This window comes from Desmodus rotundus, chromosome 8 (genome assembly GCF_022682495.2).
Source record: "Desmodus rotundus isolate HL8 chromosome 8, HLdesRot8A.1, whole genome shotgun sequence".
NCBI classification, from domain to species: Eukaryota; Metazoa; Chordata; class Mammalia; order Chiroptera; family Phyllostomidae; genus Desmodus; species Desmodus rotundus.
In genome coordinates, this window is record NC_071394.1 from 59001534 (window position 1) to 59144484 (window position 142951).

Genomic DNA, 142951 nt, shown 5'->3' on the forward strand with positions numbered 1-142951 from the left:
AATCATCAGCTTTCATCTTAATCTACTGGAAGTATAGGCCTAATAACCACCCCCTCTTCCCTCTAACACCTATCCACTTGGCTTCTGACACAGTTCTTTTCATCTCCCTACTCACTTCTTCCTGTACCCTCTGCCAGATCCTCTAGACACTGGAGTGTCCCTGGCTCAGCCCTCCAACATCATCTGTTATTTCCCTACACTTACTTCCAAAGTGACTTCACCTGGTCTAAACACTATAAATACAATGGTGATTCACCAATTTCATGTAGAGCCATGGCATCTCTCTCTCTCTCTCCTGACTTTCAGAATGGTACATCAGTTGTCTGCTTCACATTTCCACTAAGATCAGACAGGCAATACAAGTTTAGAATGTCAAAAAACAAACCCTCTCTTTTAGCCAATGCCTAAATGGTCCTAAAAATTTTTTAACGCATCTGCCTTTCTAACCTCATCTTCTAACAGTTTCACCCTTTGATCATTTGACTACAAACAAACCTTCCAGTCTCTGAAACACATAAAGTATAAATGCACCTACATGAATGTGCCACACTTCTTCCTTAATGTATTCATATGGCTTGTTCCCACATTCCTTTCACATTTCTGCTCATATGTCTCTTGACCACCCTATATAACTGCCCCTGTGCTGCATTGTGATACTGAACCTTCACAGCCCTTTCCACCAACTGCCATGCTATATTTACATGTTATGGTCATCTTCTTCCACTGGAACGTAAGTGTTTCGAGAAAGACACTTATTTGTTCACTCTTGTATCTCCAGTGACTAGAATACTCCATTAATATATGCTGAATGAACAAATATCAACCAAATACAGTTCACTGAAATTTACTTTTTAGTCAAATTTAAATGTGTTTTGTTTTACTAGCCTAAGTTAGATTTCAAGAATTGAATATTCCTTTTTCATTAAAAAATGAAGAATTATAAATACACAATCTTTATAAGTACTATTTAATAACCTAATTATTATAATAGGAAAGCTTTCTTTAAAGGGTATTTTTTGTAGAAAATATTTATTGGTTTCATCAGATTCTTTAAAAGATTTGAGCTTAAAAAATATAAAGCTCATGGCCAAAATAGATTGTTTTACTTCATGACTTAATAATGATGATTAAAAAGTTTATCTGAGAATCATTTACACCACACTGTTGAATGTATCATATTCCATTTACTAAGCATGCCAGTTAAGTGAAAATACATTTCACAATGAAATGTACAATTCCAATTACAGAATAGTATCTGTATTTTATAAATCTTATATTATACGCCAACTTACCAAACAAGGTGAATTCTTAGCAGTGGCTACAGAATCAGTTTTTATTCTGTTTGTAGTCCCCTTCCCCTTCTTTCATTGTCCTATTTCTGCTATATCTACTGATATTATTCAATACCTTTAACAACTTTTAAATGAGTGTTTTCTTGTATCTGTGCTTTCATATTAATGCAGGAAATCTTAGCCTATCTATAATTACTTGAAAGCAACTCTATTTCTATTACCATAGTTTTGCTACTTCTGAATTACATTTGTATACATTTTACATGATATACTTTCCGACTTCAGTGAAAGAGTAGACATTTGTCGTAAAACTGCAAGATTTCTATAGAGCATAATGAATCAACCCAAGCCAACCAGCTACAACCACACACACAGACACACACCTGCACACATGTGCTATTATTGTAGAAATTCTCTTAACCTTTCACATAAGTCAAAATTTTATAAAACAATATTGACTGTTGTATACTACATGCCCAACTCTTTTTAAGTATATTTTATTGATTATGTTATTACAATTGTCCCTCTTTTTCTCTCCTTTATTTCCCTCTGCCCTGCACAGCCCTCACACCAGCATTCCCTACCCCCTACCTTAGCTCCATGGGTCATTCATATAAGTTCTTTTGCTTCCTCATTTCCTATACTGTTCTTAACCTCCCCTTGTCTATTTTGTACCTAAAAAGTATGCTTATTCCCTGAACCTTTTCTCCCATCTTCCCACTCCCCCTCCCTGCTGATAACCCTCCATGTGATCCCTATTTATGTGATTCTGTTCCTGTTCTAGTTGTTTGGTTTTTTTTTAGGTTCTGTTGTTGATAGTTATGAGTTTTTTGTCATTTTACTGTTTTCATCTTCTTCTTTGTCTTAGATAAGTCTCTTTAACAAATCATATAATAAGGCTTGGTGAGGAAATAGACTTCCAGGAAGTTCAGAGAGTCCCAAAGAAGTTGGACCCAAGGAAACACACAACAAGGCACATCATTATTACATTACCTAAGATGAAAGATAAGGAGAGAATCTTAAAAGCTGCAAGAGAAAAGGAGACAGTTACCTGCAAAGGAGTTCCCATAAGTCTATCAGCTGATTTCTCAAAAGAAACCTTATGGGCAAGAAGGGGCTGGAAAGAAGTACTCAAAGTCATGAAAGGCAAGGACCTACATCCAAGATTACTCTGTCCAGCAAAGCTATCATTTAGAATGGAAGGGTAGATAAAGTGCTTCCTAATAAGGTCAAGTTAAAGGAGTTCACCAACACTTTTCTAGTGAAACAAGTTTCTAGCTATAGGAAGACCCCTGTGAAGTGATGAGAACAGGGGGCTTGGCATTGTGCGTGACAGATGCTGGGGCCAGATTGCCCTGACATCTCTGCACAATAAATCTGAGAAGCTAATCTCTGCTAAATTATTAATGGCCACTAATGAGATACTCAATACTTGGTTACTCCTCATGATAGCGTATTTGCATTTAAATGAGCTTCTTCAGGAATGGACTCCCTAACCCAGAGTGGTTGTCATGTGGCTGACAGCTTCAGTCACTCAGGGTCTCTGGCTCTGGCTTCACATGTTCCCTTGCTGAGACTCATGAAATCATTAGGCCGTTTGATTCTTAGTTCCAGAATATTAAAAGGAAGCATTGTAGACCTTAGAGTCATGGTACAGAGGTAGTTTTTTAAAAGGATTGTGCAATGAAAATTCATAGAGTGAAAAAAAAAGATCTCTTTCATCTCATGCTAGCCTCTATTGTTTCAATTATCTGGCTTACTGGTGTATGCCAAGTCCCAAGAAGACAGATTCAAATCCTGTGTGTTGACATAATGAAGCAGGAGATAGAAGAGAAAATCCTGAGACACTGCAGCTGTCATCAGTCAGCATCTGATTTCCAAGGATCATTTTGTGATACCTGATAATAATTGGTGTTGTGGTTTCCTCCTCATGTGGGCAATCAAGGATGTTGTGGGAAATGCAAGTGTAGAAGCTTATGTAAAACCCTATAAAGCCTGTAGACATTCAGTGGAAGAGAGCTATTCCCAGGCCAGAGGTCACAATATCTGTGTGGTCAGCCCAATTCTTTGTTCATGACCACCAAGAACCTGGACTCTGTCTTCATCTGCATCAATCTGGTGAACCAGCCAGTAGATCTTCTGTGGAAATGGTGGAGTGGTAAGACAATACCTTCTACTCTCCCCAGTGTTTGGAGGAGCCTTTCATTCTCTCTGTCTCCTCTATGCCATGGGACACCCTGACTCCTTGGAGAAAGTTTACACTTTTGTACAGGCATGGATTAGACAGTTAAAAACCAAAAGGGCACCTGTGTCTTAAAAGACTCCCATATGAGGATTATGTGGCAATAAATGGAGGTTAGAGACCAGCTCCCAACCAGGCAGGCACAAGACAATATCCAGGCAACAAGTTACACTGTAAAGTGTAAAACATAACATTGTCAATTTACCATGCTTTCTATTTGGGACTATTGTAACTCTCAGAAAGGATTGTTGGGTGCACCTCCATTCTTTGCTATGTCCCCTTGTACCATCAGCCTCATTCACAAACCAACCACATTCCTCCTAAGACTTGCTTCACCCACTGAATTTTGGTTCTATTTTTCCCTCTTCCCATTGTGTCTCTTCTGCAACTACATTGGCTGAACACAGTTCAAGGTTGGTGAGCACTTTAAAATCCTTCTGAATGCCTTCCCAACCCAGGTTAAGTTTCTAAAATAGATAAACTTGAATGTTCCTGCCCGGTCTGCACTCATGAGGAGCAGGGGAAACTAGTTCCAGTTAATCAATTATGAGGAGCAGTGGCAAGTTAATCAATTTTCTCTCTGGTATTTTAACAACAACTTTTATTTTAGATTTGGGAAATGTTTCAAGAGACTGGTATAGTACCCTCCCTACAACTCCTTTCAGGAGTCCAAATTACCTGGACTCTCCATGATGTAGGCCATGTCCAATTTAACCAAAGCCTCCTAATTAGATATCAGGAAAGAGGGTACAATCGGTCCATGTAACTCTACTTTGTTTTCTGCTGGCCAGCACACCCAAGCCTTTTTATCACCAGAGATGTCTGGTAGCTTAGAACGATAGGATAATGGAGGAAGCCCTGTAACCCATTAGAAGACTCTTTAGGCAAACAAAGGGGGGTGGCTCTATGGAGTCAGAAAGTTCCACTCTCTACCCAGGTATGCCACGGACAAGATGGGTAACACACCCTCTCCTTCCTCAGGATCCCCATTGGGATGCATTTTCAGAAATTGGGAAAAATTTGACTGTAAATCTCGAGAAAAAGAAGCTAATTTTCTTTTTTAATATGGCTTAGCTTCAGTATAAATTAGGAGATGAGGAATTTTAGCCTGAAGATGGGAGCAAAAGGCACACCACCATGCCCACCTGTCTCTCAGGGGGAACCAAGTAGGCCCCAGAATTCTGAAGCTTCTGCTCCCACCTCAGAAGAATCAACCTCTCCTCCACTCTATTCTCCAACATATGCAAAATTAGCAACTGAAAAGAAACTTAGTGAGGCATACTTGGAACAGAGCTTCATATCTCCCCACCACTCCTGTCCTCCTTCCCCTGAGGGAAGCAGCAGTCAGTAGTCCCTATTTGGGTATTTGTACCCTTTTCAATAACTGACCTGCAGCAGTTCAAAGATAGATAAGAAACTTCCTTGAGGATCCTTCATGCTTCACTAGCAAATTCCAAACCTTAACCCTTGCATTTGATATGTCCTGGAGAGATCTTTATATAATCATTACCACCTGTTGCTCTCCAGAAGATAAGCAATGAATTTGGAAAGAGGACCACAAACATGTAGAAAAATTACACACTTGAAACCCTAATGATGTAGGACCTTCAGCTCAGGAAGTCCCAGATCAGTACCCCAAATGGGACTATAATACAGCAGGAGTGAGGAGAAATAAAAACACTATGATGCAGTGCTTATTGGCTGGAATGAAAAATGCTATCAAAAAGCCAGTGAACTATGATAAATTCAGAGAGGTAACACAGGGAAAAGAGGAGAACCCTGCTCTATTCCACAACTGACTGGTAGAGGCATTCTGGAAATATACTAATCTAGACCCATCCTGTCTGCATAGCCAAGTATTAATAGGACAACACTTTATTAGCCAGTCAGCTCTGATCTTTGTAGAAAGCTTCAGAAATTACAAATGGGCCCACAAACTCCTATGGCCCAGCTGATAGAAATTGCATTCTCTGTCTTTAACAATCATGATTTGAAAGAAAAAAGAGAGCAGAACCAATGTAAGAAAAAGGAGGAAAAGCAGGTCAAACTAATAGTGTTAGCTGTTAGCAGCAAAATTGGCAATATCCAGATGCCTCAAGATTAGTCACAGAACTGCCAAAGGCAAAAGGATCAAACATGCTTTAAGTGCAAATGCCCAGACACTGAGAAACAGATTGCAATGGGCCACCTCCAGGGCCATGTCCCATGTGCAAAGGTACAAATACTGATCCCTGGCACTGGAAAGTAGAATAAGCCTATTCCCAGGGTGAAAACGGTCATCATGTAAGGCCATGGCAGCAGGAAGTAGATACAGAAAATTGACCATCCTCCCTCAGCAACCCCCAAAAAGAATTTTTGAGTATCATGTTTCTCAGGGGCAAGCTGAGGTAAAAGATAGAATCCTGAGACACTGCAGCTATCATCAATCAGCATTCTGATTTCCTAGACTTGTCTTGTGATACCTGATAATAATTAGCATCGTGGTTTCTTTCTCAAGTGGGCAATCGAGGAGGATTGTGGAATATTGCATGTGTAGAATTTTAAATAAAAACCTATAAAGCCTGTAGCAACTCAAAAGAAGAGAGCCAATCCCTGGCCAGGGATGGTCTGCTCTCATGTCTCGGGAAGAGTACTTTCCTTAATAAATTTCCCCCTTGCTTTACTTTACAATATCTGTGTGGTCAGTCCAATTCTTTGTACATGACCACCATGAGCCTGGACCCCATCTCCATATATGGCAAAGAGACATCTCTCATTTCTCTTTTTCTTTGTAGTTCCCCTATGACTTCTGTCATGATATGGTATCTGAGGCAGACATTATACAAGGTCTGTCGAGAAGGTATCCAGTCATGTAATACAAAAAAAATAGAGATATTTATTGAAGAAGATATAAGAAACATTGTACCTAGGACAATGATACCTCAGTCCCCTTCAAAGTAAGCACCTCGGGACCTTACACAGTTCTCCCGGTGTCTCTTCCACTGTTCAAAACACTCTGTAATTCCTTTGTTGGAAACACCATAGCTTCCCTGTCATATTTTCCTGAATCTCATTGATGATCTGAAATCTCTTCCCTTTCAAAGGTGATTTTAGTTTGGGGAAAAGCCAGAAGTCACAGGGCTCATAATCTGCACTGTAGGAGGGTTGTGTCACCTGGGTGATTTGGTGTTTTGCCAAAAAACTCTGCATGAGATGATGCATGAGTGGGCACATTCTTGTGATGAAGCTGCTAAACCCAGTTGCCCATAGCTGTGGCTGTTTTTGTCATACTGCACCTCTCAACCAACAAAAAACATTGAGGTATTACTCTTGATTAAATGTTTGGCCTGGCGGGGCATATTCATGTTAGACAACACCTTCCCAATTAAAAAAATACAGTTAACATGGTCTTGATCTTGCTGTGATTTGCTGTGCCTTCTTCAGGTGCAGAAAACCAAGCCACTTCCATTGAGATGACTGGGCCTTTGTTTTTGGAGCATAGCTGTAAAGCCACAATTCATCTCTGGTTATGAAGAATTTTGGTTTATTAGTAGTGGTTTGAATCAAGTCATTAGCAACTGCAACACATGGTTCCTTCTGCTCTTGTAGCAAAAGCCACAGAACAAACTTTGCCATGAGGCATCTCAGGCCAAGATCCTGTACCATAATCTTGGACACAGTATTTTTGGAATCTCCAGATCAGCTTCTAGTTCTCATGCTGTCAGTTGCTAATCTTTATTGATTGCAGCCCTTACACTTTAAACATTCTCAGGTGTTCTGTTTGTGTAATACCTTCCAGAACATGGATTATTTCAATAGATTCTTGACCATCTGTGAAGTATTTCTGCCTTTTATTGGCACTGCACTCATTGCATTGTCCCTGAAAGCCTTATGAATCATCCAAATAGTTTCTGTGGAGGAATGTTCAAGCTTAACACAAAATTTGGTACAGATTTGTTGCTCTACTCACTCAGTCATGTTTCAATTATATTTTATTAATTATGCTATTACAATTGTCCTGCTTTTTCAGCCTTTGCTTCCCTCTACTCAGCACCCCCTACTCTCTCAGGAAATCCCCACAAAATTGTTCATGTCCATAGGTCATGAGTGTAAGTTCTTTGATTACTCCATTTCTTATACAGTACTTTACATCCCCATGGTTATTCTGTATCTACCTATTTGTACTTCTTAATCCCCTCACCTCTTCACCCATTCCCCCACACACCCCTCCCATCTGGCAACCATCAAAACACTCTCTGGATCCATGATTCTGTTTCTGTCCTTCCTGCTTGCTTGTTTGTTTTTAGATTCAATTTTGATAGATATGTATTTTTGACATTTTATTGTTCATAGTTTTGATCTCTTTTTTTTAAATAAATCTTTTTAACATTTCCTATAATAATGGTTTGGTGATAATGAACTCCATTAGTTTTTTCTTGTCTGAGAAGCTCTTTATCTGCCCTTCAATCCTAAGTGATAGCATTGTTGGGTAGAAAAATCTTGGCTGTATGTTCCTGCTTTTCATGACTTTGAATATTTCTTGCCAATCCCTTCTAGCATGAGAAGTTTCTTTTAAGAAATCAGCTGATAGTCTTCTGGGGACTCTCCTGTAGATAACTAACTGCTATTCTGTTGCTGTTCTTAAGATTCTCTCTTTATCTTTAACCTTTGGCATTTTAATTATGGTGTATCTTGGAGTGGGCCTCTTTTCATCCATCTTATTTGGGACTTTCTGTGCTTCCTGGACTTGCATGTCTATTTCCTTCTCCAGATTGGGGAATTTTTCTTTCATTATTTTTTCAAATAGATTTCCAATTTCTTATTCTTAATGTTCCCCTCTGATACCCCTATGGTGGGAATGTTGGACCTCTTGAAGTTGTCCCAGAAGCTGCTTACACTATCCTTACTTTTTTTGGGGGGGGTTCTTTTTTTTTGTTGTTCTGATTGGTTGTTTATTGCTTCCTTATATTCCAAATCATTGATTTGACTCTTGGCTTCATCCACTCTACTGTTGTTTCTCTGTAAATTGTTCTTTATTTCAATTAGTGCATCCTTCATTTCTGACTGGATCTTTTTTAGACTGTTGAGGTCCTCACTAAGTTCCTTGAGCATCCTTATAAACAGTGTTCTGAACTCTGCATCTGATAGATTTCTTATCTCTATTTAATTTGGCTGTTTTTCTGGAGTTTTGATCTGTTCTTCCATTTGGGCCATGATTCTTTGTCTCCTCCTTTTGGCAGCCTCCCTTCATTTGTTTCCTTGTGTTAGGTAGAGCTGCTTTGACTCCATGTCTTGGTAGTGTGACCTATTGTAGTAGGTGTCCGGTAGGGTCCAGTAGCATAGCTTCCCCTATCACCCAAGTTGGGTACTCGAGGTGTGCCCTTCATGTGGGCTGAGTATACCCTCCTCTCATAGTTGAGCTTTGGTTGCTTTTGGCAGATTAATGTGAGGGATTCACCCAGGCCAGTCAGCTGCAAGGCTTGGCTGTGACAACTTACCACCAACCTCCATCATCCATGGAGGACCAGCTGTGCAGGGGAAGGGTAGTGGTACTCTGAGGTAGTCTGTAGCTGTCCACTGGGTGTGCTAGCCCTGGGGTTTCCTAGGTGGTGGAGGTCAAGGTCAGCCCTACCTCTGTTTTGCCTGGGGCCACCATGTCTGACCTGTAAAGCAATCTGAGATCGCTTCTACTTGTGCTTGGCTTGGAGAGTCCCAGGTAAAGCCAAGCTGTGAATGTAGGCTGGCTGCTGCTACTGTCAGGCCTGGGTTCATTGAGGCCAGCTGTTGCTATTTTGAGAGGATTTAGGAAGTTGTGCAGCATGAGTCAAGACCAGTCATTCATTTGCAAAAGCAGCTTGGGTGGGCCCAAAAGTTGTGTAGGTGGAGTCTCTGGGGATGTCCTAGGTGGGTCAAACAATGTTAGCCATATTGATGGAGTCTCAGATATGGCACCAGCTTGCCAGCTCTGTGGCTTTCTGGGGGAAGGGTTTAGAAAAGGAGCAATGGCCTCTGCTCACCTTGATGACAGACACTTCTGTTTTTCCCATTATATCACTGGTACCTCTCAAGCTGCTGCCCTGGTGCTGGAACTCAGAGTGAGTGAGTCTGAATAGGTGAGTCTGTGTGTGCATTGTTTAAAATGAACTGCTCAGGACTCCTAGAGTTTCTTCCACTGACAGTCTCCACTGTTTTTTTGTAGCCAGAAGTTGTGGGGACCTGTCTTCCTGACACTGGAACCCTGGGCTGGGGATCCTGGTTGGAGCTGGGACTCCTCACTCCTGAGATATCCCTCCTCAATTTTTATCCACCACACATGGATGTGGGGCCAGTCTGTTCCACCTCTGTACCCCTCCTACCTGTCTGGATGAATGTGGTTTCTTTAATTCTATAATTGTCAGACTTCCATGCAACTTGATTTCTGATAGTTCTGAGTGATGGCTATTCTGTATTTATTTGTAATTTTGATGTGGTTGTGTGAAGTGGTGAGCCTTGTCTCCCTCCTCTGCCATCTTGATCAGAAGTTCTGAACTATCTCACTCAGTCATTTTAATGCAACAGCCACACAGTACACATGCTTACTCAAAAGCATCTACCACCCCCACTGTGGTCATCACTATTCATGGATGCATATTCCAGTCAACTCTCCTTGGCTGCCAGGTTACATTGATCTCATGCAAACTGTTCTTGTTATATTAGCAATGGCTGGACTTTTTCTGGACAGACCTTGTATTTTCTCAGAGATACTAAGATGTTAATTCCTGCCATTTAATATCACCAATTTTGTCTTTTTCTAACCACTATTAACACAAATTCTCTTCCATGAACAAAATTCCCCTGGCAAGCATAGTTTGATAAATGGAGAAGCCTAAATTATTACGAGAAACTGTCTATACTTCCAGTGAGTCTGGCTTCACAGAATAGAAACTGCACCAGGAGAGATAATAAGATATCTCTGGGGCTGTCCAAGTCATCACACTTAAACCTGACTGCCTCAGACTAATTGAAGAAAAGTCTAAAACACCTACTTTCACTCTTCAGGACAAACATTTGTAATAGCTATTATTGTCCTTATTTCAAAAATGAGACACATTCATTCTGGGAATGGAAGGATCCCAACCCAGATCTATTCAACCACAAAAGCACTGAACTCAGAGTCATTTCAGTCCGCTGGTTCCCTTCACTTTCTCATCCTCTCTCCCCTTCACTTTATATGAACCTTTACTTCCAATACCTGATCCCTAGCAAACCCTTCAACTAAATTATAAATTATTAACCATAAGGTTTAGCTTGCTCTCTTTCCAAAGTACTTAGAATTGTAAAAGGAGATAAAAGCCTGCTCAGGCGGGCAAGGATAACACTTATTAAGTGTGAGTGCCCCCTAATGTCAGTAGGGCAATTTCACATCATCTCATTATAACCTCACAATGGTTGGGATCTCAACCTTTTAACTAACTATGCATTCCTTTAAAAATTCAGGGAAGCCTATGTAACTCTTCTTAAAATAGCACTTTTAAATTCATAAAATACACTGTAGAGAATTTCAAAGGAAACTAATTACCAATTTAAAATGCAGTTTTTATAGTATTTTAAAAACCAAATTTGTGATACATAAATGTATGGAATGAAATGAATTAGATGAAATATTTAAACTAATTAAATAAAAAGCTGTAACAGTGGCTTTACTAACTACTTAAAAATAGTGAGTTTGGGAGACTGGGTTAACAATTCTGATACTGCTATATACACAAACTGGAATTGAACAATTAAGTGAATGGAAATGGCGGGAGCCACATCTCTCACTGCTGGAGGAGGAATTTATGAATAAGCAAGGGGAGGAAGCTGAAACAACCCATGTGTTAATGGATTAGAGTTGGCGAAATCAGTATGCTCTCATTTAGTTCGATATAAATACAGATATATATCAAAACTCTTACAGATGTGTGTACATGTATGGGTTAGTATACCTATATATTTCTTTGCTCTCTCAGTTAAGAGAGCCTAAACAAATGATATCCCATTAGCAATCAGCATACCTAGAGCCCAGATCTTGGTTTCTATTTACATTTTTCAGTAAAAGGAATTAGGGCTCCTTGGAGAAATGGCTGATATTAGGACTGGGACAGGAAATAATTCAAGGTAAACCTGGAGTGTCTTGTAGTGCCAGAAAGTAAGAAAGTGTTCTTACTCAGATACCCAAAGGGAGAATGTCAAAAGACTGTAGGAGCCAACAGAAACAGCTCCCAATGGCCAAAGCTGGAACAATTAGAACAACAAAAGTAGCATTGAATTAAAATCCAAAGCATAAAATAGATATCCATGAGTCTATACTGATATAAATAAGTAATTGAATAAATCAATATTTGGGGGGAGAGTAGATAAATCCTGTGTGCAGAAGAACTCCAAATACTTAATGTACAGACTCCACCCTCAGGGGGGTGGGTTTAACACTACTCCTTAGGTGTGGGCTCCACATAGTGACTTCCAACAAGTACACATTGAAGGGGCAGAGGAGTAATTTCCCAGTGGAGAAATCTGGGATGCTACTTCATCCAGGTTATCAAGGTCAACATCAACAGTAATAAATCATGTTGATAGTATATACCTTTGATTTGATGTTATGAAAATGGAGCTTTACCTCTGTGGTTTTTCTCCCAATAAAGCATAATATCTTTATGCTTTATCGTGAGAAAAACATCAGACAGAGATTACAATAATGAGGTAATACTTGATCAGCACCACTCAAAACTGTCAAAGTCATCAAAACAAAAAAAGTCAGAGAAATTATCACAGTTCAGAGAAACCTAAGAGTCATGATAAATGTGATGGGGTGATCTGGGTGGGAGTCTGGAACAGAATTAAGGACATTAGGTAAAGCCCAAGAAAATCTGTGTAAAGTACAAACTTTGGTTAACATTAATATATCAATACTAGTTCATTAATTGTAACAAAGATATCATACTGATATAAGATTTTAATAATAGAGGAAAGTAGGAATGGGATATATGGGAATTTTGTACTATCTCCTTTATTTTTCTGTATTAAATTCTAAAACTATTCTAAAATATAGCTTGTTCAACAAAACAAAAATGGTATTGATGATTTTGTTTGAATATCAGAGTAGTGACATTTGGAGATATCTATAAGAACTGCAATAGAAAATAATCTGTGGCTTCCATTGGTAACAAAGTCACAAGTACTCCTTATATTATTGTAGTTTGTTGTTTGCATGTATATTTAAAGGAAATACTAAATGCTACATTTTAGTTTGAGGTTAATGAAACTAACAATGTCATATTTTCATCCAAATCTCACATACTCCTAAGATATAAATTAGGAACCCCCCAAGCAATGTTGATATTAATGGCCTAATTTTATGAAGGTGAGGCTCACGCAGATGAATTAGGTTGTTCTAACTTTCAACAAACATACTTTCTAGGGCCAAAAATTATTACTGAGTTTTGTTGGAACCCTGTTGGCTACAGTACTGCCCAGTTTGGGGACTGATCACCAGAGGGATGGGAATACCTCATTGAGTAAGGATGCTTCCCTGGCTAGTAGCACTGAGTACCCAGTTCAAGCTGCTGGTCAATGCACGTTGTAAGGCTGGACCTGGTGAGGGCCAATTCCAAAAGCAAGGCAAGTTGAATGAGGGATCTGCTCACACAGAACTGTTGGGTGTAGGATCCTCTCTACCCACACTGGTTCTGCTGTAAGGACAGCAAATCCCTGGCTTTCCCCCCCCTCTCTACTTACCCCCTCAACTGCTGATCTGGTCAGCAGAGGAAAGGGAGAAAAATGGGGCAGGAGGGAGAGAGAGAGAGAGAGAGAGAGAGAGAGAGAGCGCGAGCAGATGGAGGCCTGTTCATTGCTGGTGACTATTTAAAGAAGGAGGGAGGGGGTTTCTGTACTTGTATGCTGATCTTGTTCCCAAGGTCAGTTCTAGTAAATCCTTTTGGAAAGAAAGAGATAAAGCCATGTGTTAATGTGGATTTCGCTTTTTGGTTTCCAAATGTTATAGCTGTTAGCAGAACAGCCAGCTCAAGTGGTGGGGTTGGGGGAGTAGAAGGGGATATTCAGAAGGAACAAACACCTGTCCACTAAATGCCCCACTAAACAGAAACAAATCCTGGAGTTACCACTCTCTGTTTCCTGGAGCGCTTCCTCTGGTCAGCGCCGCTTCTCTGCGGCTTTGGGAGTTTCTCTTCCATGACGTAGGCAAGTGGGAGAGAGGTGCCAGCTCTCACAATTGAGAGCGCTTTGGCCGAGTGTGTCGTGGGTGGGTGGAGCGTGCCACAGGGGTTTAGAGAAGTGGTTGACCAATTTAAAACATTCTGGATTACTTGAATGCTTACCTTAAAAGACAACCCCAGTCCAGAATTCAGCGAAATGAACAATACTGTTAAGGGATAAGAACAAGGTAGGAAACCCACACAGAGCAATGGATCTGCCCATGCAGCCCGAATTACAGGGGTGCACTCAGAGGAAAGGAGATTTGCAGAGAAAGTCATTCCGACTCTTTTCTCTCAGGTCACAGTCCTGCGACGCTTCCTCCAGAAAAGCATTAATAGAAAATAAACCTAAAACCCAGAGGGGTAGCGGTTGTGGGCCACAGTTCTCAGGCACCCTTCCCTGTGGCCAGGGGAGGTCCCTCTCTCCCCCCGCGGCTGGCGCGGAATGTGGTGATCCCGCCCTGGGCAGGGATGACTTCATGCGGTGGGTCTGGGCAGCTGAGCAGCTGCTGCAGCCGCCAGGTGGGGTGGGGGCTGCGGTGACCGTCCACACCCCAGTGGAGGCTCTGCGGCCTGACTGCGGGCGCCAGGGACGTGCGTTGACTGGATCCCGAGAAGGTAAGCCGCCCTGCTATTATTAGCCTTAGCCAAGCAGCGCCGTGCTTTCCGCTGGTCTGATAATGGGGTTTGAGATACAGACCAGGGAACTGTCTCTGCGGCACTCTTCATGGGAAAAGGAGCAACAACTGGAATTGCAATGTTAATCAGACCAGTGCCTGAGATTGGAGGAGCCTTGGTACTACTACTGGGCAGACAAAGAGGGTCGCCAGCCTCTGTATGCTTAAAGATAATTGCCCGTGTCGGTGCCAGACTCCTTAGACATGGAAGGGGTTTCCAGATGTACAGTAGCTGGAGTTTTACTTTCACCTTTCTGCCTGCAGCCTTCACTTGGGTCTTCTCCGGACTGGGAGCAGCAGGTGCTTGGCAGCAGCCAGGGGAAGCAATTAGAACTCTTTCTCTCCTTCTCCCTGACTCTGGCCTCTCCCTTCCCAGATATCAGAACGGGTCTGTGCAGATTTCAATGTCCCACGCTTACTTCAATACAAAGCCAATAGGAAGTCTCACATCAGTGAAAAAACTTGTCTCACCTCCTGCGGTTCAGCTCGATTGAGCAGCACTTGTCTTCACTTCTTCCTTCATTTACCACCGTCTCTGTCAGTCATTCTCACTGATTTGGTGGGGGCTGCGGGGAGCAGGAAGGGGAAAATTGCACCCATTTACAGGCCATTTCCTGTCAGCTCTTACTCACCACCTCTATTTCGTGACTGATTTTGTCCAGAAAGGACAGTGCCCTACCCCAGTTTAGGTGTTCTCTCTTTATACTGTTACCCATGTCCTTCCCCCAAATGCATGGCATCAGAAATTCTGCTTTTACCCATTATCAACATGGTTTGCAGTAACTCCCTTCACTGTAGTCCCTGAGCTACCAGAAAGGTTTCCAGGACAGCAGAATCTGTTGGGGAGTGTGATGAGAGAGGAGGCCATCCTACATTGCTGGCCCCCTGTGCACAGGCATAGGTAAGAACTGAAATGTGCATGTTATCCAGTTATTCTTGAAGCTTTTTTTGGCCAGCTGGGTTGTGAGACATCTAACTGGGCCGGGTTTGGGCAAGTCCTCCCTGCCAAAACAAGCAGTGTGTTTGTCCTAGAATTCCCCAGTAACCCTCAAAAGAGTTTCTAGAGAGGCTTCCCCACAGGCACTCAGAAAGTCTTGGGAGCTGGGCAGTCTAAGGCTCAGGTTATTCGAGCCTCAAATTGGCCTCCCCATTGAGGGATGCTGGCCACTTGTCCTAGGGTTTCCCACAAGCCCTGCTGCTGAACCCAAGTGCCTATTCCCATTGCCACCCAGAGATGCACATTTAAATAATATGCTGTGAAATGGTTAAGATGGCTGTGATGAGGATTCCAGTGTGCCACTTCACCAACAGAACAGTTGCAATGAACTAGACTGTGGGGTGTCTGTGTGCCAATATTCTATGTAAAAGATTTGTTATCTTTAAACTTGAAATTAGAGAGACATTCTGACTCGACAGCCATGCAATTTCATTTTAGCAAATTAAAACAGAAGATCAATGAAAAAGAGGGGCAGGGTTTACAGCTACAAATTTACCTCTGCTTACTTTCCATTTTAAGTGTTGCTTTTAGATAAGGATACTGGTTCTAAAATATCGTGTTACTTCTATTATATATTATTTTTGCTTTTCTAATTACATATTCCCATTTTATAAAATACATTTTAGAAAGATTTGAGTTTGTTTCTTTGTCTCCACCTTCAGTATATGAGGCAGAGGGAGTAGAGGGGGTGGGGAAATCCCACACCAAGTGGCCTCTCCAGAACTGTTCCCTGAGACCACGAACACCTCAGGCCCATTTCATTTTGGGCTTGTTGTTGTTATGTGTTGAATGTAGTTTGGGTTTGAAATTTAAAATTTTCAAGATTCTAGAATTTTGACTCAGGCACACCAACTCTAACAGGGAACAAAGAACAAGAACAACAAAACCCTTTATTCTATCACATTTCTTTCCTAATCTTAAAATATTTAACTATATAAATAATTATTCTAAATATTAGGTGGTAGCAAATATTAATGCAATAACTCACTTTGAAAAAATTAGCCCTAGATATATGACATACAGATTAGTGCTATTGATCTTAAGAACAATACAAATTTCTGTAATTTTAAGAGGCATCTTTGTGGTGAAGAGTAGTGCATGAGAATATTCTAATGATGGTTAAAAAATGAAAATGTCTATTACTTTGTTTCCCAAGACCTTTGGCAAGAAATAGGTCAAGATTAGTGAGTGGACTGGTGCTTGCTAAGCTGGCATCAGCCCTGGTGATTTTACAGGTAATATCCACTTAGTACAGGTAAGAATCCACTAAGTTATGGACTGGAGAAGTTGTGGCTTGGAGAAGCCTTTACAGGAAGAAAGAAAATAAGTTAGAAAATCTAATTTTTTAGTTCAGTGCAACTAAGGAAGATAATTAAGTTTAAAGAATTACTGAACTTGGACTTTTTATATTTAAACAATTTCTGATGAAAGTTTCTGATTTCAGAACCCTGAAAAGAAATCTATGAATGGTTTCATGACTGAAACTGATTTATAACTTCATTTCCTTTTCTTTAACCATCTCCTAGGGAAAGGAGAAATTAGTTGCCTGATGTTCAAAATGGAGAAGTGAAAATAGGGTGATGTGCACTATTAGATGCTAAATGAATGGAAGCCCTTTTGTAGGTCTGACGTGATGGAACTGAAGTCAAGCTACTCCTTTCACATTCATGTAAAATATTCAGCCTGGTGACAGTCAGTGTTATCAGCAACTTAGAAAGTACAGGTGTTGGAATCAGAGCTCCCTGCCGTAACAAAGCCATTCTATGGTGCTGCATGACCACCATAAGGTGAAATCAAACGGTCTTATCTTGAGATTTTGAAAAATGGGAAAGAAAATAAAATTAGGAATAATAAGGCTGAAGAAAAAATGTCATTTCTTTTCAACCAGTGCCTCTACTGAAAATGGGTAGAAAAAGTACAATTTTGAAATCTTTCAAGTAACCTCTTTATTTCCAGATTCCTATAACACTTCACTCTGTTCACTATGTCTATATTTTTAAGTTCTCTTTTATGTTACTTTTTAAATATTTGTGTTTAAAAGTTATTACTTAGTCATATATATTAGGCACCATGATACGTCTTTATTTGGTTTTTCACTAATCCTCGTTAAGTCCCCCAGAACCCGTCTAAACTAGGTGGTCCTTATTTCCAATTTGTGCCCCATGAAGTCATGCATGTAGTTTCCATTTGTTCCTTTTGCTCCCCCTGCTGCATGTTGAAGCCTTGCTCACATCACACACCACCTCTTCCCTGAAGTCTTCCCCATACGTACCTTCTCTGTTTCCTCCCTCATTTAAATTTGTATGGTACTTTCTGTCTTGATCCATCTTTTTGTGTGAACATGATTTCTCTTCTGGAATAACCTTGAAGAGCAGGATTGACAACTTTTTATTGCCTACAACGCATAATACAGTGCCTAGCTGTGTATATGCATAGTAGATACTTGGCAATTTGATTCTAGTGAACAGTTTGGTTATTATTTCCCAAGGTACATACCTACCCACTTTGTCCAGTGGTCAAGTTAGGCTCTGAATATATGCACAAGTCCCAGCTTCATTTTTTAAAATCCTTATATAATAATAAAATATGAAAGTAATTCAGATAGTTACCTTCAAAGAAAGTTATTGTAAGCTTGCATGCATTACATGGAAATTGGCCCATGCACATCAAAAAGCATGGCAAGCTTACCAACAACAACAGAGAACTTTAAAGAAGATATTTTCCTGCCTTCAACATGCTTACATTCTCTGTTGAAAAAGAGTAAGTGGGGAAGGTGCCATATACATGAACCCTTCTCTAGTTCAAGGCACTCTGCGAGGGACTGTCATCTATGGGATCTGATTTCTTCCTTCCACTGTATGATCGTTGTACATGACTGAGATTCAGAGTCATCATCTAAATGTCAGAGATTCTGCCCTTATCACCATACTGCTCTTTGGAGTGTAACAGAGTACAGAAAAGCATTATGAGAACACAATGTCAGAGCCATCAGAGAAGTTTAAAATTATTTTGTGATTAATATTTCCAGTGCTTCTTAACTGTTTGGGTCTTAACACCCCTTTGATGATTCAGTAAAGGTTGTGCTCCCATTCCCCCAGCACTTACACAAACACACATACATATAATTCTGTGTACATTGCAGGTATGTGAGGAACCAGTAAAGCCTTCCTTAGCAAATGGTCTGAGCACATCCACTCTGGGCTCACTTTGACATCTGTGTTCTTCATTAGCCCAGATATTTCTGGTACTTGAGATGAGACCTTGTTCTATTATCCTCCCTACATTAGGACCAAAAGGAAAGTTCTTCAGTGGCACTGACTCAAAGGCAGGTGAGAGCCAGGAAGCAAGTGCAGGGAGAACAGTGACTAAGTGCACCTCAATTCATGGAAAAGGAATCCCAAAAGAAGGTCTGAATGTTATACACTCCAAGTGATTTATTTAGGGTTTTCATACCCAAACCATTTTTACAGAACAGAAACAGTTCTCAGACTTAGAATGACTACACCACCAAATATGCTGAAAAGCATTGCCAGCAGCTGAGTGGTATATTCTACTTGGAAACAGATTCAGTTTTCTTAGGATGGACGTATGTCTGTCTCAAAGTTATTGTTTCCTTCTGGTACTACTTTCTGTAGTAATATTTGCTTTTGCCAAGTTAAGGAAAGAATGATAAGTTAGGTCATCCCTCCTAGATTCTAAAACAACTGCCAGCATTAAAAAAATGCATCAAAATTCTGAGCTCATACTTGAGGACACCAGTACTAGTTAGCCTGGTTCCTGCTGAGGCTATTGTTCAGAGAGGTGTGGCAAGAACATCAATCTAGAAAAAGCAGAGATGAAGAGATGGAGTCAGAAAACTCCAAAGGACAATGTAAGCTGTTGCTTTCTTTACATTTCCCAAACTATGAAATAACTGTACATAGAAGTTCCTAATATGAGTGCAGTTTTATGAAATCTTCATCATAGTATGCCTAATATGAGGCACATTTGTACTTTGATAGCAGATTTTTATTTTTTATTGTGGTATAATATACGAAGTCTGTCCACAAAAAGTCCAACCATTGATAATATAAGAATGGTTTGCGTGACATTGATGTAACCTGGCAGCCAAGGAGAGTGGAATGAAATGCACATGTGTGACCAATGACAACTTTACTGTACTAGTCAGTGGGGGCAGTGGACACCGTTGAGGGAGCATGCGTACTGTGTGGCCGTCACATTCAAAATGCCTGAGTGAGCAGAGCCATGAATCTGCATAAGATTTTGCATTAAGCTTGAATATTCCTCCACGGAAACTATATGGATGATTCAGAAGGACACGGCTATGGGCAACTGGTGATTGGCAGCTTCGTCATAACAATGTGCCTGCTCATGCATTACGTCCCTTGCAGAGTTTTTAATGAAACATCAAATCATCCAGGTGACTCAGCCCCCCTACAGCCCAGATTTGGCATCCTGCAACTCCTGGCTTTTCCCAAAACTGAAATCACCTTTGAAAGGGAAGAGATTTCAGACTATCAATAAGATTCAAGAAAATAAAACGAGGCAACTGATGGTGATTGGGAGAACTGTGTGAGGTCCCAAGGTGCCTACTTTGAAGGAGACTGAGGCATCGTTGTCCTATGAACAATGTTTCTTGTAACTTTTATCTTCTTTGATAAATGTCTTTATCTTTCATACTATGTGGATGCAAACTTTCTGGACAGACCTCATACATAACAGAAAATTATGCCACTTTTACATTTCACTGGTATTCAGTGGCATATTCACAAAGTTGAACAATCATCACCATTATCAATTTTCAGAACTTTCTCATCAACCCAAATAAAAAATCTATACCAAATAAACAATGACCCCTCATTCTTCCCTCCTCTCAGCCTCTGGTAAATTCTATTCTACTTTCTACATCCATGAATTTGCCAATTCTAGGTGCCTCGTATAAGTGGAATCATACAATATTTGTCCTTTTATGTCTGGCCTCTTTTATTTAGCATAATGTCCTCAAGGTTCATCCATGTTGTAACATATATCAGAATTTCACTCTTTTTTAAGGCTGAATGAGATTTAACTATATTTGTATTATAGTAATTTATAGTTGCAAAACACTTTCAGCATATTGTATGTCTATTATATTAATGATATCTAACATATAACACTACCATATTACATGTAGTAAATGCCTAGTAATGTGTACTGAGTGTGCCATAATTTTATTCAACCAAAACCCATTGACTAGCATTTACTAATTTCCAACTTGTATTATAATTTCAAGCTATGAGGTAATGGACATAAAGGTACATGTCTTTATATATAGTGTTTTTAGTTTTGTTTGAAAAACTCTTGGACTGGTACGGAATGGTATTGTTGGGTCAGAGATTATGCATATTTGTAATTTGAATATGTTTATTGACTAAGAATCATAAATTTTTCAACAGGGAGTATTTCTGTTTTTTGTATAACCATTTCTAACTTTCTTAAAAATAACAGTGTGTTATATAAGGTAATCTCTTTGACATGATTTGAGCAAAGAAACAGTCTCAATATTCTCACTTTTTTTCATTTTTAGTTCTTGGAAGAAATACACTACACACAAGTACTGAAGGATTTCAAGTCTCTCAGTCATCCATTGCATCACTTCAGAAATATTACACAGTGCATTGCAAATGTCAGTAGAGATTTCTAGCAACAACATGGGAAACTAGAAGCATCTATAGCTAGTTTTTACTTGTTTTGCTTTTAAGCTCCAGTAATGGGTCATTTGTATCCTAACTGAAATTTGGTCTATTTTTTAGTTCAAATTTATGGTAATACCTGCATTATGGTAAATCTTTTATTTTGCCGTTTTTTCCCCTTAGTTTCTCTTCAGTATATTCTTTTTAATTTATACTGAAAGATAATAACGTGTGCCCAATGATGGAAGTGTCTTATATAGGCTAAATTACAGAATATTGGAATATCTGAAGTATAAACAAAATTGGCAAGACTTTACACCACCCACCTCAGAGGGAGTCTGTCTTGATTTAGATTGTCCCACAGAACAGAAACAAGCTTGCTGGGGGTTGCATCATGTTTTACACAAATTAAACATTAACATGCTAAAAGGCCCACCCATCTCCCTAAAACTGATGGGTGGCAAGAACATAAACACACCCCAGACACTCATAATAGTACTTTAAGGTATGCCTCTTCTTTCTCTTACCATTTATCTTTACTGCTGCTGATAAAACCCTCATTAAAAAAGGAGGCATAAAAACAATAAGCATTCTGAATTTTGTCTGAATAAGCAATGAGAAGCCCACATTTTATTTTATTTTATTTTATTTATTATTTTTCCATTTTTTCAGATTCTACAATTTATTCCTATAGCTTGCTGGTAGACTATATCCATTATATACAGAGTTTTTTTGTTTTTTGGGGGTTTTTTTTGGTGGTGGTGTTGTTCAAGTACATTTGTCTCCATTTGCACCACACCACACCCCCTCTACTCTACCCATCCCTGCCTCCCACACTCGAACCCACCCCCTTTGGCTTTGTCCATGTGTCCTTCATACTTGTTCCTTGATGGCCCCCTCATTATCCCCTATTATCCCTCTCCCACCTCCTCTCTGATTACTGTCAGATGTTCTTTATTTCACTGTCTCTGGTTATATTTTGCTTGTTTGTTTGTTTTGTTAAGATCCACTTATAGGTGAGGTCATATGGTATTTGTCCCTCACCACCTGGCTTATTTCACTTAGCATAATGCTCTCCAGCTCCACCCATGCTGTTTCGAAGGGTAGGAGCTCCTTTCTTCTTTCTGCTGCATAGTATTCTATTGTGTAAATGTACCATAGTTTTTTGATCCACTCATTTACTGATGGGCACTTACATTGCTTCCAGCCCTTGGCTATTATGAATTGTGCTGCTATGAACATTGGGGTGCATAGGTTCTTTTGAATTGGTGTTTCAGGGTTCTTAGAGTATAATCCCAACAGTGGAACTGCTGTGTCAAAAGACAGTTCCATTTTTAGTTTTTGGAGGAAATCCCATGCTGTTTTCCACAGTGGCTGCACCAGTCTGCATTCCCACCAACAGTGCACTAGGGTTCCCTTTTCTCCGCATCCTCTCCAACATTTGTTTGTGGATTTGTTTATGTTGGCCATTCTGACTGGTGTGAAGTGGTACCTCATTGTGGTTTTAATTTGCATCTCTCTGATGGCTAGTGATGCTGAGCATCTTTTCATGTGTCTCTGGGCCCTCTGTATGCCTTCCTTGGAGAAGTGTCTGTTCAAGTCTTTTGCCCATTTTTTCATCAAGTTGTTTGTCTTCCTGGAGTGGAGTTGATTGACTTTTTTATATAGTTTGGAGATAAGACCCTTGTCTGAGGTATCATCTGCAAATTAGTTTTCCCATATGGTTGTTTCTATTTTTATTTTAAAGCAGTTTTCTTTAGCCATGCTGAAGCTTTTTATTTTGATGAAGTCCCATTTGTTTATTCTTTCAGTTATGTCTCTTGCTCTAAGAGATTATTGGTGAAAATATTGACGTATGGAATATCTGAGATTTTCTTGCCTATGGTCTCCTCTAGGACTTTCATGGTATCACAACTCATATTTAAGCCTTTTATCCACCTTGAATTTATGTTTGTTTATGGTGTAAGTTGGTGGTCGAGTTTCACTCTTTTGCATGTAGCTGTCTAGATCTCCCAACTGCATTTGTTGAAGAGGCTATTTCTACTCCATGTTATGCTTCTGCCCCTTTTGTCAAATACTAATTGACCATAAAGACTTGGGTTTATTTCTGGAAGAAGCCCACATTTTAAACAGTGCACTGCAGTGGCTCTGAACCTGAAGGTAGAAGTGTCACTCTTTTGGCCATAGCAATAGTAGCAACACCACAACCTACCCCATATTTCCTGTTGTATACTCAGAATCTGACTTAGTCAATGTAGGAAGTCAGTCATGGCTCTCATGCCATTTCTTACACTTCTCTCCATGATCTTTCATGCTCAGGTTCTCTGATCTTTGAAATGTAGTGAAAAACTATCAAGATGTTAATACCCTCCTTCCATTCACACACATCATCTTGCCAGGACTTGTAGAAATCATGTTGAATTTGCATTGGTGGTTGAATCCCATTGGGTAATGGGATAATAATAATCAGTCAGACACAAAATCAAATTCAGATTTAAGGACTATCAAATGTTACAGCTCATAAAGAGTTAAGGATTTTAATATTTGTTATATATGGCAATATGTGAAAAGTTGAGAAAAGTAAAATTATATGTATGGGTTTTTAATGATAAGGTACATTCACAGGAGAATAATGCATTTTTAGAAGGATTCATTCTGAAAAGGCTGCATTAGTACTATTTAAAAAAGTGATTACACTCAAAAATAAACTGTGACAAACCAAATGTTCATCCAAGTTAATCTTTCATCTGAAGAAAGTGAATTGTTCTTGGGGAAATTACCATCATCCAACATGTGCTTTCCTGCAGTTGAAGAAGCTGAAATGAAATGGGGCTGACATTCTTAACTATTGTGGCTCATCAACGTTTATTAGAATTACCATATGATCAGCACAGAATGGTTTTATAATAAATAAATATGTACCTACTGAGAATCTCCATTGATAAAAGTTAGTTGAGACATGGGGTGATCTTATAGAAGAGAAATCTAAATTATATTTCCTATATCATCTCTATGTTAGAGAACATGCAGGACAGCAAAGAAAGGCACTTGGTATGTTTTATACAAGTTGAGATTTTTAGAGATCTTATTGGTATCATATACTATGGTAAGCACTCAATTAATGTAAGCTGTTATTTTAAAACAGTAATATATCAAGAGCATAAATATTTCTGTATCACAAATGATCAGTTTTGTACTTGCCTTTTTAATAAGAATTTATAAAACATTTAACAAAAAAATGAATCAATACCATTTGTTATTAAAAGCTGCCCTCCACTACAAAATAACTGGTATTCTATACAACTTCATTGTGATTATTTTCATAGGTCTGGTGAAGACTAATTAAGGATAGGACTACCCTTTCTCCTGTTTCCTGCCAGTCCATACTTTCTTGCTGCTGAGGTTTTGGTAAACTTGGAATTAGAGGTGATACATATTAAAGTTGGAGATACAGCTAGTAAGCAGTTCAAGCTACTCAACCAAGCACAGTCCATGTACCCCGGACAGGAAAACTCCTTTCTTCTCCTTTCTTCAACTGCAGTGGATTTGGAACCTTAGGTTATTCAAAATCAAGACACAAATTTTAATCATAGAGTATTAATCAGTGGTTATCTTATCTCCATATCTTTTTAACCACATTGTAAAGAATACAATCATATTTTATGGCTGAGTAGTATTCCATTGTGTAAATGTACCATAGCTGTTTTACCCACTCATCTTTTACCCTTTGTGACAGCATAGATGGACCTGGAGAGCATTGTGCTGAGCCAAAAAAGCCAGTCAGAGAAAGACAAATGCCGTATGATTTCACTCATATGTGGAATCTAATGAACAAACTGAACTAACAAGCAAAATAGAGACAGGCTAATAGAGACCAGGATGACAGCTCTGGTGGTGGGGGGGCAGATGGCGGGATCCAGCAAAAAAGAAAAAAAAATTATTGCCCTGGCTGGTGTGGCTCAGTGGATTGAGTACCTGCCTGTGATCCAAAAGGTCATCTATTCAATTCCCAGTAATGACACAAGCCTGGGTTGCAGGCAAGGTGCCCAGTAGTGGTACAAGAGAGGCAAACACACATGGATGGTTTCCTCCCTTTACCTCTCTCTAAAAATAAATAAAATTGTTAAAAAGAAAAGAATAAAACTCATGGACAGAGACAACAGCGTGATTGCAGGGGGAAAGTGGATGGGGTGGAGGTGGGGGAAAGTAAAGGTAATAAATGGTAATGGAAAAAATAAAATAAAAAATAAATTATTTTTTAAAAAAGAATACAATCATAGAGAAAGCAAAATCCTGATCAACTGAATTTTTTCTTCTAAATATTTTTAAGTATATTTTATTGATTATGCTATTATAGTTGCCCCACTTTTTCTCCCCTTCATCCCTCTCCACCCTATGCCCCCCTCTTTCCAGCATTCCCCACCCCCTTAGTTCATGTTCATCAGTATGTATAAGTTCTTTGGCTTCTCCATTTCCTATACTATTCTTAATCTCCTCCTCTCTATTTTGTGCCTACCATTTATGCCTCTTATTCCCTTTTTCCCCCATTCTCTCCCCCACCCCTCCCCACTGATAAACCTCCATGTGATCTCCATTTCTGTGATTCGTTCCTATTCTAGTTGTTTGCTTAGTTTGTTTTTGTTTTTAGGTCCAATTATTGATAGTTGTGAGTTTGTTGTCATTTTACTGTTCATAGTTTTGATCTTCTTTTTCTTACTTAAGTCCCTTTAACATTTCATATAATAAGGGTTTTGTGATGATTAACTCCTTTAACTTTACTTTACCTGAGAAGCACTTTATCTGCCCTTCCATTCTAAATGATAGCTTTGCTGGATAGAGGAATCTTAGATGTAGGTCCTTGCCTTTCATGACTTCAAATATTTCTTTCTAGCTCCTTCTTGCCTACAAGGTTTCTTTTGAGAAATCAGCTGATGGTCTTATGGGAACTACTTTATAGGTAACTCTCTCCTTTCTCTTGTTGCTTTTAAGATTCTCTCCTTATCTTTAGTCTTGATGTATCTTGGTGTGTTTATCCTTGGATGCAACATCTTTAGGACTCTCTGAGCTTCCTGGATGTGCATGTCTAGTTCCTTCGTCAGATTAGAGTTTTCCTTCCTTATGTTTTCAGATAAGTTTTCAATTTCTTGTTCTTCCTCTTTTCCTTCTGGTACCCCTATGATTTGGATGTTGGAACATTTAAACTTGTCCCAGAGATTCCCAAGCCTCTCCTCATTTTTTTAAATTCTTGTTTCTTCATTCTGTTGTGGTTGAATGTTTATTTCTTCCCTTTGTTCCAAATTATTGATTTGCATCCCAGTTTCCTTCCTTTCACTGTTGGTTCCCCATATATTTTTCTTTATTTCACTTAGTATAGCCTTAACTTCTTCCTTTATTTTGTGACTGTACTCCATAATTTCTGTGAGCATCCTGATTACCAATGTTTTGAATTCTGCATCTGATAAGTTGGCTATCTCTTCATTACTTAGCTCTTTTTATGGAGTTTTGATCTGTTATTTCCTTTGGACCATATTTGTTTGTCTCAGCACACCTGTTACATTAGATGGGAAAGATCCTTAGGTATTCACCACAGCAGGGCAACCCACTTGGTTGAGTCATGGCACTGTATGTGGAAGAGGGGCACAGAGGGTACAAAAGCTTTCTCAGTTCTCACCCTGCTTTCAGTTAATTCCCTCACTTCCCACAGGCGTATTATGCCCTTCTGGTGCTGATTCCCAGGTCGGTGGCTTGTGTATGTTCTAGGATCCCATGAGGCCCTCCAATGGAGTCTCCCGTGAGACTGGGAGTTCTCCTGTCACCACAACACCCACAGGTTTTTTACAGTCAGAGGTTTTGAGGCTTTACTTTTCCACACTGGAACCCTGGGTTTCGGGGTCTGTCTCACTTCCCAGTTGTTCATCTCAGCTTATCTGCGTGCCAATGTGGGACCACCCAGTCAACCAGCCAGTGCCTTGCTGGGGGTCCTCTCTTCTGCACCTTTCTGTCTCCACCCTTCCTAGCAGTCTGGATGAATGTTTCTTCTTTAATTCCTTTGTTGCTGGACTTCTATACAGTTCAATTTTGGGGCAGTTCTGGTTGTTTTTTGTTTTTAAATTGGTTATTATCCTTATTTTGGTTGACCATAACTACCTATGCCTTCATCTTGACTGGAAGACTTAAAACTTTTTCTACCTGCTTGCCGGTTTGAGATAGTGGACCTATATCATTATCACAGAATTGCACAAAGTCACTATGTCACCACAAAAATTAAATAGGACACTTAAATGATCTCACACTAGACAGTCCATTGAGTAAGGGGAGGAAGTTGGGGTCTTGGTCATTATTTAGGAATTAAAAAGCCACTATCCTGTTCAGAAAAAAATGCTTAAATACTTAAATTTCTACTTAATAAATAAAATGTAAAATGACATAAAATGGTAGTACAATGTAACGAAAGCAAAGCAGTTGGGTTGATCTCAAAATGTCTCACTATAAATTTTTTTGTGTGTGTTTCTCAGTTTGATTACTTTTTTCTTAAAGCTCTCAGACAGCTTTTGATCATTTTCAAGGTCAGTCAAAAAGTTCTAAATATTAAGTTCAAACTATGTTGATCACAAGACCTCCCTTTCCCTTTCTCTCTCTCTCTTTTTTAAAGACCCCATTTATGTTAGTTTTTAGAGAAGGGAAGGGAGAGAGAAAGAAAGGAAGAGAAACATCAATGTGTGGCTGCCTCTTGCATGCCCCCTAGTGGAGACCTGGCCCACAACCCAGGCATGTGCTCTGACTGGGAATTGAACTGGAGCTCAATCCACTAAGCAATACCAGCCAGGGCCCCTTTATCTCCTTAATTTTTATCTACTTCTGGCAGTTTTGGCTACCAGTATATCCAAATCATGTCTTTCACAAAGTGAATTTGGTCATACATCCCATATGGTGTGAATCCCACCTGTACAACTTTCTAGTTCTTTGACTTAAGGAACATTGCTTAACCTCTATCAATTCCTTCTTGACATTTAAAACAGGAAAATCACAGGAAAATCAGTGTTGTGAAGATTAAAGATAACATAAAAGAGAACCTAGTGTAATATTTGGAACATGATAATTGTTAATAAATGTTTTCAATTTTTATTGTTTTAATTGTCATGGGCAATTTACAATCAGATTTCACTACCAAAATGTTTGTGAACTTGTTTTCCTACATCTCTCCATGTTAGTTAAACTAAGCCTTCAAGTGAATCTGCATCTCATGGGAAGATATCTCCATGGAGGTAATGGCAGTGAGGAGATGCTGAGGCAACCACAGTGCAAAGTTGTCAGGCTCCGATCTAGCACTAGCTGTGGGGAATGAGACTTAGCTTCTATTTTTAACTCTGTAAGTAGTTGATTGGATGACCTGGGAAAAGTCAATTTGCTATTAATTCTGCATCTTATTTTTTTTCTGAATTGTCCCATATATCTAATCACTCTTTTCACTCATTATCAGAAATGATATTAAGGTTGTTGAGTAAGGGTGTTGATTTCAGAAGCAAGTGTCAAATAAAATGGGAACCTCCCGTACTTAAAAGGACTAGTTGACTGTTTTTTTTTTTTTAAATAATACAGTGTTGAAGTTCCTGGAGAAACAGCATTAATTTATAAAGACTTGTTAACAATGACTTCCTCTAACAAAAGACTTTGAATGTCCTGCTAATTATCTGCTGTATAGCCAAATATATTTTTGAATGTGTAACTACTGAAGAAATTTCTTCCTGTTAATATTATTAAGTTGTCCAACAGAAAAAATTAACCCCTAACTCCAATGCATATTATATGCAAAGTTCTCTTTTTAGTATGTGAGACCTTTCTATTTTAGTGAAGCTCAAAGATTTTAGAGAGAACATGTAAGCATCGTATATGGCCTTGTTCATTACTCGGTGTTACTGAATGAGTTTGATCAGTAGCAACACATTTAAGCTAAAATTAAAAAATAGAGCCTCAATTAATGTGAAAACTTTAGTACCAGAAACACCTGCCTATAAAAACTGCATTGTTAGTATACACACATGCTTCAGTATGATGACAATTTTTTGTTGGTCTTGTAGAGGACATAATTTTCCATTTTTTCTTATATGGATTTTTGTTATTGATATGGGCTGTTTTGGTTTAAGGAAACAGGTATAAAAGCTGCCTTATGTCTAATGCATAAGCCACAGTTGTTCAAAACTGAGAATTTTGTGATTAAAAACTTAAGCCAAATTTCAATACCTAATTTATTTTAATTTGTAGAGTCTATGCATGTGTACCTATCCTTATTCTTTCAAGTAAACAGTGTAAATCATTATAGGAATAAGTTTGTCATAAATTTCCAAGCCAATATTGTTAATGCCTGTTTTAATACTGAATTCATTAACTATTTACTCAAGTCTTGAGGCATAGATTCTTGGGCATAGTCTGATTCTAAGATGAAATATTGCAAACAATGAAAATACCTGTTTTAAATATACATGTTCATACATGTATGTACATTTATTATAAATACATTTATATATTTATATGTATTATATATTAATTATATTTAACCAGTTATCTGTTTAACTATATATACATATATGCATGAATGTATGTCCATTTAATGAACATTTTCTTTCAGTTTTAAATATTTGATTATAGTATCATTGAATTTCATTTAAACAGACAAGTTCTTGGAGAAGGATTTAAAGAATCCTTGTTTTCAGAGTCAGGTTTTGCAATGAAAACATATTTTTCACTGCCTGTTTATTTTTCAATAGTAAAAAATATATTTAAAATTTCCAACTGATTATTTAATATATAAATATGAATATGTATTTATATATTTCAGATTGCTACATTATATATTTTATACATTTAATTTAATATATATTAATATATATTTAATTAAAATATTTTTTACCTTGATCTTACTGGGTTATATCTCCTATCTAATTCTGTGAGACAAGTGGTATAGTTGCCTTTCAGCTTGGAACATGCCTGAGTATATGATTATATTTTATCCATTCAGATCCTGGCCTTCCATCAGCTTTTCTGCTTTGAGGAATACATTTTACAATGCATAAGAAATATTCTTCTATATCTGTGGTTAATGCGATAATTTTCCAGTATCTCAAAAACCCCAACTTGAACTGTTCTCACTGAATATAGTTGTTCAGAATAGACTTGTCCCATTGTGAATCATCACATCTGTTCCTTAGGTATTTCTCACTTTTCCTTTTTTGATTTAATCTTTATTGTATTTTTTTCCATTACCATTTAGTCCTCTTATACCCACTTCCCTCCACTGTTGTCCATGTCTACAAGTTTTTTCCTTTTTGCTCAATCCCTTCACCCTTTCACCCCACATTACCTGTTACCATGCTCTCCACCTCTGAGTCTGTCCGCATTTTCCCTGTTAGTTCAGTTTGTTCCTTAATTCCACATATGACTGAAATCATATGGTATTTGTCTTTCTCTGACTGGATTATTTTACTTAGCATAGTGTTCTCCAGGTCCATCCATACCATTGCAAAGGGTAAAATTTTCTTCTTTGATGGCTGAGTAGTACTCCATTGTGTAAATGTCCCATAGTTGTTTTATTTACTCATCTACTGATGGACATTTGGGCTGCTTCCATATCTTGGCAATTGTAAATAACACTACACAACACAAAGGAGTGCTTATATTCTTTCAAATTAGTGTTTTGGGTTCCTTCAGATATATTCCCAGAAGTGGAAATCAAAAGGCAGATCTATTTTTAATATTTTCAGGTATTTCCATACTACTTTTCATAGATGCTGCACCAATCTGCATTACCACCAACAGTGCAAAAGGGTTCCCCTTTCTCCTCATCCTCACCAGTACTTGTCGTTTGTTGATTTATTAATGATAGCCGTTCTGACATGTTTGAGATATCTCAGTGTTTAATTTGCATTTCTCTGATGATTATTGATGTCAAGCATCTTTTCATTATGTCCATTGGCCATTTGTATTTCCTCTTTGAAGAAGTGTCTGTTCAGGTCCTTTGTCTATTTTTAATTGTGTCATTTGTTTTTTGGGGGTTGAGTTTTGTAAGTTTTTTTATAAATTTTTGATATTAATCCCTTATCAAATATATCAGTTAATATGTTCTCCCACTCTGTGGGTTGTCTTTTTATTTTGTTGATGACTTCCTTTGCCATGAAAAAAACTTTTTATTTTGATTTAGACCCATTTGGTTATTTTTTCTTTTGTTTCCCTTGTTTGGGGAGATATATCAGATAAAATATTGCTACTAGCAATGTCTAAGATTTTGCTGCCTATATTTTCTATAATTTTTATTGTTTCAGGTCTAACATTTAAGTCTTTGATTCATTTTGAATTTATTCTTATGTGCAGTGTAAGAAGTTGGGTCTAGTTTCATTTTTCTTTTTATATCTGTCCAATTATCCCAACACCATTTATTGAATAAACTATATTTAGCCCATTGTATGTGCTTGCTTCCTCTATTTATAGGCAATTAATATTAATAATAGTCAATTATTATGCCTTTATAGTCAGTTATTAATATTAATTGACTATAAAGGCATGGGTTTATATCTGGGCTCTCTATTCTGTTCCATTGATCTATGTGTCTGTTTTTATGCCAGCACCCTTCTTTTTTTATTACTATGACCTTAGAGTACAGTTTCATATTAGGCAGCATGATTCCTCCAACCTTGTTCTTCTTTCTCAGGATTGTTGTTTCTGTGCAGAGCCTTTTTTGGTCCCATATAAATTTTTGAAATATTTTTTCTAGTTCTGTGAAATACGTCATTAGAATCTTGATAAGAATTGCATTGAATCAATAGATTGAATTGGGTAGAAGGACATTTTAATGATGTTAATTCTTCCTATCCATGAACATGGTATGTGCTTCCACTTATTTGTATCTTCTTCAATTTCTTTCTTCAGTGTCTTATAATTTTTCAAATATGTCGTATATCCTTAGTTAGGTTTACTCCTAGGTATTTTATTATTTTTGAAGAAATTGTAACTGGGATTGTTTTCTAACTTTCCTTTCTGTTAGTTTGTTATTGGCATATATAAATGCAATTAATTTCTGGATATTAATTTTGCATACTGCTACTTTCCTGAATTCACTTACCAATTCTAGCAGTTTCTTGGTGGAATCTTTGGGGTTTCTAAATACAGTATCATGTCATCTGCAAATAATGACAGTTTTACTTCTTCCTTTCCAATTTGGATGTTTTTAATTTCTTCTTCTCGTCTAATTGCTGTGGCTAGGGCTTCCAGTACTATGTTGAATAAGAGAGGTGAAAGCAGACATCTCTGTCTTGTTCCTGATCTTAAGGGAAAAACTTGAGTTTTTTCATGTTGAGTATTTTGCTGGCAGGGGGTTTATCATATATGGACTTTATTATGTATAGGTATATTCCCTATAATTCCACTTTGCTGAGAGTTTTTATCATAAATGGGTGCTATATTTTATCAAATGCTTTTTCTGCATCTATTGATATGATCATGGGGTTTTTATCTTTAATTTTTTTAATGTGGTGAATCACATTTCCTTATTTGCAAATGTTGTACCAACATTTCATCCCCAGAATAAATCCCAGTTGATCATGGTGTATGATGTTTCTGATGCATTTCTGTACTTGGTTTGCTAACATTTTGTTGAGGAATTTAGTACCTATAGCCACCAGGGGTATTTTCTTTCTTTGTAGTGTCTTTAACTAGTTTTGGGATTAAGACAATACTGGCCTCTTGTAAATTGTGCTGCTATGAACATTGGGGTGCATAGGTTCTTTTGGATTGGTGTTTCAGGGTTCTTAGGATATAATCCCAAAAGTGGAATTGCTGGGTCAAAAGGCAGATCCATTTTTTGTTTTCTGAGGAAATCCCATACTCTTTTCCATAGTGACTGCACCAGTCTGCAATCTCACCAACAGTGCACTAGGGTTCCCTTTTCTCCACAATCTCTCTAACACTTGTTTGTTGCTTTGGTTATGATGGCCATTCTGACCAGTGTGAGGTGGTATCTCATTGTGGTTTTAACTTGCATCTCTCTGATAGCTAGCTATACTGAGCATCTTTTCATATGCTAAGCAAAATAAGCCAGGCAGTGAAAAACAATACCATATGATCTCACCTTTAACAGGAACCTAATCAACAAAACAAACAAACAAGCAAAATATAACCAAAGACACTGAAATTGAGAAAAGGCCGACAGTGATCAAAAGGGAGAGGGGAGGTTATTTCAGGGGAAAAGGGTGAAGGTTTGTAGGAACAATTATAAAGGACATATGGACAATAACGGGGTGGGGGGGAATGGGAGGGAAGTGGGGAGGGCGGGGGTTAGGCTGGGGTTGGGGGGAAAGGTAGAGAACTGTACCTGAACAACAATAAAATAAGAGAAAAAAATACTGGCCTTATAGAATGAGTTTGGGAGCTTTCCCTCCTCTTGAATTTTATGAAATAGTTTGATAAGAAGAGGTGTTCTTGAAATGTTTGGTAAAATTCACCTGTGAAGCCATCCAGTCAAGTACTTTTGTTTGTTGGGAGTTATTTTTTGTTTGTTTGTTTGTTTGTTTTACTGCCTGAATTTTACTAGTTGTAATCTGTCTATTCAGATTCTCTGATTTTTCCTGATTTGGTTTTGGAAGATTGTATGTTTCTAGGAATTTATTCATTTTGCCAGCTTGTCCAGTTTGTTGGCATATAGTTTTTTATAATATTTTCTTACAACCCTTTGTATTTCTTTGGTGTCTTCTTTTTTTTCTTGATGAGCCTGGTTAAAGGTTTGTCAATCTTGTTTATCTTTTCAAAGAACCAGCTCTTGGAAAGTATTATGCTAAGTGAATTATGCTAAGTGAAAGACAAATACCATATGATCTCATCTATAAGTGGAACCTAATTAACAGAACAATTGGGCAAGCAAAATATAGCCAGAGACATTGAAATTGACAACAAACTGACAGTAACCAGAGGGGAAGGGAGAGGGAAATAATGTGGGAAAGAAGGGAAAGGGATGTAAATGAACATGTATGAGGGACCCATGGACAGAGCCAAGGCAGTGGGGGGGGGTTGAGAGTGGGAGGTGGGCATGGGTAGGGCAGGGTAAAGTGGTGGTGGGAAAATGGAGACAACTGTATTCAAACATTAATTTTTTAAAAAGTAAAAAAAAATAACCAGCTGCTGGATTCATTGATCTTTTGTATGATTTTTTTAGATTCTATTTCATTTATTTCTTCTCTGATCTTTATTATTTTCTTCATTCTATTCCCTTTGGGCTTTACTTGTTCTTTTTCAAGTTTCTTTAAGTGTAAAGATAGATTGTTTATTCAAACTTTTTCTTTTCTTTTTCTGTTTCTCTTTTTCTTTCTTTCTTTCTTTTCTTTTCTTTTTTTTTTTTTTTTGAGATAGGCTTGGATTGCTATCAACTTCCCCTTAGGATTTCGTTCCCAATGTCCCACACATTTTGAATTGTTATGTCCTCATTTTCATTTGTTTCAAGGAGGTTTTGATTTCCTCCTTGATCTTGTTGTTGACCCATTCATTGTTTAATAATATGATTTACAGCTTCCATGTCTTTGCATGTTTTTTCAGTGTTCTTATGATTGATTTCTAGTTTCATAGCATTGTGGTCAGAAAAGATGCTTGATATGATTTCAGTCTTCTCAAATTTATTAGATTTGTTTTGTGTCCTAACATGTTATCTCTCCTGGAAAATATTCTATGTACACTTGAAAAGTATGTATATTCTGATGCTTTGATGTGAAATGTTCTCAAGATATCAATGAAATCCATTTGATCTAGTGTATCATTTAAGGCTGCTGTCTTCTTGTTGATTTTCTGTCTGGAAGATCTATCCATTAAAATCAATGTGGTGTTCAAATCCCCAACTATGACCGTACTTCTGTCACTCTCTCCCTTTATGTCCATGGAGATTTGTTTCAAATATTCAGGTTCTCCTTTATCATTGTGTTGTGTCTTCTTTGTCTCTTACCATAACCTTGGTTTTAAAATCTATTTTGTCAGATATAAGTACTGCAACCCCAGCTTTTTTTTCCTTCCATTTGCATGAACTATCCTTTTCCCCCCCTTTTAGTCTGTGTGTATTTTTTGATCTGAGATGGGTCTCTTAAAGACAGCATATATATGAGTCTTGTTTTCTTATCCATTCAGCTTCCCTATGCCTTTTGGTTGGAGCATTTTAGCCATTTACATTTAAGGTGATTATCATTAGGTATGTATTTATTGCCATTTTATTGTTAGACTATTTTCCTCTGTTTTTTTTTTTCTTCTTTCTTTCTCTTTCTTCTTCTCATTAAAACAAGCCTTTTAACATTTCTTACAGTACTGGTTTGGTGTTAACAAACTCTTACCTTTTTCTTGTCTGGGAAGCTCCTTATTTCTCCTTTGATTTTAAATGATAGGCTTGCCGGGTAAAGTAGCCTTGGTTGTAGCTCCTTGCTTTTCATCACCTTGAATATATAATGCTACTCTTCTGGCCTGAAATATTTCTGTTGAGAAATTGGATGACAGTCTTAACTGGTGCTCCCTTGTGTATAACTACCTGCTTTTCTCTTGTGGCTTTTAGGTTTCTCTCCTTGTCTTTAAGCCTTGTCATTTTAATTATAATGTGTCTCGGTGTAGGCCTCTTTGAGTCCAACTTGTTTGGGACTCTCTGACCACTTTTTCTATTGGAGAATGAATAGGGAAAGGGGAAGGAAACTGCACTAAGGAACATTTTAGCTCTTTTTCTACACTTATTATTTTTAAACATGCACTCTTGCCCTTGCCAGTATGGCTTAGTTGGTTGGAGCATCGTCACATGCACCAAAATGTTGCCAGTTCAATTCTGGGACAGAGCATGTACCTAGGTTGTGGGTTTGATCCCCAGTCAGGGCATGTATGGGAGGCAACAATCCATGTTTGTCTCTCATACTGATGCTTCTCTCTCTCCCTTCCTCTCTCTCTAAAATCAATAAACATATTTTTAAAAATTAAAAAAATGCTCTGTCATAGTAAAACTAGAAATTTGAGAGTGACTGTTACATTACATAGCTCTCAGTTAGGACATAGACCCAATATACTGTCATTTTTTCAAGTAAGAATAAAACTTGGTCTAGCATTTATTTCAGACTTCCTCACCACCCTATCCCAGGTAGTATACTATTAACTAGATGTTTTAAAATAGCTACTTGTTTATTAATGACATCTATTTTTGATTCTGTTTCATTTGAATTTAGTTTCATAATACTTCTATACAGAGGCTGATATTATCAAATGTCGTGAGTTGGATTGTTGGGTTTCCTACTGCCTCATATCTGTTTAGCATTAGTGCTATGATTATAAATGCTTAAAGGCGAGACCTCTCCATTATAAAATGTAAGTACAATAAGAGTGGTGTTTTGAAAATTGATTTTGGAATACATTTCTTTTAATGTCAAAGATATATAATCTTATAGAGGTGTGTATGTTTGGATGCTTTATAAATAAGAGTAATATCATTAAGCATGTATTAATTCATACTATCAGATATTTCCTCTAAATCTTTTATAAGACACAAATATTTATAACATTTCTTATTGTTTTCATTTTGTTAATTTATTGAAGAATTATATATAATATTTCATATAAACACTGCATCAATTATAATACTAATTTAAGAATTTTAATTTGATATGTAAATATACTGACCTGTTGAAATTGTTACAACTTTAGGTTCAAAATTAATTTGATGGTTATTGATAGGTATTATTATTATGGTTTCTAATAATTGTGATCTCAAATAAATGCACTATAAAGATAAAAATATCCCTGGCTTAGCATTTCTGCCCTATTAATCACATGCTAAGATTTCTCTTGGATATCAGTAAAATGATATAATTCAGACCGACTTTCAAGTTGGCAGGCAATCTTTAACAATAAAGCATACCTCATATTTCACTTTTATAAATTCATTATACCATGCAAATGTGATCTTATTAATTGGCAGACAGACTACAAATGTTCAGTCATTCTCCATAATATGCTATTACAATTTATTAACAGAATATTGAGTAGCCAACAATGCTATAGTATTTGTCCCAATTTTTATTTATATTCAAGTGTAATCTATATTCCTATAGTGCTTTTATATCTACCACCTCAATTAAGTAGAAGAAAGTGTTCCAGAGCTTCTATGTCAGCTTTCAAGTGCAACAGTCTTTAATTTTTTTATTTAAAATAAAATTGTACATGGCCTTTAATTAAATATAAATATTATAATTGTCTATAAAACATCTGAAATGATTAGACACAATACAGTGATATCCTTTATAGCATATGTATTTCTAATATATTTATTAAGGTTGTCTATGCTGTTCTTCATTCATTTACATAATAGTCACAGGTAATCTTCACAATTAAATATGTTAAGATACTTAGATAAGAAACAATATAGAAAATGATCGTTGAAATTTCTTATTTGTGAAATGTTAAGTGAAAAGAGAAGAATGTTAAATAACAAATAAAGCATATTCACAACTTGGTTTCAAATATCACATACATAAAGGAAAAAGACCTAAAGAATATTTAAAAATCGATTATCAGTGGTTAACTCAAGAAGTAGAGAGTCAGATGGCCTTTATTTCCTCTTGATCTCATTCTATATTTCCAAATCCTTTGTAATGTGTATGTTTTACTTTGAGAAATGTTTAAGAAGAAATGTGCATGCTTGAATGTGCTCTTTAACATGTAAACAATGCTCAGCATTGTTAAAATATTTAATTTTTATTTCAACTTCTGGAAGATCAAGGCTGACCGTAATAATACTGAATATATTAGAAGAAAGGGAGTTTTTTTATCCTGAAATAGCAATGATAAATATTATTTTTAAAGCAGTGTATAATTTTCAAAGCAATTTTATATCCATTACTTCATTGGGCCAATCCTAACTCAAGCTGGTAGAACAAAGGTTACCGTCATCTTGCAGAGGGGAAATCTGAACTTCATGAAGTTTAGCAATTTGCCTACCTCAGCAGTGCACAAAGTTATTAAGTAGCAGGGCCAGAATCCAAATTTCTTCCTGCGCTGGCCAATCTGGTGCCTTCCTCTATGCTGCAGGAACTGGGCAGCTCTAAGAGTAAGTGCAAAAGTGAAAATAGTCCTGACTCTGCCTCTAGTGACAAATTTTCCTATTGTCCATCCTCACAGAAGCCTGAACCAGGAAAATCTACGTTAGCTACTTTCTTCAACCCAAAGAGATGGACACTTAAACAAGTTCCTAGGTTTAAAAATAAAATCCAGATTGTCTGTTTTTTCACCATTTTCCAGTTTGCATATCTGGTGTCTATCAACTTCTCCAGAGAGCCATGCCTCCTACCTAAAAGTCTGCCTTGCTTAATAAACAAACATTGACAATTCTGATGGTTTATCTGAGTTAAATAATATACCAATCCAAGTTTGCATTGACATAATGCTGATATTCAGGAGATTATATCATTTTATTTATATATACACACAAACATTTACCAGGTTGAACTTAAGTAGTGAATTTGTTCCAAACTATAATATTGTTTATGTAATTTGCAGCCTAATTAGAATACCTGGCCATGTAATAAAAGGCTATAGCTAAACTTCACAGAAAATTCTCTCCTGTGCTACAGTGGACAATTTTAATGCTTTTCTACAAAGTTTCTGTTAAGTATAAAATTATTTTAAACAGGGTATTTGTGAAACCTGCCTTAGTATTTTTATGCTTCTGAAATATTACCACTGTAATCTGCTTTTTAATATAGTCTGACACTTCCCAAGTTCTCTTTCACCTCCTACAAGAAAGCAAGAAAAAGAAGCCATTTGTTTTTAATTTTAGTAAAAGGTTTTTGATTTAAGAATTAGTCATTTTCTGCCATTTCAATTTCAAGTATGCTGTGCATATGTGAGATTCTTTCTGTATGACTCCTCTGCAGTTGTCGCAAATATCACCATTATTTTCACTTTTCATTTGGGATTAGTAAAATCAAAAAGTTGATCTTCTACTATTTCTTAGTTCTACCTTCATTTCCAATATTCAGTGACTTCTCAAAAAAAATAATATGGCTTTGGACTGTTTGATAACATATATTGTCAGGAAATGGTGATTCTGGTTTTCAGTTTAAAAAAATGAGAAACCAATGCAATAATTACTATAGCAATTTTTTCCATTTATCCCATCAGCTATTCATATCGGTGAATGTTAGATTTTGAGACTATGGACCCAAAATTTTAAATATTCGGAGAAATAAAAATAATATGAACTGTGCTTATTCTGTGCTAAATGCTCTTCTGAAAGCAAATGGATCAAACATAAGAGATGGGCATTACTGTTACCTCTTTTGCAGATGGGCAAACTGAGACACAGAATGACTGAGTAAATTGCCGATGACTGCACAGCTAGTAAGGCACAAGCATAGTATTTAAAACCAGGTTGGTTTTTATTGTGAGAATCCACATTCCCCACCCCTATAATAAACAGAATGGTCTGGATCCCTACTGTTATATGCCCTAAATGGGCAAAACAGTTGCTTTGTGGAAAGAAAAGAGGTAAGGAGAGAGAGAAGGGGAGAGGGAGGGAGAGGAAGAGAAATAGGAGGGAGAGAAGAAGGCAGAAGAGATGTCAGAATCTGCAGGCTTGTTGATACTACTGTGCACTATAACTTATAATGAAGTTCAATTTAAAGACTTCTAGAAATTTCAATAGAATAAAATAATTTTAAATCTCCCCAAGTAAAGTCTCTGGAAATATTATCAGATAGAGACAGCAAATTAATTTCTATTATTTTGAATTCTATTGAATTATACTTATAATTGAAATACTGTAGCATCTCACATATGGAACAAAAACAATTCTGGTAATTTTCACAATAATTCTACCTTTTCTTAAAATTATTATCAGATATTTTTTCACCCTCCCTGCTTAGTTAGTTTTAGTACCTACTCTTTTTAAAAACCCAAACATGTTATAAGGTTTTAAGTTGGATTTAAATTATTAGAAAATTAAAATAAAATTTGGAGTCTGTAGCAGAAGGGAAGTACCACTTCCCACCCCACACCCACCTTTGTCCATTTCTACAGAGACACTCCATCAAGAAAGGAAGAATTATTCTGATTGGTTAGGTTTAATTGGACATTCGTGGAGCCACATTTTACTACTACCGAGGGTCAGTCTATATTTAAAGATACAAAGCAGCAGTGCCCACATTCTTTCTTGCCCATTTCCTGATCCTATCAGGGCAGATAAGGGGAGTGAAGATCCTGGAAACCTGGACCTCAGTCTCCTCTCTCTTCTACCCAGGCACCAGGACAGTCTTTAATCCATCAAAAACAGTGAGCTTTTTCATCTTTCACTGTTTCCGTGAAGATGATTCAGATTCCATTTGGAGCCTGCAAAATCCTGAATGCTCCATCACCAACTTCTTCCTTTGCTACGTTCTCAGAAAATGGAAACATGCCCCAAGTAAGCCTTTACCCCAGCTCTGAACTCAGGGTTATCAGATGTGTTCTGTATCTTAACGGGAAATTTGTACTTACAGTCAACACTTACTCTGCATTACTCTGCAATTAGAACTTATTTCTGTCTTCATTTAAAACCCATAATTAAATGTACAATGGCCCAGGTGATATTTCAAAAATCAAGTTTAATCATAGAAAGTGCAAAAACATTCTTTGGGATTTTTCTTGATGAGCATCATTATCTATCATTGAGATGTAATAATAGAAGTTAGTGAGTAATTTATCAACTACAATCCTATAGGAACCAAAAATAAATGATATTTTTCCTTCAGTTGTTGACTTTCAACAATCATAGCCAAAGTTGGACTTTGCCAGAAAATCACCAATAAATATCAGTGATGGTAATTGTGGGCTATTTATTGCCACAAGTTGAAAATAATTAGTGAGCTTCATTTTGACTATCTGTCATGCATTTTGACATCTTGGAACAGAAAGTGTTGTTTAAATATAAAGAGTTTTATGTGTTGAATTGCTGTGAGTCATCCTATAAGGAAATTACCTGTCAAGTCATAGAACAAAGTATAGGAGAACTACCATGACTTGAGATTGCTAAAGAGGCCTTAACATAATTACGGTTTCAATCTGTGGTTCTGTGGTTGTTTCCAATCATTTGAAAACACTACAGTAAAATATCAATATAGAAAGCTACCTGAATTTACTTTCCAGAATAATTTATCGGGCATTCTCTCTCATTCATTTTCTCATTCTCTCTCTCTCTCTCTCAACCAATGAGTCTCAAGCTTTGTTATAAATCAGAAGACTTGTCAAAACAATAATTGGGGACACCTGGAACCTAGAAATCTGCATTTCTAACAAGTTCCTAGGAAATATTTTTGCTGCTGGTACACATTTGATGGACCATTGCTCAAATAAAATGATTTGGTAATTTCAAAAGTGGAATAACAGAGCTACGGAAAGCTGAAACCAGCCCCTCTCTGATCTTCCTCCTAGAACTAGCTGCCCACACTATTAGAAAAACAATCATTGCTGCTCCAGAGAGCCTATTGAAAGTAAATGGTCCTCTGAGTGAGTGACTAGCCTGGGACAGCAGATAGAACACTCCAACCTTTCCCACTCTTATGCCCCAGTTTACAGTTAATGAACCATTTAACCTCTCAGCTTCAGTCTTTCTAGGATTCAAAATACTAATGGTAATTTCTCTTTTTTGTTATTTAAAAAAACACAAATCTGATGTTGCTTTCCCTGCATAAAAAATTCTTTGGATTTATGTTATTCTGATATAGTAAAAAAGAAAAAAGTGTATAAAAACTCAACAAAATCTCTCTCCATGAATGTTAAGCTTAACGATGTAGCTAAAAAGACCAGGTAACTGTACTTTACTGCCTAGGGCTAGCCATTTCACTGGCTCTTAGAGGTTGGAGCCATGTGGGAACAAGTACTTTAAAAGAATCTAAAAACACTATCTATCTGCACCCCCTCCTCCACCACCAGCTAGCTCCACTTTATCCACTATTATTCTCACTCCTTCCATATCTAGCACACAGCACTATCCCATCCCAAGGCCCTTGCATTTACAATTTCATCTGCTAGAAATGTTCTAGAAAAGTAATCCATACTCATACCAACAGAATATTATAACAGAGGGCATGATAATTGAAAGAATTAGAGTACCCTCAAGTCTGTTGTCAAATGTCGCCTCATCAGTGAGGTGGTGGTCATCCTATGAGAACAATGGTGGCAAATGCAAGTGCACACTTTTACCCTTGCATACATTCACACAATGCTCTATCCCATCCCTGATATATTTGCCTCCATTTCTTTCCACCAGACAAACATTAAATTTTGTATTGGTTTATTTTCTGTCTCTTCCCCAGGTAGAATGCAAATGCCATGAGGGTAGGGCCTCAGTTTTTTCATTGCACAAGCCTGCACTCATCATTGGCCCACAAGTGTCACTCAGTAAATATTTCTAGAATGAAAGAAGGAAATGTGATATACCCTTGCAGCTGGTTATCCACTGCAAACTTTGGCATCTCACACTCTAGTCATTCTTAACTATCAGCAGTTCTCAAGAACCACCACTGCTCATTATGCCTCTGCCTAGAATGTGGATTTTTAAAAATGTTTTGTTTTCTTTCACACTGCAATGTTTTCCTCAAAACATGAATCAGGTATCCTGTTCTCCAAAGTATTTTTGTGATGGATGTCACTTGACCTACTCTTCAAAACATATTGTTCACTGTTTCTGGCATCAAAAGCACCGAGATGGAGTGCCTGGCACATGGCAACTACCCATAAATGTTGAATAAGGGAACACCAATCCACTTAATTTTTTTCTCATAATGATAACCTATTCCTCATTGTTGTACACTTCTTAAATTGCTGGGGGATTAAGAGTAATAAGGAGTGTTCCTAAAAGTCAAGAGAATAGGTATTTATGACAATAACCAGGTAAAAGATCAAGCAGGTAAAAGTCTCAAAACTAACTAGAATAGCTCTCAAAGGAGAGGGGAGAGGCGTTCAAGTTCATGCAGCACAGTGAGTAACAGAGATGTTGTTGTCCCACACTGCCATGAGTGAACATCTGCCATAGGGAGCTCCTCAGTAAATCAGGATAAAATTCTTCAGAAACCCTCTTTCTGGACTTGCCTCATCTGGCATCTCTTCATGTGTCCTGAGGTAATACATTTATTTTATTGGGTAATTAGTCTAGAACTTGGGAAGAAACATGTTTAATCCAATTCTGCTGGTACAACAAAATACCACCAACTGGGAAGCTCACAATTCTGGAATGTGGGAAGTCTAAGAGCAATGTTCCAGCATGGTTGCCTTCTGTTGAAAGACCTTTTGGGGGTTCATAAACTCGCACCTTCTTCCTGTGTCCTCACATGGTAGAAGGTCAAATGACCTCTCTGGAGCCTCTTTTATAAGGCCTTAATCCTATTTACCAGGGCTCTACCCCCATGACTTAAGCACCTCCCAAAGGTTTCACCTACTAATACTATCATATTGGACATCAGAATTTCAACATATGAATTTGGGGAGTGTTATTGGTGAAAAAGGAGTTCTTGTGGTCTTGCCAGAAAAAGAATTCCATGACATCCTCATGGGAGGATGGGACTCTGTGGTGTGGTTTATTGATGATGTAAAATTAAGGGGGTTCCTCTCCTAACTTCCCAATGTCCAATCTCTGTCTGTTACATCATGGAAAAGGTGCAACTTTGTCTTCAGTAAGGCCAACACAAAAGCCAGTGTTCAGAGTTTCTGCTGCATGTTTAAATCCAGTCCAGTCCAGCATCCAGCTAGCTTAGCATGTGTTTCTAGCTATAGCCCACTGCTGTGCTTTGGTGTTCAGGCTCCCTCCTGGATGCCGTGCATCACATGGCTGCTAAGGCCACATGGCCATGGAGAGAACAGGTGCAAGTACAGGTCATGAGCAAGATAGATGATAGATAGATGATTGATAGATAGATAGATAGATAGATAGATAGATAGATAGATAGATAGATTAGATAGATAAAGTCTCTTAGGAGTCCAAGCTACATGCTGTAGGCCCTGGTAGCTGCTAGACTCACATGGTCAAATGCTCCTGGATGAGAGAGCACATGAACAAATGGGTGAGTGCATCACTAGGTGGGAAAGAGAGAGAGAGAGTGAGGGGGAGGGAGAGCAAGAGATTTGGAGCTTCTTTTTTCCACTTGGATTATATTAGCTTGGGCTTGGGATAGATCAGGTGCTTTTTCAAAATGACTAATCCGTTTCCCAGCCTTTTGTGGGCTTTGGATGGGTTTACATCTCCTAGTTAGACTGACAGGCCTCTATGACCCAGCACCTAACCCTGCACCCCCAACAAACTGGTACTAGTACTGAACGGGGAAAGGAAGAATGTTAATCCTCTTGTGGCAGAGCAGTGCTGTGGTCCCCTGAAATGTGAACAGCTGTAGCATACTGGTGAAGCAAACAGCCTCATGCTTCCCATTTTATTAAGCTCAATATCGAAGTCCCTTTGCTCCTGTTTTCTAGCTAAATACTGTCAGTAATGGGACACAAACATTCGGACCATAGAAGATGCTTAAGAGTCTTAGCTTGTTCTCAGTTTATAATCTGGGAAACAGGCAAAATGTGGAGATGTTATGGTAGTATGTATGGCTTAGTCTAGCATGTTCGAAGACGGTAATGACGCATTCCAGCAGAGAGATCCTGCACCCAAACGAGAAAAAAATGACTGGGCTTTGCAAATGTGAGTGTTCGCCTTGGCAAAAAAGGTTTTAGGTTTATTTCTTCTGTATTTATGATAGAATTATACCTGATGTTACAAGAGGACTTTTAAATAGGAAAAGTTTGATTTTTTAAATCTAACATTTAATAATGCTATTTTTTCCAATCCCAGTATATGGAGAAAATGTTGGGAATATCTTTTGTAATCTTAGAAGATGAAACCTAGCAAGCATACCCGGGTTACTTTGGGTAAGAGCTAAAGAATATGAACTGTGGGTTGAGCTAGAAATACCATTGTCATAGCAACCTCCAAAGATTACATAGAAAAGACATGGCTCAGATTTTTTTAATGGAGATGATTAACAAGATCTCTTTTGATATACTTCTGATATTGTGAGGGATGAGATACAGTAAGTTTGATAGACTTTTCTGGTAGCAGGGGTATCAAACTCATTTTCACCGGGGGCCACATCAGCCTCATGGTTGCCTTTGAAAGGCCGAATGTAATTTTAGGACTGTATAAATTCCTATAATACCTGTAACTATTCCTTAACAGTTAAGCAAGAGCTCCATGTTGCCACCAGGTAGAAACAGGGTGCCAGGCTGGATTCAACAAGGTGAAGGACCAGATTCAGCCCGTGGGCCTTGTGTTTGCTACCTGTGTGCTAAAAGTTTGGAATAAACTAGCATAAACTTAAGATCAGAATTAGAATCTCTAGTATAGGCTCAGCACGCTCTGTGTACTGATTACATCTTAGTGAACTAATGTGATGTGACGTCACTCTGTCTTCATTGTGTAATAACAAAAATATTAACGGTAGTGTAATCAATTTTATAATGATAATAATGGTTGTTATTAATAAAAGAGCTTCATTCTCCTTGTCAAGAGAGATTTTGTATATTTTATAAAGATTCAATTATGTGTTTCAGTGTTCTTCTGTGATACTATATATAGCCTTTTGCAAATACAAGCCTGTGGAAATACTGATAGCATCAATAGAAGCCATTGTAAATTCTTCCTTGAAAAGGGCATATGCCAACAATCTCACTGTCTCATTCATTAAATTGGTCTCCCATCCTAAATGACAAATCAGATCAGTGTCCAAACTTACTGCAAGGATTTATGTATCTAATCCCATTCTGTTTTAGTATAGATCAAGAATGTCTCCAATATTATTTTATAAACCCAGGCTTGCTATAGTTAACAAAAGCTGGCCCAGTCCACGGGCCATGCTGTGGTTCTCTTTATACAAGGAAGGTTTCCTGAACAGCAAATAAAACTCATGGCTCTTACTAGCAACAAATACACTAAAACTGCTGATTTTCTGATCATGCTAAAAATATTAGTGGTTTCATGACTTCACTTGGAAAATCGGCCTCTTCTATGGCATACTCTGGTGGTGACAACTTTGTTATCTGGCACAAATAAGCAGCTTAAATAGAGGACCACATGGCTAAGGAGGAAGAGATTGTCAGAAATTCCATTTAAGGAGAAAATTCTAATTAGCATGTTTTTTCAGTTTGAGGTTAATTCATGTAAACCTGAGTTTATCATAAATAACAATATACCCATAGTATCACATTTCTCATACCACATACTAACTTTTGCCTCTGGTTTTCTGTGTAACATACGCATATACACACACGGAGAGTCATATCATTTATTACATTAAAATAAGTTGCTGTGTGGCAGCATGGAGAAGCATTAAGAAATAAGCCAAAATGAATAAGGTGTGGACCAAGTTTGAAACCATGCATTTCATGCCATATCATTGGAATGGAACCTGATTGTCCTTACAAATAATACCTGTTCACTCAGTTCTCAAACCAATTAAATATACAAACCCTAAATATCTTGGTTCTTCTAACCTGTTTAGTATGTTTTCTGAAGCCAAAGTAAAACTAAACTTTTTAACCATCTTCTGAGGACAGTGGTCATGTTATAAATCAAGGGAAAGTATTGAAATCTATTTACATTTTTAGACATTTAACCATAAAATTTATCCTCAGATTCTTAAACAAGAACACAGTCATTATAATAGTGTGGGACTGGGGTCTGCCCACTCATTCATTCAACACTTACTGAGATGGTGCTTCATGTAAAAGGCAGTACGCCTGGGTTACAAAACGCTTCAGGAGATTACTGTCTACTGAGTCGTGTATAATTATCACTCACATTGGAGTTTTGAATCAGAAAAAAATTATTTGAATCAATATTTGTTAAATTTGTCACACAAAAAACCATAGGGAACACAGAAGGGAAGACTTTTTCTATTGAAAAATACAGGGTGGAGCAAAAGTAGATTTATATTTGTTCCTATAGAAAATAATACAATAATTAATAAATAATAATATAAGCATAAATTCTGTGTTTAACATACTCACAACTATAAACCTACTTTTGCTCCAGCCTGTATAAGGCTTCTCTGTAATAAATTAATATATATCTTAATCATCTATGTTTCAATTAAGGAAAAAATTAATCTAACAAAATTATTGTATAATTTTGTTATACCACTTTAAAAACTTGCTGCTAATCTGAGGCTTTCTAAATTGAAAAACATAAGAAAAGGTGAGTAGTCAATAAACTTCAAATTTAGGAGAGTGACTGTGTTGCCACCTTTCAAGGCCTGACAGGTTCATGATATTTGTGCAGATGGAAAAATATTCACGGAGCCGTTGGGATGAGCTGCGTGTCTATCTGCATGTCTCACGTCATGGCCCATGCTTCCCAGGCTGGCATCTATCATGGCACCTGTCCGCTTGCATGTCTCTCATCATCATGCCCAGCAGGGAGTCCCTACCTGTTTAAGTACTAGAGGGGAACAAAGCCGGAAAACTGCCAGAATGTTCCATAACATAACACAATTCTGCACATGCAAGCCCGCTTCATGTTATGGGAACAGTTTATCGGACCCAGTCTCAAGACTATGAGAACACTGGTTATCAGGCCCCTCCAAGGCTATGGGAACACTGCTTCCCTTAGCTACCCAGACACCTGGGTGAGGAGCCAGACTGCTTCCCCTTACTCTACAGTGATTAAGGTTGAATAGCCAGGATGTTGTTTGCACTAACTTGGCTTATATAACCCTGTCCTAGTCATTGTTTTAAAAATCAGCCAGACAGTAAAATATTTGCCACCTTTAAATATTAGTAAACCTCCTGATAAAGTTTTCCAGATTAATCTGAATGGAATTAAAATGTGATGATGGAATGAGGGTCATCTAAATTTACTTTCTTTAACTTCATAAACAGCAACACATTTTGTACAATTTACTTAACTTGAGAATTTTCATTTGTATAATTTAAACCAGGAGAAGTACCTTCATTGGCCTATTTCTTCTCTAAAAGTCTAACACTAAATTGTTATTAAAATGTATTCTTAAAATTATTAATAAATGCCTTCATAATTATCTCATAAATATGGAGATAAATGGCTATGAAAAGCTGGCATGTCTGAAATTATTATGGTAACAAAGTATTATTTCCAAAGGTGTATCTCAGGTTAAAAAGAATTAACAGTACGGACATAATGTTTAATGCTCTCTCTCAAAAGATAAGAATTTACTCTCAGAAACATAATATGTTAATAACCTCATTATGGATTTGAGATGCTCTCTTCATCATAAAACAACAAGGGCACACGAGACTAATTCTTCTTTCATTGCTGATATTTCTACTGCATTTCATATCATAGTTTCATAATATAACTGCATTTAAAGTGTGCTCTTAAGCATTTGTAAACTAAAGAAACTCAAGGACCCAATCTGAGCTTATCTAGGTAATATAAAGTTAATAAAACTGCAGTTCATTGGAATCTAGTATGTTACAGAATTTTTTGCACAATTAATACTTAAACTGACTTGTTTGGAATCTGGACAAATTGTTTAGTACCTAGGTTATGTGAGCTTGTGAAGAAATTTTGATATATACAGCCACTTCACATGGAGCTAATAACTATGTGTTTGCCAAATATTTTGTAGAAAGAAACAGTAAGAACAAAGAAAGCTGGATTTCCTTCAGAGCACGCTGAAGGATAATATGCATTAAGACTGGGTAATTCCCAGGGAGAAACAGGCCTGCCAACAATAGTCAAATATATACAATTCCCTTCATTGCTGAAAATCTGTCCTAGTTTCATGTTACGTTATATGTTAAAAGAGTATTGCATTTTCCAAACATGATGCTATTATAATACATGTGACATGTTTCCGATCAAAGACTCTGCATTCACAACATGCAATAAAAACAAAGGTATAATTATAAAACACCATACTCAGCTCATTCAGGTAGTAAAGTATATTCTAAACCCCACATAATGGACAAATACATGTACTGTGAAATGGTTGTATGAGTCTCCAGTATATTTGAAAATGTACATATTTTTATATTAAATCTACTTTCCTACTATATCTTAAATTATAACTACATAAATTTAACACATTAACTTTAATTACCACTTATTTTCACCAATATGCCTTTTCCTCAAGAAGAAAAATGTATGTATATGGATGTTTGTGAGAGTTAGGTAATTGGCATCTTTTTAAAAAGTGTCCAAGAAAGTTAGAAGTAATGAATTTCCATATTGCATGAGGAGGTAATCAAAATTATTCTCCCATATTTCTTTAAAATAAGGTGCCATATGTTGTATGATAAGTCCTTAAGTTAGTAAAACATTTTTGGGAAAGAGAAAAATCTGGTACAGCAGATGTACACAGATTCTGGTTTTATAAATTTTGTATTGAAAAAAGTTATCAAAGTGAAGTAAATATTTTTATTGACCTTATAATTAAATTTGAATTTAAGTTTAATTTCTACAACTATCTTTAGAAAGTTTTATTATTCAGTCTTTCTTGGAGATAATTTATAATTTATTATGATGTTTTGGAAATTTCCATCCATTTATAGAATCCAAAATTTCACCTAAAACACCTCATTAATTAGCCAAAGTCTTCTTAGACCACCCATGAGTCCAGAGCCCGAGTTTATCCTGGTGTGAGCTTCATTGCGAGTATAGCAGGGGGAGTTCTGGTTGAGTGATTTATAGATGATGAAAACAATGAACAGCTCTCAAGGTCACTCACAATTCTGAACCCTTGAAGTCATTGAAATGCCAAAAGAATGACTACAGTTACTAGGAAGAGTGGATACTTTAGTCTACTCACAGTCTCTTTGAGGGAAAGGCACAATTAAGTTAAAGAAACATTTTTTGAAAAATAATTCTAGTCACAATTACAAGATATTGAATGAACTCTGAGGTTTGCTTTCTTTATTCTGTTGAAGGAGTTCAGAGCTAGTGAAAATATTTCCCTCTAGGCATTGGCATGATGGGCCTATTTTAACCAGCAATTACAAAAGTTGGCCAAGTGCTAGATCTAAGTAAGTAAAATATTGGGCAAAAATCAGTTTCTCCCCCTTGTAGGAAACCTGGATACATCCTGTCAAAAAGGAGAATTAAACAGGCAAAGGGAAGTTTATTCAAGACTATTGCAATAGGGGAAAGAGACTAGACTCAGTTCTGCTGAATCAAAAGTTGGAGTGTTTCAGCACTGGAGTGAGCTAGTGGAATAGTCCTGGAGTGGAGATTGGTCAGTGTGATTAGGTCACCTGTGTTTGCTTACTGGCACTTAGCGAAGTTGGGTTTACCCTCCTGCAGAGAATAGGGGCCCTATCTTTCTTGATGATTACATTTCAAAAAGTGGCTCCCAGGTCCTTAAGGAAAACATTCCTCAATTGTAAAATTTTCAAGAGGCTGGAAGAAGATTTACATGTCAAAGGGATGGAGAAAGAATTTATGATTGCAAGTTTTCTAAAGTAAATGCTCTAAGGGGAGGTCTCAGCTCATCATAAGGAAGAAATCTGTCTGAATTTGAAGGTCATGTTGGTTAATCCAAACCTGGAACACAGATACAGATCTGTTTGTCAAATCTAGAGAAAAGCCTATGATAACAGGTAACCCTTTAATATCCCATCCTCCCTAGTCTGACTTAGAAAATTGACTTACTGCTTTCATGATGGCACAGGCATGCATGCCGATGTCACAAATGTATCAGGTCAAAGTGCAATTTTTGGACACTAGACTACAAGCTTCAGGAGGACAACCATTCTGTTTATATTTTAACCTCAGGACCTACTGTAATGGCTCTGACCTCACAGTACCTTAATCATCAACCTGATAAAATAAACTGAACTCTAAAATAAACTCAGAGAAAGGTGGTGACATGGGAAATAAGAATGTGGGAATTACAAAAGTATTAAGAGCCCTTATTTTGGTAAACTGAAGGTGGTAAGGGAATATAATCTGGGGCCAGGTATTCCTACAATGTACAAATTTTCTAGTAAATCCTAGAAAACTAAAAGGGGCACACCCCAGGAAAGGGGCTCACATTTTAATGTACAATACATGCTATATGGTAGACACCATGATAGCATAGTGGACTGTGAGGAAAGCATTGCAAACCCCACTGTAAGTAAGGAAACTGACACCTCTAGGGACCATATAGCTATAAAACAGTGAGCCAAGATTTCAACTCTCACCTTTAAGGCCTGAAGTTATAACGCCATTAACCGTGGCTGCCTTAAACTTAAATTGTAATAGTTTTAGAGGAAGAGAAAAATAATGAAAACTTTTAACTTTGTGTATTAGATAATACCCCTAAGAAGGGATCACCCTCAAAATATAAATAAAATTGACAGAATATTAGATGTACTTTTAAGATTACTTTCTTTTTTTAAGATTTTATTTATTTATTTTTAGAGAGAGGGAAAGGGAAGGAGAAAGAGAGGGAGAGAAACATCAATGCGAGGTTGCCTCCCATGCTCCCCATTCTGGGGACCATTCTACCACTTATACTCTACAGAACCATATATTAAAATGAAGAGCCCTCTCATGCAGCTTCTTAGAATAAAGCCTCTGGACAAAAATACAAGGATATTATTAAAGGGATCACATACAAACAGTCATATTTAAAGTAATTATTATTTCATCATCATGCCCCAGCAAAACTACAGGGTTGCTTGGCAACAGAATCAAGCATCCTTAACAAGAACATGCATGGGAATATGGTGAAGAGTGATCAAACCTGAAAAAAGCAAACTCTTTGAGATAAATCTTTGTGAAAAGACAATACATAAAGGGAAAATGAATTTTTAATATAAGAACTGTGTCTGAGAATGGTGTGCCATCATTTCATAGCTAAACATGAACCCCTTTATATAGAATAGACATAACAATGGTACTTTCAACCTTTACATGATTTAGGGCACTTAAAAAATTTATCAGGGTTGTCTTGATAATGCATACTATTTCTATGCTCATTATCTTTAAAACTTTAGAGGCATATAAAGGAAGATATTTACAAAAATGAGTAAATACTACAGATGTATCTAATTAACTACTAATAACCTAAGTTTTCTACTTTTATGTCACCATATATAATTAGACAATAAAAACACAAAAATCAAAAATTTTATTTTTTTAATTTTTAATAATATATTTTATTGATTATGCTATTAGTTGTCCCATTTCCCCCCCTCTATTCCCCTCCACCCTGCACATCCCCTCCCACCTATATTCCCCACCTTTAGTTCATGTCTATGGGTCATACATATAAGTTCTTTAGCTTCTACATTTCCTGTACTATTCTTACCCTCCCCCGTCTATCTTCTACCTACCATGTATGCTACTTAGTCTCTGTACCTTTCCCCTCTCTCCCCCTCCCACTCCCCAGCTGATAACCCTCCATGTGATCTCCATTTCTGTGATTCTTTTCTATTCTAGTTGTTTGCTTAATTGCTTTTGTTTTTGTTTTAGGTGTGGTTGTTAATAACTGTGACTTTGCTGTCATTTTTACTGTTCATATTTTTTATCTTCTTTTTCTTAGATAAATCCCTTTAACATTTCATATAATAAGGGCTTGGTGATGATGAACTCCTTGAACTTGACCTTATCTGGGAAGCACTTTATCTGCCCTTTCATTCTAAATGAAAGCTTTGCTGGATAGAGCAATCTTGGTCCTTGCCTTTTATGACTTGGAATACTTCTTTCCAGCCCCTTCTTGCCTGCAAAGTTTCTTTTGAGAAAGCAGCCGACAGTCCTATGGGAACTCCTTTGTAGGTAACTGTCTCCTTTTCTCTTGAGACTTTTAAGATACTCTCCTTATCTTTAATCTTGGGTAATGCAATTATGATGTGCCTTGGTGTGTTTTTTCTTGGGTCCAACTTCTTTGGTAGTTTCCGAGCTTCCTGGACTTCCTGGAAGTCTATTTCCTTTGCCAGATTGGGAAAGTTCTCCTTCATTATTTGTTCAAATAAGTTTTCAATTTTTTCTTCTTCCTCTTCTCCTTCTGGCACCCCTATGATTCGGATGTTGGAATGTTTAAAGATGTCCTGGAGGTTCCTAAGCCTCTCCTCATTTTTCCGAATTCTTGTTTCTTCATTCTTTTCTGGTTGGATGTTTCTTTCTTCCTTCTGGTCCACACCGTTGATTTGAGTCCCAGTTTCCTTCCCGTCACTGTTGGTTCCCTGTACATTTTCCTTTATTTCACTCAGCATACCCTTCATTTTTTCATCTAATTCGCATCCGAATTCAACCAATTCCGTGAGCTTCCTGATTACCAGTGTTTTGAACTGTGCTTCTGATGGGTTGGCAATCTCTTCATGGCTTAGTTGTATTTTTTTCTGGAACTTTGATCTGTTCTTTCATTTGGACCATTTTTTTTTGTCTTGGGGTACCTGAGCTACGAAAGGTTAAGTGCCTAAGGCAGGTTCTGCTGAAAGGACTGATGTCCCCTACTGTCTCCGAATGTGCAGGTAAAAATGCTGGAAGAACTTGTCCCCATGTAAAAAGTCTACCCGCATCCACACAACTGCAGTTTCTTGGAAGAAAGTACGTTCTCGGTGGAAGGGATCACTGCTCTTTTCTTTCCAAGTTTTCTGCAGGCCTCATTCTTTCCCTCCAGCATGTCGGCGTGCCTATTCTTATTTTTTGAATTTGAAGCATATATGCATTATCTATCTAATTCCCATTTTCAGTAAACAAACAAACAAAAAGCCTTCAAAGCTCTGTCTTTTGGGGAATATTAGATTAATTAAATTGACTAATTTAATGGGCTGATTTTATACAATACCTGTAAATGCACTGGCTTGCTTCTACTAGTAATAATGAAAACAAATCCAGTACATGTGGTCTCGACTCCGTGGTGTCCAACCTTCTGGCATCTCTGTGCCACACTGGAAGAAGAAGAGTTGTCTTGGGCCACACATTGTGATATGTAATCACACACAAAAAAGTCTCTTGTTTTAAGTAAATCTACGATTTTGTGTTGGGCCGTAGGTTGGACACCCCTGTATGTAAACACTCAACAAATTCAAAGAGTAAGTTCAGGTCCTGGATAGGGAGGCAGAAGACCACTGCTCTGATCCTAGTCCTGTTTCTGTCTTGAACAAGTCATTTAACCATTGTAGACCTTACATTCCTCCTTTTAAAAAGAACACTTCCAATATTCCTTCCAGGTCTGATACTCCATGTCCATGACCATCAACTCTCAGTAGCATCATTCTTGTTTCTCTCATGGGATAATTGGTTGTTTTATTGAATTTGTTACTTAGCCACTATCTTTATGTGAATATTAGAAGTACCAGTTGTGTATACTAGTATTGTTCAAATGTCTGGCAGGAAAATTTTGTGACTGGCTTCTTTTCAGTTTTCTTTGTGTCTGATTATATGTTGCAGAGCTGATTTTTAGTTCTCGGAGCTGAAAATGTGCAGGTGCATATGTAATATGCTTCAGCCCTTTATATCAAGCCATTCTGTTTTAAAACAACTGGCATTTTTGCAAAGTCTTTAGTAGATGGTTAGATGAGCACATCTAACCATCTGTTTTCCTTTTCTTCAGAAGTTTTATAATATCATCAAAAGGTCATCCTTAAACAGACAAGATCAACAACAGAATCTTGGACAACAACCAGTCCACCATAAAAACAAACCCAGTGGACTATTTACAGATGTTAAGTATAAATAGGCAGCAGAACACAAGAATGTGCTGAGCGGAGGGAAGGGGAGTGAAATAACTTACAGACTGAGCAAAGAAATAATTTTATGCTTCATAATTTAGACTTGTTCGGAACCAACAGCAGCAAACAATGCTGGCCCCAGTAACTGGCAAAGGGTGCATTAATAAAGAAGTAGGAAGCAACAAGTCTGAGGGTCAGAATCCTGGGCCATACCCACCCTGGATCCTATATGCCATGTCTGAAACAAAGAGAAATTGATATAAATATTTTAATCACAATAAAGTGAAAGCAGATTTTAATCTCACTATTGATGTCAGGCCAGGGTTTTGATTGTGCAACCGAGGATATAGTCCTAAAGTACTGGCTGCTAAGCAGTGGAGAAGATACTCTTTTCATCCTACTTCTCCTACTAATAATTTTAAAGGAAGAGAAAATCTTTAACAGAAAACTTATTAGTGGTGAATCACAGATATTTAAATCCAAAAACTTAACATTGACATAAGAAGTACATTGGTTTAGGTATAGAGCAAATTACAGAAATCATCGATGAAGACTTTGCGCTTCTAGTTAAAATTTTTAAAATTATGAACAGAAATGGGAAACTCTCTGCAATTTGTATTTTATCCATGGTTCAGTGAAGTGGCTTACTGGAAGCTTACCAGAGTGAAAATTAACCTGCTGGGGAATGTGGATGCCACTGATATGGAAACTATGATGTAAGGTAGAGACATATTTTCGTAGCAAAGAATTTCAACAAATTTGTAAGAGATTTTATGGTTAACACCAAAATCATATATAAATTTTAGAGGATGGAATATATAAATATTTACTTAGAGGAAAAGTCATAATACATTACAGTAGTGTTAGTTTCTTTGCAATGAATAATGTTACAGTCTATTTTTGCTTGATCCCTCCAACCTCTTCCCCCAGAGCAGTTAGCCAGCTCTCTATCTATGAGTCTGTTAGAGAGAGAGAGAGAACTCATGGGTATAGACAACAGTAATTGTGGGGGGAAGGAGTGGGTGCAGGTGGAAGAGGGAATAGGGGAGATAAATGGTATTGGAAAAAACAATAAGTAAAATAATAGTTAATGTATTCAAAAATAAATATTGGAGAACCAAGATGGCGGCGTAAGGTAGACACACTGCGCCTCCTCACACAACCAGAACTGACAGAAAATTGAATGGCAAGGAAGTCCGACACCAAGTAGATAAAAAAGAAACATACATCCAGACCGGTAGGAGGGGCGGAGATGGGCACCTGCGCCAAGAGGACTCGAGTGGCCATGGTGGGACCAAGACTAGTGGAGTGTGGGACCAAAGGGGCAGGCAGTCCGACCACTGGCAGACCCTGCGGCCCCACATTCATGCACAGATAAACCAAGAGGGCCTGACTCAGAGTGGCGGAGAATGGGGCAGGCAGAGCGGTGGATAGCACCCCTTGGCCCCACATTCGCACACAGATAAACCGGGATGAACAGAGGGGAGCAGAGCAGACCGAGTAACCCAGGGCTCCAGCACGGGGAAATAAAGCCTCAAACCTCTGATTGAAAGCGCCCATGGGGGTTGGGGCGGCAGCAGGAGGAACTCCCAGCCTCACAGGAGAGGTCTGTTGGAGAGACCCACAGGGGCCTAGAGTGTGCACAGGCCCATCCACTCGGGAACCAGCACCAGAGGGGCCCAGTTTGATTGTGGGTAGCCGAGGGAGTGACTGCAGTCCAGTGGAGAGTGGAGCGGTGCCATTGCTCCCTCTTGGCCCTTCCCCCACATACAGCATCACAGGTCACAGCACGGCGTGTCACCCCACCCCAGTGAACACCTAAGGCTCCACCCCTTTAAGTAACAGACGCACCAAGACCAAAAAAAGAAAAGGTCCAAATGGCAGAACACTTCAAAGCTCCAGAAAAAATACAGCTAAGTGAGGAAGAGATAGCCAACCTATCAGATGCACAGTTCAAAACACTGGTTATTAAGACGCTCACAGAATTGGTTGAATTTGGTCAAAAACTAGATGAAAAAATGAAGGCTATGCCAAGAGAAACAAAGGAAAATGTACAGGGAACCAATAGTGATGCAAAGGAAACTGGGTCTCAAATCAATGGTGTGGACCAGAAGGAAGAAAGAAGCCTCCAACCAGAAAAGAATGAAGAAACAAGAATTTGGAAAAATGAGCAGAGGCTTGGGAACCTCCAGGACATCTTGAAACATTCCAACATCCGAATTATAGGGGTGCCAGAAGGAGGAGAGGAAGAACAAAATATTGAAAACTTATTTGAACAAATAATGAAGGACTTCCCCAGTCTGGCAAAGGAAATAGACTTCCAGGAAGTCCAGGAAGCTCAGAGAGTCCCAAAGAAGCTGGACCCAAGGAGGAATACACCAAGGCACATCATAATTCCATTACCCAAGATGAAAGAGAAGGAGAGAATCTTAGAAGCAGCAAGAGAAAAGGACACAGTTACCTACAAAGATGTTCCCATAAGACTGTCAGCTGGTTTCTCAAAAGAGACCTTACAGGCAAGAAGGGACTGGCAAGAAGTATTCCAAGTCTTGAAAGGCAAGGGTCTACATCCAAGATTACTGTATCCAGCAAAGCTATCATTTAGAATGGAAGGGCAGATAAAGTGTCTCAGATAAGGTCAAGTTAAAGGAGTTCATCATCATCAAGCTATTATTATATGAAATGTTAAAGGGACTTATCTAAGAAAAAGAAGATAAAAAATATGAACAGTAAAAATGACAGCAAACTCAGTTTTAAACAACCACACCTAAAACCAAAACAAAAGAAAACTAAGCAAACAACTAGAACAGAAACAGAACCACAGAAATGGAGATCACATGGAGGGTTATTAATAGGGGATTGGGAGGGGAAGAGAGGGGGGAAAGGTACAGAGAATAAATAGCATAAATGATAGGTGGAAAATAGACAGGGGGAGGGTAAGAATAGTGTAGGAAATGTAGAAGCCAAAGAACTTGTAAGTATGACCCATGGACATGAACTATAGGGGGGGAATGTGGGAGGGAGGGGGTGGGCAAGATGGAGTGGAGTGAAGGGGCAGAAATGGGACAACTGTAATAGCATAATCAATAAATATATTTTTAAAAAAATACCAGAAATCAGAAATAAAAATGATTCCTTAGTTCATAAATTGGATATGGTTCACTAAAGCAGACATGAAAATTGCTCTCACTTTCCTGAACCCAAACCAGCAAACAGGGAAAATGAGTTGGATAAGGTGGACTCAGTTTTGGTGAATGGCCGGGAAAATTTAGTGTGGACTACAGATGAATAGTGGATATCAAGATGATGTGTATATGTGTTTGTATAGAAGCCAATTCTGTCATCTGAAAAAGACATTTAAACCCACCAAAGTTATTAACACACTAAGAAGAAACTATGAATTTCAACATCATTTTATTACTAAATTGGGTCATATTTGAGGGATGAATCAATACCAATGACTTCCTGAAAGGTCTCCTCTGGCTACTGATTTCTTTTGTGTGGCAATGGTAGGTAAGGGGTTTGTTCTGAAAAGACACAAACAGGAAACACTGTCTGTCAAGAATTTGGATGGTAGTAGTTGAGCAAACACTAAGATATGACAGAAAGCACTGTTTTCTTTGTCTCACAAAGTTAAAATGAAAAAGTAAAAGGTCTACGTTTTATTATTTTACATTTAGCAGTTATGTAAATAAAAACAAACTGATCTTAATACTCATTACCATTATTCAATTACCAAAAAAAAATTTGTTTTGAAATGAATCCTGGATATGAATGCATTTCATATTATAATCAGATAGCAAAACTAGACTCCAATTCATTTACATGGGTCAGTATTTAGTAGTCAAAGTCAATAATTATTTTTATAACATTCCATAATTTACTATTTTTTTAACAAAACTGGGATTTTATTTTTTTTATTAGATGTTCTGTTCTTTGCTAAGAAGTGAAGCAAGTCAGCTTCTTGCTTGGCCTGATGGTTCTGGTAGTGAATTAGGCTTCTCTAGAGCAATGTAGCTCTGAATCAAAAGAAAGCCAGCTCTGACATTCCACAAAGAGAGGGGTGTCAGGGTATAGCAATCTGCTGTAATTTTTCAGAGTTTAAAAGTTACTGTACTTTACATGAATTTTACACTTATCTTAAAGCATTCTTACTGTGGAATTTATGATACTGTAACACTAAACTTATGAAGAAAGTATAATAGTCTTCACATATCTCACATCAGTGGCATTTAAATTCAACCACTAAATTATATTGTTTCATAAAGAGCAAATTGTTTTGACAACAGGAGAAGCTGACAGGAACAATAGATTTTTCCTCTCTTTGCTGTTCTATTGTGTGTGAGCCTAATCACTGTAGTAGGCCAATTAATGGTAAGGCATGACAAAATTTTCCTGATCACTAATTAATGAACTCTAATGTTACTAGTTTTATCACTGCTAAAGCTTTCACTAATTGTATTACCTTACTCATCCTTTCTTCCCCCTTTACCTTCCTAATTCTCAGAAAATCCATTTCATTAGCTAGTCAGATGGTACTTGATATAATCAGAGAAAAAGCAAAGAAGAATAAATGTAATTCCAATTAGTATAACTATTAAATCACTAAGATATGGAAGCAGCCCAAGTGTCCATCAGCAGATGAATGAATAAAACAACTATGGGACATTTACACAATGGAATACTACTTAGCCATAAACAAAGAAGAAAATTTTACCCTTTGCAATAGTATGGATGGACCTGAAGGACATTATGCTAAGTGAAATAAGCCAGTCAGAGAAAGACAAATACCATATGATATCATTCACATGTGAAATCTAATGAACAAACTAAACTAACACGCAAAATAGAGACAGATTCATAGATAGAGAGCAAGATGACAGCTAAGGGGAGGGAGGGAGGGGTAGAGGTATTGAGTAAAAAGGAAAAATGGTTCGTGGGCATGGACAACAGTGTGGTGATTGCAGTGAGGGGGGAGTATAAGGGAACTAAATGGTAGTGAAAAAATATAATAAAAAGTAAAACAAAAAAAGAAGTTTTGAAGGTATTAAAACAGAAGAGGGATAGAAATAATAGTCTACTTTTAGGAAAGCTATAGGATATAAAGGGAACCCAAAATGACAACAGAGATAAATTTCCAGGGATTTAATTTAGTTGATCCACACCCAATATGTGTCCATGGGTAAGAAGCAACTAGTAAAGAAGAATTAATAGTTATATTTCTGGACAAATCAAGTTGTCAAAATGAGCTAATAATGCACTGTTTACCTCAGTAATTTGTTAGGCTTTCTTTGTTTCTTATGCTAGAAGTTACATGAGATTATCTGAGTGAAAACAGGACAATGACTCCAGGACCTGGGGACATGAAGCAATGACAACTCAGGGCAGGAGAGGAGATGAGTAAAGAAGGAAGGACAAAGAGAAATAAAAGAGCAGAAAGATGTATTTCTTGGCTGTCAGGTGCCAGGAGAATTTATTTTTGCTCTTACTCAGTCTTCACAATGCTCTTGTCAGCTGGTATGAACATACCCATTTCAGAGACAAGGAAATGAAGCTCTTCAACTACAGGTTCCACTTCAATATTTGCCAAATTTTCAAGCCTGTGACAGGGACAATTGTATCTGGAATTTCAATCCCAGACCGGGTGGAGACACCATTATAGAAACACAGTTTGGACCAAAATTTTTCCATTAAATGTTGCTTGTTCTCTGCAGGATGGTAGTCTGTATTTCAAGAAGAACAATAATTCTTTTCTGTATAACAATTTTTCTCGGTTGTTTGTACCAACTGAAGGCTTTGACTTTTATAATAACAAAGTCCTGGAATTACATGCAAAATGCTGTGAACAATTTATTTATTTGTTTATTTAATTTTAGCTGTCATCAGATCCTCAAAATTCAATCACATTATCTAACAGTTTACATTAAATGAGGCAATGAATGCCTCTTCTACATCCAAACGCTATTTTAATTATTTTTTATCCTTACAATTTCCTGAAAACATGTGTTATATCCAAGTCATAGTAAGAGAACTGAGGTAAAGGGAAGTCCAAGTGAGTGAAAAGGATGGAATTCAAATCTAAGTCAGTTTTAGTCTTACGCTCCAATAATTCTGTACCCTGTATAGCCTCTCACTAAGGATAATCAGTATATCTTCATTTATTTCTTTTACTCGAATTGAGGACAAAAAATAGAGGTGTGTGATAGAAATGGAGAATCATGAAGCAATACGTAAACTAGTACAGATTGATTTAAATATAAATGATATAATAATAGTGCTAGTCAGCAGCTACTAAATATTCATAGTATGCTGTGAACTCAGTCAGAAGTACTTTAAAGGCATTCTTTTATTTAAATCTCACATACAAGTGGGAACCCATAAAAAAACGGAAGTATCTTCTGGAGGACAGGCCCCTTGTAGTACAGGCTTCCCCTGCTGGATGAGTGTTTTAGGAACCCATCTGTATCAGTGCACCAGCTGACCTTGTTGTAAGAGGCTGCACTCAGCTTCAGTGAAACTTTTTTGAAGACTCTTTCAAAGCATTTGCTCATTTCGTGATGGGTGATTTACAAGCACACCTGCCCACATGGGGATAAATGTTCAGCAGTTTTTGACCAAAAGATGGCATGACCCCTGTGCCCCACCCTCCCTATTCACACAATCTTGCCCCAAGCGATATTTTTGTTGTTGTTTCCCAGGATGAAAAAAGTCCTCAAAGGGAAACATTCTGCTGATGTGGAAGAAGTGAAACAAAAACTGGCAGAAGCAATAAAAGGCATCAAAATCGACGAGTTCAAAAACTGTTTTGAGCAGTGGAAAAAATATCTTGAAAGGTGTATTGCATCCAATGGAGAGTGCTTTGAAGGTGACTGAAGTATAAAAATGTAAGAAAAAATACACAATTTTTTATTTAAAAAATCTGTTTTGGGGGGTAGTCCTCCCTCGTATGCACAGCCTACCCTAGAAGGAAGGTAATTTAAACATGCTGAGGAGATCAAAATAACATGAATAGGTACCACTGGGAAAGTTTCCTGGACTGTGGACGAAAGCATTAAAGACAGGAGATGGGTACTGTGGGGAAGCTGAAAGCTATTCAGAGTAGGGAGAAAGCACTCCTATAAGCATGTACTGCTTGCTGAGGAACTCTGCACCCTAATAACCCAAAAACTGAGGTTCTGAATGAACACTAAAGGGAGGTTCCTTCTTGCAGTTTGAAAAAAAAAACACTTGGTGCCTTCCTTTCCTGTCTCTTTGTGTTAGAGCATGATTGTTTTGAGGATGTGTGGAAATGACGAACCCAGGTACTCCCTCTTTCAGACCAGAATTGAATGTGTCTACCACAGAGGTAGAGGCCATGGGGCAGTTACCCCACGTCCATAGATACGTTCTCCCTTTCATGTGTTTTGCACTCTGGAAAACCAAACAACAACAGCAACACCAAAACTCATTTTTTAATATCTATTCATTTTTAATATAATCAAGAAAACCCAACTTGATACAGTTATGCCAAAGTACAAATAAAATATTAATTTATTTAATTAGTTCTTCCTGTAAATTAGTTCTTCCTGTGATATTCATTCCTACCACAGATATTATCACAAAAGATTTCTGGTAGTATCCTGGTATCAACATAATAACATAGGTCACCTATGTTCTCCATTTAAATAAGAATAAATCACACCAATCTTTCTGCAGGAGTATTATAATTAATCCCCAAAGATCAGCTGTAATTCTGTTTGTTCTACTTTCACTCACATTTGGCATCAATTTCACTTTTCTACTCGTGTGCTGTGTTTGCAAGCCTGTTGTTGAAATAGCTGGTACACAAATTGTTTCCATCACCACAGTGCTAACTCTATTTTCATTTTAGATTATTAGCCTTTACAATGACAGCAGAGTCTAGGGACATGCAGGCCAAACAGTGCTTCCCTTTGTCACTTTCCGAAGAGGACTTTTGTAACTATGCATTACTGATTAAAGAAAACAGCTTTACTTATCTTTCTAAATCAATGTGACACTTTCTTTTAAATCAATCATAAGATGTAAATTAGACTGACTATAAGCTGTCTTTTTTCCCTACCAGAGCAAATTAAAATAACATTTTGTACATAAAAGAAAGGTTTTCCCATCAACATCTTAAGCCATTTGGTGTCTTCTTATTTGAAAGTGAATTCTGATTAGGACATACTTTCTATCTCATTCAATTCTGACAGAGACAGCAGAGCCGTCCCTGTATGTAATGACTGATCTCCCATGAAATATCTTAAGCATATGAACAGTGATGACTTCAGTGATAAGTATCACTAATATTGACACAATTCATCAAGGTAAATATGTTGCGAGTACAAACGGACAGTGAAAGGACAAGAATAATTTTTAACTTGATATTGATTTGATATTTACACCATTGGTGAAGAAATAGTGTGAAGGACATGAGAACAGATTTCATCCATTTCAAGGAAATGGTATTTGCAGATCACTTAACATTTACTAGGCATGTTCTTACAATCTGAAAGAGTATAGCATTTACATGTGTCATTCAGCTTAACTACATCCTTCTGTAATAGTGTTATCCCTGTTTTCAGATAGGAAAGAAGCTCAGAAAGATTAAGAATGTTACCTAATTATGGTAAGTAGAATACCTAAACTGATCTAATTCTAGAGCAAAGCTCTTTCTGCCACATCAGTGTTGGTCTTTGTCACTTTGAGAATTGATTAAATATATGACCTCTATCTAGAATAACACTTTATTTTTTTATTTTCATCTTTTATTTTTTATTTTATGTATTATTATTATTAATGTTTTATCATTTATGCTATTACAGATTTCCCAATTTTCCCCCTTTGCTCCCCTCTACCCAGTCTACCCTCCATTTCCATAGTCAATCCCCACACCAGTGTCCATGTCCATGGGTCTTTCATATGTGTTCTTTGACTAATCCCTTCACCTTCTTTCAATAAGCCTCTGATTCTGTTATACTCATTAGTTTATATTGTTCATTAGATTCCTCTTGTAAGTGAAATTGTATGGTATTTGTCTTTCACTGACTGGCTTATTTCACTTACCATAATACTCTCCAGTTCCATTCATGCTATCGCAAATGATAGGAATTCCTTTTTTTTCCTAGCTGAATAGTATGCGGTCATGTAAAACTAGCACAGTTTTTTGATCCACTCATCTACTGATGGGCACTTAGGCTTTTCCAATTCTTGGCTACGGTAAATAGTGCTGCTATGCACATAGGAGTGCATAAGTTCTTTTGAATTGATATTTCGGGATTCTAAGGGTATATTCCCAGAAGTGGAATTGCAGGGTGAAAAGCAGTTCCATTTTTAATTTTTTGAGGAAATTCCATACTGTTTTCTACAGTGGCTACACCAATCTGCATTCCCACCAACAGTGCACTAAGGTTCCCTTTTCTTCACATCCTCACCAGCACTTGTTGTTTGTTGATTTATTAGTGATAGCCATTCTGACAGGTGTGAGGTGATATCTCATTGTGGTTTTACTTTGCATGTCTCTGATGGCTAGTGATGTTGAGCATCTTTTCATATGTCTTTGGACCATCTGCATGTCCTCCTTGGAGGAGTGTCTATTCAGATCCTCTGCCCATTTTTTTAATGGGAATGTTTGTCTTCCTGATATTAAGTCATGTAAATTCTTTATATATTTTGGAGATTAAACACTTCTCCAATGTATCATTGGCAAATATGTTCTCCCAGTCAGTTCCCTTTACATTTTGACAATAGTTTGTTTAGTAGCAGTACAGAAGCTTTTTATTTTGATGTAGTCCCATTTGTTTTTGTTTTTTCATTATTTCTCTTGGCCTAGGAGTTATGTCAGTAAAAATATTGATATGAGGAATGTCTAAAATTTTACTGCCTATATTTTTTGATAGGACTTTTATGGCATCATGGCTGTATTTAATTCTTTTGTCCATTTTGAGTTTATTCTGGTGTATGGTGTAAGTTGGTGGTCAAGTTTCTTTCTTTTTTTTTTTTTTTTTGCATACACCTGTCCACTACTCCCAACACCATTTATTGAAGAGACTATCTTTTCTCCATTGTATGCTTGTGCCCTCTTTATCAAATATATATTGACCATAAATACATGGGTTTATTTCTGGGCTCTCTATTCTGTTTCATTGATCTGTGTGTCTTTTCTTATGGCAGTACCAAGCTGTTTAGATTACAGTGGCATTTTAGTACAGTTTGATATCAGTTATTGTGATCCCTCCAATTTTGTTCTTCTTAAAATTGCTGAGCTATTTGGGGCCTTTTTTGGTATATTTGTTCTACATCTGTGAAATATGCCATTGGTATTTTAATAGGAATTGCATTGAATCTATAAATTTCTTTGGGCAGTACGGATATTTTAATGATGTTAATTCTTCCAACCCAGGAACATGGTACATGCTTCCATTTACTTGTAGTTTCCTCAATTTCTTTCTTCAGTGTCCTATAGTTTTCTGATAACAAGACTTTTACCTCTTTGGTTACATTTATTCCTTAGGTACTTAATGTTTTTGTTGTTGCTAGAGTAAATGGAATTTTTTCCTTAGTTTTTCTTTCTGATATTTTATTATTGGTGTACAAAAATGCCATCAATTTCTGAATATTGACTTTGTATCATGCTACTTTGCTTCATTTACTTATTTTGTCAAGTAGTTTTTTTTTTTTGGCGGAGCCCATAGGGTTTTCTATGTACACTATCATGTCATCTGTGAATAATGACAGTTTTGCTTCCTCCTTTCCAACTTGGATGGCTTTAATTTCTTCTTCTTGTCTGATTGCTGTGTCTAGAACTTCCAATGCTATGTTGAATAGAAGTGGTGAAAGCAGACACCCTTGTCTTGTTCTTGATCTTAGGGGAAATGATTTTAGCTTTTGCCCATTGAGTATAATGTTGGTAGTAGGTTTTTCACACATGGCCTTTATTATGTTGGGGCATGCTCCCTCTTTTCTCACTTTGCTGAGTGTTTTTATTATAAGTGGTTGCAGATTTTTTCAAATGTTTTTTCAAATGTTTTTTCTTCATCTCTTGATATGATCATGTGATTTTTGTCTTTCATTTTGTTTATGTGATGTGTCACATTTATTGATTTGCAAATATTGTACCATTCTTACATCTCTGGGATGAATTCTACTTGATCATGATGTATGATCTTTTTTAATGTATTGCTGAATTCAGTTTGCTAATATTTTGTTGAGGATTTTAGCATTTATGTTCATTAGCAATACTGGCCTATAATTTTCTTTCTTTATTATGTTGAGGTATACTCCCTCTGCTCCCCCTTTGATGAGTGTTTTTATCATAAATGGTTGCTATAACTTATCAAATGCTTTTTCTGCATCTATTAAGATCATGTGATTTTTGTCTTTGCTTTTGTTTATGTGATATATTACATTTTTTGATTTGTGATTATTGTACTATCCTTTCATCATTGGATGAATCCCACTTGGTCATAGTGTATGATCTTGTATTGCTGGATGCAGTTGCCAGTAATTTTTGATGAGGATTTTAATGTCTATGTTCATCAGTGATATTAGCCTGTAGTTTTCTTTCTTTGTTGTATCTTTATCTGGTTTGGGGATTAGGATGATGCTGGCCTCATAAAAAGAGTTTGGGCACCTTCCCTCATCTTGGATTTTTTGGAATAGTCTGTAAAGGATAGGAGTCAGCTCTTCCTTAAATGTTTTGTAAAATTCTCCTGTAAAACCACCTGGTCCAAGGTTTTTGTGTGCCAGGAATTTTTTGATTACTGCTTCAACTTAACCAGCTGTTATTGGGCTGTTCAGGCTTTCTGCTTCTCTTCAAATCCATTTTGGAAGATTATATATTTCTAAAACTCTGTCCATTTCACCCAGGTATCAAATTTCTTGGCATATAGTTGTTCATAGTAATTTCTTATAATCTTTTGTATATATGTGTTAACAGTTGTTACTTCTGCACTTACATTTTGATTTTATGTGGGTCTTCTCTCTTTTTTTCTTGATGAGTCTGCTTAAAGCCTTGTCAATTGTGTTTATCTCTTCAACGGACCAGGTCCTGCATTTATTATTTATTGATCCTTTGAATTGTTCTTTTGGTCTCTATGTCATTTAATTCTGCTCTGATATTGATTATATCCTTCTGTCTACCCACCCTGGGCTTTGTTTATTGTTTTTCCTCCAGTTCTTGAAGGTGTAAGGTTAGGTTGTTTATCTGAAGTCTTTCTATCCTTTTTAGGTAGGCTTGTATTGCTATGAACTTCCCTCTCAAGACTGCCTTTTCTGTGTCCCACAAGTTTTGGACTGTTGTCTGTTAATTTTCATTTGTTTCCAGAAACTTTTTGATTTTTTCCTTGATATTGTTATTAACCCATTCATTGTTTAATAGCATGCTATTCAATCTCCATGAGTTTGAATGTTTTTGAGTTCTTTCCTTGAGGTTGGTTTCTAGTTTCAAGCCCTGTGGTCTGAGAAAATGCTTGATATGATTTCAATTTTCTTGAAATTGTTAAGGCTTGTTTTGTGTCCTATCATGTGATCTATCTTTGAAAATGTTCCATGTGCATTTCAAAAGAATGTTTATTTTGCTTCATATATATATATATATATATATATATATATATATATATATATAATCTGTTAAGTCCTTTAATCTGAGGCATTGTTCAATGCCTCAATATCCTTGTTGATATTTTGTTTGGAAGATCTATTTATTTTTTGACAGTGGGGTATGGAAATCCCCTACTATAATTATGTTGCTGTTGATATCTTTTTTGAAATCCTCCAAAATTGTCCTTATATATTTGGGTGCTCCTATGTTGGGTACATTTATACTTATAATTTTTATGTCTTCTTGATGGATTCTTCCCTTGAGTCTTATGAAGTGTCCTTCTGGGTCTCTTTTTATGGCCTTTGTTTTGAAATCTATTTTGTCTGATAGAAGTATTGGTACCCCAGCTCTTTTTCCTGTCTGTTTGCTTGGAATATTTTTTTCACAACCCTTCACTCTCAGTCTGTATATGTCTTTTATTCTGAGTTGGCTCTCTTGTAGGCATCATATGCAGGTCATATTTTCTTATCCATTCGGCAACTCTATGTCTTTTGACTGGAGCAATCAATCTATTTACATTTAAGGTTCTTATTGATAGGTATTTATTCATTGCATTTTACCCCCTTTGTACCTGTGTTCCTATCTCTCTCACTCCTTTTCTTCATCTACTTATAGCAGTGTCTTTAGCATATCTTGCAGTGCTGGTTTGGTGGGGGTGTATTCTTTCAGTCTACTTTTGCCTGGGAAACTCCTTATTTGCCTTCCATTTTAATTGAGAGCCCTGCTGGGTAGTCTTGGTTGCAGGCCTCTGCTTTTTATTACTTAGAATATTTCTTGCCATTCCCTTCTGCCTTGTAATGTTTCTGTTGAGAGGTTAGTTGCAAGCCTTTTGGGGGTACCCTTGTATGTTATTTCCTATTTCTCCCTTGCTGCCTTTAAGATTCTCTCTTTGTCTTGGAATTTTGCCATTTTAATCATGATGTGTCTTGAAGTGGGCCTCTTTGGGTTCCTATTGATTGGGACTTTCTGTGTTTCCTGGATTTGTGTGACTTTTTCTCTCATCAAATTAGGGAAGTTTTCCATCATTACTTTTTCAAACAGGTTTTCTATCCCTTGCTCTCCTTTTTTTCCTTCTGGTATCCCTATTATACAGATATTATTATGTTTCATGTTGTCCTGCAGTTCCTTTAACCCCTCTTTGCTCTTTTTGAGTCTTTTCTTTTCTTACTCTTTCTGGAAAGTTTTTTTTCTATATTGTCCTCTAGCTTGCTTATTTGATCCTCTGCTTCACTAGCCTGCTTTTGATTCCTTCTATTGTGTTCTTCAATTCAGAAATTGTATTCTTCATTTTCTCTTGGCTCCTTTTGATTGTTTCTATATCTTTTTTTCATGCTGATATAGTTTGCAGTAAATTCCTCATATCTTCCAAGTAGTTTTTGGTAATTCTCACTGAGTTCATTGAGCTTCCTTATAATCATTGTTTTGAATTCAATATCTGATAATTGACTTGCCTGTATTTCATTTAGCACTCCTTTTGAGGATTCTTCCTTTCCTTTCAATTGAGTGTTGTTTCTTTGTCTTCCCATTATTTGTGAGACTCGTCTTTTTTGTTTCTGCTTCTTAAAATGATCTGTTTTTACTCCCTGACTTTGTGGTGTGAGTATAGGATACCTGTCAGATTCATTGGTACAGTCTCCTTAATCTCCTGACCTTGCTGCTTTCAGTACACACTTTGTGCCATTTATGTTGGCTTTCTGGATGTAATTTGGTTGTGGTTAGTGTTGGGTCATTCTTTGGTGGGTCCTTTCCTGCAGCTGGTTGACTGAGGTTCACTCCACTCACCATGTCTTTTATGCTGTTGTGCAGATACTGCCAGAACAAAACCACAAAGCCCAGGGAACAAACCCACACCTGCAAAAATACACCCCCAACAATCACACTACCAACAGCAAATGAACCAGTATTAATAAGGGTATAAAGAGATTAGGACTATTCTAAGAAAGGAAAGTGGATGTAAGATGACCTACTGAAAGAAAAATGTTTTCGAGAGGGTAGAGGGAGGAACACTATAATAGTTGGGATTTGTAGCAATGTGAAGAGAGAAAGTGAAATTTACCTCATGAATAAAAAAAGGAATGAAGAAGGCAGAATATGCATAAGCTTGATGGACAAGAAATGAATGTTAAAAAGCTATACAGGAAAGAAAATATTGCAAATCATGGAGAAGACCACAGTGGATTTCATCTTGGTAGTGGCCAGTATTTACGACTGTTTTTTCTTTCTGGATCTGCCTCTGGTGATGTCAGATGTTGACCCTGTCTGACCTTAGGCAGCCTGTTCAAGACTTCCGGGTGTCTACTGTCTGTGGCTATCTCCTTCAGTTGTTAAGCTAGTCACTCTGCACTCAACAGTCAGGCTTAAACACCATAGAGAAGGGCAGAATCCCTCCTAGAGTGGGGGCTGTTGTTTCCCCTCAGGTTGGTGCTGCTCAGAGCGGAGTGGTCTGCCTGAGCACAATTGCTGCTGCCTTATAGGGGATGACTCAACACTGGGATCCTGGAGTCTACTCTCTCAGTTCTCTCCCCAAAGCTTCATTCAGTCCCCAGTATTCCCTCAGGTGTTTCTCTCTACCCACTCTGCCCCACATTTGTCAGCACCCAGGGTAAATGGCTGCAAATGAAAATTTGTGCATTGCCCATTTAAACAGCTCTTTGCATCTCTAGCTGTCCATTTCTGGCAGAAAGTGACCCTGCCATTTTTTACCACTGGTTGTTATCAGGGTACTTTTTGGGTTCTGGTGCTCTAGACTGGGGATCCCAGCTTAGGGTTTAGACCCCACTCTTCTCAGGGAGATCCAACCAGCCACTTAATTATCCCTCTGGCACTGCTACCTGTGGGTGCCCAGCTAGCCTTCTTGGGTCTCCACAACACTCCTTACCAATCAGGTTGTGCTGAAGTTGATTCTTTTGACTATCCAAGGTTATAAGGCTTCTCCTTTGCTATTGTTCAGTTGTTCGTTCTGGGTGATTTCTCTACAATTTAATTGTAATTCCAGATTGGTCCTGGGAGGAGGTTTGTGTTACTTCCATTCACTCCTCTGCCATCTTGTATGATACTGAATGTTATTATTGATAAGTACTTATTCATTGCCACTTTTCCCTTTGTACCTGTGTTCCTCTCTTTCTCTATTTCTTTTTCTTAAAGCAGTCTCTTTATTATCTCTTGTGTTGCTGGTTTGGTAGAAATGCATTCCTTTAGCCTTTTTAAATCTGGGAAGCACTTTATTTGACCTTCCATTTTAATTGAGAGCCTTGCTGGATAGGGTAGTCTTGGTCATAGGTCCTTGCTTATCATTACTTGGAATATTTCTTGCCATTCCTGTCTGTAGTATACTGTTTCTGTTAAGAAGTCAGCTGCTAGCCTTACCAGAATTCCCTTCTATGTTACTTCCTGTTTCTCACTTGCTGCCTTTAAAATTATCTCTTTATCTTCAAATTTGGCATTTAAATTGCAATGTGTCTTGAATTAGGCCTCTTGGGGTTCATCTTGATTGGAACTCTCTGTAATTCCAAAATTGCATGACTTTTTCCTTCACCATTTTAGAAAAGTTTTCTGTCATTATTTTTTTCAAACAAATTTTCTATCCCTTTCTTCCTTTTCTGGCAACCCTATGATGCAAATATTGTTGCATTTCATGTTGGCCCAAAGATCCTTTAAACTATCTTCACTCTTTTTAGGTCTTTTTTCTTTATGTTATTCTGACTGGATTTTTTTTTCTACCTTGTGTTCTAACTCACTCATTTGATCCTTTGCTTCTTGTAGCGTGCTTTTAATTCCTTCTAATGTATTGTTCATCTCAGATATTGTATTCTTCATCTCCACCTGTTTTTATTCTATGTCTTTTTCCTATGTCCTTTTACATGCTAATGTAGTTCTCACTAAATTCCTTACAGCTCCCATAAAGTTCCCTGTAGTTCTAAGTTCCTTGAACATCTTTATAACTACTGCTTTGAATTCTATGTCTGATAAATTGCTCACCTGAATTTCATTTAGCTCTTTTTCTGGGAATTCCTCCTTTCCTTTCAACTGAGGGTTTTTCTTTGTCTTCCCATTTTAGGTAACTCTTTTTGTTTGTTTCTATGTATTAAATTGATCTGGTCTGACTCCCTGTCCTTGTGGGGTGGCTTCTGTGGTAGGAATCTTCTGGGGCTCAGTTGCACAGTCTCCTTGACTCGTGGGATGGATGCTCTTGGAATGCGCTTTATGCAATTTATGTGGGCTTTTTTGATGTATTTGGGTTTTGATTGCTGTTGGCCCATTTGTTGGTGAGTTCTCCCCTCCAGCTGGCTGACTGAGAGTCACAACCCCGACCACATCTTCTATGCTGTTTTACAGGTGCTGACTTAAGAAAACAAAATAACACAGAAAAAAAACACACACATACACAGAAAACAAAACCCACACAAGCAAAAACAACCCCCCAATAGCAACAATATCAATGACAATTGAGCAAAGAATAATAAAGGTGGAAAGTAATAAAAATATTATAAGAAAGGAAAAAAGGATATGAGATGACTCAAGGAAAGAAAGATGATTGTGAGAGGATAGAGGGAGGAGAAATAATAAAGTAAGGACTAGATACAAGGAATCACCAAAAAATGGCAATGAAAAGGAAAAATAAAATTTTAAATGAAAATAAGAAAAGGAACAAAAGTGAAGGAAAAAGTGTTAAAAAGCTACAGGAAAAAATAATGAAAAATAATAGTAGAAAGTATCTCAGGAGAGTTTAGTGCTTGCCTTCTGAGTTCTCTTTATGGATACGATTCTGGTGTCTGAAACTGGTGGAAGCCAATGTCAGATGTTCTCCCTGTGTAGATCTAGGTATCCTGTTCAAGGCTACAAGTGATCTAGTCTGTGCATGTTTCCTTCAGGCTCACTGTGTTCAGGATGGTCCTTGCTGCTCTACACAGCTGGCTTTTTATCAGCGCAAGGCCCAGGGGTGGGTCAACTAATGACCAAAAGTACTGACGTACCACCTCCACCTGCATCTATCTGTGGTCTTGCTGTTAGTCTTAACCTAGCCACTGACCCATATGTTTCTGAGAGAGCTTCTAATGTACCTGGGACCCTGGATATCCCTTAGGAGGAGCTGTTCAGACTTCAGGGAAGATGGTGCATGTGTTCCCCCACCCCGTGCCATACATCTTTGTCTGTCCAAGATTATTTCCAGTAGTGAATAGTTTCTGAGGAGTTAGCTGCCTATTTCATTAAGGGACCAATCTGTGTAAGAAGGTCAGCTCTTTCCTGCTTGGAACTGATGGAAGCTCTGTATAAGAGCCAGGGATCCCTGGTGTCAGCCTCTTCCCTTCAGCCTCTCTGTCCTTCCCTGAGGTTGCTTAGTTACCTGGTAGAGTGTTTTGATGAGGTCTGTAAGATGAGACCAGGTCTGTTGAGACAGCACTAGCAACTTTCCTCTTTGGCAGTTCTCCAGTCTGTAGTGTATTCAGTGAGAAGACAGTAGCCCCTAAGTAGAGCCAACACCTTTAGCCTTTTCTGGAGACTTAGGCACTTGCTTCTGTGGGGTGGGGGGTCACTGCTGGTTCAGAATGGGTATATTCAACTTTCCCCTTTGCAGGAGTAAACTCAGAAGCTCTGAACATCAGAGGATAGATCAGGAAGCCTCCCACAGGTGTTGGGGCAAGCCCAGACAGCAGGTGGAGGATAAACTCGCTTTCCCAGGCCTCAGTAGGAGTCAAAGCTCTCTGTCCTGCTCCCAGGTACTCCCCTCCAAAATTCTCATACTTTTAAAGTCTCTGTTTGGAGTTTCCCATTCATCCCACTGTTTAAATGTACCCAGTGGGGGAATCTTGGATCTGGCAGGTCTATTCTGAAGAGTTTCCCCATTGGTGGTGGTTCCTGCAAGCCTGCAGGTTCCATGCTTGGTTGGGGCACAGACATAAAGCAATCAATTGATGTTTCTCTCTAGCATTGATACTTCTCTCCCTCTTTTCTTCCCTTCCCCTCTTTCTAAAAAAATAAATTAAATCTTTGAGGTTTAAGAAAAATAAATAATTTCATTCAATAAAATCACTTATACTTAGTCACTGATATTTGACTTAGTTGTTCCCATTCAATACAGAGTATCCATTGTTTTCTGATATTTTACAAGGCATTAATTAAATTTTGTTCACTTCAAGTGGTAAGACATTATTTAACTTGCCTGCTCTAAAGTTCTAGCAGCTAGGGGTCATCACCAATTACTGATCGTGTGACCTTGGGTAAATAATGCTTAACCTCTCACTGCCTCAGTTTCCTCTTTTGCATTATGTTAAAAATAATAAAGCTTATCTCACAGGTTTATGAGAAAGATAAACTCATATATATAAAACAGTGTCCTAGAATAATTTCTGGCACCTGGTAAGCATTATAGAGGCATTGACTGCTGTGACTAGTATTGTTATATGAAACTGAAATGTTGAGAATAATCCTTCATGTAGTTGTATATGCCACTGATGATAAATGAAACTAATAGAATGTTTATAAATCAGATTAAAGAAGAGGAGCCAGTAAAATACAGCCAGGTAGAAGGTTATGAGAATATAAAAGCACAGAAGCATAAAAACAGTTTTTTGTTTGATTTTTGTTTTCTTTTTTAAAAAAGAAAAGAGCCTAGAAATATGGGGACAAAAACTGTCCAGTGACTGTGCTGACATGGAGATCTCTGGTCACCTTCATCAGGAAAACTTTGGGACACTGGGCACGGAAGTTGGGGTGAGAGAAGCCAGAGGAAATAACATATAGGGTCAATGGAACCAGAAATACAAATGATATATGAAGATAATTTTGAAAAACTCAGCCATGAAATAGATAGAGAAGATATGCAAGAATCAAGGGAGGGTTTCATGTTGCATGTATGCTTTTTAAGTAGGTGTTACTACTGGTCTAAAATAAGTTTGAATTTTGATGGTAATTCATAAAGAAGATAGCTTATAGAAAATGCAGTGCTGTGAAGTACTTCAGAAGATGAGAGAATATGGAATACCTACCATATGTAATGCAAATGGCCTTTTAACTTTAACTCTTGTAATAAAAGGGAATACAAAGATCAGTGTGAATGTTAATGAACTAATAGACTGGACAGTGGGCTATTTACTGGTTTCTATTTTCTTAGTGAGATATGAGGCAACTCATCAGTGAGAGCAAAGAAAGTAGAGACAACAGGGGGATACTTGAGGAGAGTACAGAAGGCTCTTTAAAAACAGTCATTAAGGAGAGGACTTCTAGTCAAGATGGCAGCATAACCAGACATGGCTCACCTCTTCGCACAAACACATAAAAATGACAACTAAATTATAGAACAACCGTCACTCAAAAACATCAGAAATCAAGTTGAATTGAGTCTGACAACCACAGAATTAAAGAAACCACATCAAGAAGCCACATCCATCCAGACTGGTAGGAGGGGTGCAGATGCAGAACTGGCTGGTTTCTCACCCGTGTGTGGTAGATAAAAATTCAGAAGGGATATCTCAGAAGTGAGGAGTCCTTTCCCACACCAGTCCCCCCAACCCGGGGTTCCTGTACCAGGAAGATAAGGCCCCACAACTTCCAGCTTCAAAACCAGTGGGGATAGAGTCAGTGGAAGAAACTGTTGGAGCCCCAGCAGTTCCTCTTAAAGATCCTACACATGGACTCACCTTCTCGGACTCACTACTTCTGAGCTCCAGCACTGCGGTAGCACTTTGAAAGGCACCATGGCATACAGGGAGGAACTGAAGTGTCTGGCATCAAGGTGAACAGAGGCCATTGACCCTCTTCTGAACCCTCCTCCCACAGAGCTGGTAAACTAGTGCCATATCTGAGACTCCATCAAACTTGCTAACACTTTTTGACCCACTTTGGACAACCCCAGAGACTCTGCCCCACACAATGTATGGGCCCACCCAAGCTTCTTTTCCATACAATGGCTAATCTTGGCTTAAGCTTCATGACTTCCTAAATCCTATCAAATAAGCAATAGTTGGCCTCAATGAGTCCCAGGCCTGAAGAGCAGCAACCAGCCTAGATTCATAGCTTGGCTTTGCCTGGGAATCTACAAGTCCAGCACAGGTAGCAGCTATCTCAGATTGCTTTATAGGTCAGGCAGAGTGGCCCTAAACAAAAAAAGAAAAAACACTGTTGGGGACTGACCTTGGTCTGCATTATCCAGGACACCTCAGAAGCAGCATATCCAGTGGACTGCTACAGACCACATCAGACCACCACCAACCTGCCCCTGCACAGCATCCTCCATGGACAGCATAGGCTGGTGGTAAGTGGCCACAGCCAATCCTTGCAGCCTACAGGCCTGGATAAATCCCACCCATTTATCTGCCAAAAGCAACCAAGGCTCAACTAAAAGAGGAAGGTGTACTCAGCCCACACAAAGGGTACACCTATAGGGGAAGCTCTGCCACTGGACTCCACGGGACACCAACTACATTAGGCCACACTACCAAGACACGGAGTCAAAGCAGCTCTACCTAGTAAATAGAAGCAAACACAAGGAGGCTGCCAAGTTGAGGAGACAAAGAAACAGATGAAAGGCCCAAATGAAAGAACAGATCAAAACTCCAGAAAAACAGCCAAGCAAAATAGAGATAAGCAATCTATCAGGTGCAGAGTTTAAAAAACTGTTGATAAGGATGCTCAAGGAACTTAGTGAGGACCTCTACAGCATAAAAAAGATCCAGTCAGGAAAAAAGTATACACTAATTAAAATAAAGAACAATTTACAGGAAAACAACAGTAGAGTGGATGAAGACAAGAGTCAAATCAATGATTTGGAGCATAAAGAAACAATAAACAACCAATCAGAACAACAAGAAGAAAAAAGAATCCAAAAAAATGGGGAAAATGTAAGCAGCCTCTGGGACAACTTCAAGAGGTCCAACATTTGCATCATAGGGGTACCAGAAGGAGAGGAGAAAGAACAAGAAATTGGAAATCTATTTGAAAAAATAATGAAAGATAACTTCCCCAATTAGGTGAAGGAAATAGACGTGCAAGTCCAGGAAACACAGAGTCCCAAACAAGATGGATACAAAGAGGCCTACACCAAGACACATCATAACTAAAATGCCAAAGGTTAAAGATAAAGAGAGGATGTTAAAAGCAACAAGATAATAGAAGTTAGTTACCTATGGGGAGTTCCCATAAGACTGTAAGCTGGTTGCTTAAAAGAAACTTTGCAGGCTAGAAAGGATTGGCAAGAAATATTCAAAGTGATGAAAAGTAGAGACCCACAGGTAAAATTGCTGTACCCAGCAAAGCTATCATTTAGAATAGGAGGGTAGATAAAGAGCTGCCCAGATAAGAAAAAACTAAAGGAGTTCATCATCAACAAACCAGTATTATATGAAATATTAAAAGGACTTATTTAAGAAAAAGATCAAAACTATGAATAATAAGATGGCAAAAAATACATATCATTAATTGAATCTGAAATACAAACTAAGCAAACAAAAAGAACAGAGACAGATTCATGGATACAGAGAGATTTTGATGTTTGCCAGATGGGAGGGGACTGTAGGGAAATGGGTGAAGAGGTGAGGGGATTGAGAAGTACAAATAGGTAGTTACAGAATAGCCATGTGGATGTAAAGTACTGTATAGGACATAAAGTAGCCAAAGAACTTATATTAATGACCAATGGACATGAAAAATGGTGGGGGGCTATCCTTAAACCTAAGGGAGTGGCAGATACTGGGTAGAGGGAGGCAAAGGGGGAAAAATCAGAACAACTATAATAACATAATCAATAAAATATAATTTCAAAAAATAAAATAAAAAATAGTCATTAAGGCAAATTAGAAGGAACTTACTGGTAAGTCAGAACATAGTTCCAGTCTTGAAAATTCATTTGAAGTTGGTAATTATTGATTTATTAGAATATCAATTTGCCCTGCCACACGATTTTTCTTTAGCTGTCTTACAAAAAGACAAAAAAGAGTGAGAGATGACAAACAAGAGAAAATATAATTAGTACTTTACATATATATGTACATATTATATGTATAATGCTCAACCTCTTTAGTTATAAAATATTTTTTAAAATGGAACATAAGTTTTCAGTTTATTAATTTGGCAGAATTAAAAATTATGTATATTTTGTTGGCAAAGTTCTTTGAATATAATTTTGTTTGATCTTTTCAAAAGTAGTTTGGAAATCTTTAACAAGATAAAAGTGTTCATGGTTTTTACACATTAATTAAAATTCTAGAAATTTCTAATAAATAATTTATATTTAGAAAATCATTATATAAATAAAGGTGTTTATTGACATGTCATTTCTAATAACAAAAAATTGGAACCACCTTTAATAGTCAACAATAGGAAAATGTTTTATTAAAGTAAATTATATCCACTTAGTAGAAAACTCATTATTCTGTTATAAAAGACTATAGAGCAAGATATAGTAATTCTTAATGAAAGAAGAATGAAGAAAGCTGATTTCAAAATACTGTTTACCTTCTGACAACCCCTGTGTAAACATGAAAATATTTATTATAAACTGAAACAAAATAAAATTTTAAAAGCTCTGTAACAATAATGAGAATTTTCTATTTGTTTCAAAACATTCTTTAACATATCTCATATTATTTTACAATTTTTCTTTTTAAGAAGATTAGTGGAGTTTCTTTTACCCCTTTTCTTAAGGGTTTATGATTGTTATATTTCATACTTTCAAATAAAGTCAGTGATTCCATCATCAGAGATCAGACTTTTTTGACAGTTAATACTTTCATGTTATTCAGTACAAAGAGACCATATGCACATGTTCGTGCTTTAAATATATCATTTCAGGTTTTTTTTAGTCTTTCCTAGTATGGAAATTAAGCAAAGTTCCAAAATTGCTAGCCACTCTGTTCTACTTTTCTTATTCACTTAATTTGCCCTTCACAGAATGAGAACAGATGAATATGCAGATGTATTTTCCAGCTTATTATGTCCCCTATTATCCACATCATGAAATTATGCTAGTGTGAATGCTTCCATTATTTTCAGAGCGCCTCAGCTATTAAATTCATCTTTGGCCCTCTGTCATAACTATCTTATGTAAATGTAAAATTTGGACTCACCCTCTGAAAGCCTTTGTTTTCTTAGTTCAAAAGTCAAAGATCCTTAGTTTGGCCACCAATTATGTGACTACCAATTATTTGCATAGTTTGGAACTCTTAAATTATTGGTTGATGGAAACCTGCAATATTTGCCATTTCTCAGAAGTTCTCTATTGAACTAATTCTTTCTCTCTTTCTCTCTTTCTTTCTCTCTCTCTTGCACACAGTGATACATGAGATAGGCATGCATTGTGATTAAGAGCATAAAAGTGGCATTATGAAGTCTAAGATGCTAATTTCAGTTCTGCCACTTCTGGACCATTTCACTTTAGGCAAGTAACTTGATATCTCTGATCCTTGTTATTTTCATCTGTAAAGGGATGATTACAATTATATCAGCAATCTTCAAAGCAGCACTAATGATTTTAGAGATTTTTTTACAGAGTCAGCTATAAAGCAGGCACTCAATGTGTGGCTATTATTTTTATTTATTATTATCTAGGTGTTGATTTTTCCCAAGTCTGTGAATCTTCACAGTGAAATGCAACTTCCAGTAAATTGAGTTACACCTGTTATCAGGAAAGATTTTAAGCTAAATCATTACTTCTATTGCAACCCAGATGAGTTTTCTGTCTTTTCTGTTTGCCATTTTTAGTAGTTCAGTAAAGATTAGCATGGATGGAACTGGAGAGCATTATATTAAGTGAAATGAGCCAGGTGGTGAAAGACAAATACCATATGATCTCACCTACAAGTGGAACCTAGTCAACAAAACAAAAAAGCAAGCAAAATATAACCAGAGACATTGCAATTAAGAACAAACTGACAGGAATCAGAGGGGATGAGGGAGGGGATAATGGAGGGAAAGGGGGGAGGGTTTTGGGGCACATCTATAAAGGACACATGGACAGAACCAACGAGGGGTAGGATCAAGGGTGGGAGATGGGGATGACTGGGGTGGGGGGGAGTGGTGGAGGGAAAAAGGAGACAACTATACTTAAACAACAACAACAAAATTTTAAATAAAAAAGGTTTATTTGATAAATAAGTACATGGATGAATGATTTAATGCTACTTTTTGAGAAGTGGAGCAGACATGAGTTAGTGGAACAGATGAGTAAAGTGTCCAAGGGAAAAAAAAAAAAAAAAGGCCAACTCATATGTGTGCCCTGCACCAGCCTAGGAAAAAATGCTGTTTAAAAAACACAAAGAAAAATGTGTTGAATAACTTATTTTAACTATTTTTAAAAGTCAAGCCGAAAACTCTTTTGATACCTTCCATATTTGGCACCAATAAAAATAATGTAAGACTAGAGCCATATTATAGATATAATGTTGAATTTTAATCACATTAAATAACATTAAGTAGTTTAAATTTATGGAACATTTGTGAGTTTGGTAATAAAAAGTAAGATAGAGTGACTTTTGAATAGCAAAGACAGATAGAGAGAATGGCCTTTTCAACATTCTATTGTACCTCTAAGTAAAATGCTTGGCAATCTACCTACAAAGCTATATGGGATAATGGCTTTTTAGGTCCCTGTGAAGATCAGATTTTGCCAAAGAAGCAATTTGTAAAAGTAACACACATGCCAGTATCATTGGAAATCATAAGTGTCAACTCCAATTTAAATTGATGAACATAATTCCCTTTAACATTTCATATAATAAGGGCTTAGTGATGATGAACTCCTTTAACTTGACCTTGTCTGGGAAGCACTTTATCTGCCTTTCCATTCTAAATGACAGCTTTGCTGGATAGAGCAATCTTGGATGTAGGTCCTAAGAAATAGAAGATCAAAAACTATGAACAGTAAAATGACAACAAACTCATAACTATCAACAACTGAACCTAAAAAAAAAAAGAAAGAAATCAAGAACTAAGCAAACAACTAGAACAGGAACAGAATGAGAGAAATGCACATCACATGGAGGGTTTTCAGTGGGGAAGGGGAGGAGAGGATGGGGGAAGGTACAGAGAATAAGCATAATTGGTAGGCATAAAATAGACAGGGAAAGGTTAAGAATGGTGTAGAAACAGAGAAGTCAAAGAACTTACATGTACAACCCATGGACATGAGTAAGGGGTGGGGAATGCTGAAGGGTGGGGGCTGCAGGGCAGAGGGGGTATAAAGGGAAAAAACTAGGAAAACTGTAATAGCATAATCAATAAAATGTACTTAAAAATAAATTGATGAACATAATGAAACAATAGTGTTCTTTCCTTGTGAGGTTTTAGAAAAGGATGGGTAGGAAATGTATGAAGGTGAAGCCTTTATAGCCTGGAATAAAGATACATCAATTTTGAAAACATAAAATGCATTAATTAAAATTGTTATAGCATCTTGCATTAATATTTCCCTGTACTTTAGACTTTGCCTACAATCACTGTTGAAGATCATCTTTGCCTTTCAAGTGGAATCATGCCTGTGGTACATGCCTGTGGTAATCTTTTATATTAGTCATATAAAAGATTAAACAGTGAAAATAAATTCAGCATTTAAAGACAATTTGTCTGATTTATTCAGTGGGTTCTTCCAAAGCGGTGATACCAAGAGCTATTGCTTTTTGAATTGAAGTTACAAATCCTTTCAGAGTTTCTTAGTTTTTTCATCCATATCAAATATTAATAAAGATAAAGAGTTACATATTCATTAAGAAATACAGGCCCAAACAATTTATGAACCCTAACAATCCAATGCTCTTTACAGAGCCATCACTGGTACAAGTACCAGGACAGAGCACATATGTGTCACTCCTCCTAGATCCTAATGTTTTTAAACAGTAGGAAAGAGCATAACTTTAAGGAGAAAAATAATGTACATGAGAATGGCCAATGGAGAAAGGGAAGGAGAGATACGCCACTTGTTTTCCATGAATGAAGGTGTGGAATTTATAGGCAGATGGTCTGGAACAGGTGTGACTACAATTTGAGGACACTGCTTACTCCTTTGGTTACTCAGAACACTGCGATTATTATTTTGGGAGCACAACCACAGGATTGTATTGCTTGACTTGTTGTAGCCTTTCCCTTTACCCTAATAGCTATCTTTCTAAATCACTGATTGGCAGAGAACAGATTTGTCCTCTTCCCTCTGTGCTATCATAAAAAGAGACACAAGTTCCTGTACACACATGCACACTTTTGTGTATCACAGTGCTTGTATGCAATGGACATTGTACATTAAAGTTCTCTGTGAAATATCCTTCTGCAAGCCCTATGTTCATTTTCATGAGTAATTAAATTTAGTCAAATTAATACTTTCCTGAAAATCAAGAAAGGAGGTAACTTTTTTAAAAAAAGATAAGAAAACTTGTCTTTTTTGCCATCACTTTATGTCTTAATGAACAAATGATACCTGGTCTTTTCCTGAACTCTGCTTGGCTGGAAGATCCAAATGCCACCTGGACTCTTTTCATGAACTGTGAATTTCCCTTAGTTTTTTATTAAAATGTTTAGAAGCCTGTAGTTGAACATTTACTTAAGACTTTAAAAAACTGAGATCTATACACATAGTTTATTTCCCTTTCTCCTGCTGTCTCAATTTCAGTTTCTTGAGTTTCTGGGAAGGTCTGATTTCCCCAGAGGAGCAATTTCTGCTAGAAGTCGGAAGGTCTGATCAAAGAAAAGAAATCCAGCATAGCCAATGAATTAAGGACAAGAGGGTTTCCACTCAGGTAGGACCTCAATCTCATACTTTCAACCACCTTAAATAATGTGTGCTGAAGGCTGGACACGATACATCTGCTTGGGGAAAAAAATGGATATATAATCTATCCTACAGGAAGCTCTTTGTAATTCCCTTGGAGGTTGTGGTGTTTATCAGATAGTACCTTAGAGGAAAAGGGATACAATAACAGTATGATGCTTTTTTCCATTTTTAGCTCATTGTTGCTGAGTACACTTAGTGATCTTGGTGCCTGTGGCTTAATCCCAGGAGTTTATGTGTGTGGAGAGCAGATTAACCCTTCGGGTACTTTCTCCTAAAACAAATAATTTTCATAGATTGTCTTCTTGATATAGCTGTTAATCAAAACTAAGGATAACAATTTTACCTTCATTAGCAATTTGAGATTAAAAAATTTAGGGCAAAGGGAATAATGAAGATATCTCATCATATGGCAAGATGAAAGACACTAGTGACATCAAAATCAGGGCCTGTCCATCTCATTCACAGTTATATCCTCGGGGATTAACACCTGACCCCTAGTTAGTATTCAATGTGAAGACACATGTTGGGTGACTGATGGATGATTAATGAAAAAAGATTAATATGGTAGAAAAGGTATTTATCCTTGTATTTCCTGTGTGTTTACTTCTATATTGGAAGGACCCCCAACACTATAACTGACATGTGCAATGTAAACAATAAAACTTGTTGAAAATATAGATGAATCCCCATGACTCTAAGATTAATTTTAAAGCCAACGCAGAACCCAGTCTATATCTGCCAAGGTCTATGGCAGAAGTATCCATGACATGAAAACGTGGACCTCAGACTACTGATATAATAGAAAGAAATTATCTAGTTGTATCCATTTACATATCACCCCATTACATTTCAGCATACTACCTACATTAGACCTACTGTTTTTTTTTTTAATTTTACTGTTGTTCAAATACAGTTTTCTGCCTTTTCTCCCCACCTCCTCCCCCAACCCCAGCCATCTCCATTGCCCTTCGCTCATTCCACCCCCCTTGGTTTTGTCCATGTGTCCTTGTAGTTGTCCCTGAAAACCCCTCCTCCCTTCCCCCCATTATTCCCTCCCACCTCCTATCTGATTACTCTCAGATTATTCTTTATTTCAATGTCTCTGGTTATATTTTGCTTGCTTGCTTGTTTTGTTGATTAGGTTCTACTTATAAGTGAAATTATATGGTGTCTGTCTTTCACCACCTGGCTTATTTCACTCAACATAATGCTCTCCATTTCCATCCATGCTGTCACAAAGGGTAGGAGCTCCTTCTCTGCTGCATAGTATTCTATTGTGTAAATGTACTATAGTTTTTGATCCATTCATTTACTGATAGACACTTAGGTTGCTTCCAGCACTTGGATATTGTAAATTGTGCTGCTATGAACATTGGGGTGCATAGGTTCTTTTGAATTAGTGTTTCAGGGTTCATAGGATATAATCCCAAAAGTGGAATTGCCGGGTAAAAAGGCAGTTCCATTTTTAGTTTTCTGAGGAAATGCTATACTCTTTTCCACAGTGGCTACAATCCCACCAACAGTACACTAAGGTTCCCTTTTCTCCACATCCTCTCCAACACTTGTTTGTTGCTTTGTTTATGATGGCCATTCTCACCAGTGTGAGGTGGTATCTCATCGTGGGTTAATTTGCATCTCTCTGATGGCTAGCAATGTTGAACATCTTTTCATGTGTGTCTGGACACTTTGTATGTCCTCCTTGGAGAAGTGTCTGTTCAAGTCCTTTGCCCATTTTTTAATTGGGTTGCTTGTCTTCCTAGAGTGGAGTCCTGTGAATTCTTTATATATTCTGGAGACCAAACTCTTGTCTGAGGTATCATCTGCAAATTAGTTTTCCTATACGGTTGGTTCTCTTTTCATTTTAATGTTGTTTACTTTAGCTGTGCAGAAGCTTTTTATTTTGATGAGATCCCATTTGTTTATTCTTTTCTTTATGTCCCTTGACTAGGGGACTTATCAGTGAATATATTGCTGCATGGAATATCTGAGTTTTTCTGGCCTATGTTCTCCTGAAGGACTTTTATGGTGTCACGATTTATATTTAAATCTTTTATCCACCTTCAATTTATTTTTGTGTATGGTGTATGTTGGTGATCGAGTTTCATTTGCATCTGTCCAGCTCTCCCAATACCATTTGTTGAAGAGGCTATTCTTGCTCCATTTTAAACTGCTGACCCCTTTGTCAAATATTAATTGACCATAGAGGCTTGGGTTTATTGCTGGTCTCTCTATACTGTGCCATTGGTCCATGTGTCTGTTCTGATGCCACTACAAGTTTGTTTTGATTACAGTGGCCTTGTAATACAGTTTGATATCAGATACTGTGATTCATCCTACTTTGTTCTTCTTTCTCAAAATTGCTGCAGCTATTCGGGATCATTTATGGTTCCATATAAATTTTTGAAGTGTTTGTTCAATAGCTGTGAAATATGCCATTGTTACTTTAATAGGTATTGCATTGAATCTATAAATTGCTTTGGGTAGTATGGATATTTTGATGATGTTAATTCTTGCAATCCATGAACACAGTATATGTTTGTGTCTTCCTTAATTTGTTTGTCTTTCAAACAAATTAATTTCTTTCTTTAGTGTTCTGTAGTTTTCTGAGTACAGGTATTTTACCTTCTTGGTTAGGTTTATTCCTAGGTATTTTATTTATCTTGTTGCTATATCAAATGGGATTTTCCCCCTGATTTCTGTTTATGATAGTTCATTGTTGGTGTACAAAAATGCCTTTGATTTCCGAATATTGAATTTGTATCCTGCTTTTTTCCCAAATTCATTTATTAGGTTGAGCAGTTTTTTCGTGGAGTCTATAAGACTTTCTATGTACACTATCGTGTCATCTACAAATAATCAGAGTTTTGTTTCCTCTTTTCAAATTTGGACGCCTTTTATTTCTTTTTCTTGTCTGATTTCTGTGGCTAGGACTTCCAATACTATGTTGAACAGAAGTGGTAAATGTAGACAACCTTGTCTTGTTCCTGTCTTAGTGGGAAAGTTTTTAGTTTTTGCCTGTTGAATATGATGTTGACTGTAGGTCTCTGGTATATGGCCTTTATTATGTTGAGGGATGCTCCATCAATGCCCACTTTGCTGAGTGTTTTAATCATACATGACCTTATCATGTATCATGTATCATGTGCTGTACCTTATCAAAGGCTTTTTCCACATCTATTGACATGATCATGTGAGTTTTGTCTTTACTTTTGTTTATATGATGTATTACATTTATTGATTTGCAAATATTGTACCATCCTTGCATCCCTGGGATGCATCCTACTTGATCATGGTATATGATCTTTATAATGTATTGCTGGATGCAATTTGCCATTATTTTCTTGAGGATTTTAGCATCCATGTTCATCAGCGATATTGGCCTGTGGTTTTATTTCTTTGTTGTGTCTTTATCTGGTTTGTTTTGAGGGGTTTTTTTTCTTTTGATTATTTTTTCTTTTGTTTTTAACTGTGTCAAATGTTTATGAATTTGGTGAAGTCCTCTGTACTGAAATAAAATCAATAAGAGTCATAGGAATGAAAATAAGTTCTCACAGATATTTATAAATTTCTACCTGAATTGAAATTCAAGTAAATTGGCATGAAATTCATAAGGAAAAAATTAGAAGGAATACTGACAGTAAGAGCTCAAAATGGTTGTACATGTATATCTTTTAAGTGGTCTATGATCAAAACAGACTATATGTATGTCCAAACAGAAATGCAACTTCTTAAATCACATTCCATGCCAGGCCATATAACAACTGGCCAATCCAATAGTACATTAAAATAATTCTTGTTTCCAACATTTTCTTAAATCAACATGTAGAAAAATAGAAAACTTATCTTTAACTCCAAGAAGCCTGCACAGTTATTAGTTAAGGAAAGTATGTTGTTGAACAGGCCCAAACTTCATTATAAATAGCAGTCAGACTGAAGAAACCCTTGGATGCTGAATGGACTTTCTATATATAGCTTTGTTTCCTCTAAAGGCTTTTAGAAGGATGCTATCTTCTGTGAAAACGTGGGCTTTATAAAGGGCACAAAAACAGAAAGGTCAGCAACTCATAGACCTTGAAAAGATTTTAAGTATTTTCCTTAATCTGGGAACCCACATTTTGGAGGCATGAAAACTGAAGCCCAAGAGGTAAATATTATCTTCCCAGCATCAAATGGCAAACACGTAATAATGATGGCACTCAAACCTTTGTCTTCTAAATCCTTTGAATGTGGCATATGTAATAAATTGCAATAACAGTTTATTTTCATCATCCACAATACCACATTCCCATGATGCCTCATCCCTCTTTGCTTCTTTATGAGGGATGATAACATTATTTAGAAACTTTACCCATAATTAAAATTTTTAAATTTTGCTTTTTGTATCTCATTTTCAAATGTTATCTCTATGTTTAAAAAGTGTAGAGGCATTTTCTTTCCTTTTTGAAATGTCTCTGCCCTGCATTTATGATCTTTTACTATTGAACTACATAACAATAAGCACAGAAACACATTTTAGTAGGAGCAACAAGTTTGGGGGAATAGTTCACATAAAGGGAGATAGAGGGAAGATAACAGAAATTAGATTTATTTAAAAAACTTAATGGCAAATGAGATCATGTTTGGCTGTACCGAGTACAATATAGTGTTCCTTAATTTAAATTCCAGGTTAACTTTTGTTGTTTGCATTGTAACGAACTAGGGAGTAAACAAAGCAACATGATGTTTGTGTTCTAGCATTTTGTATCAATTTCCTAAAGATTTCTTCAAGATTTTTTTGAGTAAATAAAAAAAGACTTGTCTTTAAATTATTTTCCCTCCTTGCTTGCACTTTAATAACTTGGTAAATGGCATTTAAACTCTACAGTTACGATTCACCCTGTCCCACATTTTGTTAAATCACTGGGAATGGTGTACATGTGAGTGTGCATACACACACACACACTTTGCTATCGACTAGTGTGCTGCCTTTGCAACCAGTAAAATAGAATTCTCAGTCAAAAGTTATTATAATCTAGGCTAAAATAAGATATGACAGTGGGCCCAGACACTGGTAAAAGTCACCTTAGGTGATTTACACATGCAGCATGGTTGGAGGGCTTTCTTCAGATGAGGCACTTAAATAGATGTATAACTAAACATGGCACTAATTTAATATCTGAAAACTGTTTTATTTCATTCTTTTGCAAGTGTTTGTTCTGTGAATTTTTATTCTTTGGTTATACCATAACAATGTCAAGAGGTAGCATGAATGACAAAGTGATATCAAAATGACAGCCTATAAAACAGGAGAACATGAGGTCTTCTAATTAGCATTCAAATAAGTATGTTTGATACAAATAATATAGGAATTAGATAAAGATATTAATAATTCATACTGTTAAATTTAAAATTATTTACATGTTCATACACAAAAAATCATAATCGGTACTACAAGGTAATAAATTCAAGAATTCTTATTTGTTAAATATTTACTTGGTACTCTGCATTATGCATATTCAGAATACTTTTGTGAAATTTGGAGCACAAACTAGAAAAATAGAAACTCTTCACACTCAAGTACTTTTTACTGCAGTTAATGAAAAGTTTCTATTTGGAGATATTTTAATTTCTGAGTTGATTGTAACTTCAGATAAGTTGTTTTCTTTATTTGTTAAAACCAGTGTTCAGCACTTTAAATAGTTTCTTGAATGCACTTAATAATAAAATATAGTCATAATGATAATTTCCAATACTTACAAGAGAGTTGGTAGAAGAGATGATCTATATTGATAGTAAAGTGATTTCGATAATCTACAAAATGTCATGTTTTCCAGATACCTTGTATCCTAGACTGAAATATATTTATTAATCTCTCACTTTACAAAAATTTTAAAATTTTATTAACATAGTGACTTGACCACATCTTTTAATACATATCTTAAGATATTTTGTTCAGTGGATTATCTCATTTTAAACTATTTATTAATATACCCATTATATATTATATAAATATTAATATATATTTCTTTTTAATTCTTATTTTATTGTATTTTTCCATCATCATTTATCTCCCTCTATAATCTCTTCTACCTCCCCCCACATCCCCTCCCCAACAATCACCACACTGTTGTCCACGTTCATGAGTTTTCCTTTTTTGCTCAATCCCTCTACCCCCAAACCTCCACCCCAGAGCTGTGAGACTGCTCTCTGAGTCTGTCTCTGTCTTGCTTCTTAGTTCAGTTTGTTCATTGGATTTCACATGAGTGAAGTTGCATGGTACTTATCTTTCTCTGATTGGCTTATTTCACTTAGCATAATGTTCTCCAGGTCCACCCATGCTATTGCAAAGGGTAAAAGTTTCTTCTTTATGGCCAAGTAGTATTCCATTATGTAAATATACCATAGCTGTTTTATTCACTCATCTACTGCTTAGAAATCCTGGCTATTGTAAATAACACTACTATTTACATAAAGGTGCATATATTATTTCAAATTAGCATTTTGGGTCTGTACAGATAACTTCCTAGAGGTGGAATTGCTGGGTCATCAGGCAGTTCCATTTTTAATTTTTTGAGGTAACTCCATACTGCTTTCCACAGTGGCTGCACCAATTTGCATTCCCACCAATAGTGCTAAAGAGTTCCCCTTTCTCCAAACCCTTGCCAGTATTTTTCATTTGTGGGTTCATTGATGATAGCCATTCTGACATGTGTGAGATATCTTATTGTGGTTTTAATTTGCATTTTTCTGATGATTAGTAACATTGAGCATTTTTTCATATGTCTATTGGCCATCTGTATGTTCTCTGGAGAAGTGTCTATTCAGGTCCTTGACCCATTTTGTAATTGGATTGTTTGTGTTTTTTTGGTGTTGAGTTTTATAAGTTCTTTATAAATTTTGGATATTAGCCCCTTGTCAGATGTATTGGCAAATAAGTTCTTCCGTTCAGTGGGTTGTCTTTTCATTTTGTTGACAGTTTCCTTTGCTGTCCAAAATTTTTTTAGTTCGATATAGTCCCATTTGTTTAATTTTTCTTTTGTTTCCCTTGCCCGAGGAGATACGTCAGAAAAAATATTGTTGTGAGCAATGTCCAAGATTTTACTGCCTATGTTTTCTTCTAGGATTTTGATGGTTTTGAGTCTAACATTTAAGTCTTTAATCCATTTTGAGTTTATTCTTGTATGTGGCATGAGAAGATTGAAGAAAATATGAATAAATGGACACATATACCATATTCATGGATAGGAAGAATCAACATCATTAAACTATCCATATTACCCAAAGCAATCTACAGATTCAATGCAATTCCTATCAAGATACCAATTATATATCAGGTTGTCAAAAAGGTTTGGTTGGCCCTGGCTGCTGTGGCTCAGTGGATTGAGCACTGGCCTGCAAACCAAAGGGTCACTGGTTGAATTCCCAGTCTAAGGCACATGTCTGGGTTGCAGGCCAGGTCCCCAGTAAGGGGCGTGTGACACATTGATATTTTCTCCCTCTCCCCCTCCCTTCCCTTATCTCTAAAAATAAATAAATAAAATCTTTAAAATTTTTTTTAAGGTTTGGTTGGTTTTTTTTTTCCTGTAAGATGACTCTAGTAATGCTTAGTTGTCTCCAACTCTATTCAAAAGAATTTTGTTAGATTTTGACAGCTGTCATATCAGCATAAATTTTTAAAAAATATCAAAATTGGTGAATTTTGTGTAGCTGTTTTAATGTTGAAGATAGAAGAAAATAAGCAACATTTTCATTATGTTATGCTTCATTATTTCAAGAAAGGTAAAAATTCAACTGAAACACACACACACACACACACACACACAAGATCTGTGCAGTGTATGGAGAAGGTCCTGTAACTGATCAAACGTGTCAAAAGTGGTTTGCGATGTTCTGGTCTAGAGATTTCTCACTGAATGAAGCTCCATGGTAGGGTAGACCAGTTGAAGTTGATAGAGATCAAGTTGAGACATTAATTGAGTACAATAAGCACTATACCACATGGGAGATAGCCAACATACTCAAAATATTCCAAATCAAGCATGAAAATCATTTGTGCCAGACTGGTTATGTTAATGGCTTTGAGGTTTGGGTTCCATATAAGTTAAGCAAAACAACACAAAACAAAACAAAAACTTCTTAACCTTATCTCTGCATGTGATTCTCTACTTAAAAGTAAGGAAAACATTCTGTTTTTAAAACAAATTGTGATGTGCAGTGGAAAGTGGCTACTTTGCAATTATGTGGAATGTAAGAAGAGTTCATGGGGCAAGTGAAATGAACCACCACCAACCCCACCAGAGGCCGGTCTTCATCCAAGAAGGTGATGTTGTCTATATCGTGGGATTGGAAGGGAGTCTCCTATTATGAGATCCTTTCAGAAAAGCAAATGATAAACTCCAAAAGGTACTGCTCCCAATTAGATTTACTGAAAGCAGCACTCGATGAAAAGCATCCAGAATTAGTCAACAGAAAACCCATAATCTTCCATCAGGATAACACAAGACTGCATGTTTCTTTGATGACCAAGAAAAAAACTGTTCTAGCTTGACCAAGCAGTTCTCATTCATCTGCCATGTTCACCAGACATTGCACCTTCAGACTTCCATTTATTTCTGTCTTTACAAAATTATTTTAATGTGAAATTTTTAATTCCCTGGAAGACTGCAAAAGGCACCTGGAACCATTCTTCACTCAAAAAGATAAAAATTTGGGGAAGATTGAATTATGAAGTGCCTAAAAGACTGCAGAAGGCAGAAGAATCAAACTGTGAATATGTTATCCAATAAAGTTATTGCTGAAAATAAAAAATGTATCTTCTATTTTTTACTTAAATACCAAATGAATTTTTGGTCAACTCATATTTCAGCAGAACTAGAACAAATATTCCAAAACTTGATATGGAACCACAGAAGACCTTGAATAGCAACCACAATCTTAAGAAAGAAGAACAAAGTTTGAGGAATCACGCTACCTAATATCAGACTATACTATAAGGCCATAGTAATCAACACTCTATGGTCCTGGCATAAAAACAGACATACAGATCAATGAAACAGAATAGAGAGCCCAGAAATAAACCATTCCTGTATAGTCAACTAATATTTGACAGAGGAAGGAAAAACATAATGGGCTACAGGGGGTTGGGAGGGAATATTGGAGGGATTAGGGGGAAGGGTTGTCAAGGGACATGTATAAAAGACACATGGACAAAGCCAAAAGGGGGTAGAATCGAGGGTGGGAGGTGGGGATGGCTGGGGTCAGGGGGAGTGGAGGGAGGAAAATGGATACAACTATACTTGAACAATAAAAAATTTAAAATTTTTTTTAAAGACAGTTTATTCAATAAACAGTGTTGTGAAAATTGGACAGATAACATGCAAAAAATGAAAATAATATAATTCTTAATGGCTAGATTAATACTTTCTTAATTAATTAAATTTGTTTAATTCATATAGCTGTTCTTCAGCATTCCCTTTTCTCTGTAGAGCTTATCCCACTGACTTCAAAAGCTTGAAAAATCTGACAATCCCATTTAAAGTGAATGTATGGAAAATGCTTTAAATAACAGATAGTGATGGTGGAGAAGAAGACTATTAAACTTTGTGCTGAAGATCATCATATTAATAAAGAGATTAATCAACAATTCTAATATTCAGACATATAATAGGGATGAAAATCTTAATTATAATACTGAGTGATGACATTTTCAATAAAAGGAGGTATTAAATATTATATAGGAAACTAGTATGCAAAGCAGATAAATTGTCAATGATTATACATATATTTAAAATATTTTCAAACATAGCCATAGCAACAGTTTTTCTTTCTGGTTGAAAAGAGGCATATTGGAGTGTTTAAGCACTATTTCAATTGGAAGAGATATTTAAACACTATGCAGAAAATACTTAATTGCAGAAGAGCAGGTGTTAGCATGTGTGGGAATGTGTGTGTTTAATTGATGCATTTTCACTCATTCACAAAGGAAAAGAAGACTATATTTCCTTAAATATGGCATTGTGATAGGGGAAAGTGCCATTCTTATATTTTTGCTGCTGTTACTGATTCTCTGGCATTCACCAAAGCACACCATCCTATCACTCATCCAAGTTAGAAATCTAGAAGCCATCTCCGGAGTCTCATTGTAAAGTACCCTATCTTTGTGCTTGCCACTCAGTAAGTCATGAATTTCTGGCTCTCATATACCAGATAGCTCTTTCCAATGTACATCTTTTCTCTCATTCTCCTGCCTGAAGCCTCCTTCTGAAGTCACTTCTGTGCCTCATTTCTAGGCAGTGGCACTTTTGGAAGCTTCCCTCTACCTCTTATCAAATGTACCCAAGTCGAATATTCCATAGAATTTATAGATAACTAAATATATGAGAGCTGAGTGACACAGCAGTTGATGAAATGTACCAATATTACTGATAAAATATTAATTAAGTAGATATTTATTGAAGTTTTACAGATTTCCCCCACATTTTAGAATTATTTTTTCAGGTCTTAAACGATTTTGTGACTCCTTCTCAAACCCATAGTTCCTAGCGTGTGTGCTTTTACTGTCACAAGGCAGCCCTGACAGCGAGGTATCTAAGATGAGGAATACCACCTGGATGAGTAGACCAGATATGTGGAGTTGGGATGTAAAATGTTTGTAGAACAAATGTAGAAATCAAGGAAGAGATGGTGATGTCACTTAATATTATGTGTATCAGTTGGTAGTATTAAAAGCCAGATTCTATAAGGATGTCAACAAAATATCACCTTATAGAGTGATGTCTCAAAAATAGTATGTGAAGTGCTTACATATTTAAGAAGAAATCTCAGTAAGAATCCATCAACAGAAAATACTGTTTAGTATGCTTTAAAACAACTATTGAAAATAGCAACTGGTTTAGTAAGTGGTTAAGTCAGTTTACAGTTTTATGACTTAATGTTCTAAACCTTTGTTATTTCATCTTTAGAACTGACAGTTAATTAGATTATCTACTTGATAGAGTTGTTGAGAAATTTAAGTTATATAATTCACATAAACTCCTTAGTGTCATACCTGGCAAATATGTGATTTTTTTTATTATTGATAATGCACTAGTAAACAAAAACTGTTTTGTAATTATTATGGTCAATGTTACAAATTGGAAGAGACCCTACTGTCCAAAATAAAACTACTGGGCTTGATGTGACGTTTCATTGTAATTTTAAAAATGAAAATATTAATAATGAGTTATTTTGAGAAGAAATGTGACAATGTTCTAAAATACTTTTAGAAGCTAAATATTTATTTGACATAGAAAAATAGTGTTATCCCAGGCTGGTGTAGCTCAGGGGATTGAGCACGGGCCTGTGAACCAAAGGGTAGCTGGTTCAATTCCCAGTCAGGGCACATGCCTGGGTTGCAGGCCAGGCTCCCAGAAGGGGGCATGTGAGAGGCAACCACACATTGATGTTTCTCTCCCTCTCTTTCTCCCTCCATTGCTCTCTCTCTAAAAATAAATAAAATCTTTAAAAAAAGAAAAAGAGTGTTAGTTTAATGAAAAGGTATATAGTTTAACAGTATTTTTCCTCCTTGGATTCATACAGAGCCAGAAAAGGAGAATATAAGACAATGATTTACAAAGTACTGTATTATATAACAAAGGACAGCACCAGCCCCAGGCTCCTAATGCTTTTTTGATTTTGATGTGAATAACCCCAGGTTCCCAGTCTGACATCAGTACTACCACTGACTGTGTAAGACATGGTCCAGTCAATTAACCTCTCTCTGCTTTAGTTTCTTCATCTGTAATGTGCAAGTAATATTACTTGTCACTTGCCAACCCTCAGTACTTCTTCTTCAGCTAATTGACTGTCTCAGCAGGGATGCTGCAATGAGTAGATGATAAATGATTTATAAACCCTTTGAAATATTAAATAAATGATGTAAAAAGCCCTAACAAGAGGACAGAACAAATCATTCTATTAATTTGCTACTTTAATCATATATATTTTATAAAAAAAAAAACCTTAAAAAGAGGTAGCCCTCAATAAAGTGAAAATAGGATACATTAGTAGGAATTCTAGAGTGCTTTGAGTTGCTGTTAATTTTTAAAATCCTCTGTTATAATTAATAATATACAGAAAAATGTGTACTAGTGGAAATGATTACAGTTCATCTCCTTAAATTAAAAGTATTACAAGACAGGAAAATGAACTGAGTAGGAATAAGGGAACATGTTTTCTCAGCCTACTTTTACTATTGAGAATGGAATAACTTTGACAAATGTAGTTAGCCAATAAGGATATTAAGATAATTAAAAACAGATCTATGACATGCTTTTTGTAGATGTAAAAACAACATACAAAATCCTGCACCAAACACTGTGGGGATGTAAGAAGCAAAGAGCCAGGTCTCAAGAAAAACATGATGTAGGGAGAAAGTACCATGAAAATAATTCTTGCACAGTGCCAAATTAAATAAACACTGTAATAAAGTTATTCACTAGGATAAGTTGGAGAAGACTAGGTCTAGGTAAGTGAGTAGTTGGTCCACAATTGCAATAGTCAAGAAAGAGATGACAAAGGTAATATCCAGAAAAAGAATGGAAATAAAGAATACTAAAGTGACATTGAATGAATAGAATTAAAACAATGAGATTACAAAATGGATGTGAATAATTAGTGAGAAGAAGTAACTGAAGACAATCCTAAGATTTCTGTGATAGGCACCTTAAGAAAATAGTGGTAATATGTGAGATGTGTTCAGAAAATATCCAGCCATGCACTATGCAAAAAGAGACATTTATTGAAGAAGATACAAGATACAAGAAACATTGTACATAGTACAATGGTGCTTCAGTCCTCTTCAAAGTAGGCACCTTGGTACTTCACACAGCTCTCTCAATCACCATCAGCTGCCCTGTCATATTTTCCTGAATCTCATAAATGATCTGAAATCCTTTCCCTTTCAAAGGTGATTTTAGTTTTGGAAAAGCCAGAAGTCACAGGGCACCAAATATGGGCTGTAGGGAGCCTGAGTCACTTGGGTGATTTGATGGCCAAAAATCTCTGCACCTGATGCATGCGTAGGTACGTTGTTGTGATGAATCTGCCGATCTCCAGTTGCCCATAACTGCAGCCTTCTGAATCATCCCAGTAGTTTCTGTGGAGGGATGTTCAAGCTTAATGCAAAATTGGATGCAGATTCATTGCTCAACTTGCTCAGTCCTTTTGAATGTGACGGCCACACAGTACACATGCTGACTCAATGATGTCTGTTGCCCCCACTGACTGGTATAGTGAAGTTGTCATTGTTCATGCATGCACATTCCAGTCTACTCTACTTAGCTGCCAGGTTACATTGATGTCATTCTCGTTATGTTAACAATGGTTGGACTTTTTCCCAACAGACCTCATACACTACAATATGAGGAGAATGAATAAATTTGAGGGTGAAGGTAGAATTGAAGGAAGAAGTTCCATTTTGAACTTAATAAATTTGAGTTTTCAAGGACATCAGTGTAGAATATCCAATAAGCAGTAAAAATTCTCAAAATATCAGGCCCCAAGCATATAGATGTGATATGCAGGTGGCACTTAGGATTTTGGGGTGAATGTGATTACCAAACAGAACATGAAGAATAAAAAAGAGAATAACGATTCTTCAAGAGTAAGTGGAGGAAAGAGCAAGAAAAAGTATGAGAAGATGATTATAGGGAAAGCAAAAATACAGTGTCTGTGGCAGCCTAGGGAGAAAAATATTTAAAGAAGAGAAGAATAACAATGTAAAATGCTGTGTACAATTTAATATAGATAATTATTGTAAAAAGTCAATTGAATTTTTTGATGAATCTGTAAGAATCTTTCAAGAGAACAATAATAGTAAATTGATAGATATGTAAGTCAAAGGCAAAGGAATTAAAAGTAAAGCAATCTAGAGGAAGTAGGAACAAGTACTACCCACCCATGTTCCTGTAAGTCTAGGATTAAATGAAAATAAAACATGTGAGTATATTAAAGAGAATACAGAGTTAAAATAAGGAACTACTTTACAATGTGGAAAACCTAAGCCTCTTTATAAGCATTGAAGAAGTAGGGAAAATAAGACTGCGAAAGCATGAGGCAGCATTGGGGACAAATAATGGGAGAGAAGACAGAATCAAGCACCAGTCAGGTGTTAATGTTGGGGGAAAAGACTTGAATAACGAGAGGCACAATTTTTGATATGATAATGAAGGGGAACTGATGAAATTTATTTAGGATGACCTTATTTCTCCATAAAGTCAGTAGGCAGGATTTTCTGTGAAGAGTAAGAAAATAGAATATAAATAAAACTGCAAACAGTGAAGGGATTGAGAAGTACAGAATGGCAGTTACGGAATAGTCATGGGGATGTAAAGTACAGCGTAGGGAATATAGTCAATAACATTGTGATAACTGTGTGGGGGGTCAGGCGGGTACGTGAAACATTGGGGTGGGCCACTCTCTAAAATACTTGACTATCTAACCATTATGCTGTGCATCTGAAACTGATTCAGAATAATATTGAAAGCAAACTGTAGTTGAAAAAAACCTGAAGAAGCACAGAAAAATAAGGAAACTGCTGTTGTTCGCTATGGTGAAAGAGGTGATCTAGAGATGAGCAACTGGATTTATGAGTAGCTTTAAGGTTACTTGTTGCCTACGTAGACAGAGAAAATATTTCCTCAATGTAGACAGCCTGGGCCTCTGGCTTTATAAAATTTATAGGCTTAGATTTCTCATTATAAAGTTTTGATTTGTTAAGCATTATGGAAGTAAAAAACAAGATTTGAATCTTGGCTACAATGTTTCTGAGAAAAAATTAAGTAATGATACATTTGACTAGGTTATGAGTTTATAAAACAATATGTGAAGGTATAAGGGTCACAATTATCAGAAATAAATTGATGAATAAGGATAAAATTGAGAGGAGTAATCATTATCAAATATTGGAACTTTTTTGGTTTGGTTTGCAGGCCAGTACTCAATCCACTGAGCCACACCAGCCAGGGCAGAACTTTTATGAATGAGAACTTTTATTACACAGAGACAGAGAAGAGGTGAATAACTCCCCCTGGCTAAGGAGAGGGGATATCATCTCTAACAATATCAGTAAAATACTTATTGTAAAAACCATTAAAAGACTGTCTACTGGGCCAATTTTATTCTAGCAATGTTTTGTAATAACAAAGTTCATTGCTTTGGGTTTAGAATAGAAAAAAAGTAATTTGACTTGATCTAGTTAATAGATGCTAGTATATCTCAGTAATACAACTCAGTATGTAAGATCCCCTTTTCTTTCTTTCTTTAACATTTTTTATTGTTGTTCAAGTACGTTTTCTGCCTTTTACCCCCACCCCTCCCCACTACCTCAACCCTCCCCACATCCCTCCCCTGTTTCCACCCCCCTTGTTGTTGTCCATGTGTCCTTTATAGTTGTTCCTACAAACCCTTCACCCTTTTCCCCTATAACCCCCTCCCCTCTGGTCACTGTCAGCCTGTTTTCAATTTCAGTGTCTTTAGTTATACCTTCCTTGTTTGTTCGTTTTGTTGATTAGGTTCCTGTTAAAGGTGAGATCATATGGTATTTGTCTAAGATCACCTTTTTAAGTGTGGTTTTGACAGGACACTATCCAAACCCCTATGAAGGGGAATACAGGCCCCTGTGGTACCAAATGATAGTCTAGAGCATTCAAGCCATGATCTGGTGCAGAAAATATAATTATACATGAACAGAGGAGACTTTTGTGGACATTTTCCAATTACCTCCTTTCTATTTATAGGGTTGTGTTTCTTAATTTTTTTCTTTGCTGTCACTTACTCCAACGTGTGACTTGATGATAGACCAATTCAAGAGAATGAGGAATTGCAGTAGCATCAAGGTTTGGGACCCTGTCCTGAGTTCCTGAGACTTAGTTTGAAGCCCTCTGACTTGTGAGATTAAGAAGCTATTTACGGAAATAAGCTACTAGATTGGTTTTAAGATTGAATTGGCCAAGTAATAGCCTTATACAGTATAAGAGAAAAAGATGGATAATGTTTAGCATGGAAATGGATCAGCTGATACTTCCAGGATATTCTAGGAATTAATTATTTGCTTCAATTCTTTATAAAAAAATTTCCTTCTCTAACTTATAGTGTTTACCAGATAGCTTCCTTTTACATGAATAGCTCTCAAAGTTTAGTCCCTGGATTCCTACATGTCCTCTGAAACCTTTCAGTCGTTCCCTGAGACACTGTCAATAGGCCCAAAAGTTCAAAATAATTTTTATAACAGTCCTAATGCTATCTGCCTTTTTTACTTATCTGATACCTGCACCACTGGTACAAAAGCATGGTGGGGAAATGCTGGCATCTCAGCACTGGTCAAGTCAGTTGGACCAAACTCTATTAGTAACCCTGGTATTTATTTAGTTAATATTTTTTAAATGCACGACTTACGTAGAATCTTTATGAAGAAATAAAAAATATTATTTTGTCAAATCTCGACTTTAAGCACAGTCTTTTTAATATTCTGTGTGATGAAATGGGAAGTCACAGGCACTCCTGACATGTACCAAAGGGCATGGTTGTCCCAAGTAAAGCCCTGTAAAGGCTTGGACTGAGCCGGAACTAGCAACTTTTTCATGCATCACAATTGTTACTTAAAAGAACAACTGACTGGCAAACTGGTTTCTCAAAATTGGGTATTTGGCAGAGGTTTTCTTAAAAATGAACAATGTGAGCGTGTCACTCAAGGGATGCAAAGTCCAACTGTATCTGTTGCCAATGATAAAACCTGAGCTTTCAAACAAAAATTACAACTTTGGAGAACTTATTTTCTGTTCCTGTGAATCTGTCAGCTTCCCAATTCTTAAAGACTTTTCTGATAAGGGAGGTAGCTATACTAACAAATATACTATTGTATAATGAAATATGATAGAGTCTATAAATTTTATATAACCTAGTAAACCAATATTTACCAAATGACCAATACCTGATATTAAAAAAAAAAGATCTGCATAGGCAAAATCGCCATTTAAAGTGCTAGGTATACAGTAGCTTTTATAAAGAATCTGGAAAGCATGTTAACATGGTTTAGGTTCCACATTGCAAAATTTTTTTAATCTCACAATTATCTCAAAAGGGTATTAAGATTCTCTTCACTTTTCCAACTCAAAAATCTGTGTGAGGCAAGCTATTCTTCATACACTTGAACTAAAACAGCATATTGAGACAAATTGATTGTAGTTGCAGATATGAGAAACCAAATGTCTTCTATTAAGCCAGACATTTTCAAATTTAAGCCAGATAATTTCAAAATGTAAAACAATGCCTTTTTGGTAATTTTTTATTGATTTGGAGAATATGTTATATCATTAAAAACATTAATGGAAACATTTAATGCTTATTATCTATATTTTTAAGTAATTAATAAATACTTATGTTTTCTGTTTTAATTTCTTATGATAAACATTGGCAGATATAACCACATAAACAAAAGCTCACTGGAGTTTTCAATAATTTTTGAGAACATAATGAAAATCTGAGGCTAAAACACTTCAGAAACACTAATGTAGACCAAGTCCTAAGCACAAAGTAATTTACTCAAGGGATTTTAACCCTTCCTATGATTTAATAAGGTAACAGTTGAGAAGTTATATAATTGCTTTTGTAATAATGGGACAGGAAGAACTTTACTTCTCTTCTAAACTTAAATCATGCCATTCATATTAGAAAGAAAGAAGTTTTCAGTGCACGCTGATGGCATTCTCTCCATTCTTTCTTCCAAGTCTGTGAGTCTCATTTCATATGTCCCCATTTACAGGAGTAAAATTAGCATGTTATCCAGTCACCATTTGGCTCATGACTCAATGTCACTATAAAAATCATTTTAGCAGCTTCACAGGCCCAACTTCTTCTAGGATACATCTATGTGGAACGCTTCAATTTGTTTAATATAGGAGACGTAAGTACATACCTTTCCTAGCCTCCTGCAATCTATCTAAATCTGTAAATTCTGCTAGAGTAAAACATTTTGGTTTATTTTCTCTAATAATTTGTGTATATGATATTTAAAAAGGTAAAAGGCATAAACAAGGAAGAGACCAGCATGAATCATGAATCTCAGTTTAGAAAGCCATTATACAAAGGAAGAATCTTTAGAATACCGATATACTGCTTCTTTTGTTAAAGAGTGAGAAAGGAGGGCCTTTTAAAGAAGGAGTAAAAAAGGAACAAGCTTATTTCTTGTTGTGGATTTAAATTTTAGACATCAATATTTAGAGATTTATGTTTTAAAATATAATCAGCTTTTAAATAATACAGTACTTAAATAACAAATTTTTTTTTCCTTCTCTAATCAGACTTTGAATATTAGTACAATTGGCTCTTTTGTAAAACCAGTATATTAAAAAAACAGCATGTTGTCTTGTTTATACCCAATACTACCATTTGATCATGTCTAGAAAAGTTCTCACTATAGTAACATAAATAGGGAAACTCTAGTGAAGAAGTAAAGCCCACTTTTGGTAAATGTTCCAGGTTTTATTCCAATATGTTTATTTTTATAAATCCAGACTATGTGCTAATTACTACTCTGTTAAACCTCTACCAGCTTCTGACACTTATAATTTTTTGGACTTTTAGCATTTTTTTTGATGAATATCTGTCTGAAAACATCATTGGGAAACAGTTTCCCCAGAATTTCTAAGTAAATCTCCAAGTGACTATACAGTGGTATATCTGGTGTAATTAAAGAGCTGTGCCTACATGTTTAGCTGAAAGAGAAAAATAACATAGCTGCCATGCATATAAAAATAACTATTTTCAAGCACATGATCAGAATTCACTAAAAGAACTATAATCATGGAGAGAAAGAAATATATAGAGTTCATAGCATCTATATATTTTGTTTAAAAGAGTAATTTTATTCTTCCTTCATTCTTATACTCCTATATGTGTTATTTGTCAGTTATTATTCTTTTTACTGAAAAACAAGTCTATTGCCTGGAGAAAGAAAATATAATAAAAAATAAAATGCTACTTGTACAATAACTATTATTATTATAGTAATCATAATAGCTACCATAATTAAATACCCAGCATTTAGTTTCTATGTTACCTTAAATGTTTAAATATGGGTGCACATCAGTCTAGCAAATATATTTCATAAATGCTAAAGGGAGGGGGATGTTTTAGCTCTTCTCACAGTCATCATTATTATCTTTCACTCTATCCAACTGAGTGATTGAAGTTAAAGCAGCAAATGTGGTTCTTTACAGAACCACAATAATAGAACCAGGATAATTGATTTACAGCAATACTCCTGGTAAGATCTTTTTCTGTCTTTCACAAGAAATAAATATGAATGACATCAAATAAAAACCAACATGACCTAGGTAAATGATTAGACATGGATATCAAGTTAGAGATATGAGTAAAACTATGCTCCAAGATAATGTATTCATAAGGCCAGTTTTCTTTGTGTGTTTTGTTGTCTTGTTTTGTTTCATTGAATTTGAAATGCTTGTGCAAAACCAAGTGGAAATAGTATTCAATAGCAGTTTCCCTCCTGAGTGAGAAGCTTGGGAGGACAGTCTAAATAGGAGAGGCACACTTCAGCAGTACCCATAGTGAGGAATTAAAGCCTTGGGATTAGATGAGTTATTCAGTCAGGAAATAAAGAAGGACAAAGACTGGTCCTTAATTCCTACGAAATATGCTATTATTTTAACAAGTACCTCTAGGAAAGAGAAATCTGTGAAGAATACAAAGGTCAAATAGGATGGAACCATGATAGTAAGATATCACGGAAGCTAAGAAAGTGACAGCTGGTTTTTTATCAGCACCTCCCCACCATGTGCCAAACATTGTGTTAGCCTCTACATAATCCAAATAAATTCTCATAGCCACCTTGACTACTAAGTATATCTATCACTATTCATAGATGAAGAACTGAGTACAGAGAAATCAGACATAGCATAACAAGTTAATAGAAAGTCTGATTCCTGTAACAGTAAACATGCCTCTATAAGTGGCTTTTTTATGCGAGGGGAGTGTTTCAAGGAGAATGTAGCTGGCAGCGTCATGCATTGTAGAGAGCTCACACAGGACGGGCCTCACAGGAAACTTTAGCGTTAAGTTGTTACTTCATATTAACACAGATCACTGCAGTGATCTACAAGAAAGTAGTGTCCATAAAATATACTATATAAAAGTCAATGAAATATAAAAATTATAAAGGTTTATTGAGAGAAAGTGAAAAGAAAAATAACTGAAACCTTCTGAGATGTTTAATGAAGGAAAAAGATTAGTCAATGCACAGATGAGTAAAGGTTGAAGAAAGGGTATTTGTTTAATAGTTCAATATTATTTTTAGTAAAAGAAGACTTGAACATGCTTATACATTTAAGGGAGAGATTTTGAGGAGAAAGAACACTCAAATCACTGAGAAAAAATAAGGGATGAATTAAGGTCCTCCAGGAGGTGTTAGAAAATAGAATCAGCAGCATGCCTCCAAAAGAAAGAGCTTAGTTCATCTACAAAACAAAAAATACTGATTTATAGACAAATGTGTTGGAAAGAGAAGGAGATTTAAGAGAACTTGCAACAGATGTCCTATATCCTTTCAGAAAAGGAATATCTAAGTCATCTCTTGAGGCAGGTAATGTCTGGTTGTGTGGACAGAAAAGAGTTTGGAATCCTCACAGAGAAAAGCAAAAGGAAGAATCAACTGGAGGTGAAAAAGGAATTTCCCAGCAACTCAGAGTGTATACTAATAATAGTGTCAAAAATTTCTAGTTGAGCCAGTTGGCACAATTTTATGACTTTTTCTGGTAACACTAGCCTCCCAGTAATGAGATCAGAGAAATTGCACTGTGCTGTTTTCCCAGGTGAGGCTTAGTAAGGTCGAGGTCACAGTAGATCAGAGGGACTTCCTGATGTTAATTAGAAGCTACATGAAATGGTGGGTGATTCTGACTGGATCTAGGAGAAAATAAAATTAAAAGGGTTAAAAGAATCGAAGATGTAACCAGATTCATTAAGAGTAAGAGGAAAAGTGGAATCTAATCAACAAAACAAACAAGCAATATAGCCAGTGATATTGAAATAAAGAACAAATTGACAGTAACCAGAGGGAAAGTGGGAGGGAGTAACAGGGGAGAAGGAGGAAGGTCATCAAGGAACATGTATAAAGGACACATGGACAAAGCCAAAGGGGGGAAGGATTGAGGGTTGGGAGGTGGGGGTGCCTGGAATGGGAGAGACTGGTGTGGGGAAAGTAAAGACAACTATACTTGAACAACAATAAAGAGAGAGAGAAGGAGAGAGAGAGAGAAAGGAAGAAAGGAAGGATGCCTTGGTAGGATATAAGTGGGACATGACTGACATATTTTTAAATAATAAAGTATAATTTTGCAAAGAAAGAAAAAGAGTAAGAGGAATTGCTGGATCAAAGGGAAGTTCCATTTTTAGTTTTCTGAGGAAATTCCATACTGTTTTCCACAGTGGCCTCACCAGTCTGCATTCCCACCAACAGTGCTCTGGGGTTCCCTTTTCTCCTCATCCTCTCCAACATTTGCTTGTGTATTTGTTTATGTTGGCCACTCTAACCGGTGTGAGATGGTATCTCATTGTGGTTTTGATTTCCATCTCTCTGATGGCTAGTAATACTGAGCATCTTTTCATATGTCTCTGGGCCCTCTGTATGTCTTCCTTGGAGAAGTGTCTGTTCAAGTCCTTTGCCCATTTTTTAATTGGGTTGTTTGTCTTCCTGGAGTGGAGTCATGTGAGTTCTTTATATATTTTGGAGATCAGGCCCTTGTCGGAGGTATCATTGGCAAATATGTTTTCCCATACTGTTGGCTCTCTTTGTAATTTAGTGCTGTTTTCTTTAGCCATGCAGAAGCTTTTTATTTTGATGAGGTCCCATTTGTTTATTCTTTCCTTTATGTCCCTTGCTTTAGGGGACATGTCTGTGAGGATGTTGCTGCGTGGAATGTCTGAGATCTTCCTGCCAATGTTTTCCTCTAGGACTTTTATGGTGTTACGGCTTATACTTAAGTCTTTTATCCACCTTGAATTTATTTTTATGTGTGGTGTAATTTGGTGATAGAGTTTCATTTCTTTGCACATAGCTGTCCAGATCTCCCCACACCATTTGTTGAAGAGGCTATTTGTTCTCCATGTTATGCTCCTGCCTCCTTTGTCAAATATTAATTGACCGTAAAGACTTGGGTTTATTTCTGGGCTCTCTGTTCTGTTCCATTGGTCTATGTGCCTGTTCTTATGCCAGTACCAGGCTATTTTGATTACAATGGCCTTGTAATACAGTTTGATGTCAGGTATTGTGATCCCACCTGCTTTGTTCTTCTTTCTCAAAATTGCTGCAGCTATTTGGGGTCGTTTATGGTTCCATATGAATTTCTGAAATGTTTGTCCTATATCTGTGCAATTACACTGCTGGGATTATACCCTAAGAGCCCTGAAACACCAATACAAAAGAACCTGTGCACCCCAATGTTCATAGCAGCACAATTTTCAATAGCCAAGTACTGGAAGCAACCTAAGTGCCCATCAGCAAATGAGTGAATCAAAAACTATGGTGCATTTACACAATGGAATTCTACACAGCAGAGAGAAAGAAGGAGCTTATACCCTTTGCAACAGCATGGATGGAAATTGAGAGCATTATGCTAAGTGAAATAAGCCAGGCGGTGAGGTACAAATACCATATGATCTCACCTTTAACTGGAACATAATCAACAAAAGAAAAAAGGAAACAAAATATAACCAGAGACATTGAAATTAAGAACAATGTAACAATAGCCAGAGGGGAGTGGGGAGGGAATAGTGAGGAGAGGGGTTTAAAGGAGCTACTATAAAGGACACATGGACCAAATCAAGGGGGAAGGTGGAGGTGGGGGAGGGAAGTGGGTTTGGCTGGGGTGAGGTGGAGGGATGGGGAGAAAATGCAGACAACTGTAATTGAATAACAATAAAATTTACAAAAAAGAAAAAGAGTAAGAGGAAAAGAGAAAATAGGTGCTTATGGTCACAGAAGGGAATTTCCAAGTTCAAGATTTCAGATATGATATAGTTTTGAATGATCATTTCTTTCACACTTTCATGTGAAGTACCATTAATGATAATGTCACTCAGCTGCCCCATTTTACTTATAAAACAGTGGAAGACCAGGAGGTCAAGTGGTTTTTCCAAAAGTCATTCCATGACCCAGTGGCAGAACCAGGACTAAACCCAGGATCTTCTAAAGAGCACTTTGATATTTTAAATAAAATGATAAGAACCATTAAATCATATTCTCATAACAATGAATGGTAGATATAATCAAGGGAAAAGAAATTGATGTTATCCATAACACAGTCACAGTAAAGCATGTAGTATACAAATATTTCCTATTTCAAAGCTTGTATTATACTATAATTCTTCCCTGTTTCCTCTGTCAGCTTTAAGGAAGAGAGAATATAACAAGTTTTCTGCAGGTTGAATTAGAACCTCCCTCAATATGCACTGAGAGAAGAACTCAGCCTAAAAGAATGTGCTGCCAGCCTCAATTGCACTGTCAATGGCATTAAGTTATTTCAGAGTGCAGGGTGCACATTTAGGATGATGTATGGGTTCTACTATTTTAGCTTCCTCCATACTTATGTTTTGAAAAGATTCCTTTCTCTTGAGTAATGGTATGAGCTTTTAATCTTAAACTATAGTAAAATGTAATAGGAACATTTAGGAAAAGGAGGGAAATTGTATTATTTTAAAAGTCCTGTTTAAACAAATTAACCCAACAGAAAGTCATTATTTCATCTTAGTAACCATCCTTCTTTTGACCTTTAGTGAAGAATAAAAATTTAAAGATAGAAAAATAAATTAAAGCTTTACATTTGATGTTCTTTTGTTAATACATGTCACATATTTTTCCTTGAAAATATTTTTTCTTCATTATGTCTTTAATTAAGGATAGGTATCATCAAGTTTGTTCAGAAAAATTCACCCTTTGTAAAGATTCAGTCAAGAAAGATTTTTATTCCTCTCAAGCAATGGCTTACCAAGGGGTCTCCGTCGGAACTGTCCTGAATTGGGAGCAGTATTTGATCCCTGACATGGCTCAGAATTGCTGGGTGCATGGTGATGATAAAAAGCAAAGTGGACTTTGGTCAGTTTCATAATTGTTCTTAGAATTTCTGCAGACAAGGCACTTGCTTACTTCTTACCTCTAGGATGGACCACTTCCACCCTCCTCCACACCTCGGTATGCAACTGACTTCAAGTTCTCCTCTCTAGAGTAGAGGACTGACTGAAATGGTGTTAAAGAAGGCGAATTTTATACTCTAAACCAGGTGGCCACAGACTATGGCATGTGGGCCAAATCTGGCCCTATGCTCATTTTTGTAAACACAGTTCTTTATTATAGTTGTTTAAAATATTATCTTTGACTACTTTTGCACCACAACCACAGTGTTGCGTAGTTGAGGCAGAGACTATGTGTCCCCCAAAACCTAAAATATTTACTATCAGCCTCATTACAAAAATATTCCCTGACTCTTGATCAAGAATCAAAGCATTGCTTGCTTTGTCAACGTGTAAGCAAGACAATTATTTCATATTCATATTATAGGGCCATGATTTAATGTGTCTTGGTTAAATGTTTACCATTGACCAACATTATACTTACCTGTTAATTTTTCTCTGTTTTTTTCAGTCCCTGCTATGCGGATATTTGTTAGCAATGACTGATGTGGAAACTACATATGCAGATTTTATTGCTTCGGGAAGAACGGGTAGAAGAAATGCAATACATGACATCCTGGTTTCCTCTGCAAGTGGCAACAGCAATGAATTAGCCTTGAAATTAGCAGGTCTCGATATCAACAAGACAGGTGAGCTGTCTGACACACATCTCCCTATGAATAAGGAATGATTTGCAGCATTTCATTAAGTAGGATTAAGACATGACAAACCACCTTCAAAAGTAGCCTATAGAGTTATAAACAGTGAAAGGCAGGATAAAAGTTAGTGACTTCTCTTTACAGGGTTTCTCCTCAAAAGCTGTTCAATAATGACAACTATAATGACAAAACATCACTAGCTGAGAATTGTGAGGGACTTCCTTTGAAATTCTTTAGTGTTTCACCTTCTTTGTAGTTTATACTTGACAATATTGCTGTCCCATGTTTACCTTGGCTTAACAGCCACCTATTTAGCCATAGCTCTGTATGTAGCATTATGCTAAACTCTGAGAAGTATCCCCACAAAGTCTCTAGAAAAATCACCTAGGAAGCCCCAAGCACCATGGGAGTCAAATTCCTCATCTTGTATTTATACAGCAGTTTCATCTTTAAAAATTCTATTCTATTGCATCTGATCTAATCTGAATTTATTCCTTTGGTTACTGAGAGCTTTTCTATTTATCAAGTTTTTGTTGCCTGCTCATCTACACTTCTTATTTTCAAGACATCTACACATCTTGGGAGTCTAGTCATTGTTCTAATAATGAAAGTAGTGTATGAAAATGATATGTAATGCCTGATCCTTTTGGGTCCCCTTTAGAACAGATATTTTTAATGTAGAATTACTTTCAATTTCCTTAAAGTATGGTATATGGTGAGATGTTTTATGTGTATTTGTTAAGCATAAAGAACGAATCATTTGCAGGGTTTTCCAAGCTTTTGGTGTCTCTGGGCCACACTGGAAGAAAGAGTTTTCTTGGGCCACACATTAAATACATTGTGACACGTAATCACAAAGCAAATCTCATAGTGTTTTAAAAATTTACGATTTTGTTTGGGGCTGCATTCACAGTCATTCTGAGCTACATGTGGCCCACGGCCACAGGTTGGACACCTCTGAATGGACCAGCCCACATACCTCTAAGCATTTGAATTATGATAACGAACTCTTAGCAAGCATTGTTATAATTTACAGAATTGCAACATCACCAAAATATTTTGGCCACTAAGTCATATTGGTTGCTTAGTAATGAACTAACACATGCAAAAATATGAATCATTGAATCAAGGATTGCCTACAGCTTGCACTCAGGTGAAGTGACTGAATGTAGAGAGAAAGCATTGTTTCACCTCAGTGTTTGCCAAGTCACTCGCTGAAATTGCTACAGAGGGTGCAGTTATGAGGGTGGTTTTATTGGAGTTGTGTACAGGTTCTCAAAGGGCAGGGCAGAGGTCATTATTACTGTGTGACAAGGGAGTGACCAACTGGCATAATGTCCTTTCACCTTCCACTGTTGCTTTTCATTTAAACTAATTAAACCTCTGAGAAATCAGCTGGGTTATCATCAAGTGCTATAAATAATGTAAAATGCATTTTTTTAATTCTTAAGGTAAGAAAGTCAGGAATTGAAGGTGACACTTATTCTCCACTTCTAATTTCAGCCCAAAGGCACTTGTGATTTCTGCAACCTGTAAACCTACTATAAGGGACACGTGGACAGAATCGGGGGTGGGGGGGTGGGGGAGGGAGGTGGGTTCGGCTGGGGTGGGGTGGAGGGATGGGGAGAAAAGGCAGACAACTGTAATTGAATAACAATAAAATTTTTAAAAAAATGAGTTTCAGGACTTGGCATGAGATTTCCTAGTTATTTATCAAAAGCATAGATGATCACTAACCACTGTGAAAATTCAGTTATTTTGTTTTTGAACCACACTATCCCAAGTTCATAGAACCAGAATTAGCTAGCCAACTTAAACTATTTTCTTGATGGGTAATTAATTATGAAGAAAACACACTTTCTCATTAGAATTTCAGACTTGGGGAATATTTTGTCAATTTCCAATGTGATATACTAAAAGTGGGTAAATATAAGCAATGTTTTTTTATTTAGCTCTTGTTCTCTTTTCCACTGTCTCTTACAGAAGGTGAGGAAGATGCACAACGAACTTCGACAGAACAGAGTGGGGAAGCTGAGGGGGAAGCAGCCAAATCTGAAAGCTAATACCCCACTTTTATCTTCCTCTACCTGACCATGTCTCAGCTCTCCAGGCCTGGTTGGAATGCATTTGTGTACATGAGTGACAAGGGGAGAAAGATCATGGTTGTTCCACACAGCAGGAACCGGCTCGCTGTCATGTTAAACATGAGGGGAGAGGCTCTGGCTGCAGACAGACTCTTCTCTGCCCCTGTCATTAGTGATGGCTGATGTCATGTGGCTTGTGTCTGGACATCATTATGTATGGATCCTTTCACTTGACCACATGATGAAATGCTTGTAGACAGTAGCATCGAACTAGATGATGATTCTCCCTGTAGCATCTGGCCCCTCCCAATGTCAGAGGATTTAATTGTGTGTAATTGCAAAGGGTTGGTCGAACCCCAGAGTTTAAGTATCTCTGGCCCAAATATTCACCCAGTAAGCATACCATCCAGAAAGCACTGTTTTTAGCATTTCGTGTCCATATGTTCCTGCTGTGTTACTTACACTCTTTTGTATTGTACAATAGAGATGCTCGGCACTGCCCCCTTCTTTGATTGCTCATGAAAAACAAAAATAATGTACATTACTGTGAATTTTTATACTACTCATTTTTTAAAGGGCTGTTTTTTTTTTCTTTTCCATAGTGTGGTGGTGTACACAGGATAGAACATACTTTTTTTTTAACAATCTTTCCCTTTGATCCACTGCTGATGGATCAATGAAGTCTAATAGATCCATCAAGACTCCCTTGCTTTTTATGCAGGCATTTGGAAATATCCATTAATGTGAATATTACCTGAATTCAGTTTGTTTGGTTCTGCACAGACCAGAATTTCACCTGCAAATTTTGTTTTATTCCCAAGTGGAACATTTTTCCCAACTGATATTTTTATCTTTAATTATGAGGATTTAAGGAATTGGAAAGGTGGGAAAGAGAAGCCAAGATAATCATAACTAGTAGAAATGTTTTGTTCTTCTTATGGAATCAAATTTCTCACAGTGCTGTATTTTTCTCACAATGTTTAAATTTGGAAGACAGCACAGGGAAATGAAAATAATGGAGAAAATGATCTCCTTGCAATCATGTGGACACCAATCACAAAGCTAACACCCTCGTGTTGTGTTTTTCTTGTCTTTTTTCAGCCCTATCAGATCCAAATATTATTATGCACTTTTTAATGTTTGTAAACTTTTACTAATAATTAGTGTGATTTGCATTCTAATATAATAATCATCATAATTAGAAGCTAACACAATCCTCATTAATACTGTTGATGGCTTCAGCTGTGTTTTGATATCATGGTTCTTATTTGGAAAGTTTCTGTGAGCTGTGTAATTCCTCTGGTCAGTATTATGAACTCATTTATCAGTGGTAATAAATAAGGACACAGTACTATGCCATTGGCTCATGAATTACTGGACAACAGGAAGAACTTTACAATAAAGAGCCCACTTAACTGTCCTCAAGGTCTTAGTATAGTCCCATGTGAAATAGGCTAATCAGCATTTCAACAGGTAGCTGTATAAGGACATACCAAGAATGCATCCCTCCTTTGTACTTGCAAATGGGATGAAAGATAAGTCTGCCCTCACCCTTTCCCTTTACAGTACTTTTCAAATGAGAAGGATAGAGGGGCATACGTATCATTTGGTCCTCAATCATAGATTCCTAGAAAAAAAATGTTATAGCATGAGTCTCTCCAAAAATAGAAGAAAAATTAAGTGTTAGAGTACTACCTTCTATCTAAACTGTTGGAGTCCAACATGTCCAATTAAACTCAAACAAATCTACCTATTAATAGACTTATAAGTGGGAAAAGCGGTTCCTGAGGCTATTGTAGAGAATCTCTGGTAGTCCATTTAAAACATCCAACCCATAAAATGACTTTTTCAATATTGTCATAGCTTTGTTGTGAATCTAGGTTAAGTTCTCTTCACCCTTAAATTTGTGGAATTCCACTCTGATTTTGTGTGGTTTTATAAAGTTTAGGACTAGTACTGAGTACATGTAGAGGATGATGTTCCTATGTGATATACTATGATTAATGCATGTGGTGTCATGCTTGTCTTTGAATATATAATAGTGCTGAACTGCAAAGTTGTATGGAGCTTTAGAATTATTTTGACCTCTTACTGCTACTTTGTCTGCTGTATTCAAACCCAGAGGCATTCCCAAGCTGAAAGATAAAAATCTACTTTCCAAAACAGCTACTTTACAAATATTACCCAGCAAAAGTTCACAGTATCTTCCAAATTTTATTGTAATATCTTTTACTTGCAAGTCAATAGTATACAAGGAATTGAATTTTTAAGGAGAGAGGGAAAGTAGGAGTCTAGGGCACTGGTTGATACTACATATTGAGTGCCCATTAACTAACCAACATGCTAATCACTTCCCAGCACATATGTTCCCATTTAATCCTCAAATAATTCATTTAAAAAGTGAACTATTAGTGTTATCCCACTTCACAGATTGGGAAATTAAGGCTGACTGAGGTATAGCTTTTCCAAGTTTAAAAAGCTAATAAATGACGAAATTAAGATTTGAACCTATCTTTCCAAGGAGGTTTCTACTGCACAGGACATAAAGCTAAAGCCAGCAAGAGAACATGTCGCTCTGGAAGGGGATAATATGGGTTCAGCCTCCATATTTTACAGAAGGAAATTGAGTCCAAGGAATGGGAATTGTTTTTCTCATGTGTATAAATTATAGAAAGTGGACTTTTTAAAAAAATTCAATTAGTATTTATTTTTTGTGTTATCCTTCCCAAAAGTTATTTTTCTGGCATGTAGTCTATAAATTTAGCATTGTTCAGATGTTTTTAATGCCCCATGCTACCCATTTAATTTAACTAGAAATAGGACAAATTCAGTTTTTCAACTCATTTGCAACAAATGTGCACTTATCCAATTTGTATTTTATCAGTTGTAAGCATCTATGCCAGCATAATGTTATCATAAATGTATTGAATTTTTTTCCATTAAATTATAGGCAGCCTTCAATTTTTAGGCAATGCCCCGAGAGCTGTGCACTACAACTCCCTACCCTTGAGTCTTACTCAGACCCAGTGGAAATACATCCTTTTAGAAGATGAATGATATTCCTATTTCTCTTCGGATAAAGGGTAAAGAAATGGAACTGCCTGTGGGTAGAATGCTTTGTGAAACCTATAGTAATAGGGACAAATACATAGTCATTAAGGGAAAACAGGAAAAGATCTGTGATTTATGGTATCTCAATAGGCCCTAAATTATTTTTCAATTAAAAGAGTGGCAGTCTCTGAAGTCATTTGTGAGCTTGTATGACTTTTGTATTTAGCAATGTTGCATGCTCACATAATTGATATTAAAAGGAATACGGTTTTTCTGAAATGTACACAGTCTATTAAGAGTATTTATTGAATGCACTATATGTACTTGTTGCTTGAGTAAGTGCTGTGGGTGGTAAAGGAGAAATGCAAAGCCATTCTGTGGCCATTCTGTGATGGACAAACCCAGCATTCCAGCCTCACCTATTCCTGGGCTTTACTCCAATTATTTCCGCCTCCATTCCCGGATGGGAGCCCAGTTCCTGGACTTTATCATTTAACACAGCCAACTCTTAAATTGTAAACACCAATATCACTCTAGTGGTTCTTACTTGCTCATCTGCAGGGCAGTGATTAATCAGAATCTCCTGAAAGTTTTTACAACATTCCCTCCTCTACCAGCTCCCAGAAACATACATTCACTCACAAACATTCTCTTCCCTTGAAAGCATTCCTATGCAATTTAGATAGCTTTCTTCCCACCCTCGCTCCCAGTAACCTGAGAACCAAGAGCTAGAAGTGCAAGTCTTCCAGATGCACCTGCCCCATTCACTCCACCAAAAAGCTTTAAAACGAGTCAATAGCAACATATCGTGCTCACAGACACCCAGGATCTTACTATATCAGGAATAACATCTTGATGTAGAGGAGCAAGGAGATGTGAACATCTTTTATCTTTCTGTTGCTCTTTTTTTATCATATTATTTTTACCACATGCAGTCAGTAAAGACCAAGCAGAGACTAAAGTGGGGCTCTGGAGAAAGTAAGCATCACACAGCACTCAGCGTGGGTCCAGGGAAGGTCTTAAGCCAAAGGAACAGAAGAGAACTGTAGATCTTTCAGTCCATCTAACTGGAGTCACAGGATAGAACACTCCATGTGGATGTGGGACAAACTGCTGGCCAGTGCAGCAAGTTTGCATCACCGTTACATCATCGCTACTGTATATTTTGCATCAGTCTGGTACAGGATATGGGGATTTGGGATCCTGGCCAGCTCTCATCGTTAATTCAAAATGAGCAAAACTACCTGACTATAACTTGTTGACAGTGGAAGCTTCCCACTTCTTGTCTAAGATTTATTCCTTCATCTGAGGTTCTAAAATCATTTACTTTCTGATCTTAACAGGAGGTATACTAATTATGTATCCCTTCACTGACTTGACCCTTTTCCACAATTATGCTCAAGTTCCAAGTTCCCCTCTTTCTTTCACCACTTATGTTTCTCAAAATAATAATCTATGCTTTCTATCTTCATGAATCTCCTTCTTATTTTTTATCTTTTTGCATTTTGACTTCCAATTAAGTTTTTCTAATTACAAATGATATCTTCCGTAGCTCCCAGACTCTCAGTATGTCGCTGATGTTCTGGACAACATGAAAATTAAAAAGTGATGATATTACAGAGGACTCAAGCTTCACCAAAAATCAAGTTTAATTTTATAATTTTAATTGATATTTGTGTAAGAAGACATAGCTGTATAATAAAGCCTTCTTAAGGAAGGAATCTACATATCTCAAGAAAAAGGCAATTTTCTCCTCCAAGTTCACCTCTTCCAACAAGTGTGGATGTGCCTCTGTCTGCATTCTCCCATGTTAGTTTGCTATGTTCTCAGGTCCTTTAGTGCTCATTTCTTCATGGGAGTAGTTTCCATGTATATAGGCTCTAACCTGGACCCAGGACATCTAGAGATGGGCATGGTTCCCTTGTGGTGTTTTTGAGTTCTGTGTTCTATTAAACTCTGGGTGACAGCCAGTGATATGTCACTAGTTTCCCTCAATAGCAGCCACGTACATGTGAAAGCACTGAACTTCTTTGATCCCAGTCCCACTCCAGTTCTTTGAATGAGACCTATATAAATATATTAATGCCAATGGCCAAATATAATGGATAGTTTATATGTTTTATTAGCCTACCCAGTGGCATATAATCCTGTTCACCATGGAATCTTATTTGAGATGCTTCATTTGCCTTCCTATTTTTTTTCCTTAGATGGTTTTATCTTTTGTTCCTTTCTCTTGGCAATTTCTCAGTCTCCTTGACTAGGTCCTTTTTTTTCTACCTCCTCACCAATTACTGTGTTTCCCTGGGATTCCTTCCTTATTCCATTCTCCAAATGCAGTCTTCAGATTGTCTCTTCCACTCCAACACCATCAGTCACCACAGTTAACATGATTAATTCCATACCTTCACCTCCAACCCCAATCTTACTCCTGATCACTTGACCTATTGGTTAAATCAACATGGATTTACCAAAATTATCTTAAAATTAAACATTCCAGCACTAAATCCAGTATACAACACCATTCCAAGCCTGCTTTTCTTCATATGCTGCAGATTTCATTTAATGGTAGCACTACTTTCCCAGCAACCTTAAATCGAAATTCTTAGAATTTTCATAACTCTTCTTCCTCCACTTCTTTTTGTCTGCGCTTCAGCCTTTTAAATCATCACCTAGCTAATACAATGATGGCCTACTCATCAGCACCTGCCTCATCCGGCATTCTTTCTATCCATCTTGCAACCAGATGTACCTTTCTAATGCATAAGTCTGATGATTTCACTCCTCTAATTTAAAAAATCCTTCAGTTTAGCCAGACAATACTTTTTGGTGTAAGTGCCACAGTTTATTTTTATATAACTTTTTGCTCTGTGTTAGCTATTTTCCTGTTCCTAAAATCTTCTTTGTGCTTGTTGGCAAATTCTCATTAATTCTTTTAGACTCTACCCTACTTTGCCTTTTTCTTTAGACCCTTCCTGAATTGTACTCCCTGTCCCAAGCCCCACTGTAAGAAATTCAATGTTCTATACTCTTTTCTCCCCTAACACTTGATCTGCAGTTGTATCTCACTAGATAACAGCTACTTGTTTACATGTGTGCCTTTTCAACTAGAATATAAGCTCTTTGAAGGTAACAGTCTACTTTCATTCATCTTTGTATCCTTGTTGTTTATTAACGCCTAATAAGTATGTGTAAATGAATGCCTTCCCTCCTAAAGCTCACAATATAGCTGAGACAGAATGTACACACAATTGACTACAAGAAAATGAAATTCAGAGATAAAGTTGAGAGCTGAAAATGTATAATATTGCATTACAAAAGGTAACTTGATTTCTATCATTTTTCTTCTAGTTTATGCAATAGTCACATATTTAAATTTGATTTGCAAACTGTATGCTGCACATTTGCACATACAGAGATTTGATATGACTTACATAGATGTCCCATAAGATAATATATTAATAAATGAGAAAATCAATTGTAGCCTAGTAAAGGTATTTCTCATTACTCTGTAGGGAGAATTTCCTTCACTTTGCTGGAAATAAGAATAGCCAAAATGTGGAGGTTGTACCTTTAGTCTCCTGGCCTCAGTGAGATACTGGTCAGAGAAGAAGATTCTGGGAAGATGTTTGTGGTCCTTGAACAAAAGAACAGTGGAGCTACTAAGAATATGCTTTATAGAAATATAACTAATATACTGCCATAGCCTAAAGAAATGGGAGTTCAGATAGAATATGATGAACTTCAAAATTGCAGGAATCAAAAGAAAAAAGGGGAAAATAATACAAAGGGACTAAGAAATACATTTTCTACACTCAAAAAGGAAAGGACATTTACATATATGTACAGAACCTAAAAGACTTTTTCCTGAATATTGTATCTTTAGGAAAACGTAGAAACACAATGGTAATCAAAATAGCACTGGAAATCTAACAGGACTAAGGAAGTGCTGTGTACATCCTGACTCTGAAACTATGAAATAAGAATGGTCAAGGTAGTGATGCAGGTTCTTCTAACAGAACACGTTTGCTCTTTGGCTGCCATGATTCATTGTACACGCTGCACTTGAGTAGGACAGTGTGACTATTATGACTATCCTATTGGATTTTTATGTTTTCTTTCATCCCTCATGTCCTTTGAAATACATAAATAATACATAGCCATGAATCTTAGGGGTGCAGAGTTACATAAAATATAGTCATAGCTAGGGAGTGGCAACTTAAACAGAAGCTGCCTTCGCAGATGGTCCTAAATAAAAGCTGGTAAATCATCAAATTTATTTAGGAAATATTTAATGAGTGTTTAGTAAGTTTAAGTCTCTGTGTTAGTTGCACTAAGGAGTGAAATATTTTAAAAAATACCACAAAATCTTTGACCAATAGAAACTGATATATGTGATACTGACCATAGTTTTTTCTATCAGTATTCCCAGGTTTTCCCCATACATCTCTTTTGATAAGGAACTTTTCTTTGATTCCAGTGTCTAATGAGAATTTACTTTTTATTCAGCTGACTCCCAGTCCTTTGTAACACAAAACTGGGAGAATATATCTAGATACAGGTCAGAATGTTAGGAGGAAAAATATATTTTCATGATAACTCAGTATGAGGGTTTTTCTTTGTTAGGAATAAAGCAGGTAATGGTTAGAGCAGACGAATTTTTTTCCAAGTGAAAATGTTTAAGTACATTTGTATAATAAAGAGCTAAAAAGTAGAGGGAGGATTAGAAAAGCAATGAAACTGAGGTTTCTCAAAGAAAGTTTGGGAAGGCTGACAAGTAAGAGATTTCAATGAAAAAATAGTCAAAAAATTGGGAAGGAGATGAAAGAGTTTTTTAATAGGTTTTGAACTAAATTTTCCTTAATCTTATTAAGTGATATATATAAATATTGGTAATAGTTTACAATTATTTCTGGTTTTTAGATGAGACTTTTTGAATGGGTTCCATAAAAAGACAGGGTCACATAAGACCCTAAGGTTTATTAGAATATATAAATTTAATAGCAATAATAGACAAGTAGATACATACTGTGATAAATGTTGAGTATGATGAGGAATAATAGATGAACATAGAACATGGCATTTCAATTCTGGGAAAAAATATCACTCAACAAGAAAGGTCATGGAGGAGGATACATTGAAATTTCTTGAAATGGTTATTTAATTGGAGAAAGAAAGGTTAGACATTCTTCATAGAAAAAATGACATACACTGAGGTACACAGGTAGAAAATCATAGAGTCACATATTTTTCACATAATCCAAGTTGGCTAGAGCACAGTATATGAGCACTAAATCCAAAGAGAGACACTGGGACAGGTGGAAGAGTAGAAACCTGAGACCCTAAGGAGAACCTGGAAGCCCAGAAGCTGATGAAGGTTACGCAGGACTCAGGGCTCTGCCTGATAGCCCAGCAGCAGTGGGCCAGCCAGTTCCAAGAGATCACTCCCAGGCAAGAGTATGGGCATCCAGGAAAGTCCTGACACAAAGACCCTAAGGCACATGAGGTCCCTACCAAAGAGTCTCACATAGAAATGAAAGAATTCTGAAAGTGAGAGACAAGTTTCTGAAGATAGGATAAGGGCTTTGAGATGAAAGGAGACATAGGACTTATTCCAAGGTTAAGAATCCAGCAGCTGAAAAAGCCCAACGTCAGAGGGAAAGTGAGAAGCAGCAGAGATGCACACAACTCGAAGGACAGGATCATGCCATCAAAGCAGCTGCCGCTGTCCTTTACTCAACTTCCTACTCTTGTGCGGACGTACTCCTCAGTTTTAAAGGCACCATATGTCTTGCTGATAACATGTGGTGCATGCATAGAAAATATGTGTCTTTTTTTATAGCTCTGTAGGAAGGGCATAGAAGACTCCTTGATATTTTCTCAGGGTAATAGTAACTGTCAGGTTCTGAACAAGATTTGGATGCTTGATTATATTACCTCTATTTCTCACAATTACTCTGAAATATGAGTATACTTATCTTCTGCAAGTAACCGAGGTATGGCTCAGAGAACTCAAGAGCTTTTCCAAGACCATGTAGTTTTTATGTGCAAAGTCAGGACTGAAACTGACGTCCATATTCCCAGATGACAATTCCGAAGCTCTTTCAACTGTACCACAGCTGTCCAATGGAACTATAGTATAAGCCAACCATGTAACTACATTTTCTAGTAGCCACTTTGAAATAAAAAGAAAGCAGTGAAAAACCCAATGTGTGTGTGAATGTATACACATATATATACGAGTAATATATGTGTGTGTATATGTACATATACAAGGTCGTATACACATACATATATGTATATATACATACAGAGGTCTGTCCCGAAAATAGTCTGTCCAGCCACATACTGTGCAAAATAAAGACATTTATTGAAGAAGAAACAAGATACAAGAAACATTGTACATAGGACAATGACACCTCACTCCCCTTTAAAGTAGGCACTTTGAAACTTAATACAGTTTTCCCAATTTCCATTAGCTGCCCCATCGTATTTTCCTGAATCTCATCAACACTCTGAAATCTCTTCCCTTTCAAAGGTGATTTTAGTTTTGGGAAAAGCCAGAGGTCATAGGGCACCAGATCTGGGCTATATGGGGGCTGAGTCACTGGGGTGATTTGATGTTTGGCCAAAAATATCTATACAAAATGTGATGCATGAGCAGGCACATTGTAATGAATCTTCCAATCACCGGTTACCAATAACTGCAGCATTCTGAATCATCCCAATAATTTCTGAGGATGAATGTTCAAGCTTAATGCAAAATTTGATGCAGATTTGTTGCTCTACTCTCTCAGTCATTTCGAATATAACAGCCACACAGTACATATGACCACTCAACAGCATCTACCGCCCCCACTGACTAGTAGTGAAGTTGTCATTGTTCATGCATGTGCATTCCAGTCCACTCTCCTTGGCTTCCAGGTTACATTGATGTAGTTCAAACATTATATTAACAATGGCTGGACTTTTTCCAGACAGACCTTGTATAATATTGACATTTAATAAATAATATAAACATTAAATATTTGGAAGGTATCAATTCTTCAAAATCCAGTGTGCATTTTATACATGCTCCATAATTCAGATTAGCTACATTTTAAGTGCTTTAGTTACCATATTGCACAGGGTTACTGAGTATTAAGTAGAGACATGATTTACTTTTTGAGGGTGCGGTATAGCATGTGGATGTAGGTGTATAATTCTTTGTCAGTGATCCTTAACTCTGGCTGCCTATCAAAATCACCTGGAAAACTTTTTAAACATACTCCTAAGAACTGGGACCCATCTCTACAGATTTTGATGTTATTATAGAATGAGGTCCAGGCATTGGTATTTTTTAAACTTTGTTGAAGAATATAAATATTCTTTAAAAGTGCACACAAGTGTGCAGTTTTATGGGTTTTCATAAAATGAATATACTCGGATAATCAGTATCCTGATGTAGAATCAGAATATCTCAACACCCGGCAGCCTCTGCCAGGTTCTCTTCTAGTCACCATCCCCTGCCAAGGACTGACTGGTAAAGTGGTGAATTGCTATCTGTTCTTATAGAGTAGGCCCTGGAGATCAGCCTGGAACTGACACCTAATACCTAATGCTCATTGTAGATTGCTCTTCTGCAGAGTTCTGTTCTCAAGTTTCTTAGGTCAACTTGTAGTTCCAGAAATAATAAACACATGTCAATCCATCTGTCTGCCTCCAGATCTCTAGTCAAGGAAACACAGGTCCTTCAAACCCTTTTAGTCCCTGCAGGGACAACTTCCTTTCAGCCCTGGACTGCCAAACTGGCTGCATGTCAGTTCAGCCCTTCTTGGCTGCATGATCCTAGGAATCAGCTATCTTTCCCCAGCTATCTACCTGTTTTCTTACCTAAGTTTTACCTCCCTCAGTATCACCAGATCAAATAAACAACAAACTTGCAAAGCCAGTAACACAGATTCCATTTCCTGCTGAATAGGCTTTTAATATAAATCCCAGGCTTACAGCTTTTTCCTTAGTACTTAATTCCCCAACCTTTTGTTTTGATCGTGCCCATTACCACACTAATCCTCTGATCCCATATATATATAAATTCCGTTTTTTGGAAACAACACTTGTTCTTCCTGTTGATCATTTACCTTCCTCAAATTAAAGTGATTTAAAATACATTTCTAAGAAAATTGAAATAACTGGGGCGGGGGACACAAGGGGGTGAAAATGGAGGCAACAGTACTTGAACAACAATAAAAAATAAAAAATAAATAAATAAATAAGAAAAGTCTAAATGATGTCTTCAACATATATCCCTACATTGATTTACAGGGGAAAAAAAATCACCAAGTAAGACATTTCCTAACTTTGGCCAACCTGACTACAGAAAAGTGGTCCGAATCCTTGAGCCTCGTGCTACAATGATGCTTGATGCGTAAAGAACTTCTCCATGTTTTAAATACCCAGCAATATTTGGCCTGCCATTTGTTAGAATTACAATTGTTTCACAGTGTTTCTCCCTGCTCCCAGAACAATGTCTTGCTGTACTTTCTGCCCATACAAGAATAATTGAATGAGTCTGACTTTGCAGACAGCACTTGCAGTTGGAAGAAGGAAAACATGGCCATCTGTTCTCTCTCTTCATTTTTCATTATGACAATATCCCAACACAGCCATCTTCTCCTTGCTTCCATCTTACTTGGCCCCCTGCCTCATCCTGCATTTCCCACTTGAACATTTTCACTTCCATTGTGTCTCTCCACGTTCCACCCCTCCTACTAAATATGTTATTTTCCTCCATTTGATTACTTCATGATTATTATAACCCTCAAGAACACCCACTTAATTGTTTGTCATTCTCCATCTGCCTAACTCCTTGTTTCTCCTTCAATCCCTCTACCTAGGACTTTCTGCACTTGGCTCAGCCACAACCTAATGTTATGTGAATGAAAAAAAAAAGGAAAGGAGCTCCATACCTAAGCTTCTAGAATCAATCTAAAGTTTTCAGGAAGTATGGAAATAAACACTAGATACTGAGGAGCAAGAGGAGCATAAGGGAAAATGAAGGGAAAGAATGCATAAGTAACCCTGGTGGCAAGAGTAATTCTCACCTCAATCAGTATAGACTTCCATTAGATCAAGCATTAACTATGGAAGAGGGGGTAGAAGGTAGCCAGTGCCACCAACAGTCACTGCTATCAACAGTCACCACCACCAGAAGTCAAAAATATTACAAGTTCCCCAAATGTTAGAGAGACACCTCGATTTTCCATCTGTCCATTCATTGAAAGTCCAAAAATGACTGATAATTTTAGGAAACATTTGGAAAACATACTTAGGAAACACTAATTTTAATAGCATGAGCTCAGAACCCAGACATCTTTATAACTAATGTATGATTTTTCTAAATTTACTTAAACTACTCTGGGTTTCAATTTATCTGTGAAAGGAAATGATAACATCTCTTAGGAATGTTAAATAATTGTAGGTAAGAGAATGTTAAAAGGTTGAGACTAATTAACACATACAAAGCACTGAGAACAGCACCTGGCACTAGGCATAATATTGGCTGGTAACATTATTGTGATCGGTGTGTTGTTATGTGATATGTATTTACAGTCTTAGAGAACTCAGAAACCATAGTCAAATGGCTCATACCTTGTAATAAGTAGTGCCTCCCAGCAGTACAGAGGTTTTATCTATTCACTTATGAATGAATATGAACGATACTTTTAGTATGCTAGCTGCACAAAGCTTAACCACAAGGGTGATCTCTGACCATGTGAAGCTCACAAACTACTGACACCCGATTTACTTAAATCTTAGCAAATGATATACTTACAGCATTTCCTTTAGTCTATTTTACGAAAGCCAAATTTTGAGGAGCAAAATGAGGAGAGAAAAACTACTTCAGGACTCTCTTAGAGTAAATTCAAGTTCATCTCTAACTGTTTCTTACAACTGTCACCTTTGCACTTTCACAACGCCAGTAGATGGTAGAAGGGGACATAAGTTCACATAATGAATACAAAACCTTTGGGACTAGCCCCAGAATGACAGGGAGGATCATTGGACAGACTCAGTCACTTGATGACATTGATTTCCTCTGTCACCTCTTACTAGCACCTCTGAGAACTGTTTCTTTTCAGTCTTGTGATTCAAGTGCCTACAAAAATCTCATTCTCTTGTTCCCCTTAGAAAAGCTGTGATCAGACAAAGAGTCTGATAAATACTAATGTGATGGAAAAGAGGAAAAGTAGAGAGAACAGGTTGCTTGGGTGAATAAAGAAAGGTTTCTCAATTTTAATCTAGTTAATAATAGGCTCCAGGCCTACCCAGGCCTCTAAATGGGATGAGACACTATGCAGAAAATTCCCCCTTTTCATCAATAGAAGTGTCTCCCTATCCTTTTCCACTAGTTAGATGCATCATGAGAGCCATCTTTAAATAGGTATCAACTTCCAACATACAATATTGATTATATGATTAATATCACACTCATATATTATTCATACATACTAAAGAAGTGTTTGTTTTAATTGTACTTTTTTGAGCTAAGTTTGGTTTTTTTCTTAAGATTTTATTTATTTTGTTTTTAGAGAGGGGGAAGGGAGGGAGGAAGAGAGAGAGAGAGGAACATGGATGTGCAAGAGATACATTAATTACATACATTAATAAATAAAACTGGGGACCCAGCCAGCAACCCGGGCCCGTGCCCTGACTGGGACTCAAACCAGGGCCTTTCAGTTCACAGGCCAGCACTCAGTCCACTGAGCCACAACAGCCAGGGCAACAAGTATTTTCTTATTGATATATATTTTAAAATGGCCTTCAAGCCCTCATAATTGCAATCAGCATATAAAGGGGATATAATGCTTATTAGCCTATTTACTCACCAGAAAATTATTTAAAACAATTTTAAAATAAAAAGCATTTTCCTCTTCATATTAAGCAAATTCTATGTAACAGATTCTAGTTGATAAAAATTTACTATAATTTTCCTTGAATAAATATTTCTGTGTTAAATACAGCAGATTTCTCAATCTGACAGGAAAACCAACTCATTTAACAATAATTACACCAGTTTTTCATATAGCCAAATGAAAAATAAAAGTATTTTTCTATATTTTCTATGTTTCTATGTTTTTCTACATTTCTATTTTCTAACCTGCATTACTGTAAACATTGATAAGTAATAAGTAATAGATATCTGCCTCCTGGTGGCCATATGTAGTTCTAAGAAAAAAAATACCCCGTGTCTCTTACAACACAACAAAGAGATTTTGTTTTAGGATTTTTGTTTAGAAAGCTGCTCACTCTACAAGCAATGGTAGGTCAGCTTGGTACCAGGAAGGGAGAAGTCAGCAGTGGCAGCCAACATGAGTGCCTTCCAAGGACACTGTGCAACCCAACACTCCCCCTTTCACTCAGCTGGCCTGTAAGCCATAAATACATGCACATAATCGCCAAAGAGTCCTCAGAAAAACCAGTTTAATAAAATTGAAATATTTGGTAATTCTAATATATTTATTGCAGATATCTTCCCTTAAGCCCCAAAGTCCTAAGGCACAATTTGCCTTTACTACCTTTAGCCAAATGGAATATCCTTCATATATAGTCTCCTGATATAAGGTCTCTGTGTCAGTCGGATACGCCACACAAATGTATGCATCTTCGTTTGGTTAAGTGCCTTTACCTAGCAATGCAATGAAATCTTTTGGGAAGTATCAAACATTCCTTGACAGGAATAAAGCATTGCTTATGAAAACTGTGTTAGAAATGCAGGAAACTGTCAAAATAATAATTTACTGAGCAATTTTTAAAAATATAATTTATCAAAATCTGAGTCAATTTTTGAACTAGTGCCTCAGTAGAAATAACAGCAAAATATGTTGTATGTCATGTCACTAATAAATATTTAACTTATCTGGCTGGTGTGGCACAGTAGCTGAGGGCTGGTCTGCAAATAAGAGGGTCACTGGTTCGATTCCCAGTCAGGGCTCATGCCTGGGCTGTGGGCCAGGTTCCCAGTGATGGGGCTTCCAAGTGGCAACCACACATTGTTTTTTCTCTCCCTCTCTTTTTCTCTCCCTTCCCCTCTCTAAAAACATAAATAAAATCTTTAAAAACAAATTAAAAATAAATAAATATTTAACTTAAATACTTAAAAGCTTTATGATACAGAATAATTTTTAAATAGAAGGAACATGTTTCAAGAGACAATCTCTTAGCAGCTAGGAGTAATTTGTAAATGTGTAATTTAAAAATTTTTAGATGAATCAACCACGGCTATGTAGTTAAATCACTTCAGATTGCAACACTGGATTTAGTTGGGAAAGTGATACAAAAACTATTTATGATTTATTCCATGTATCTCACAATATTATTTTGATTAGAGCTGGTCTGAGGAGGAAAAGGATTGAATGGCTATTATTTTAACATAAGTAATAAACATAATAGACAAGTTACCCGAACCCAAATCACTGAACACACCTGTGTGTGATTATTTTTGATTAAACAGTATCAGAATTTTTTTTACTATTGTTTTGAGAATATAAAGGGTTATATTATCATAGAAGAATGTTGTCTTAAACAATTGTAGAAACAATGAATTCATGAGAAGAAATAATACAGTTGACTGCCAAGGACAAGCATTCATTAACTCATGACAGCTCTTTAATATGAATTTTGACTTTAAACATTTATTAATAGAAAAATTTTAACTTATACCATGTTAAAAAATAGTATAATGAACTATTTTCATGATCCACCTTCAGCATTATCAGCTCTTAGGAAATCTTGTCTCATCTGAACATTCACAGTCCCCAACCCAGCTGGACCACTGTGAGGAAGGGCCAGACATCGTATCATTTTACCTTTCAATATTTCCGTTTTTATCTCTAAAAGGCAAAGACTATTTTATATGTTATCACAGTAACATTATCACAACTAAAGAAAAGGAATAATGTCCTATTATCAAATACTTAGTCACTGTTCCAGTTTATGATAGTTTCATAAATGCCTCTATAGTTAGTTGGTTTCTAGGTCTCTTTAAACTCTTTTTTAAATTAATAGACTTACTTTTTAGAACTGTCTTAGATGTGCAGATTAATTAAGCAGATCCCATATACAATGCTCACAGTTTCCCCTATTATCAATATCTTATGTTATTTGGTATACTTGTTAGAATTTGTTTTTTAATATTGTATCTCCCTCACTTTCCTGTAATAAATCCCAGTGGTCATGGTTATTATTATTGAATTTGATGACAGAGTCTATTTTCTAATATTTTTTTTGAATTTTTTGGATATATTTTTGAGATTGGTTTGTTGTAACATCTTATTTTTCTACCAAGTCTGGGAAGGATTTTACTGAATTTTACAAACTCCAGATTTACCCATGAGTTAGCCTAAATAAGTTATCTGAGAGATATGTTGGGCATCCTTCAGTTTGACCAAGAGCTTATTTCAAGAGAGGAGTGAAAATTCTCCCTTTCTGATGTTGAGAAAGATTCCAATGTCCAGACTTTGGTAACAGCAAGCCTACTTTTGAAAAACTAAAAATCTCATTTGAAGATCTAAAGAATATAGGTGTTTTCATTTCACAAATATAAATAAGAATGAATTATCATTTAACATCAGATGAAGGCCTCCTTAAAAATGAGACTTCAAGGAGAGACAGCTCCATGGCCTCACTGAAATATTACTGCTCCTGACACAAAAGCTTTGGCTGTGTGTGAAGTTAAGTATTCAACATGCAGCACACTCGAAGCACATTACTCAATTTCCGCTTAAATAATGCCTTCCCAGACTTAGAACCATCTTTGAACTCTCAGCCCTGAGAAAAGATTAGTATAAGAAACCACCACAATAAAAATGTTTCTGCATTTTCATCTGACATCATAGTTGACAACATTGGGCAACATCCCTTACACATAGGCCTATGGAATAAACTCCTATTAAAGTTATTGTGTAGTCAGAAAAAATGCATCTTCTGAAGACATAATAGTATCTGCTCCCTGGATATTTCAGCCTGACAGGTAAGTCAGACATATACAGGTGGGGCAAAAGTAGGTTTACAGTTGCGAGTACATGAAACAGAGTTTATTCTTGTATTGTTATGTATTATTTATTAATAAATTATTACTTATTAATTCTTGTATTATTTCCCATATGAACAACTATAAACCTACTTTTGCCCCCCCCTCATGTGATATGAATTAAAAAAAAAAAACAGCAAAAACAGCAACAAACCAGCAGGACATACTGAACCAAACAGATACCTGGAAGTCAAAGGACCACTCTGACCACAAACAGCCTTTGACTCCAACACTTAAACAACTTCTTCGCTAATAAAATTCTAGAATGCACAGTTCTACTCAGTGACTGCCATTCACCCCAACCTCTTAACCGTCAGTTATGCCTCCATTTTCTACTTCATTCTTCACTGGCCGCATTCACGTCCATGGCAGCCAACAGAAATAGAGCCCATGAGCGCTTGAAAGATCGAACCACACCCATAGTCACAGACTTGGGAACATTCAAATTTGTGATAAACTAGTGAAATGTGTGAAAAATTTTAATCTAAGATTCATTTTATAATTTTAATACAAGAGATACTATTACTTGATCTACAGCACATAAGTTTAATACAAGGAATAGTATTTCTTGATTCCTCCCATTTACCACAAAGTTTAGGAAATATAACAGCTAATCAACTATAATTTCTCACCTACCACACTGTACTTATGTCACCTGGAGAGCAACAAATCTAGAGTGTCACATTTCTGGATATGATTATATATCTTCTGTTACATGAAACTGAACACTCTATCACTGAAATAGTTTCTTCTTCAAAGTGCCAGGGTAAACTCTGGCTGACTCCAATACGACGATCTGAATTTTCAAATATTACACAAGTCAGCATTCCAGTGAAGGACAGAACAGAAGGGAGTTGTTTCTATTCACCCAAAAAATCCACAGGCTTGAGCTAACTTGTCTGGTGTTCCTAACAAACCACAAGTGGTCTCAGGCTGCTGAGAACCAAAATACTTCCTGCTATTCTTAACAGAATGTAAATTTGTCTCCTGGCTCTCCTGCAGTTGTCTTTGTCTGTTAAGCAAGACACCACAGGGCCCTTTATGTCCCAGTTTGTCTATTATGAGAGGCTATTTGCTTTGGGGACAGAAAGCAGCTTAATTTAAAGAATAACAGATTGTTCTTTCCTAACTTTGGTTGGGAATGACCAGATTTCATAAAAAAATAACAAAAAACAACAACTTATGATTGAGAATAATAGTGTTTAGTACTGAAGCTTCTGTTACAAATTGACAGATAATGGTCCTGCTAGGAAATAAACTCTAAAATTACCTCAAAAGATTTACCATCCTAAGGATATGGGATAAAATAATATTTAAAGGTCTGAGGCAGTTATTTTGATTTCAAACATGGTTGAATGTACCCTCACATTGCTCTGAAATAGTCACAGAATAAATACTTTGCAAGTTTTATGGACTGCAATATTTGACTATCCAGAGAGCCACTGAAGATTGCTAAACAAATTATGGATATATTCTCTTTGTTAGCCCCTAACATTATGCAAATAAAATTAGGCTAGCATGAAATATCAAGGACAACTTTAAGAAAATAAGTCTTTTACAAACAAAATAAGATATGAATGTTAAAAGTCAGGAAGCAGGAAAGAGGCCAATCTCCCCTACACCTGGTCCTCAGACCAGCCTTTAAATTCAGACCAGTTGAATCTAAAAGAATACTAAGATGTATAAAAAGTTAGCTCTTTTTTCTGAAGGTATCAACAATGAATGACCCACTAAACATTCAAATTCAGTTGATTTTGTTAAAAATATTCTTGTACTTGCTCCACAGACAGGAATTTTAAAAAGGTACCCCTACCCTTAGTATAGTAGTGGCATAAGCGTCAGGTTTATATTTAGTAACAACTGTTATCATCATTTCTTCAACTCAATCCCCCCACCATGTCTCTATGACAGACACAGGTCCCTTCACAAGGGATCCACAGAGGACACTTAACTATGCCAGAACAGAGCAAGAATTCTGGCAATAGGAAACTAGTATAATATCCAGTTTACAATCTAGTTCTTATTCATGAACAATTCATATTTTGTAGTAGATATATCTTGCTTTGGCAACCTAAACCATACTAGGAAAAAGACACCCCACCAAAACCCTCATCTTTTCCTCCACTTACCGCTCTTAGTACGTATTTATCCCTTTGTGAATTTGTGCATAAATCCATCCTCCAAACTGTAAGTTCCTCTGAGTGCAGAAACTATCGTATCTAATTTTGTATTCTTTCTGCTGGGAAAAAAATCTCTTAACATAGGCTTGCCATATATATGCATATGTGTATATAGATATACATATGTATGATACTTCTAATATTCACTGACCTAATTTTATTCAATAAGGCTACATGAGTAGCCCCCTTTTAAAGAGCTAATAGAGATAAAAATAAACAAAATTGAAACAGACTCAGAGACACAGAGAACAGACTGATGGTTGCCAAAGAGGAGAAGAGGTTGGAAAACTGGGTGAAAAAGGTAAAGGGATTGAGAAGTACAGTTCAGTTGTTACAGAATAGTCATGGGGTGTAAAGTACAGAATAAGGACTATAGCCAGTAATTAGTATTGTAACAACTATGCATAGTGTCAGGTAGGTACTGGAAATATCGGAAGGCACACTCTAAACTGTATGATTGTCTAACAGCTATGCCATATACTGAAACTAACAGAAAATAATATTGAAAGTAGGATAAAATAAAAGCTAATAGGGTCCAGTTGTTTCCATTTCTATTGCTTTCAGCTTTATACATGTTTTTTATTGTAAACATATAGGCTGAAGTAAGAAAAGTACTAATTTTAATGTCCTCTCTTGTCTTTGGCCAATGTGTGACTTCGTGCTTGTTCTCCAGCCCTAACAGAGGAAGGGTGAGCCTTTTGGGGGGTGCAAACTAGAGTGCTCTTATCAATCTAAACATACTCAGCACTGGTGGTAGGGTGTGAAAGCAGGGTTGTGGTCAACACTGAAAGAGACCGAATTCTAAGAATGCATTGATTTCAGTTGAAGGAGCTCAAGAGAAGACATGGTGCTTACTATATGTTATGAAATTAAAAACAGTAAATGTAACATGAACATAAAATGAGTACGATTCACATTTTCCTGCATATTCTGATTAAGCCATGGATTTGTAACATGGTTAATAAAGCACAGGAACACATTTTGGGAGACAGCATTCATACACAGGTTGCCTAATGGATGATGCAGCAATGTAAGTAATGATGTAGGAGAATTTTTTAAAGATATTTATTTTTAGAGAGAGGGGAAGGGAAGGAAGGAGAAAGAGGGAGAGAAACATCAGTGTGTGGTTGCCTCTCACACATCCGTTACTGGGGACCTGGCCCTCAACCTGGGCATGTGCCCTGACTGGGAATGGAACCAGTGACCCTTTGGTTTGCAGGCCTGCACTCAATCCACTGAACTATACCAGCCAGAGCTGATGTAGCAGAATTTTTAAATTGTATTTGAAAACACACTGGAAAGAAAATCATTAAGATGGTTTCCAAAGAGTCATGGCATTGTACTAACAACTACCTTTTTATTATAATGGTAGTTAGGATATTAACCAAGAATGATATATTTGACAATAGGGATAAGATGAGATGATTTGGTAACATAAACAAGAAGCTGTGGGGTCCAGATACTATAAAAAACATTCATGTACATTAAATAAGGGCCTCTTCACTACCTCATTCTAAATCTAGACAAATAAATCTCTATTCATTACTTTGGTCCATAAATTTTGTTACATATTTTAAATGAAATTGTTAATGCAGACCTCACTTGAGACCAAGATGGAGCAACTGAATACAGTATGGCCTTATTGGCCTTATAATCTCTTATATGATATATTGTAAGTCCTTTTGCCTCAGTCAGCTGTTAGTGACATAGCCCTTGCCCTTGGTTTCTTTCTGTTACTTAGGCTTTTCAGTATTGAACCCTCCCAAATCCACTCAAGTTTCTGAAATGACTTAAAGTTCTTGAAACTATCCTCAGAGCCATGCTTATGGCATGTATGATTGAGAGAGAGGAAACATCATCAGACAGAAAAAGCTCTGAGTCTGTCGTATTACACTAAAAGGTGCTGCCTCCTGGTTTTCCTCAATGTGTTCGGAGAAAATAATCATGAAAACATACACAGGATTTTTATTTTTTAATTTTAAAACAGTAACTTTATCCACATAGAAAAGAAACTTTGCTTCCCAAGTATGATTTTTACTGCTAATTACAGTATTCCCTAGTAACTTACATTGACCACTTAGAAACTTGAATTATTCCTAATAACAATCTCACATACAGGATCAGCTAGACACATTTTTCTGAGTCAGTCTTCTTCTTATAAAGGTAAGTTTGTCAAGTGGGATTTTTAAATACATAATTAAAACCCTTCACAGATTCATTGAATGTGGGAGGTGGAGGTGGGTAGGGCAGGGGAGAGTAATGGCGGGGAGGAGACAACTGTAATTGCACAATGATAAAAAAAGGAAAAAATAAAAATAAAAATAAAAATAAAAAACCTTCACAGAGTCCTGACTGGTGTGGCTCAATGGGTTGACCATTGTCCTGCAAACAGAAAGGTTGCAACTTTGATTCCCAGTGAGGCACACATCAATTTTTCTCTCCCTCGTGTCTCCCTCCTTTTCCCTCTCTCTAAAGATAAATAAATAAAATATTTTTAAAAACCCATCACAGATTCAAATTTTTATTTTCAAAATAATTTTACCACAAGAAAAAAAAGAATAGCTTCAAAGTGATTGTATCCTTTAACCCTGAAGAATGGTACTAATCACTGAGAGAAATTGGGGCAGCACTGAAGGGAGGAGAACTTTTGGAGACTTGAATGCACTTAATTTTACTGTTTAGGATCATGATAAGATATTCAAGTCAAAATGCCCTACAGGCCATCAGAAATAGGGATAAGTAGAGCTCTATGAACTTGACAACTCTGTTGGCATTATGATTACTTGTCACATAACCCTAAGAACTGGGCATATGTAGAGTTTAAAGATTATGCATCTTAAACACCTCTGTACCACCAATGCATTTTCTATAGCAAATATAAAGTATAGAAATACACTTCTAAGATCGATGTTCTTCTTGATGCCAGGCTCCCACTTTCTTTCTCTAAAATAAGCAATAATGGATAGAATAATGCTCTCACATAGCATGTAAATCATGTTTCTACTTCCTCCCTTTTTGCATATATGGGCAAAAGTTACTTACTATTTCTACCTCCCTGCCCTAACATCTGCAATACTCTATTCTTCTGTGAAACACTATTTTTTATGTATGTATGTATGTATATATTTATTTATTTTTATTGTTGTTCAAGCACAGTTGTCTCCATTTTCCCCACACCCTCCCACCCTTCCCATCTCCACCTCCCACCCTAGATGGAATCTCCATTTCACAGAAAGTTCTCAGATTTTAAAACAACGGAGTATTTTTAGAGACCTTGGAAACTAAATAATAGCAGAACAACTAAATCAAAGTTGTCAACTTTATACATATCTTTTATAATTTCTTCTGGGCGTAAACTAAACAATGCTAGTTAAAAATGAAGATCAAAAATGAAGATCAAAAATTAAGGAATTTGAAAGAACAGCTTTTTCTTAAAAAATACCTAAGCTCATGCTAATATAGATGGAAATGCATTCAGGAAACAATATTATATTTTGAGCACTTAAATACAAAGTACTAGATCTTTATTATTTCTGCTTCTCACTAGAGATATACTACATTTCTGTTTCACAGACGAGAATGCAGACATACAGAACATAGTAATTATTTGCCTCAAATCATATTGTTAACTAGCCAAAACAGGATTCAAAAATAAAACTTTTCTCTTAACTGCCAAACTTAACTACTTACCAGAAATTATAATGTGACAGATAAATGTACACACTACATCTCAGAAGATACAATAGTAACAACAATTATGTACACACATGTTCCAGCCTATTACTTTTACTCCATTTTCTAAACCTGAAAATTTATTTTAGCCATGTTTTATATCTTGATTGGAAACATGTGAAATGAAAAAATGTGTGAAATTCAAATTTTAAACATGTATAAAATGACACTAAAAATTATTCATAAGAAAATAACATGAAAAATCAGCAGATTTGGTACATAATGACACTATTGGTTCTGGTTATATTATTAAAATATAAACAGATAATTTCTAAATATATTAATTGTTAATAAGTAAAATAAAAATATTCTAGTAATGGTAAGTTTAGAGCAAAATTGTGCCATTTCCATGAGTAGCTGTTCAATGTTTTATCTTCCAAAAGGAAAATGTAACTTTTTGAGAAATTAAGTTTTTATTTCTACAGTGATTTACTAATATCTTACAAGATGATGCAGATTTAATGTAATCAAATAGCCTTGATAACCACATCCATTTTACATATACATAATTTACATACATGTTTCATCTGCATATAAATACATACATGTATGCATGTATCGTGTGTATTACTCCCATACTAGTGGAGCTTCTCCTAGTTAATTCCTAATAAAAAACCACTAGGGGGTGACCAAGCATTATTTCTTTTTCATATCTTGCCCTGGTTACTAATATTTAGATACTATTAACATAGTATAAATGTCTTACTATAACTTAATTCTTTGCTATTCTTGATGATTTTCCAAGTTACTAGAAATATTTGCACAAAACTGAATCTAATACAAATGAGTCACAAGAGTTTAATTCTAAATCCCACATTTTATTTAATTTTAAAGCATTTGATTAAGCAGTTATAATCCTCAAAATCTGAATAAAGGTCAAATGTGAACTATGAATTGTTTATTTAAGTAGAACTGAATACTTTATGCCCTCCAAGATTATGTAATATTATATAAACTAACCACAAGTTTGAAAAATAAAGTAAATAATCTGAAACAATGAGTTTTAGGAGCATTTCTTAGCACTTGAGAAATTATATACTAACATAAAGAATATAAACTATAATAAATTGTAAGTCTATTTTGAGAAAATCAATTGCTTGACATACCGATAATTTTTTGTTTTATTGTATTTTTCCTGAAGTTTATCTTGAGAAACATTAAAATATATTAATAGTCTCAAATAAAAACTATATTGGTACATATTTTAAAATAAATGTTTTAATAGTTTTAACTTTCAAAGACCTGAGGTTTAATAAGAAATTTGAAAAAATACAAATTAACTTATCTATCGACATTTCTAAAACTATAAGCAACTATATAATAAAAAAGTATTTTACTTACAAAAATGGAATGAATCGTTATCATTTGAGTCAATGCCAACAGAGAGAGAAGAATTTTTAAAAGTAGTTGCCTGTCAATTCCCCCAGCCTTTGGACCATGAGGCAGGCTATTATAAATAAATAAGCCAATGTCACCGTCTTATTTTCCTCACAGAATGAGCCTCTGGGCTCAAGCTACTGAACTTTCAAGTCAGGTTCTGTAGTTTACTAATTGTGTGACCTTGAGAAAACCAGTTAATCTCTCTAAGCCACAGTTGGGAGAATAAGGAGTTCTGATCTCATGAGGTAGCTCAAGGAATTAGCTGATATACTGTGTATAACACATTAAGCACAGAGCATCCACTCAATAAATGTAGATATATTATACATGAGAAGCTCTCCATCTTGATGAATGGGTTGGACAAAATGCGTCATCTTCACAGTACACTTACCACTGTGTCAGAGACAGATGAGTGTTATATACCATTCCCTCCTCTTTTAGCATTTAAGTTCTCTCTCACAGGTATCTCACAAGTATCTCATTTCAAGGATTTTAGATGTTTAATTCAACAAAAACTTTTGGAATCATAAAACAGAGTTGTAATGATTATAAATCCATATTTATAGCCCAGCATTATGCTGGATTCAATAAGACACTGAAATAAAACACAAAATCATGGTTTTTATCTTCTAAGATGAAAAGGAGCTAGAGCAGTTGATGGGAATGGAGGGGAGTCTAGAGAAGGATAGGGGAAGAAATTAAATTTCTGTTGTTTTAAAGCACCCAGTTTGTGGTCCTTTTTTTAAAAAAATAGTTTATTGTTGTTCAGGTACAGTTGTCTGCATTTACCCCCCACCACATCCCCCCACCCCAGCCATCCCCACCTCTATCCCCTGATTTCAACCCCCCTTGATTTTGTCCATGTGTCCTTTATAGTTGTTCCTGAAAACCCTTCCCTGCTTTCCTTCCATTATCCCCTCCCACCTCCCTCTGGTTTTTACAGCAGCCCTAGGAAATTAATACAGAGAGAACTCCTTTCAAACTATCAGAAACACCAAGATGAAATATATAAATAATTATAGCTAGAAAAATGAAAGATTTATGTCAAAACTATGTGCACTGGGTAATAAAAAATTTTGCAGTTGGATAAAGATGTCCTAATTGAAGTATCACTGACAGTTCAGTTTTTCAAAGTGCTCCTAGATTTCCTTTGGTTTTGTTTTTATGTCCACTGTGCTACAGAGCAGATGGAACTGTAACTTAAGTTTCACAATTTAAGGATTGGTTTCTTCACCTGTTTTTTTCCTCTTAGTTCCATCACATTGCTAACAAATACATTTGCCCTGGCCCCCGCCTCCCTCAAATGTAGAGGTGGTGGTACCCATGCTTCCTGATAAACCTTTCGTTCAATGGTTATCACTGTTGGGTACAGAAAATAAAGAGGGCTCTTCTGAGTTCTTTATTAATTTCAAGAAAAATAGAAATTGGAACTTACATGAATCTAGTAATAGTAAATTACCTTGTGCCAGGCATTCTGTTAGGTAATCCCACGTATTATTTTCTTTAATCCACACAACACTTGAAAGAGCTGTTATTACATTCACTTACAGATGAAGAAACTGAAGCCAATGAAGTTGCTAGAAATCACTGGAGATAGGAGATAAGATTATGATTATAACAAGGATCTGCCCTTGTTCAGAGACTTAGCATTTAATCAACACAACCTTTTTAAGTGGACAATCTGCCCTACTGGGACAGCTGGCTGAGAGTCAAGGTATTACTAGTAATACTTGAGATTGGCTTTATACTGACTGATGTAGCAGTAAATCAAGCAATGGACAGGTGATACACAATGATTTGGTTGGAGCAAACCCTTCACAGAGCTATTCCTTCCACAAATGACTACAGAATACCAGAAGAATCACAAAATGTTAATGTTTTTATATAGTTAGTATTAAAACATTTGGTTTTATGAAAGAAGAAAGTAAAGGCAGAGATGTTCATTATTTACTCAAGGATTACATGGCTAGTGAGAGGACAGAACTTGGACTAGAGTAACAGAAAATGGATTGCTGATGTTGAGCCACTTGGCAAACACTTTTTAAAAGTCAAGAACTGAACTACTATTTAAAAAAACCTTGCCTTTATAAAGAAATGTTTACTAAAATTTTTGTAAAATAATATTTGAATTAGACTGGAAAAGCATATGTACGGAGACCCCAAATGTAACCACTAGAGAGAAAAAATTTTATTAAGTAGACAATATTCATGTGGTTTTATTTCTTCTTCAGATCTACTGCAACCATTTAAAAAATGCATTCTTAATTCCAATATTTTGTCAAATAGTCAACCAACTAGGTCTCCTACTGCCCAAAGGAAAAAGGTCATCTTGGACCTAATCGCTGCCTGCTTCCTAGGTATAGCTATTCTAATTAAGGTAGTAAATAAAGAAATCACCAACTGGCATTTTGACTAATTTTTTAAAATTTACATGTAGTCAAATTTTATGCGTGTGTGTACAGTTCTTTAGGTTTTACATGTGTATAGATTCACGTAACCGGTATAACAATCAGGACGCAGAAAATTTCCATCTCCACGAAATACTCCCTTGTTCCATCCCTTTATAGCCATCACTCTCCCCTTCACACTCTTTCTTACACCCTAGCAACCACCAATGCATGCTGTGCCTGTAGGCTGGCCTTTTCTATGTCATGTAAATAAAACAATATAGAACATAACATTTCGAGACTAGCTTCTTTCACTTAGTTGTTGAACTAAGATTCATTCATGTCGTTGAACAGATCGTTCATGTTGTTGAACAGATCAATACTTGTTTTTATATTGTTGAGTGATATTCCATTGTATTGCTGTATCAATAATTTATCTACACAATGTTAAAGGACTTTTGAGTTATTTCCAGTTTTTGGTAATTATGAAGAAACTTGCTATAAAATTCACATGTTGGGTTTTGTGTGAACAAAAATTTTCATTTATTTAGGATAAACACTTGAAAGAGGAATTGCTATGTCAAATGGTTAAATCTATACCTTTCTAAGAGACTGTAAAACTGATTTTTTTTTTGAGTGGATGTAGCATTTTGCATTCACGTCTACAAAATATGAGACTTCTGGTGTCTCTGTGCCCATGCTGGCCTTTGCTATTGTCTGTTTCTGATTTAACAGTTCGAAAAAATGTACAATATTGTGTGGTGGTATCTCATTGTGGTTTTCTTTTGCATTTGTCCCATGGGCTACTCAAAAATGTACTATTTAATTTCCAATGATAGGGGGATTTTACATATATCTTTTATTATTTCTAATTTAATCTCATTATTGTAAGAGATATACTATAATGATAATATGTTTCGATTTCCTGATGTCAAGTATCTTGCTGAATGCACTATCTGCCTTGAAAAGAATTTGGAATTTTTCTGTTGTTGAGTGAAGTATGTCTGATTGTTCATTTATTTTAACATTTTTGGTGATTGTTTTGTCTATTTGCTTTATTAATTAATGGGAGAAGAAAGTTGGAATCTCCAACTCTAATTTTGAATTTCTCTATTTCTTTTTTTTAAGATTTTATTTATTTATTTTCAGAGGGGAGGGGAGGGAGAAAAAGAGGGAGAGAAACATCAATGTGTGGTTGCCTCTCGCACACCCACTACTGGGGACTTGGCCGGAAACCCAGGCATGTACCCTGACTGGGAATTGAACCAGAGACCTTTTGCTTCGCAGGCCCACACTCAATCCACTGAACTACACCATCCAGAACAATGAAATTCTTTATTTCTTCCTTTTTACCATTAAGTCTCTGTTGCATATACTCAACTCTGACAACGTAGAGGAAAAACAGCCATTTGTACATAAACACAGATGTTGTGTTCTGATAAAACTTCATTTACAAAAACAGGCATTCGGGTCATGCACTACAGATTGCCAAACCCCTGCTCCAGAGACCAAAAGTCTAACCACTATTCAATACTACCTTTTTTCCCTACATGAATCCTTTTTTTCCCACCTAGCCCTATGAACTTGACCTCACTGTCCTTTAGGGCCAATGACTAGAATCAGTTATAATTGTATTATTATGTTAGTAGAAATACATGTACTTTTTAAAGTTAGGATGACTTTTTAAAATTTGATATTTCTGTTGGTTTACTTGTTGTTTTCACTGTTTATTTTAATTTCATCAACTTGTATAATTTACTGGACAAGGTGAATTTTCAACCAAACACTTCTGTAAAAATACAACCAGCCAGAAACTATTATCCAAAAATGGTCATTTATTCTACTACCTTCTGCAATTTCTGGCAATGCTTCTTAATATCAGTACAAAGTTACATGAGAAGCTGATATCGAACAAGTAGCTACCATATTTTTCCATGTATAATGAGCAATTTTTTGCCTGAAATTTTGAGGAAAAAATAAAGATGTGCATTATACATGGGCAATATTAATTCCATATCTGTATAAATGTTTTTAATTCTTTTATGTTTATGCATTAAAAGTGTAACTTTAGAAAGCAATCATGATATCCATATGTGAAATGATACCCTGGAATCCAGTAATCGGTTTTGTTTCTAAATATAAATAAATTAAAAATAGAATTAAAAAATTAAAATGAAAGGTGTTTTTCTGAAAGTTTGTGCCAAAAACTTGTGTGTGCATTATGCATGGAAATGCATTATACATGGCAAAATACAGTAAATACAACTGTTGTCTTGAGAATATGAGAAATGATAAAGGGATTTGAGGGATTGGGAAATAGTAAAGACAATTTGGATCAGAGAAGCAAAAATGACTTCAAAATGTGCAGATTTCAGTTTACATTATACAAAAATAGTTACAATATATTCCAGGTAAATATGTTACATTAAGAAATAGTACTAGTAAGAAATTGGCACTCAAAGAAAAATGCAAATGTATTTACAACATTAAAACACAAAACAGTAGAACTGGAAACTTTTGGATGAAACATTACATAAATCATTTAGCTCTATGGGGAGGGAGACCCACAGTAATGGATATTTCTGCAGCTAGTAATGTTGTTTTCCTTAAATTTATCTGAATTAACCTAACATCATGCCAACAAGTACTTAAAACTATTAAAGTAAAATAAGTATTAATCTAGTTATGACTAGTTTCAAGAACTGATGCAAATAAACCTTTTAAAAGAAATAATTTTCATTTTCTGAAGGAATTGTAGCTACCAGTTTTGTTGAATTTATCAAAGCAGATTTCATGCTATACAATATTAGCACAGAAGTTATTCAATGTAAATTCAGTTTTATAGTAAATAGGTTTTTTAAAATCATTAATACATAATTATCAAAAATATTTTTTTCATATTTTTTATTGTTGTTCAAGTACAGTTGTCTCCATTTACCCTTCACCAACCCTCCTCACTCCAGCCATCCCCACTCCCCACCCTTGATCCTACCCCCCTTTGGTTTTGTCCATGTGTCCTTTACACATGTTCCTGAAAACCCTTCAAGAGTATTACTTCTTGACAAATGTAAATGACAGTTTTTATTGCCTACAAAAAACTGAATGTGTATATATTTTTTAAATTAAATAGCTAGAAAAAAATCACTGGAATGAAAATGAGATGAACTTGTGCAAACAATATGCCAAAAAGTCCATTTACTTTTTTCCATAAAGTAAGACAGATTTTTCATTTTCACCAATACCTTTATTGATTTGGATATTTTGCGTATGTCATCTAGCTCCCACATGGCATAACGTAGATTGTTTTCAATTAATATCTTGATCTGATGGTTATCAACTTCAACTGGTCTAATTGACCATGGAGTAGCATCCAGCATCCAGTAGCATGGGACATCTCCAGCACAAAATTTCACAAACCATTTTTGATGTGTTTGATCAGTCACAGCACCTTCTCCATACACTGTACAAATCTTTCTCTTTTTTGCATTTCAGTGCATTTTTTACCTTTCTTGAAAAAATAAAGCATAGTATGCTGAAAATGTTGCTTATTTTTTTCCATCTTCAATATGAAAATGCCTACACAAAAATTCACCAATTTTGATGTTTTTTTAAATGCACACTGATATGACAGCTGTCACAATACAATATAACAAAATTGCTTTAAATGAAGTTAAAAACAGCTAAGAGCTACTAGAGCCATATTACAGAAAAAAAAACAGATGAACTTTTTGGCCCACCCAATATTAGAACAGAATTATGTAATGGTGGCAAAGTCTTTGATAACCTATAAAAATTAGTTCTAAATTCCTATGCAGTGTAACTCAATTAAAATGGAGCCTAGCTGGGACTGTTCACTCAAGTTAAACCACATACTGTTTTGTGGGACACATGCAGTGTGACCCAGTAGTTTTCCATCATTTGATTGTGCTGACCTAGGAATGTTGGGCATATCAAACATTACATTTAAAAATTACCACCCTTAGACTTCCAGTCAAGGTGGTGGTGTAGGTAAACACAGTACTTGCCTGCTTACACAGCCACAACAAAATTACAGCTACAGAACAACCATCATTCAGAACTTCCAGAAATCAAGCTTAATGGAAGCCCTACAAATATGGAATTAAAGAAGAACCACATGGAGACTGGTAGGAGGATCAGAGCTGTGGAATGGGCTGGTTCCACACCCTTGTGTGGTGGAAATAATTAGGAGGGATATCTCAGGAATGAGGTTCCAAGCCCCACACCAGACCCCACACCAGGGCCCACAGCCAAGGGTTCCAGTGCCAGGAGGAAAAGTCCCTATAATTTCTTCTTCTTTTTTTTTTTTTTAAGATTCAATTATTTATTTTTAGAGAGAAGGGAAGGGAGGGGGAAAAAGAGGGAGAGAAACATTGATCAATTGCCTCTCACATGCACTTCAACTGAGGACCATGTACCTCTACCAGGGACTGGGCCCACAATCCAGGCACATGCCCTGCCTGGGAAACGAAATGGCGATCTTTTGCTTTGTGGGATGACACTCAATCTACTGAACCACACCGGTCAGGGCAGAAGTCCCTGTAACTTCTGGCTGTAGAAACCAGCAGGGATTGAGGCTGAGGAAGATGGAACTTGTAGAGTCCCAGGCAGTTCCTCTTAAAGACCCTGCTCATGGACTTATTATCACTCCCTCTGAGCTCTAGTGCCAGGCCAGCAGCTTGAAAGGAGGGCACCAGAGATGATCAAGGAGGAACTGAATTATTCCACATCACGGTGAGAGCTAGGGGGCAACTTTCTCCCAGACAGAAATGCTACAGAGGCCATTGTTCCTTTGATGAGCCCTCCCCACACAGAGCTGGCAGGGGGCACCATATCTGAGATCTTTCAACCTGGCTCACACTGTTTGCCTTACCCTCGTGATTCCCTGAGTTCCTGCCCCATCCAACATGTGGGCCCACCTAAGCTATTTCTAGTGATTTTTCCACACAAATGGCTTGTCTCAGCTTATGCATCAGATTTTCCTAAATTCCCTCAAACAAGTAGCACCTGGCCTCAGCCAGCCCTGCACCACTTACTAAGTGGCCCCAGGCCCAGCACTAATGACAGTGGCCTTGGTTCACAGCTTGGCCTCATTTGGACACCTTCCAGCCCAGCACAAATTTACAGGGAATCAACAGTAGAGTGGATGAAGCTGAGAATCAAATCAGTGATTTAGAACATTAAGGAAGCAAAAACATCCAACCAGCACAATAAGAAAAAAAAAAGAATCCAAAGAAAAAATGAGGCTAGTCTAAGGAACCTCTGGGACAACCTCAAGCATCCTAACATCAGCATCATGGGGGATGCTGGAAGGAGAAGAAAGAAAGTATGAAATTGAAAACCTATTTGACACAATAATGACAGGAAACTTCCCTAACTTGGTGAAAGAAATAGACATACAAGTCCAGGAAGTCCAGAGGTTCCCAAACTGGATGAACCCAAAGAGGCCCACACCAAGGAACATCGTAATTAAAATGACAAAAGTTAAAGGCAAAGAGATAATCTTAAAAGCAGCAAGAGCAAAGCAGTTAGTAACCTACAAGGAAGCTCCCATTAGACTGTCAGCTGATTTCTCAAAAGAAACTTTGCAGGCCAGAAAGGATTGGCAATAAACATTCAAAGTGATGAAAAGCAAGGACTTACATCCAAGATCACTTTACCCAGCAAAGCTATCATTTAGAATTGAAAGACAGATAAAGAGTTTCCCAGACAGGAAAAAGCTAAAGCAGTTCATCATGACCAAACCAGTATTATATGAAATATTAAAGGGTCTTCTTTAACAAGATCAAACATATAAACAATAAAATGGCAATAAATATGTATCTCAACAATTGAATCTAAAAAAATAAATGAAGAAGCAGAACAGAAACAGAATCATAGATACAGAGAATGTGTTGATGGTTGCCAGATGGGAGGAGGTTTGGTAGAATGGGTGAAAAGGTGAAGGAATTAAGAAGTACAAATTGGTTGTTACTGAGTAGTCAGGGGGATGTAAAATATACCATAGGGAATATAGTCAATAATAGTCCAATAAATATGTATGATGTTAGATGGGTGTGAGATTTATGAAGACAATCACTTACTCAATTATGTAATGTCTAATCACTGGGGTGTACACCTGAAACTAATGTAATAATGTATGTCAACTGTAATTGAAAAAATTTTTAATGACTACTCTTTTGATTAAAATTAACTTTCAAATGTTTATAGGAGTATGTGCCGTGAAAATATCAGAAATTTGTAATAATTTTGTCATAAATGGAACTACTCCAAATTATTGTAATGCAATAAAAACAGTTATGGTGACTATAAAAAAAGTGAATTCAACATTTCTTTCCCTAGCAAAAAAAAAAAAAAATAGCATGAAACATTATTCATCTCAATTTTTCCTTTAGTTTTTCTAAATCCCATTATTTTCATAATATGATATCCATATCAAATTTTATAAATCTGTGGATTTTTAGTACCCTAGGATTCATAAAATACATTAAACTTTACCATATTAGTCTGTTTTCTCCTGTGTTTACCCTCTTAGTTGGAAAACATGAATTAAATTCATTCAAGTTATACCCACATTCCTACAAGTCAGGGCAAATTGTCCTGGGTAGATGGTGCTGCTGTTTAACAGTGATTCCTTAGACTGAGCCATGAATACTCCTGCAAATCATTTGAATATTTTCAAAGTTCTACCTGGAAATACATAAAACAATAAAGAGGATATACAATACTTATCTCTTCATTTTTTTAAATCCGATAGAGTGGTTTAATTTAAAATAGAAATTTCTTTTTTTTTAATTTCTTTTTTTAGTATATTTATTGATTATGCTATTACAGTTGTCCCATTTCCCCCCCCTCACTCCACTCCATCCTGCCCAACCCCTCCTTCCCACATTCCCCCCCCCCAACATAGTTCATGTCCATGGGTCATACTTATAAGTTCTTTGGCTTCTACATTTCCTACACTATTCTTACCCTCCCCCTGTCTATTTTACACCTATCATCTATGCTACTTATTCTCTGTACCTTCCCCACCTCTCCCCCTCCCACTCCC

The 142951-nt window shown here is 36.6% G+C and overlaps 1 protein-coding gene across 4 annotated transcripts; it reads left to right on the forward strand.

Annotated features, from left to right (window-relative positions):
• The first annotated feature begins 14198 nt into the window (after positions 1 to 14198).
• Positions 14199 to 111548, forward strand: PKIA (cAMP-dependent protein kinase inhibitor alpha). Of its 4 annotated transcripts, XM_053929751.2 has the most exons (5): positions 14200 to 14360; positions 61486 to 61671; positions 81979 to 82105; positions 106814 to 106991; positions 108984 to 111548. In XM_053929751.2, the coding sequence occupies exons 4-5, from the start codon at positions 106841 to 106843 to the stop codon at positions 109061 to 109063; spliced, it is 231 nt and encodes a 76-aa protein (XP_053785726.1). In that variant the 5' UTR covers positions 14200 to 14360; positions 61486 to 61671; positions 81979 to 82105; positions 106814 to 106840; the 3' UTR covers positions 109064 to 111548. The 4 variants fall into 4 exon arrangements, with proteins under 4 accessions (XP_053785727.1, XP_045042060.1, XP_053785726.1 ...); XM_053929752.2 differs by lacking the exon at positions 81979 to 82105 and having other exon boundaries at positions 14199 to 14360; XM_045186125.3 differs by lacking the exons at positions 61486 to 61671; positions 81979 to 82105 and having other exon boundaries at positions 14199 to 14360.
• Positions 111549 to 142951: the final 31403 nt, after the last annotated feature.

What these genes read in the sequence shown, in the direction of transcription:
- PKIA (XM_053929752.2), top strand. Translation starts at nt 106,841, where the DNA reads ATGACTGATGTGGAAACTACATATGCAGATTTTATTGCTTCGGGAAGA. An exon ending in TCTCGATATCAACAAGACAG is followed by an intron (nt 106,992 to 108,983) that starts GTGAGCTGTCTG and finishes TGTCTCTTACAG; the next exon opens with AAGGTGAGGAAGATGCACAA.